This window comes from Saccoglossus kowalevskii, chromosome 16, assembly GCF_978046115.1.
Source record: "Saccoglossus kowalevskii chromosome 16, keSacKowa6.1, whole genome shotgun sequence".
NCBI lineage: Eukaryota > Metazoa > Hemichordata > Enteropneusta > Harrimaniidae > Saccoglossus > Saccoglossus kowalevskii.
The window spans coordinates 2,243,283-2,387,461 of record NC_140656.1 but is presented as its reverse complement, the minus strand read 5'-3'; the positions used below and the strand labels follow the sequence as shown (position 1 = coordinate 2,387,461).

The window sequence follows — 144,179 nt, the reverse complement described above, 5'->3', positions numbered from 1 at the left end:
CTAACATACAATAAAGATTAAAAGATACAGAAAATATATATTTAAAATACAAAAAATACAATAAATAAGTGTAACGGAAAAAGAAAAAATAACTGTTAAAAAAGTCTTTAACAAAGTAGTAAATAAATAGTTTACATATAAATGTAAGAATGCATTATATTTTCAGGGCAGCTGGCAATCTCTGTAGATTTCCTTTTCTCATAAGAAAGCATTTGTGAATGTATTTTGATATTTTGAGAATCAGTTTTTCATCTTTGTTATTTAGAAGAGTTTCTAATTTCTCTATTGGTATTGTTTTTAGGCTGTATTTTTAATTCTTTGAATATATCGTTTCCTTCATTTATGTGTAATTTACAGTTTAGAAGAAAGTGTATTTCATCCTCTACTTCATTAGTTTTACAAATGGGACATTTTCTGTTGGATATATCTATGTTGCTGTGTCTTCCTGTTTCTATCTGTAAAACGTGCGCACTGATTTTTAATTCTGTCATTGCAGCTCTATGTGATGGGTTTTTAACAACTTCTAAATATTTTTCAAAAATATTATCAGTTTTTAGTAGCCTGTATATACGGAGTTTGTTTTTATGATTTTTTCCTTTATTGTCATCATGCATTTCATTTTTAGCAAGTTCAGTGTACATACTTTTTAATTTGTCAGACACTGTGCTTATGATATTGTCATCGGTGGCATCTACATCAAGTAGATTGAAAATGCTTTTAACGCCGGTGACCCAGTTTTGGGTATTCTGACTGTGTCATGAATTAGTTTTTGCGTATCTGTTAATCGACTTAATTAGCTGGTTATTAGCGAATTGCTGTGTTATGTCTGTCATCGTTTAGGCCTATTTGAAGTTTTGGACGGAACTTGGCTCAGTGATTTGGAACTAATTACGAGATAACCGTCGCTATTCTGACTATTAATTCTGACATTTGGTATTCGTAGTTATTAATGTAGTGAACGATTAATCAAAAGATATGACGTATTCAGTACTTAGTGTGATTGGCTTTATGATTGAAGGTTACGCCTTAGAGTCTTTCTACTGCTTTGTAATTGGTTAGAGTTTTGAAAATGAATAAAGAGAGTTTGAGTTGGTCTTGGGGAGTACACCAGAACAGACGCAGTCGAGTCCAGTCCTGGAGAGCCTTAGGACGAGTGTTGACGCAGTCTAAGAGAGTCTTGGGTCAGCCTTGGGATAGTCTTGGGTATTTTTCTCCAGGGCGCTGTGTCTTATAGAGTGCTCGATTGACCGACTAAGACGAGAGTTGAAACGTATTTCGCTGTGTGTCTTATTTGACTGTAAAGCTTAAGTGACTTCCCCGATCCCGCACCTCAAGGGGACGCGATATAGAGACGAGACGAGATTCCCCCCTGACACGTGTGGAGAACCCCGTGGAGAAGAATTTCCCTCGTGATACATATCTAAATATAAGTTTTGAAGCAAAGACACCGGAGAATACAGGGACAGGCAAACATCAAATGGTAATAGAATGACGTTGCGTGCGCAATCGTCTATGTGAGTGCAACAAGTTCAAAACACTTTATCCAGTAGTTTATGTAACCCAACTTTTAAAATACGCTTTATGCATTGACGCCGATCTGACGCATATCGTGCAAGGTGTGCCGGGAGTTTGTTCGAAACTTAGAACGTTTCGAAGTCAATCGTCGATTGGCACGTATTTTTTACGGATATTTTAAATCGTTTCATGGGCCTGTTTACTAAATAATGATAAATGAAACTTAGAAATATTGTAAGAACAAACTGGCCCCAACATTGCGCAAATTTGCAATGAGTTTACGGCTGCTAGTGTCTGGTTCGGAAGGAGTTCTACGCGTGATTTTATCGCGTTCAAGGACGTTCTATTTTCGAACTAGTTGAAACCGGAAATTACGCAAGTACTTTCGAACTTCAAACACAAATTTGATTATCGTTCTCATGTCTTGGTTTCTGTTATTTCCACGATTTAATTATTTATATCATTAATATTTCACTCACTAAACAATATTTCACTTAAATACGCGATTAAAACTTAACTTCAATTGGGAAAAAAATTAAAAAGTTCCGTGTATAAACACTAGTGTAAAGAGGCGGCGGAGCGCTATTTTAGCCAAAATCGGCTAGTAAGACGTCAAATGACACAGGTTTGTGCTGGGACAGAAAAATTAAGTTGTTTTTATTTGAAAATCGATGAATAAAAATATCGTATTATTGTTTAATTGCATAGAATGTTAACACTTTACTGTTTCTCTCCACAGTTCTTCTACCCACCCCGATGTACTTCATAATTTAATTGTGTTTATCGGGCACTCGCTACAGAATTATATGCATGACGGGATGCAAAGTTAAACATATAATTACGACACCTTCCTTCAGATTTGATTTTTCGCTTCCAACTTGATTTTTGCCGACAACTTGTAATACAAAAAAAAAACATACAAATCTCTATGACTTGTCAAAAACTGCTGGGGGTAATAACCCAAAAAATAAATTAACAAGGGGTACTTACAAGTCCACCAGGTTTGGTATTCTCTCGATAGCTGGCATAAAGTTATTTGGTAGTTGTTTGTTTGTCATAGTTGGGATTTCCCTGAACAATACAAACAAATGATTTATCGGTTAGGTGTGCCATTGGTAATTAGCCTCGATAATCAACTACTAGTATGTTGCCGGGGGGTGGTTACAACGTTGGGTCCTCAACGGCCAGTTGGCAGAATGCCAGACTGGCAAGTCAGGGGGAAATGTTTGGTCGTGTATGGCTTTTCTTGCTACATTGTTTGGTTCTGCTTGCCAGACTGGTGAAAATGTTTTGTCCTGTTTGGCTAGTCTTGTGACAACTCGTTGTGCTGTGCCCGGGTCCTATGTGGTCAGTCTTGGGACATTGCTTAATAGACTGTATACCCAGTCTGGGGGCAATGTAAGGTCCTGTATGCCCAGGCATGCTTAATCTTGTGTGGTCAGTCTGAGAGGGGTGCTTAGTCTTGTGTGGTGTGAGTCTGAGAGGGAATGCTTACATTCCTAGACTTGGGACAATGAGTCATGTATGCCATCAAGGGGTAATCTCTGATTCAGTCCACTACTAGTATCCTGTATTACTAAACCTACCCCTACACATACATATTTCATTTACGTAGTACAAACAATTATGAATAATAATCACTGATAAAAAAAATAGATACTTACAATGTTTGCAAACTGAGCATCGATTCAAAAAAATCTATTGGAAGATAACTGAATCTGTATTTACTTGTGCTAACAATTCTACAAAACAAGATATAGAGGTAAATGACAACCAGAACGTTTCTGCTCATACATTGTATATGATATTTTTGTGTTGTTTTTCATAATTTGGATTTGAACAGATGTCGACTCACTCTAATTCCTGGATAAATGGCGCATGTTCTAAAATAGTTTTGGCAGCTTCAGGTGTACACCGCAGGACCCTCCTGAGAAAACAAATATAGTGCAAAGTTAAGAACACGTAAACAAAGAGCACACATTTTACAGGAGAGCAGAAGCACATGTGAGTAATTCGGTGAAAATCATGTCTAACAGTGCAAATATGTGGCCGACCCTATGAGGTCAGATCAGCGTATACATTTTCTGTAGATTTTCTAATCATTTTTTGACCAAATTATGATTGTTTTTAGACGTATCGAGTACGATCAAATGAAAGGTGCGTAAATACTTACTGGTCGGTTCGTAGCGGGTTTAGACACTAAAAACGAAAATAAGTTCACCGTACAGTGAAGGACATATATTTGGTCGTTATAAACGTTTTATAAATATACATTTTATAAATCAAAATGGTATTGTGGCACCATCGTTAGATACAATCATCAAGCGCTTCATTTTGAGTATGTGGCGGTCATTTGAGCCAATAACTAATAAACATTTGAATTTGAATGAAAGCTGATGATCGACATTACATTTTTTATATATACGTTTATAAGCAAAGCCACGGGGTTGTGCCTTTCGTTGTATTAACTTATACAAGTCTCATATTTGAGTTAAATGGTTGCAAGTGCACAGAAAAAAATGGGCATGATCTGAACGTTTGGGTGGAACGTTTCGAAGTCAGTCGTCCGTAGCCCATCGTCGAAGCAACAGCGTTCCTTTTACGAACAGATTAAATGTTAGCTATTTCTTTCCAGAATATATAATTCTCAACGAAATATAAAAATCGTCACATATACACAATTTTAGATCTATTGCACAACAATTCAACCGACAACCAGTTTCACGCCACTAGTTTCTTGGCTGCTGGAGTGAGTTCCACGCGTGATTTTATTGTGTTCAAAATTGCTCCATTTCAAACTGCTCATGCACACACACTGCAGTTTCTCGAAATGCATACGTAATTTGGTGACTTGTCGCTGGTAAAATTTATTGAAAACATTTTGAGCAATAGTACTAGAAGTGAAATATCAACGTGCCTTTGCATTCTCCATGAATTTCGTAACTTGCTATGATTATTTTTTTTAGCTCGTAATGATAGAATTAGACAATTTATAACAGTACTATGGAAAAGCTATAGGAAAGCATTTTGGCACAGTTTGCCAGAGGAAAATGTCAACTTGAACATGTCTCTCTCGTTCTCCATAAATTTCTTAATTTGCTATGACCACATTAAGGTTAAGCAAGACAGCCTGAGTTTTCAGAACGTGGACGGGTTAACAACAAGGGCGCGGGAGTGTTTACGTAAAGACACAGAGAAAAGCATGGTAAAACTACTTAAATTGCTGTACTTTTATTTTTTTAAATATAGTCCAGGCACTTTGATTCATTATCACGTTTACGGCAATTTTAAAAGTATCAGTCAATTTAGAATCACGACTTTTGGATATTAGAATTCATTTTGGCACAATTGTATCAAATACAATGGCAGCACACCAAGACAGTACAATGGTGCGTCGCGTTATATTACGTAAACGCCCGGGTGGGCGCAACAAATCCACAAACACCATTTAACACATTTTCCAGTAGTTTAATGTAATCCATGTAATGGCATAGACTTGTTTTTGTTTGAAAATTGACGTATAAAAATATCGTAGTGTTCTGCCAAATGTTAACCTCAAGCCGCTTTGTAGCCCGTTTTGAAAAAAAACACGGTGTGTTAAGGGAATCACCAGTTAATCTGGCCTGGGGGTGCTGGGCATTTCTGGGGGGGGTCTTTCCATTTTCTGTATATGAAAAGGGGGGCTGACAATTTTTCCAAGAGTGAAGGAGGGGGGTGTATAATTATCTGGGTTTATTCACATATATTGTATAGACGACGGCTGCTGTGATGAACATACTGCAATGAGAAAGAGTTATTGTTTGTTTGTTTGTTTTATTGCACAACAATAACTTAATCAAATTAGTATAAAACATTAAATATGAAACTTCATTTGTAAACAACAGTATAAACCTCTGTGAATGGCATAAAAAAAACTTACTGCACTTTCCACTGTATGAAGAAAAACAAACCTTTTAAACAAGTTTGTGAAAAGCAAACACACTAATATGACACAAAATATAAAGATAAAATAAATTTATATAGTGTAATATTTTGTATGTAAATAAATAAAATATATATAAAAAAAGTTGTCATATTTTTTAATAAAACACAACTTTCTGAGGAACTGTAGATATTGAACCTAGGAATCTATTTTTGATCCTCTCCATTCCTATCAATCTCTATCCTCATCGCAAAGAATGTCAGTATCGGCAGTATCGGCACTATCACCAGGATCATTAGAACCACTTTCACCATCTTCATAACTCTCTCCACTGGAACTATCAGACAGGCACTCATATTTTAACTTCAGTTCTTCATACAGCTTCATCATCTGCTGCTTAGCTGCAGCACAGAAGACATTGCGATGAATGAGGTATTGCAAATACACTGCATTCATCTTTGACAACTTCAAATTGGCTTCAGTTTGATCTGAGATTTCAAAATCTACTGAACCATGTATACCATCAGGGAAACATCTTTGTACAACCTCAGGGGATGTTATCCTTTGTAACAAAGCTGTAACTTCTCTTGCAAAACGATCTCGTTTTCGCTTTCTTTTCTCTACTTATTCTTCTTTTACTTACATCTGACAGTCCATGAAATACATTTCTTAACCAAGTCAGTATTTTATCAAGATCTGCCATGAACTGATTGACTGCAGTTCACTCACCATGCTGTCATTGTAAGCCGTCTGTTCAGTAGCCCACTGTTTTAGGTGTCTTCCATAACTGGTAAATAAATCAGAGTAACTTTCTCCAACCAGTGACAAACAGTGAGAGGCCGTACCACTTCTTAAGCGTGCACGAGACCCATGTGTGAAGAATAGTAATAGTGAAAGAAGACAGCCAGATGATTGGCAGCCGCGTTTCAACATCACGCAGAATTTCAAAAATGGGCCTTTATCTTTGGCGAATACTGAGAACATCAAAGAATTTTCCTCTAAGTATGCAGTGGAAGAGCAATATGTCATAGACTATTTACAACACCTTACCACACTAAAGCAAATGAAAACCATTAGGAAAAAAGGTAGAAAGAAACAACAAAAAAGAAGCAGGAAAAAAGTCATAGTGATTATGACTGGATTTCTTTGGTGTTGAATGGGACACTAAAAACATTGACAGCAGCTGAGTTGGATAAGTACCTGGACCATAATAAGCTACCAAAAAAAGGGAACAAACAAGACAAAATGAAAGCAATTACCAGTGATGTAATCAGAAAATCATATAAAGATCAAGCAAAAACACATAAAATCACTGAACATTTACAAACTGTAAACACCAGAATGTACAACACTGACGAAACTGACTCAGAGGACTCTGATGGTGATGATCTCGTTGACAGTGCAGAGGAAATAGAGACTGATGACTTAATAGTTCCTTACACTGTAGTGACGAGGTCAGGGAGTAGAGCTGGAACCTGGAAGCATGCAACGATTCATTAATGTAAATCTTTACTGTTTAAAAAAAAAAATCATGGGGGGGGGGGGCTACCATATTTTGTCTTTTTCTAAGGGGGACAGCCCAATTTTTAATATACACCTAGGGGGGGACTTGTGATTATTTAAGCAATAACCCCCGCCAAAGGCGGGTATACCACGAGATATTACACAATTCACGACATATATGCACGAGCCGCAGGCGAGTGCATATATGGAGTGAATTGTGCAATATCAAGTGGTATACCCAACTTCGGTGGGGGTTATTGCTATTATATTATACCATTATATTGACAATTCGATAAAACTTGTAAAAAAAGAGTTTACTTTCATCTACTAAAAGATCATGATTATGGCCCTTGAACATGAATATTTATAAGAATAGTATGTAGTTGTACGCTGAATGCACACAAAAATTACATGCGCAACACAGTTCAAATTTAATACAAACTAATTTTTATTCCACATGAAAAAAAAACATATCCACGTTGAATAGAGCAGCATAAACACACAAATTAGCATAACAAAGGATGACCTTTCTGACCTTTTATTGACGCACAACGCGATTTGAAATACAGGGTCGTGTACAGTTTGGATCATTTAAACAACGGATTTTCCACGTTTTCATTCCGGTTTTTGTACAATTTGGACTGTAATTTGCCCATTGAAAGTACAGTTGTGAAATAAACCGGTTTTGTGACTCATCATACTACTTGTAACTGTGGATATTTGACGTTCAGCGGTACGCGGCGGGACGCGGTGTATCATGTACGGCGACCGGCACAGCGACCTCAGTTCCAACATCTGACCTGGATACCTTTGGTATAACCAAAGTTTTGTGACAGTATGACTGACAAGTTTTGTCGTTGTTCTGGGGTAAGTTTGATGGTGTAAGATCGGATTTTCGCATCGTTTTTGTGACACGTACATGATATGTCTTGTCTCAACTCCGGCCGAAAGACTTTGCACGCCGTCGCTCTAATACAGTGGTTGGTGTACACTCGGCACAAATCTGTAGCTTTCGAAATTACTTTCATCATCTCCTGTAATTTATTTACCCATAGTGAAGAATTACAATACCATATATCGTCGTCGAATACTGCGTTGTCCCGTGTTTTTTGAAACAGATGGCAATTACCCGGGTGCACTGCAATTTTGTCAGCTGCCGCTACCAGACACCGGTTGTTATTGGTGGCATACATTTTTGCCTGTGACTCATAGTTTTTTTGCATTTTTATGTCATTAAATCCCTCAATTATATCTTGTACTTAAAGATCATGTTTTCTTTGTTGGTAGTTCGCAATCCATCCCAAAGTAACAACCCTGGGAACATAGCGTTCTGGCGTTCGTGTAGGCACCTCACGGTGTTAAGGGACGGTGGTTTAGGTTTGTGTGGCGAACGACAATCACCCAACGACCGACGCTCACAACTTGGATCCCACCATTAACAAAAAGCAATATTATAGTTATATAACTTTTCAGATGTTTTTAATTCAGTATTTTTTTCAATATTCTTCTAAAATTCAACCACTATATTTCCCTAAAAATCAAATAATACCGGTTTTATGTATTTCCGTATTAAACCTGTAGCCAATTCATGTTCCAGGGCCACTTGGTTTAGCCGTGCATTATCAGCCAATATACCATGGATTGCATATGCAAATTTTGTGTTTGGACCAATCAAATCAATGGATTAACACCATCAATATACTGGTATAATATAATTAACAATAACATGTGAAATTCACCGGCACCCCCTCGGTCAAATTAACTGGTGATTCCCTAAATTCGTTCAAATCCTACTAGTTTATGTCCTATAGCCACGTTTTTGATTTTAAATTTGTCAATCGAAAAACATATCGAAATCACATTCCAATCCCGGGAGAAATACATCTAATGTTTACTTTTACTCATGAATATTGACCATTTTCCACTCACTGCGAGAATCACGCGTTATGCGTGAAATCGAACGTAAAAACAGGACAAACAAAAGTCATTGCATTGTAGTGGCGTCAAGCAGCATCGCGTGGGTAAGTACTGAGAAATAATTTTAAACTCATAGTTGCTGTCGACATAGGAAGTAAAGTAAGCAAATAACACCGAATAAACGGCAAGGTAAAGACTATGTCTAATTATAGTAAACACGTACTGCGTGCGTGACTCGAACCGGCGCTCGCGTACGGCACCTAATCGCCTAGCTTCACGCCACTACACGTCTTCCCCTCGGCCACCGGGCATCCCCAAAAAAGGATGCTTAATAACCGAGCTTATTACGTGCAGAGAACATGAAACCCGTCCACGCGATCCGCGCCACACAGCGTGGGATTCGACAAACGCGAAAGTATTTTGAGGGACATTTCCATGCTTAATAATGTGCTGTACACATTTGATGATAGGCAATGTCGATTTAGTGAGGGTATTCGAAAGCTATATTTCTCTATCGAAGATCGGCCGGTCGATATGAGCTACGAAATAAAGAAATTCGAGTTCAAAATCAAATCGTTCGTTTTTTGCGGCAGACGTTCGACGCGCGTCTTTCAGGCAACTCGCGAGATCTCGCATATGAACGGAAAATCACCTATTAATGGAAATCAGACGAAATTGACTAATTATGCGATATTCATTTCCGGAACAGAAAACGTGTTCGTTAGTAAGGTTAAAATCGTGTTATCTTTATATTTTAATGCACTTATTACAAGCATGGAAGGTACTAACGGTTAGTATCTTCCACGTTACAAGCGACCCCAAACTTACAATTTGATGAACGTAGGCTGGATGTTTGGGGCACTTTTCTTCATTCTTTTGACGCATGCCAACTCATCCATATTACAGTAGCACCCTCTTTGACATCGTCTCTGATACGATGACATACGTCGTCTACCCGATGTTATGCTGCATGCAAATACAGCAACAATCATCACCATTAAGGCCAACTTTATCATACGAGACATTTTTTCTGGAATAAAAACAAAAATATGATAATCCCTGTGGAATTTCCATTGACACAAACAATTTGATAGATATGTGTATCCAATTGCCAAGACAACAGCAATTTCGAGAATGATCTGTCATTTAAAATGAAAATAGAACACTCGCCATAGAGATAGGATCATTGTCTGATTCGCGAGTCTATTCAGGACTTTTCAAAAAGAAATTAGAAGTGTATTGTCACGAGAAGACATATTAATACAAAAGTGTGGGGGTATTAGTGAGAATAAGTAATTTGCAGATGGGGTGGTTTGTGCTCTCGGGGTTCCGTCGAGTTATATATGAAATTAATATTTGATATTGACGTTCATCAAAGTTGTTCAAATGTCTTTCTCCAAAACAAATAAAACACATCACTTAATCGAATTTATAATTAAAACAAACTCACCTACTTGGACGTGTTATAACAGAGCAGACCACAAAGGGAGAGGTGTACAAAACGAATGTGACTGTTTGGAGTATATGGAACGCCGACGGTTATGTTTGATTTCGCTAGTTCAAAAATGCGCTCGTGTGCGCGCAGAAGACTTCAGGTGCGAAGAACGATTCGGTAGAACGGTTAGTTGCACGCGTGGATCGGTTCCCTGGGTTGGTTCCAATCTCCTTCCCATAGGTCTTTGCGCTTCACGCAAAAGTAACTCTGCACAAGGGCGATAGGCAAAAGTGCCTGGGTTAATACAATACTAGAGATAATACATGAATATTTTTCTTCTTGGATAAAATAAGTTATTAGTAACATTCTAGAAATGATAAAACAGTACTATGAGCATCACCGTCAGTGGTGACATGTTTTAACTCGAACTCGTAAATGTATTGCGTTTTGCCGTACGTCTAGCGCGTACAAAACGTGGCTGCGCGCTTTTTGAAAACGTTCGAATGTAGGACGCTTTCACCCCCGCTTTTTCATAATAAAAGACGGGGTCGAACTCCGCACAGTTCGATGCGTGTTACTTATCACCACTGCCCAAAGCAATCTCCTTCCCAGAGGCCTTTGCGCTTCACGCAATAGTGCCTCTGCCACAGGCAGCCTTCAATTTTGTGGTCAATCACCTCACTACGCACGGCCATTTTCCTATAGCTGTTACATCTGAAAACGTACTACAAAAAGTGGAAAAAAATGTATGTGACATCCGAACTATTTATTATTGTCAGACTTCAGTAAAAACGTAAATACGAACCATTTTATCACGGACTATGTTTTGCAAGGTAATGTTAATGTAGTGAAATGGCGCACGTGATAAACTAAAACTCGGGAAAACAGCGTTCTGTTTATGTACACAAGATGGCAGGGGGGGGGGGATTGGCACGAGAGGGCGCCATCCGATCTGAATGGAACGTTTCGACGTCAGTCGTTCGTAGCCCATCGTCAAAGCAACAACGTCCCGTTTACGAACAGATGAAATAATTTCAGCAATTTCTTTTACAGAATAACGTAACTTGCTATGATCATGGTAAAGAGAAAACCTATGCTTACTTTCAACAGTTAGCTGGAGTCTGATCAAAAACGTGTCTCAAAAAATACATTTACATCATTTTTCCGATTATTTTTTCAGCTCGTAACGATAGAATCAGTCAATTTAGAACTAACATGTATGCTATCGGAAAGCATTTTGGCACAATATTACTGAAAAAAACGAGTTTTTCGTTGCTCATGAATATTAATTTATGCAAATGAGACGATTATTTCAACCAATCGTGTCATGCAACCCCCCCCCCCCCTGAGTTGGACGTTCCCTGGCGACTACCTAGCTTAGTGATAAAAGACCCATAGTCTCGGCGACGGAGAATGTACAATACCCTGTCGGTTAACAAAGTTATGCGTAAGTCACTTGGTTACTTTAATAACTTTAATAAAACGTTTCACGCCCCGACTTCGATTAAAATGTTCAGTTAATTAGATTAAAATATACATGACTTGCGTTAGAAAAGTGCAATTCTTTCCTACATGCCAAAGCATTAGTTTCTACAATAAATGGCTAACTTTATAAACTTACTAGAACCTGTGTGTTCTATGGTTGTCAGGAACCGAACAGTGTTTATGGCCGGGGCTCCTTTCCTTTCCCCAACTATATACGATAACAAAACGTTTTTTCTTCCAAGTTTTAGTGTATCACGTGCGCCATTTCACTACAGTAACATTACCTTGCAAAACACAGTCCGTGATAAAATGGTTGGTATTTACGTTTTTACTGAGGTCTGACATTAATAAATAGTTCGGATGTTACATACGTTTTTTTCCACGTTTCGTAGTACGTTTTCAGATGTAACAGCTACATGAAAATGACCGTGCGTAGAGGGGTGATTGACCACAAAATTGAAGGCTGCCTGTGGCAGAGGTACTATGGGAAGGAGATTGAGACGGGGTATGACACGACTCAAGCTGACCAATAGGTGTTTGCCATATAGAACACGTGACCTGCAATGCTCGTACCATTGTTTACGTGTACCATGATCTTCTCCGCATTATTATGTATGTATGCCTTATAGTTATGAAACAAGGTACACAGCATGTTCAATCATTAAGAAACATAACTCACTAATCTGGGCTCAATATCGAATGTTTGCTGTGAAATGCAGAAACTTTAATAATCGCCGTTGTGCGGCCACTCATGATGCATGGCTGTCACTAGATGCATAGCTGCCGTTCTGTGCATATTTAAAGTTAGTTCGATGACGGGGAAATAATCTTAACGGCAATAAAACAACGACATACCCTCGCAATACTGCATCTACTAATGCGTTGTTAACAACCAACTTCTCAGGTGACTCTGATTTTGAACAATATTTGTACAGCCGGCGTCAGGGTACGATAACTAAAAAAATAGACTTGACCATGAAAAATTTGGTTTATTTCTGTATTCATTAAAAATTTCAAAACCATCACATAAAAATTACGTACTATTTTACGCTAAAATAATGATGATGTGGTTATTTGGGACTCGACCGTCAACTACGAACACCATAAATAATGTTCGCGAACGAAGTCTGGTACGCGGTGTGTCCGAAAATGAAACACACTGTGTCATACCCCGTCTATATTATAGTTTCGCTAAATATTTAATGGCCGAAACCAAGGAAACGAGAAATGTGCACGCGAGCGTGAAGCCGAAATCGTTCCTTTTTGATATTTGCCAAACGACAAAATGACCGGTGGTGGCGCTGTTCAATACTTCTTATGCCGCTAATTGATAACTTACGGCTCAAAGGGTACAATGCGTTTTATATCGAGTGTGGAATTAAATAATATGAGCGAACGAATGGTACAGCCAGAATTGTGTACATATAAGGTACATTTAGACAATGTATTTTATTGTCATTATTCAAATAAATCGTCAACATTTAAAAATTGTCATTAATCCTGGCTTATCTTACACTTTTGCCCACCGCCCTTGGTGCGTGCTGCTGCGGAACACCACTCGAAGAGCTGGTGAAAACAGCACAAACTTAACTATGAGACAATCCTGAATCTTGATATATATATATATTGTCGCATACGACTTATTTACCACTTCCGTGTCACTGAGAATGTTCTAGAACCGTACTGTGTCTGGGTGGAATATTCTAGATTTTGTTTAGAAACTGCTTGAATAGGTAATAGAACACTGTAGGAGGCAATGGAAGGTAATGGAACATTCTAGAAATTTATAGTAAATTCCAGACTCATTATGTATGCTGATGTAATGGTCTATTTATAGACAGTGTGGGTATATATAGGGGAGTTGTTCAGCACTGAGATCAGATCGGAGATCTCGTTGAATTGTATTGGAGTTTAAGTATCTAGTTATTGGAGTAGTGGAGTTTTACCGCGTTATTGTACTTGATGTTTGCAGAGTATAATAATACCAGTACCAGTTGAAACCTCATCTGTTGGCTCCGTGTTCGTATTTTAGCATCGCCGCCAGGGAAGTCTTTCTGTTACTGTTGCCATTTTGGTATTTGAACCATCACACCTGTACTATACCAATTACGGTAATATTACGTTGCGTGTGACATATATATATATATCTTTCACTAAATTGTCTTTATCAAGGGTGCCCTATGTGCTGAGAAGGCGATACCTGTTCTCTAACCAGAACCAACTTCAATACAAATTCGGTTCGAATCGAAACTACTTATTTTTGTCTATTAGAGAGAACTGTTGTTTCCGCTTATGTAAGCCCGGGACTTTTCTTCCCTTAAATTCTGCCTGGCACAGCAGGGCAATATACTTGTTTGTACACCCCTGCATACAGCGGAAACAAGGAGGGGCATATTATCGGGCAAACCCCAGTCACGTCTTTGTGTTTCTGTCTCCGGGGAGCGAGAGTTGTGTGGCAGTTTTTTGTATTATTTCCACTAAGCCCCGCAATCGTTCTGAACATGATTATACTAGGCTTTAAAGATGCGCATGTCAAACTATTTCATTTCACGCCATTTCAAGCTGTATTTTTGGGGTCAGTGGTACGTAACGCGGCGCGGCGTAACGGGAGCGCGTCCTCTTACAGTGATGAGGCGCATTTGCCGTCATAACCTCCCCGTGCACTATTATTCGTAGATCTCACGAGAATAGGCGGCATCTAATCTATATTTGCTGAGTTGTGAGTTGTTACAAGCACCCTATGCTTTCAGCAGTAAGAATGTTTTCGTTAACAAGAAAATATTTTTTTTCATATCTGGAATGAATAAATGAGTATGTAAATAAATCAATTGATCTTAAATTCAGTTGCAAGTATTACATAATTTACAGAGACAGTTATTTATTGGTATTTTGGGAACCTTGAATTTAATGAAAATGTTTCTCTTTTCGCCATTTGAATTTTTTCTAAATAAAGCTTCACCTTGTAGTTTAATTTGAATTTGTTCTGAGTTTATAATTTTAATTAGATATAATAGTTCTTCATTTGTTCAATTATATTCCCTTTGTACACAGTCGCTTGTAACAACAAGAAACACGATTTTTACGCATATACCACACACTTCGCATTGAAGTGTACACCGACCGTTTATAAAAAAAAGGTACACATCATGTTAAATTATTTAAAACCTAATCCACTTATTTGGGCTCAATATCAAAAGTTTGCTGTAAAATCCTGAAACTTTAATAATTGATGTTACTAGATGCGTAACTTCCGTTCTGTAACTTTTAAGTTGGTCTCATCAATCTGTCTTTTACCTCCATGGTCTCATGGCGGATGAAATGATTTTATAAGCAATAAAAAAGACATACAACAGTACTATAGCTAATGATGCATTGTTACTAGATACATAGCTCCCGTCCTATGCCTATTTAATCGTTAGTCCCATGACGGATTTAATGCATTCATGTGCGTATATTTTAGCGCATCATATTTACTGTCTACAATTAATCGTTTTAGCATTAGTCAATAATATGTAAAATGTGTTTGTTCATTGTCAATCTGCTTATTTTGTTTTGTTTTTTTGAGAAAAATGCCCTACAAAACATGCTATTCACTCCATTTTGTACATCGAACCAAGTACGTGATCCCATATGTTTAATTATTTTTCTTTAACCGTGTTACATCATTTTTACTTTTAATGTGAGGTGAAATGTTCATACGTTACCCGCCAGTGAGGGCGGCATCACGAGAATCCTTAATTAGTAGGACTTGTTGTTGGCTATAGCCTGCGTGCATCAAACGCTGGCATGTGAGTATAACACGGTGTTGGGCGTCATCTCGTCGACAGAAGTGGAAACGTACATCATATCCATATTCAACAGCAGACATTACGCCATAAATGTGTGAGTTCATGTACATTACACCTACATAGCGTACATCTCGTAGTAATTGTTTCAGAACGTTCGTTCTAAGCTGTTTTATAATGCAACATACAGTGTTTCAGTATTCCTAATCTCGCTGGCACACTTTGCTAGAAACATGAGTATTTACAATAATTGTGGACACTGGTATCTATGTAAATAGGGTGACTGTGTAAGAAGCATATGCTACTTGACACGCAACTATTTTAATGTGATGCAACAAATTGCTTGCTTCTATGTGTTAATGCGCTGGATTTGTTTTTTAAGGTTAGACCAGAAGGTCACAGACGCGTCACAGATAAACACCCGTAATATGGCACAGCCTTTCAAATGAATTATAATGTCATTTTAAATATTACTGTATGAATAAAATCGACATCATTATAGCTCGGAGTTCGGAGCAAGTACTAAAGTACCTGGCGGGGCAGTGGGGTTCTCACATTATCAGCATCCGACTCAAAACATTAAAGCTGTACTTCCTTGCTACAGTATCGAAAATGGCATAAGTTTTTTTTTAATGTTTGATGGACCTATCATATCAAAAAAATTGTCAAAAAATACGGCCTTTCCTGTGGAAAATTGACATGGAGCGTAGAGGAACTTAGCTGGATTCATACATTTAATCTCACGTTTGTATATAAGTACACCCAAGACCGTCCCAAATATATAGGCTCACTGTAATGTAGTTTAATATATACAGATTAAAGTCGGCCGGCTAGTAATAACTGGCATCGCATGTTTTTTTGTAAAACCGGGTCGGCCGACTGTCAGGTAAGCGGCGAGCTAAATTATATAAAGATTTATTCATTGTAGTCAGATGCCCCTGATTTGACTGTTATCCTGCCCACTTATTCAAAACATATATCTTTCCTCATCGGAAACATTTCAATGTATATATTCTAGCTTAAGGTAGAAGCCTACTCATGAATGAAAATGACCAGATTTTCTTTATTTTTCAATAAATTGCACTATTGGTCAATATAAGAATAGTTCTGAGTTATTGAGTATAACGCCGTGAATATCTTTGCAAAAAGATGAAAAATCTCAATGTTTTTAGGAAACGTTTACATATACTTGGTCGTTACAGTTTCCACGTCACAAACTTTTAGATATGAAACGCGGATGTTTTTGTTTTTCACGTGAGAAAATGTTCTATTGCACCACGGTTACTAGAAGACTTTTAGTAACCGTGATTGCACGTATTTGTGTGGCGTGATTGTCATGTTCTTTTTTCTTTCTATGATAGAGCATCAACTCGTAATGTAAACATACGATTTTCTTAAAATGAGGTCGGTGAATTTTAATTTTCATGAATTCACTTACATCTCACAATTGTACATCGCTGTAATCATGTTCTCTGCAAAATGTTGTTTCATTCCATTTATATGCCCGGAAGTATGCAGCCCCAAATCTGAAAAATAGCTTTAGCTAAGTTTCCAATATATCTATGAACTTGTATACGTATTAGCATCCATTGATAGTACTGGAATGCCGAGTATTCGCTTTCGTGACAGATACTAGTAGCTATATGTATACTAGTATACAACACGTTTCCATGGATATTGTTGCTTATCGTTCCTTTGTAGTTTTGTCATTCATTACGTGCTCATATTTGTCACGTGGGCATTATGTACTATAATTGCTATTAACGCATCCTGTTCTGTGGGCGACAACCTGTGAATGGTTTGAATGGATATAGGTATTTCATTAGTATATTAAGTTCAATGACCGCGGCAATTGTGGGACTGGTTACAACCAATATTCAGACCATAAATTAACAAACAGGAATGTTTTCTCACAGCCTTCAGAATGCAATCAAACTGTCCAGATAAGGCTTCTAGTACAAACCTTCGGAAGGCATTCAAACTGCTCTGATAAGGCTTCTAGTACAAACCTTCAGAATGCATTCAAACTGCTCAGATAAGGCTTCTAGTACAAACCTTCGAAAGGCATTCAAACTGCTCTGATAAGGCTTCTATTACAAACCTTCGAAAGGCATTCAAACTGCTCAGATAAGGCTTCTAGTACAAACCTGCGAAATTCATTCAAACTGCTCTGACAAGGCTTCTAGTTCAAACCTTCAGAATGCATTCAAACTGTTCAGATAAGGATTCTAGTACAAACCTTCGAAAGACATTCAAACTGCTCAGATAAGAATTCTAGTACAAACCTTCGAATGCATTAAAACTGCTCTGATAAGAATTCTAGTACAAACCTTCGAAAGGTATTCAAACTGCTCTGATAAAGCTTCTAGTACAAACCTTCAGAATGCATTCAAACTGCTCAGATAAGGCTTCTAGTACAAACCTTCGAAAGGCATTCAAACTGCTCAGATAAGAATTCTAGTACAAACCTTCGAAAGGCATTCAAACTGCTCTGATAAGGCTTCTAGTACAAACCTTCGGAGGGCATTCAAACTGTCCAGATAAGGCTTCTAGTACAAACCTTCGGAAGGCATTCAAACTGCTCTGATAAGAATTCTAGTACGAGCCTTCGAAAGGTATTCAAACTGCTCTGATAAGGCTTCTAGTACAAACCTTCAGAATGCATTCAAACTGCTCAGATAAGGCTTCTAGTACAAACCTTCGAAAGGTATTCAAACTGCTCTGATAAGGCTTCTAGTACAAACCTTCAGAATGCATTCAAACTGCTCAGATAAGGCTTCTAGTACAAACCTTCGAAAGGCATTCAAACTGCTCAGATAAGGCTTCTAGTACAAACCTGCGAAATTCATTCAAACTGCTCTGACAAGGCTTCTAGTTCAAACCTTCGGAGGGCATTCAAACTGTCCAGATAAGGCTTCTAGTACAAACCTTCGGAAGGCATTCAAACTGCTCTGATAAGAATTCTAGTACGAACCTTCGAAAGGTATTCAAACTGCTCTGATAAGGCTTCTAGTACAAACCTTCAGAATGCATTCAAACTGCTCAGATAAGGCTTCTAGTACAAACCTTCGGAAGGCATTCAAACTGCTCTGATAAGAATTCTAGTACAAACCTTCGAAAGGTATTCAAACTGCTCCGATAAGGCTTCTAGTACAAACCTTCAGAATGCATTCAAACTGCTCAGATAAGGCTTTTAGTACAAACCTTCGAAAGGCATTCAAACTGCTCAGATAAGAATTCTAGTACAAACCTTCGAAAGGCATTCAAACTGCTCTGATAAGGCTTCTAGTACAAACCTTCGAAAGGCATTCAAACTGCTCTGATAAGGCTTCTATTACAAACCTTCGAAAGGCATTCAAACTGCTAAGATAAGGTTTCTAGTACAAACCTGCGAAAGGCATTCAAACTGCTCTGACAAGGCTTCTAGTTCAAACCTTCAAAATGCATTCAAACTGTTCAGATAAGGCTTCTAGTACAAACCCTCGAATGCATTAAAACTGCTCTGATAAGGCTTCTAGTACAAACCTTCGAAAGGCATTCAAACTGCTCTGATAAGGCTTCTAGTACAAACATTCGAAAGGCATTCAAACTGCACAGATAAGGCTTCAAGTACAAACCTTCGAATGCATTCAAACTGCTCAGATAAGACTTCTAGTAAAAACCTGCGAAAGGCATTCAAACTGCTCTGATAAGGCTTCTAGTACACACCTTCAGAATGCACGCAAACTGCTCTGATAAGACTTCTAGTACAAACCTTCGAAAGGCATTCAAACTGCTCTGATAAGGCTTCTAGTACAAACCTTCGGAGGGCATTCAAACTGCTCTGATAAGGCTTCTAGTACAAACCTTCAGAATGCATGCAAACTGCTCTGATAAGGCTTCTAGTACAAACCTTCGGAGGGCATTCAAACTGCTCAGATAAGACTTCTAGTACAAACCTGCGAAAGGCATTCAAACTGCGCAGATAAGGCTTCAAGTACAAACCTTCGAATGCATTCAAACTGCTCAGATAAGACTTCTAGTAAAAACCTGCGAAAGGCATTCAAACTGCTCTGATAAGGCTTCTAGTACAAACCTTCAGAATGCATGCAAACTGCTCTGATAAGGCTTATAGTACAAACCTTTGGAAGGCACCCAAACTGCTTCAGAAGGCATCCAAACTGCTTTGATAAAGCTTCTAGTACAAGCCTTCAGAATGCATTCAAACTACTCAAATAAGTCTCCTAGTACATGCATTCAGGAAAGGCATTCAAACTACACAGATAAGGCTTTCTAATAAAAGCCTTCAGAATACTTTCAAACGCCTCAGATACGGCTTCTAAGTACACCCCTTCAGAATGTATTCAAACTGCTCAGATAAATTAATTCATGAACACATATCTTACTATGTGCTCACAGGAACGTGCTTTTCAACTGTTGTAGCTATGTGAAATTCTGGAGAAGTGACATCAGCTTGCATTCCTGTTCACTGAAATGTTTATTTATCATTCTTAAAATTATTAAAACGCGATCGTTTGACAAAAATCAGATCTGATATCGCTTTGGGGGTATTGTTGAACTGGTATCGCTTTATATCACAAAGCGATACCAGTTCAACAATATCCCAAAGCGATATCAGTTCAACAATATCACAAAGCGATATCAGTTCAAGAATATCACAAAGCGATACCAGTTCAACAATACCCCAAAGCGATATCAGTTCAACAATATCCCAAAGCGATACCAGTTCAACAATACCCCAAAGCGATATCAGTTCAACAATATCCCAAAGCGATATCAGTTCAACAATATCACAAAGCGATATCAGTTCAAAATATCCCAAAGCAATATCAGTTTCACACTACCACAAAGCGATATCAGTTCAACAATATCCCAAAGCGATATCAGTTAAAAATATCCCAAATTGATATCAGCTTCACACTTCCACAAAGCGATATCACTATATCAATATCACAAAACAATATCAGACATCAAATATCAAAAAGTGATGTGCGTTTATCGCTTTCACAAACCGATATCAGAGAAATATTATCATAAAGCGACATCAGTTTAACTTTATCACAAAACGATATCAGTTTAAAGGGCGATGGTTGTCGCGCCGCGTCCTGTTCGATATGGGACTCATAGCGACGTATACAACGCGTGTGAAATGTTTGTTTACATGAAATTGGAACACGCGCTGCGTGACAACCACCGCCTTTAACATTATTACAAAACGATGTCAGTTTATCATTATCACAAGGCAATGTGAGTTTATTGTTATCACATAGCGATATCAGTTTAATATTATCACAAAGCGATCACCACAGTGTGCCGAACACGTTATTTTTTCTTTGTAGGCGCTGCCTGAACCATGTTCGGAGCTTCCGGGGTTATATACCACAGGTTATATACGGCCCGATAATTAGGAATTGTGGTAACAATGGCTCGTTTTGGCAATTGTATGTGTATTTTCGGAAATAGTATTCAGTCCCTCCAAAAAATCAGTTGAAATTATTGAAAAGTCCAACATTTGAGCAAATATCAGGAACGAGCAGAATCGCCATACAACGTTCACAGGGCGTTCGCGTTAAGCATACGGACAGTTTTTCGGCTAAGGTTATTATTATGTCGGGGATTTATTTGGTGGAACAACTCAGCTTGGAAGTTCTTGGTAAAACTAGGGGATTCTCACGCTTCTATCACAAGGGATAAGTAACAAACCAGTTATATATACTAGTAGTTTAAATGTAATTTAGTAGTAACAAAGTCATGAGAAAAAGCTTTGATTCCCCTGGAAATAAGAAGAGTTTGGGGCGGAGTGTTGAGTCCGAGTCCTACGTCCCACCTTCCTCAACTCACTGTTTTTAGTGTGCATGTCCATTCATAATTTAATTTGTGTCTGCATAATCTAATTTAGAAAGATCGCATGCGCAGTGATGCTAACACGTGGCGCATGAGTTTTACCTTACATATTGTGATTGTAGGTGACTCCACAGTCAAATACATAGAGCCCGAGAAATTTTCTACTGTCAGAGAGACATACGTGAAGTCTCTACGAGGAAAAGGTATTGACGATGTCAAATTATTCATTGAAGATTCAAAGTTCAAAGATCCAAAGAACATCGTGTTACATGTAGGATCTAATGACATTGACAGTGGATCATCACTGGAGACCTGTCAAAAGAAATACTCTGACCTGATTGATACAACACGAAACATATATCCTTCATGCAGTATATTTGCTTCAAGTGTTCTACCACGACTGGACAATGATTCATTTAATTCCAACCAATTGAGATTCAATTCATCACTAGAGCTCCTATGTGAATCAATCTCTAATGTACATTACATTCATCACAATGTCCTAGACAACAGGAATCGTATCAAATCATACCTATTTGAAGATAAAGTTCATCCTAACAACAAGGGCATAAGTTACATCGTACGAAACATGAAGAAATACATCTACAGGGCTATCACTTCTCACCTGACAAAACAGGAATACAAACATTCCAATACAACAGGCGCAACACCAACAAGGCAACACCCAGGACAACAGAAATTCTTCAATAGCAAATATCATCAGCACAAGAACAATAACATTACTCACAAGAACAATAGCAGTCACAAGAAAAGCAACAATAGAAATTACAAAAATAATAGTGGTAGCAGAAACCAGGTTTTTGAAGATTTTTTGACAAACATTTTAGACTATATGAGACGTTAAACTTATATATACAGTGATATAGACCTAGAGTCAGGTATTTAAAAGCAGATTTTTCTTTTCTTTTTTTCAAATTTATTTTATTCAAAATTTTTTTCTTTTTGATATCTCTAATTTCCAGCATACAGCAAGATGAATTGTCCGACTGCAAATAGGGACATACTTAAATTTACTGCGTGGAATAGTTATGGAAGCTTGGAGAAAAAAATTAGAGATAAGTGTTTCTTAGATAGTGTAGAAAATTTTGATTTTATTAGTTTAGTAGAGACTAAAACTGATACTAACTCTATCATAGATTTACCAAACTATAGTCATCTTCACTCTTTTCGATCAAAAAAACATAAAAAAGCCAGATCAAATTCAGGTGGTATCGTACTATACTATAAAAATCAATATAAAAAAGGTGTCAAACATTTACACAGTAGTTCAGAAGACTTCATTTGGATGGATCAAACTTGACAAATCTTTTTTCCATTTAAATGAAGATATATTTTTATGTACGTTATACCTCAGTCCCCAGTCTTCCAGTATCTTTAACTGGAAAGAATCTAACTTGTTCCAGCTTTTAGAAAAAGATATAGCTAAGTATGCGACAAAGGGTGCAATTATCTTGACTGGCGATTTTAATGCACGGACAAAAAATGAAGAGGACACTGTTATTTACAATAACCCAGACCATCAATCGTCTGACACTATTAGTAGCCTAAAAAAAAGAACATCACAGGATCTCTGTTTTAAAAATCATTATGGTGAACTTTTATTAGACCTGTGTATGAGTTCTGATTTAGTAATCCTCAATGGTAGATGTCCAGGAGACATGACAGGGAAATTTACATGTCACCAAAGAGGTGGCAGTAGCACTGTAGACTACACAATTTTTAGTCATAGCCTTTTTGATCAAGTCAATCTTTTTCACATTCATCCTCTTAATTTATACCTTTCAGACCACTGCCAAATCTCTTCACACCTAAAAACAAACGCAATATTAAATTATAGCAAATCTAAAGAAACGTGTACTGCACCAAAAACAAACTTCACTTACCTTTGGAATGAACATTCCAAACTGCAATTTAGTAATGCTTTACAGACAAAAGATATATGTAAACTTATTTATAATTTTAATAATACTAATTTTAACAATGACAGAGATTCTGTTAATACAGCAAGTACTTTATTGTCAAACATACTTTTTGAGGCAGCTGATATAAGTTTAAAAAAACGTAAAATTAAAAATATTTCATCTACAAAACATAAAATTACTAAATCAAAGTGGTTTAATAATGACCTCCTAAATTTAAAGAAGGAAATACAGAATCTTTCATCTAAATTCAGTAAAGACCCAAACAATAAACATTTGAGATTCAAATGCTATAATCTTAAACGTGAATACAAACGAATGCTGAACAAAAGAAAGAGAGAATATAAAAATGAAATCCTAAATAAATTAGACAATCTTGGAAAATCCCACCCTGATAAATACTGGGAAATGATAAATGAATTGAAAGGCAAGCAACAGGAAATAAATAACTCTGAAAATACTGAGGACCAAAAATGGTATGAACATTTCAAAAATCTAAATGAATCTAAATCTGACAACAGATACATTGAAGAAACTAGTTGCCTTCCAGACTACACATCATCCTCTGTAGACAGCTTGGATGGATTTATCTCTGAACTAGAAATCCAAAGGGCAATTAACAACTTAAAAAATGGTAAAGCTACAGGTACAGACAGGATTAAAAATGAAATGATTAAAACAGGGCGCAATGCATTAATTAAACCCCTGCAAAAACTATTCAATTTAATCTTAGCAAGTGGCAATTTTCCTACCAACTGGAACATAGGTATTATCACACCTATACACAAAAAAGGTGACAAAGCCAACCCAGACAACTATAGGGGTATAACTCTGCTCAATACTCTGAGCAAACTGTTTACATCCATCATGAAACAAAGGCTTACAGTTTATCTACAAGAAAAGAACTATATAATTAAAGAACAAATTGGATTCATGCCAAAATTTGGCACAAGAGACCACATTTTTGTTCTTAAACAGCTGCTAACTAAATATCTTCAAAATAAAAAATATATTTTTGCCTGTTTCATAGACTTCCAAAAGGCCTTTGATTCAGTTTGGCACCATGGCCTATTATACAAACTAAGACAAATTGGCATTTCTGGCAATTTCTATCAAGTAATTAAAAACATCTATCAAAACTCAACAAGTACAGTCAAAACCAAAAATGGCATGACTAAATGTTTCCCTGTTCAAAGAGGCATCAGACAAGGGGATGGCCTTAGCCCTCTCCTTTTTAATATATTCGTGAACGATATTAAATCACACATTGAATCTGGCAAAAATGACCCACCAATGCTACTAAACAATAGGCTCTCTTGCTTACTTTATGCTGATGACTTGGTTCTTTTGTCAGAAACAAGTAGTGGTTTACAAAACGCTATTAACAATCTACAGGATTACTGCAAACAATGGATGCTACATATAAACATTTCTAAATCTAAATCAATGATCTTCAATAAATCAGGCAAGCTTCTAAATAATTTCAAATTCCAAATCAATGGCTCTGAATTAGAGAGAGTCTCAGCATATAAATATCTTGGAATGAAACTAAATTTAACAGGGAAATTTGATGTAGCACAACAGGATCTGAAATATAGGGCACTGAAGGCATGTTTCAAAATTAAACAGCTACTATATTCAGAAACATTAATCCCAATTAAAATATACTTAAAAATGTTTGACTCAATGATCAAACCAATTCTTTTATACTGAAATTTGGGCGGGTGACATTGTGAATAATAAAAAATACTTTATGAATCTCATGTCACCCATGGAAAAAATGCACATTAAATATTGCAAATTCCTACTCAAGGTCAATAGTAGAGCAACAAACATTGCATGCTTAATTGAATTAGGGAGATACCCATTAATTATCACTGGCATCAAACAAATGTTAAAATATTGGCTTAGAATTAAAAAAAATGCCTGATAATACACTAATATATGATGCGTACAAGCTTGGCATCGCTCTAGACAATTCTGGCACTCAAAACTGGGTATCCAGCATAAAAAATTGCCTAGAGTATACAAGCATGGAAAGTGCATGGAGTGATAAAAACATAGAAGATAACTTTATTGAACAAATAACTGACAAACTAATAACCAAATTTAAAGTACATGCCAGGAACACTCTAAACAACGATAATAAAGGCACCAACCACAAAAATAAACTTCGTACCTATAGGCAGCTAAAAAAGGACTTTACATTTGAAAAATACTTAGACATAATAAAAAACCCGCATCATCGATCTTCATTATCAAAATTTAGACTAAGTGCACATGTTTTGCAAATTGAAATGGGAAGATACAGTAATGTAGAAATAAGTGACAGAAAATGTCCAGTCTGTGATGAAAATGAAATAGAGGATGAAGAACACTTCCTGCTCAAATGTAAACTCTACACAAATGTGAGAGAACCCCTAATTACCATGACAAAACATCTTAATAATATTACATCAAATGAAGAAAAAATGATAGCCATAATGACTAGTGATGATGAGTCAATTATAATAGAACTGTCTAAATATATTTACAACTGTTTCAATCTGAGAGAAGAAAATATTAAAAAAACAGTATGTCATCTGCCTCAAAATCTAAATAGTTACATGTATTTTAATTTTATTTAATGTGTTTAATGTTATTTTTTTTATTTTACTTCTTTTTTTTTTCTCTATACTTTATTGTACACTTTTGTCAAAATCCTAATAAGGATACGATTTCAATAAAGATTATTATTATTATTATTATTTTGAGAATGGTAACAACCCCGTCATCATTTTACCATGTCATACTGTGGAAATATGCATGTGATAAATACATAATCCCACGATATTTTCTCTCGTGGTTATCGCCTGCGGCTCGGACTGATACAACACTTTGGCGGTAATCACTCGTGTCTGCTGACGTCAACCTAAGAGAAAATATCGTGGGATTATATATATTAAAATCAGGTACATGAGTGGGGCAGCATTTTGATCGGTGCGCAGAAAATTTGTTACGTGTATCGTGTTCATACCAAGAATGGGTGTACATAAATGTATGTGGATATTTATATAATATGATAAACAGAATCTGTAAACAAATTGAGATGGTTTATTTCTCACATCACCTACAATGCATTCAATACTGTGTTGTGTGATTGAACCCATGTGATTCTTTCCCCATACATGAAAGCGTATGAATAACGTAATTACAATCCTTACTTCAAATGTTATAAATTGTTATAAGTACAGGCCGCAAACACAGGAGTCTAACTCATGACCAGAGCATAAGTACTGAGACAAAATTGTAAACTCATAGTGGCTGCTGACATAGAAAGCAAATTGTAAATACTACGTCAAATCAAAGTAAACACGTAGTGCGTGCGTGACTGGAACCGGCGCTCGCGTACGGCACCTAATCGCCTAGCTTCACGTCACAGCACTTCCCCTCCCCCTCGGCCACCGGGCATCCCCATAAGACTTTTAAGAGGATGCTTAATAACCGAGCTTATTACGTGCAGAGTGCGTGAAACCCTTCCACACTATCCACGTCACATAGCGTAGCCAAACATTGCTAAGGCTTTCAGATATGGCTGTACTAGGACGGTGAAAACCGAACGTAACGGTGCATTATTACAACAGGCTACAGGTACTTACACACACACACTACACACATACACACTAAGCGTCGCTGTCACCTATTCAGGGTCAGTATGACTTACCCAGTTGTGATTGCCCTCGGGAACAGTTACATGGCCACCAGCAGAGACACACATCTGAATGGAATTAATATAAGTACAGGCAAAGTACGAACATAAACGTATAATCATAATTACATACAAGTAATTGACTTTTCAGCGAGCTCTTTAATTAGTGTCCAGTTAGCAATATAACTATTGACACTTTGACGTTGCGTATTTTAACGCTATCCGACCAATGCCAAGCACCTCTGTTTGTATCACATTGCATTATGGGAGATAATATACTAGTAACGTAATATCTCTCCTGAAACTCACTAACTTAAAGTATTTTGATTGTAATACATTATTCGTGTACATAACATTACAAGGCCGTAGGAAGCAAAAATTAGTTGGTCCGGCCATCCATCGAGGGCAGTAGGCCCGAGGCGTATGATGACGTGGGCCGAATGACCATGTCTGCAGAAGTGGTCCGGCCATAGCCGGCACGGTTCATACGGCCTTGCATTATACAGTTTTTCCGACTTGTGTCAACTGAAAAACATTAATTTGCGGCCAGAAACTTTGGTCAATCTTTTTTGTTATTTCGTTCTCTGAGGTCAGCAGTCGACCTAAGAAGTTGTACTCATTTACCTCTTCCAGCTGTTCTCTGTCAAGTGTTATTCCTCGTCTACGTGGTTTTTTGGCTACTTCGTTGCACATGATTTTAGTTTTCCTCTTGTTCATCTTCATTCCGTCTCTTTTTCCTTCGAAGTTTAAATCTTTGAGCAAGGTCTCTAGTTGTTCTTCGCTTTCCGCAAACAGGATGATATCATCTGCAAATCTTAAATTCTTTCTCCGTTAATATTGATACCAATCTCGATGTTCACCCTTTTGAAGATTTCTTCTACTGCTGATGTAAACATATCAGGTGATAGCAAATCTCCCTGTCGAACGCCCTTCATGATGTTGATTTTCTTGCTCAGCTTTTTCTGTTCGTATCTGAGTTGTGCCTTCTCTGTATGTTTCTTTCAATATGTTGATGTATTTCTGTGGGACGCCATGTCGTTTTAAGACATCAAACACAGCCTTGTGCTGTATGGGGTCAAAGGCTTTCTCGTAATCTACAAAAGCCATGTAGACAGGAATACCATACTCGTTGGTTTTCTCAAGTACTTGTATCGACTGATAACAATACGATTCGTTTATTTCGTTGAAAATGAAATTGTCACGCACATTTTACCTAAGACGTCATAATCTCTTTTGATCACACCAGAATAAACTGAGATGTTATGTCATAAATGAAAATAAATCCAATTTTAATACACTGCACCCTCTGTATATTTGATGTATTGATGACGTTGGTAGAAAAACCGAACAATCACGATAATAGATTCAATAAATATTGACGTGATGTGTGAAAGGGAAACTTGTTATACTGGTGAATACAAACACGTGAAATGAACATGACAGCAGATATGCGCAAGTCATTACGTCATTACTCTGTGCAACACATATAGGTCATTATTTAATTTGTGCACGAGTTGATTTAATGCATCCACTTCAAACCGTGTCCTTTCAACTTATTGCTTGTGTCACGTGTCCGAGGTCGGGTTGCCTTATTTATGTACAGAGAGATGTGTCGACATAACACTCGTCTCTTGAATATCATCTGATTTGGTTCAAGTTGGATTCATAATTCATAAAGGTATATTGTTACTTGTTGTTATATATATATATGCAGTGATGTGATCACGTGGTTGATTGGATTGATCGTGGGTCGAGTAGACCACGTGACTAATCTCACACCGCTTTTCATAATATATGGCGTATGTGGTGGTGGATTTTATAGTGACTTCGACGATGAGAGGTTGGGTATTTAAGAATAAATCACACGTGGGTGTTTAGAATATCACTGTATCGACCATAAACAAGCAATGGTATTTTCACTTGCAACCCCCCCCCCCCCACACACACACACACACATACGTGCACAATAAATGGTGTGTGTTCACTACAGCGTTCATGGCATTGATGTGATTCATTCTCTACTATCGGTTCCACTCACAGCATGGTGCTTAACTTGGCAGGATTGTACTGGCAAATACCCAATGTGGAAGCTTTCCTATTTTAGTTCTCATTCAGATAAAACTACCATGCCGTGTATCCCCTGCTTTGTACGTTATTGATTCATATTCCTCTGTGTGGCATCAAAGACATTAGAAAAGGGTTTTCTTTTCTAGTGTCTTTGAGTTGCAATGTAGAAAAGAGAACTAAATTTAGAGATTCATAATTGCCACATTTTCAATATGCAGACACAATGCAGAGATCAATAAAAAATAAACGTTTATATCTGTCAATTTCTTTTGTAATAATTGCTAGATATTTCACATTTAATGGTGTTCGAGGAGAGTGGCAGGCGCTGCATTGCCGGTAAGTGATGCTCGATCAGTTCATGCATGGGTGCAACAGTCAGCAGTGCGCATACCACGTGGTACATGCATTTTTCAGGTTAACTGCCCGAGCGGAGATGTTAATGTTTATTGTCTGCCTTTCTTACGCCAACTTTTGCATTTCAAGACGAACTTGACGCTAATCGCTTGCTACAGTCATCAAAATAATCAGTAGGAGGTGTTCTGCGTATAATACGAATTTATTACGTAATTATTAAGTAGAAATGCAACTTCGTGACAAATTGTATTGATAACATGGTAGTAATCTGTTAGAAGTAAGCTTCATCATGGAATACAAGAAAAGGTGCAACTATTCGATATGTGTATATCGATTAAACTTAAGCTGTGAGACTTCACACGTGGGATCAATAAATCTTAACAAACAATTTCCGGGATAACAAAGTCGTTGCTGGGCATGGTTTCATACGTATCCGTCGGTCTCCCTAAGTGAGTGCTGAATTTGCCGGCGCTCATAATGTAGTGAAAGTAGTGCAAATAAGCAGTTCACAGATACTACAAAATAAAACGTCATATTATAAACATCAGTTTGGTTTTGTATTTTTGATACATGTAGTGTTAGGGTATGACGTCGTACAGGTTTTTATCCTCACATACGAACATATGGTAAACTCCATATATCATAACCGTCACATTTACATAATATCTCATACTATTTCGAACGAAGTATTGAAAAATATATAAAATAATAAACATGGTGCACTAACATTTTGGCTTAAAAAACATGTGGCACAGAAAGGGGTAAGGTCGATGGTTATGTGGAAACATAATAACCAACGAGTTTGTTGCATGGTGTGTAGGATACAACAAATGTAGGCACAGGCGTGTTTAACAATGATGTGATAATACCAGTAGACACTTATCCATTGATTCAAGTAGTCGGCAATCTGCTATGTTGATGTCAAATAAGGTAGAAAATGGTCATAAATCAGCCTGGGGACAATATTCATTGGTTTATTATGTAAAATCGTGGAGCTATTGTCCCAGTGACACACTGCATATATGGGTAGCCCAGTCTCACTGACACACTGCATATATGGGTAGCCCAGTCTCACTGATACACTGCATATACGGGTAGCCCAGCCTCACTGACACACTGCATATACGGGTAGCTCAGTCCCAGTGACACACTGCATATACGGGTAGCCCAGTCTCACTGACACACTGCATATACGGGTAGCCCAGTCTCACTGACACACTGCATATACGGGCAGCCCAGTCTCATTGACACACTGCATATACGGGTAGCCCAGTCTCACTGACACACTGCATATACGGGTAGCCCAGTCTCACTGACACACTGCATATACGGGTAGCCCAGTCTCACTGACACACTGCATATATGGGTAGCCCAGTCTCACTGACACACTGCATATACAGGTAGCCCAGTCTCAGTGACACACTGCATATACGGGTAGCCCAGTCTCACTGACACACTGCATATACGGGTAGCCCAGTCTCACTGACACACTGCATATATGGGTAGCCCAGTCTCAGTGACACACTGCATATACGGGTAGCCCAGTCTCACTGACAAACTGCATATATGGGTAGCCCAGTCTCACTGACACACTGCATATACGGGTAGCCCAGTCTCACTGACACACTGCATATATGGGTAGCCCAGTCTCACTGACACACTGCGTATACGGGTAGCCCAGTCTCATTGACACACTGCATATACGGGTAGCCCAGTCTCACTGACACACTGCGTATACGGGTAGCCCAGTCTCATTGACACACTGCATATACAGGTAGCCCAGTCTCAGTGACACACTGCATATATGGGTAGCCCAGTCTCACTGACACACTGCGTATACGGGTAGCCCAGTCTCACTGACACACTGCATATACGGGTAGCCCAGTCTCACTGACACACTGCATATACGGGTAGCCCAGTCCCAGTGACACACTGCATATACGGGTAGCCCAGTCTCACTGACACACTGCATATACGGGTAGCCCAGTCTCACTGACACACTGCATATTTGGGTAGCCCAGTCCCACTGACACACTGCATATACGGGTAGCCCAGTCCCAGTGACACACTGCATATACGGGTAGCCCAGTCCCACTGTTACACTGCATATACGGGTAGCCCAGTCTTACTGACACACTTCCTATACGGGTAGCCCAGTCTCACTGACACACTGCATATACGGGTAGCCCAGTCTCACTGATACACTGCATATACGGGTAGCCCAGTCTTACTGACACACTTCCTATACGGGTAGCCCAGTATCACTGACACACTGCATATACGGGTAGCCCAGTCCCAGTGACACACTACATATACGGGTAGTCCAGTCCCAGTGACACACTGCATATACGGGTAGCCCAGTCCCAGTGACACACTGCATATACGGGTAGCCCAGTCCCAGTGACACACTGCATATACGGGTAGCCCAGTCTCACTGACACACTGCATATTTGGGTAGCCCAGTCCCACTGACACACTGCATATACGGGTAGCCCAGTCTCACTGACACACTGCATATATGGGTAGCCCAGACTCACTGATACACTGCATATACGGGTAGCCTAGTCTCACTAATACACTGCATATACGGGTAGCCCAGTCCCAGTGACACACTGCATATACGGGTAGCCCAGTCTCACTGACACACTGCATATTTGGGTAGCCCAGTCCCACTGACACACTGCATATACAGGTAGCCCAGTCTCACTGACACACTGCATATACGGGTAGCCCAGTCTCACTGACACACTGCATATACGGGTAGCCCAGTCTCACTGACACACTGCATATACCGGTAGCCCAGTCTCAGTGACACACTGCATATATGGGTAGCCCAGTCCCAGTGACACACTGCATATACGGGTAGCCCAGTCTCACTGACACACTGCATATACAGGTAGCCCAGTCTCAGTGACACACTGCATATACGGATAGCCCAGTCTCATTGACACACTGCATATACAGGTAGCCCAGTCTCAGTGACACACTGCATATACGGGTAGCCCAGTCTCACTGACACACTGCATATACGGGTAGCTCAGTCCCAGTGACACACTGCATATACGGGTAGCCCAGTCTCACTGACACACTGCATATACGGGTAGCCCAGTCCCAGTGACACACTGCATATACGGGTAGCCCAGTCTCACTGACACACTGCATATATGGGTAGCCCAGTCCCAGTGACACACTGCATATACGGGTAGCCCAGTCCCAGTGACACATTGCATATACGGGTAGCCCAGACTCACTGACACACTGCATATATGGGTAGCCCAGTCTCACTGACACACTGCATATATGGGTAGCCCAGTCTCATTGACACACTGCATATACGGGTAGCCCAGTCTCACTGACACACTGCATATATGGGTAGCCCAGTCCCAGTGACACACTGCATATACGGGTAGCCCAGTCCCAGTGACACATTGCATATACGGGTAGCCCAGACTCACTGACACACTGCATATATGGGTAGCCCAGTCTCACTGACACACTGCATATATGGGTAGCCCAGTCTCATTGACACACTGCATATACGGGTAGCCCAGTCTCACTGACACACTGCATATACGGGTAGCCCAGTCTCACTGACACACTGCATATACGGGTAGCCCAGTCTCACTGACACACAGCATATACGGGTAGCCCAGTCTCACTGACACACTGCATATATGGGTAGCCCAGTCTCACTGACACACTGCATATACGGGTAGCCCAGTATCACTGACACACTGCATATACGGGTAGCCCAGTCTCACTGACACACTGCATATACGGGTAGCCCAGTCCCAGTGACACACTGCATATACGGGTAGCCCAGTCCCAGTGACACACTGCATATACGGGTAGCCCAGTCCCACTGATACACTGCATATACGGGTAGCCCAGTCCTAGTGACACACTGCATATACGAGTAACCCAGTCTCACTGACACACTACATATACGGTTAGCATAGTCCCACTGACACACTGCATAATTGGGTAGCCCAGTCCTAGTGACACACTGCATATACGGGTAGCCCAGTCTCACTGATACACTGCATATACGGGTAGCCCAGCCTCACTGATACACTGCATATACGGGTAGCCCAGTCTCACTGATACACTGCATATACGGGTAGCCCAGTCTCACTGACACACTGCATATACGGGTAGCCCAGTCCCAGTGACACACTGCATATACGGGTAGCCCAGTCTCACTGACACACTGCATATACGGGTAGCCCAGTCCCAGTGACGCACTGCATATACGGGTAGCCCAGTATCACTGACACACTGCATATACGGGTAGCCCAGTCCCAGTGACACACTACATATACGGGTAGTTCAGTCCCAGTGACACACTGCATATACGGGTAGCCCAGTCCCAGTGACACACTGCATATACGGGTAGCCCAGTCCCAGTGACACACTGCATATACGGGTAGCCCAGTCTCACTGACACACTGCATATATGGGTAGCCCAGACTCACTGATACACTGCATATACGGGTAGCCCAGTCTCACTGACACACTGCATATACGGGTAGCCCAGTCTCACTGACACACTGCATATACGGGTAGCCCAGTCTCACTGACACACAGCATATACGGGTAGCCCAGTCTCACTGACACACTGCATATATGGGTAGCCCAGTCTCACTGACACACTGCATATACGGGTAGCCCAGTATCACTGACACACTGCATATACGGGTAGCCCAGTCTCACTGACACACTGCATATACGGGTAGCCCAGTCCCAGTGACACACTGCATATACGGGTAGCCCAGTCCCAGTGACACACTGCATATACGGGTAGCCCAGTCCCACTGATACACTGCATATACGGGTAGCCCAGTCCTAGTGACACACTGCATATACGAGTAACCCAGTCTCACTGACACACTACATATACGGTTAGCATAGTCCCACTGACACACTGCATAATTGGGTAGCCCAGTCCTAGTGACACACTGCATATACGAGTAGCCCAGTCTCACTGATACACTGCATATACGGGTAGCCCAGCCTCACTGATACACTGCATATACGGGTAGCCCAGTCTCACTGATACACTGCATATACGGGTAGCCCAGTCTCACTGACACACTGCATATACGGGTAGCCCAGTCCCAGTGACACACTGCATATACGGGTAGCCCAGTCTCACTGACACACTGCATATACGGGTAGCCCAGTCCCAGTGACCAACTGCATATACGGGTAGCCCAGTATCACTGACACACTGCATATACGGGTAGCCCAGTCCCAGTGACACACTACATATACGGGTAATTCAGTCCCAGTGACACACTGCATATACGGGTAGCCCAGTCCCAGTGACACACTGCATATACGGGTAGCCCAGTCCCAGTGACACACTGCATATACGGGTAGCCCAGTCTCACTGACACACTGCATATATGGGTAGCCCAGACTCACTGATACACTGCATATACGGGTAGCCCAGTCTCACTGACACACTGCATATTTGGGTAGCCCAGTCCCACTGACACACTGCATATACGGGTAGCCCAGTCTCACTGACACACTGCATATATGGGTAGCCCAGACTCACTGATACACTGCATATACGGGTAGCCCAGTCTCACTGATACACTGCATATACGGGTAGCCCAGTCCCAGTGACACACTGCATATACGGGTAGCCCAGTCTCACTGACACACTGCATATTTGGGTAGCCCAGTCCCACTGACACACTGCATATACGGGTAGCCCAGTCTCACTGACACACTGCATATATGGGTAGCCCAGACTCACTGACACACTGCATATATGGGTAGCCCAGACTCACTGATACACTGCATATACAGGTAGCCCAGTCCCAGTGACACACTGCATATACGGGTAGCCCAGTCTCACTGACACACTGCATATACGGGTAGCCCAGTCTCACTGACACACTGCATATTTGGGTAGCCCAGTCTCACTGACACACTGCATATACGGGTAGCCCAGTCTCACTGACACACTGCATATACGGGTAGCCCAGTCTCACTGACACACTGCATATACGGGTAGCCCAGTCTCACTGACACACTGCATATACGGGTAGCCCAGTCTCACTGACACACTGCATATACGGGTAGCCCAGCCTCACTGACACACTGCATATACGGGTAGCCCAGTCTCACTGACACACTGCATATACGGATAGCCCAGTCTCACTGACACACTGCATATACGGGTAGCCCAGTCTCACTGACACACTGCATATACGGGTAGCCCAGTCTTACTGACACACTTCCTATACGGGTAGCCCAGTCTCACTGACACACTGCATATACGGGTAGCCCAGTCTCACTGACACACTGCATATACGGGTAGCCCAGCCTCACTGACACACTGCATATACGGGTAGCCCAGTCTCACTGACACACTGCATATACGGATAGCCCAGTCTCACTGACACACTGCATATACAGGTAGCCCAGTCTCACTGACACACTGCATATACGGGTAGCCCAGTCTTACTGACACACTTCCTATACGGGTAGCCCAGTCTCACTGACACACTGCATATACGGGTAGCCCAGTCTCACTGATACACTGCATATACGGGTAGCCCAGTCTCACTGACACACTGCATATACGGGTAGCCTAATAGAGGTGAGAGTAAAAATATTGCAGTAAGAGTGTACATTCGCAATCGGTTTGCTAGTTTATTAGACGAACAATCTCGTTATTTTTTGTCGTAATTGCTGATTGAATAAAATAGATGTAGTAATGTCGAGCTGTTGCCATAGAGATGAATTACGCGGCGGCTGTTATCTAGAAAACCCACCATGCACTCTAATAAATGTCTGCGCGTGACAATTTTTGAGGATTGAGCCACACGTACATGTCATCATTCACGTCACGAGTCCAACTGTTTAATTACTGTTAGATTTACGGGGGAAATATGAAAAAAAAAATCCTGAATATATTTGTTGATGCATGAAGACAGTCAGTTTTATCAACACAACATATGCGACATATAGGTGATTAGACCTAACACGTATACGTAAGCTTATACAATGAATGAGTGCCATTCACGTAGTGAGGTATAATACACAAACATTAAAATGCAACATGGACAGGTGGATTCGAACCTAGCGTTATTATAAATGACCTCACTCAGCCCAACCTTTGTTTATAACATTGGATTGTCACGGAAAACACGTCATTCAATGCCAACATGGTAATTTGATGAATTGTACTTATGTTTAATGAATGATCGAAATTACTTGACTTACTTCAGAAATACTATGTTCTTCAACGTTAATTTGTACCATACTAGTATAATAATAATAATAATAATAATAATAATAATAATAATAATAATAATAATAATAATAATAATAATAATAATAATAATAATAATAATAATAATAATATTATTATTATTATTATGTAAGCTTGTAAAAGACACGCACGTTTCTGGAATTGTGTATAATAAATAAATTACATTCATTAAAATAACATTGTGTATTGTGACGTTCGTATGGCGTGAACTTGAATATTATGCATAATTCAACATCGCATGATTACTAGTATATCTGGAGATGGGAATCGTTATCTATATTATTCTCGAAATTAATTACGTAATTAATACAAGACTTTCCCGTGAACTATTTTAATCGGATTGTTCGTTACATTTGTAATCAACTAAATTACGTCATCCGAAGTTATATTTTAATTAATCGTTTATATTGTAAGTTTAACAATGTTATAGTGTAAGTATATACACGTTGTGATTATTGAGTAACTTAGGTAGTCGTAGTAATCCCTAGCTCAAAGCTTCTAAGTCATAGTGACATTTCGTTTCGTGTAAATTTGTTTTTCTAAATGAATATTGAATTTTAAGGCAACATGGGAACATGTTTGTAGTAGTTTGAAATATTCTGTAAAACAGCTGATTTCTTTCGATTATTCTCGGAACAACAATATTTGACAATCTTTTTCAGTTCCTTTTCTATATTATCCTTTTAGAGCAGTTTTCCTTTTTTATTTATTTTCCATGGTTTAATTCAACATAATTATTATTGAACACATGTATTCCTGCCAATGCATGTTATTTTTGTTATGTATGATGTTTTGTCTTGCAATTGACAAAAGTTCAACAACATTGAAATTCTCACAATGATAGCAACGAATAAATTCAATAAGCATAGAAACTTAATTTAGTTATTGCCGACACACTAAAGTAAAAACCCGGCATAGCAACCGTCATAGTAACTAAGTGGCGAGTTATTGATCCAAACACAAATAACGGTACATAGAAATTCTGTAACTTTCTTGAATGAGAAAAAGTGTTTGTACTCATCGATCGACCGCGCGGTGTATCGATGACAACGTGCTCGTAAATGAATGTTTCCCGTCTGGTGTGTCATATTGTTGTTTCATTTGGGGCAATGTGTGATTTACAATAAATTATCTGCTGTAATTGTTATGTGTTATTGCAAACCTGTATCACCCAGCAGTATAGAATGTATATACAGCCGCGGGTCATTCTGAAATAAACTTAACAAACAGTTTTATCGTCGCAAATTTGACCGTCAACCGCCGATCCAGTGCATTGCGTCCCATTTGTCAGTTTATATACATTGTGCGTGCGCTTATGAAGTCTGGCAACCATCATCAATCTGGAATCTGTTAATATCGTTAGTTGGAAGTAAAACTGTGCCCCAGGCAAGACATTTTTATTCAGTTAGAGTTTATTGATAAAAAAATATAGATAATAAATCATTAATAAATTTGTTTTTTAATATACTGACTTCAAAATTATTCTAATATTAGAATATCTGATGTGATTGACGAAAGTGTGTATATCTTCGTGAACTGCGTTAGAATTCAATGAATGAATGGATTGCCAATATTGACATGTCTCCAATCACACTGATTGCTCACTTCAAGGATCAACTCAGCTAGTACTCTCGCCTGGATGTTCAACCTCTGGGTATCATCGACTTTTCATATCAGTGATCAATCTGTATGCAAATTACGTAAGGAGTAAACCATTATTTATGAGGAGGGTGAATAGTGTCTTATTTTTAGGGGTGACCCATTATTTATGAGGAGGGTGAATAGTGCCTTATTGTTAGGGGTGACCCATTATTTATGAGGAGGGTGAATAGTGTCTTATTGTTAGGGGTGACCCATTATTTATGAGGAGGGTGAATAGTGTCTTATTGTTAGGGGTGAACCATTGTCCATGCAGAGGGTGAATATTGTCTTATTTTTAGGGGTGAACCATTGTTTATGAGGAGGGCGAATAGTGTCTTATTTTTAGGGGTAAACCATTGTTTATGAAGAGGGTGAATAGTGTCTTATTTTTAGGGGTGAACCATTGTTTATGAAGAGGGCGAATAGTGTCTTATTTTTGGGGTAAACCATCATTTATGCAGAGGGTGAATAGTGTCTTATTGTTAGGGGTGAACCATTGTTTATGAAGAAGGCGAATAGTGTCTTATTTTTAGGGGTAAACCATCATTTATGCAGAGGGTGAATAGTGTCTTATTTTTAGGGGTGACCCATTATTTATGAGGAGGGTGAATAGTGTCTTATTGTTAGGGGTGAACCATTGTTTATGAAGAAGGCGAATAGTGTCTTATTTTTAGGGGTGAACCATCATTTATGCAGAGGGTGAATAGTGTCTTATTTTTAGGGGTGAACCATTGTTTATGCAGAGGGTGAATAATGTCTTATTTTTAGGGGTGAACCATCATTTATGCAGAGGGTGAATAGTGTCTTATTTTTAGGGGTGAACCATTGTTTATGAAGAGGGTGAATAGTGTCTTATTGTTAGGGGTGAACCATTATTTATGCAGAGGGTGAATAATGTCTTATTTTTAGGGGTGAACCATTATTTATGAGGAGGGTGAATATTGTCTTATTTCTAGGGGTGAACCATTGTTTATGCAGAGGGTGAATAATGTCTTATTTTTAGGGGTGAACCATTATTTATGAGGAGGGTGAATAGTGTCTTATTTTTAGGGGTGAACCATCATTTATGCAGAGGGTGAATATTGTCTTATTTTTAGGGGTGAACCATTGTTTATGAGGAGGGTGAATAGTGTCTTATTGTTAGGGGTGAACCATTGTCCATGCAGAGGGTGAATATTGTCTTATTTTTAGGGGTGAACCATTGTTTATGAAGAGGGCGAATAGTGTATTATTTTTAGGGGTGAACTATCATTTATGCAGAGGGTGAATAGTGTCTTATTTTTAGGGGTGAACCATTGTTTATGCAGAGGGTGAATAGTGTCTTATTTTTAGGGGTGAACCATTATTTATGAAGAGGGTGAATAGTGTCTAATTTTTAGGGGTGAACCATTGTTTATGAAAAGGGTGAATATTGTCTCATTTTAGGGGTGACCCATTATTTATGCAGAGGGTGAATAGTGTCTTATTTTTAGGAGTGAACCATTATTTATGAAGAGGGTGAATAGTGTCTTATTGTTAGGTGTGAACAATTGTTTATGAGGAAGGTGAATAATGTCTTATTTTTAGGGGTCAACCATCATTTATGAAGAGGGTGAATAGTGTCTTATTTTTAGAGGTAAACCATTGTTTATGAAGAGGGTGAATATTGTATTATTTTTAGGGGTGAACCATTGTTTATAAGGAGGGTGAATAGTGTCTTATTTTTAGGGGTGAGCCATTGTTTATGAGGAGGGTGAATAGTATTTTAGTTTTAGGGGTGAACCATCATTTATGCAGAGGGTGTATAGTGTCTTATTTTTAGGGGTGACCCATTGTTTATGAAGAGGGCGAATAGTGTCTTATTTTTAGGGGTGAACCATTGTTTATGCAGAGGGTGAATAGTGTCTTATTTTTAGGGGTGAACCATTGTTTATGCAGAGGGTGAATAATGTCTTATTTTTAGGGGTGAACCATCATTTATGCAGAGGGTGAATAGTGTCTTATTTTTAGGGGTGAACCATTGTTTATGAAGAGGGTGAATAGTGTCTTATTGTTAGGGGTGAACCATTATTTATGCAGAGGGTGAATAATGTCTTATTTTTAGGGGTGAACCATTATTTATGAGGAGGGTGAATAGTGTCTTATTTTTAGGGGTGAACCATCATTTATGCAGAGGGTGAATATTGTCTTATTTTTAGGGGTGAACCATTGTTTATGAGGAGGGTGAATAGTGTCTTATTGTTAGGGGTGAACCATTGTCCATGCAGAGGGTGAATATTGTCTTATTTTTAGGGGTGAACCATTGTTTATGAAGAGGGCGAATAGTGTATTATTTTTAGGGGTGAACCATCATTTATGCAGAGGGTGAATAGTGTCTTATTTTTAGGGGTGAACCATTGTTTATGCAGAGGGTGAATAGTATCTTATTTTTAGGGTGAACCATTGTTTATGCAGAGGGTGAATAGTGTCTTATTTTTAGGGGTGAACCATTATTTATGAAGAGGGTGAATAGTGTCTAATTTTTAGGGGTGAACCATTGTTTATGAAAAGGGTGAATATTGTCTCATTTTAGTGGTGACCCATTATTTATGCAGAGGGTGAATAGTGTCTTATTTTTAGGAGTGAACCATTATTTATGAAGAGGGTGAATAGTGTCTTATTGTTAGGTGTGAACAATTGTTTATGAGGAAGGTGAATAATGTCTTATTTTTAGGGGTCAACCATCATTTATGAAGAGGGTGAATAGTGTCTTATTTTTAGAGGTAAACCATTGTTTATGAAGAGGGTGAATATTGTATTATTTTTAGGGGTGAACCATTGTTTATAAGGAGGGTGAATAGTGTCTTATTTTTAGGGGTGAGCCATTGTTTATGAGGAGGGTGAATAGTATTTTATTTTTAGGGGTGAATCATCATTTATGCAGAGGGTGTATAGTGTCTTATTTTTAGGGGTGACCCATTGTTTATGAAGAGGGCGAATAGTGTCTTATTTTTAGGGGTGAACCATTGTTTATGCAGAGGGTGAATATAATCTTATTTTTAGGGGTGAACCATTGTTTATGAAGAGGGTGAATAGTGTCTTATTGTTAGGGGTGAACCATTGTTTATGAGGAAGGTGAATAGTGTCTTATTTTTAGGGGTGACCCATTGTTTAAAGGAGGTGAATAATGTCTTATTTTTAGGGGTGAACCATTGTTTATGAGGAGGGTGAATAGTGTCTTATTTTTAGGGGTGAACCATTGTTTATGCAGAGGGTGAATAGAATCTTATTTTTAGGGGTGAACCATTGTTTATGAAGAGGGTGAATAGTGTCTTATTGTTAGGGGTGAACCATTGTTTATGAAGAGGGTGAATAGTGTCTTATTTTTAAGGGTAAACCATTATTTATGAGAAGGGTGAATAGTGTATTAATTTTAGGGGTAAACCATTGTTCATGCAGAGTCAACTAACCAAGAAAATGAAATGAATATATAAATAAATTATTTAATGAATGAAAAATGGTTTCAGTCAAGAGCATTTCCTGTTAGTAGAAACATCATCAAATCAGACATGAATGTTATCCAATAATAAATATATTGTAATTGTGATTGATGCGTGATGTTTTTGTGTTGAGATACAGTACCACCGATGCGCATGAGTCGTGGTGACATGTTGTTCCATTAGTCTTCATTGTCATGACAACCAGTTATTATGTAGTTCTCTTACTTCTGTTTATCACAACGAGAATGGGAGCTCGGAGTAACTAAAGTGTGAATTGTTAACTCGCAGTATACGTAGTCCCAAGCTTACATTATTAGTCAGTGTTAAAAAGACTATCTTCGTAACTTAACAAATGTCAATTTCATTCACAGTAGCATTCTATCATTTTTTGTTGTTAAGTGAAACGATACCACGTGACCTATTCGACTCTCGGGGACGAACATCCATATTAATTGATTAGAGGCGTCGCTGAAAGCATTGCAAATAAGAAACCTAGTGGCTATATGAAAATATGTGATTTATGTTTGGCAATTCGACCAAGAAGAGCGTCAATGGCAAATGACCTATCGGGATTGCCGGATGGAGTAATCCACTTATCTCCCACGGGAAACAGACACTACACGTCAGTACAAGGTGATATTCTTCCACATTTTACTAAACGTGTATGGCTAGATGGTTAACTACACGGGTCATACACAAATAGTATTTGCATTATTAACAAGTCATTTAATATATTACGGAGATCGGTTATATAACATTCCACTTGCAAATAGAATGCCTTGTCCTTCAAGCCATGGAACTATATAGTTCCATGTTCAAGCCAAGGCGCGTTCCTTCAGTTAATACTCATTATCTGTCTCGTAGCAACGCTCTCACTGATCATCAAAATGCCACAACGCGTCATTTGAACAGCATTACCGGAGTAAAATGACAACGTTTCATCATTTTGACCCAAATTGGGAGGCATAACATGTCTATTTCACAGCTAATTAATGCGAATTTACCGCCTTGTTTTATCATCGGAATACATGTATAACTAGGTTTGCGTGAGTTCGTTATGTCTCGTTTAATGCTCCCTTTCCGTGAGTAAAATCTCGATCGCTGTGAGTTGCCAGATAGCTCCTAGTCTATCATTCGTAATACGCTGTTTGAAGTGAATACACATTCTCTTATTTAACGGAACTGTCCACCATCTTCTTTCCAAGCGCCAACACTGTCATACTAAAATGTATTTTGCGCAATGCTATGTGATTATACACCCGGTGATCAGATCGAAACGCTTGCCTTAAAAACAGCATTTTATTACGAACAGCACAACCTGCTAAGCGCATTTATATGGCGAAGCCGTTACTATGGTAACACGGTGTATATCACGACTATAACCGCTTTGTTTGGACTCGTTGTTGAACACTCAGTACTGCGTGAGTAATTATTTTTTGTATCTGTCAGGGTTTAACGTAAATTCCTAATATTATTCTCTTTTTTTTCTTTTTCAGAATAATTGGGAGTTGATAAATTCAAAAACCTTCGTAAACATGCGTCAAATAATAATTGTGTGATCATCTGCGCATGTGCAAGATACATACACTGCCGCATAAAATGATGCTGGTCTAGGAATTAGGACGGATACGCCTGTTTACGCCGCCTACAAAAAATATGTAGCAACGAATTCGTAGCATTGGATAAAATGAGTTACATTGACGCAGACGTACTTGATGTTTTCGACATGAAACAATGATTTGAGGACGGCGTTAGGGAAAAGAGAAAAGTGATGTGACGTGTCGAGTGAGGTACGATGAGTTCGTGATTGTGTTTTGTTCGCAATTCAACATTGTAATATTCACAGTAATTTATTGGACAGCTTTATTTTTTATTATTATTTTTGCATCTGACATTTACAGTCAGTTCGATATCCAGCGAGCGTACTGCGACTTGAATGATCAGGTGTTGTAGCCAATGGAGTTGATCTGAGGTATAATCTGAAGGTCATCATACCAGGCCATACGTGTTGTACTGTTCCATGAAGGTGGATTATTATTATTATTAATATTATTATTGAAGGGAAAGAAGAAAGACAGAACAAACATGGGAGATAAAGATCCTAAAGTCAAGATGATGACTAAAAGGGACAAAATGGACGATGGCACCGCAAAGAAGTTGAATCTGCCGTCTAAAGAGGACTCTGTTTTGGACTTAGGGGCAATGGAGGAGAGACGACTGGCCCTGCGACTGGGACGTTTGGACATCGAAAGCAAGACACAACTGAAACACCTAGCAAGGGAAACCAGGGAGGTGAGAGAAATAATGAGGAAGCAACAAATGACTGACACGAGCCAACGAGGCTCACTCGGTCGTTTGAATTTGCCACCGATCGGTTCGTCACCATTGGAAAACGTAAGTGGCAAGAAACTTAGCACGAGCACTCCACCTTCGCCTCGGTCGGGTCAACGTTCCAGTAAAGCCCCAGGAAATACAAGACGACGATCAAGTTCTAGTAATGTGCCAGTCGGTAATATCATTGATTCGCGAAGAGCAAATGACACAGACAAACTTGTCCCGATTATCAGACGAATGTCTTCAGGGCAGAGTTTACCGATCATCTCGAATGACTCGCCAGATAGCGTCGATAGTGCTGATAACCACAGTGGAGCGTCAACTCCCCCAATGATTAGCATCGAAAGATGCACTTCGCCGGTTACTAAGGAAAGTCTCCAGACGCCACCCAGGAGACTGAATCGCCTGGAAATTGCGCCCTCGTCCATTAAATACAAATCGTCCGAATGTCTTGCCACATCCAACGAAAATTACTCAAAACCTCTGACAAGCAGGTTGTATTCTGGTACCGTGCGACAGACGAAGTCGGATTCGAATTTAACTATACCGTCTGAAAAGTCTGTTTGCTGTCTCGACCCACGATTTCAGCGACTAACATCCGTTCTTGTTCCAAGTCCATGCCAAAACGAAACAGCAGAAAGTGGCGAAAAGACACATCCGTCCAGTTCTGGTGATACTATCGCTGCAGACGACCACAACGCAAAATTAGGAATCCGCACTAACACGTCGTCACGTGGCAGCTCTCAAAGACCAGCCAGACTTGTGCCAATTCAATACGATAGCAAAATGAAGGAAATGAGTTGAAATTGGTGACAAGAAATTTTATATCAGCCAAATTAAGTTAAACATAATCGAATACAATCAGGAATTCGCTTGTAGAGCGCTCAAAGCTTTTTTTTATTCTCCGTCCAGGGGGGGGAGTTGCATGACACGATTGGTTGAAATACTCGTCTCATTTGCATAAATTAATATTCATGAGCAATGAAAAATTCGTCTTTTCAGTAAAATTGTGCCAAAATGCTTTCCGATAGCATACATGTTGGTTCTAAATTGACTGATTATATCGTTACGAGCTGGAAAAATTATCGGAAAAATGATGTAAAGGTATTTTTTTGAGACACCTTTTCGATCGGACTCCAGCTAACTGTAGTCTGGTTCCCTGCCCAAGTTTTCACCGCTGAGGGCTCAAAGAAAAACAGCGTTGAAATGGGGCAGGGAACCAGACTACAGCTAACTGTTGAAAGTAAGCACAGATTTTCTCTTTACCCTGATCATAGCAAGTTGCGATATTCATAGAGAATGCAGAGGCACGTTTAAATTTCACTCTAGTACTATTGCTCAAAATTGCTCAAAATGTTTTCGGTGACTTTTATTAGTGACAAGTTACCTAATTAGTATGCATTTCGAGAAACCACAGTGTGTGTGCACGCGCAGTTTGAAATGGAACAGATTTGAACGCAATACCATCACGCGTAGAACTCGGGCTCCAGCAATAAATTGTGGCGTCAAACTGGTTGTTGGTTGAATTGTTTTGCAATAGACATAATTTTGGGGCCTGTATTTGTCTATGAAATGTTTCTAAGTTTTGTTGTGGATTATTCTGTAAAGAAATTGCTGAAATTATTTCATCTGTTTGAAAACGGGACGTTGTTGCTTTGACGATGGGCTACGGGCGACTGACGTCGAAACGTTCCATTCAGATCGGATGGCGCCCTCTCGTGCCAATCCCCCCTGTCTCCGTCCAAGTTGGTGAAATTGGTGTTCTCCGCTATTCTATGAATTCGGTTCCCTCCTGCCAAGCCATTATTTAATATTCAGCCACAACTACAATGTACTCGAATACAGACCGTTTCGCTTTCTTGTCTTTACTGTAATTCACTGGTTGTGTTTAAATATAAGTAATTTTATTGGTCGATATCATAAAATACATGCGAACACAGCCAGGAGAGGCCAGAATGAAAAATATTCGCTATGCGTTTTGTTTAATAATTCCATCCAAATCGTCTTTCTCAAATTTATTCTAACATTACATATTTAAATACAATCCGTTTTTATGCGAATGTCCATTATATTTATAAATTTAAAATAACTTGACCATTCACGGCGCGTCAGTATAACATATATTTGCCTGCATGACAGTAAATCGCCCAATGAGTGAAGGAAACCGCAAAGACTTATGGGTAATGGGCATTGGCTTATATAGCCAATGAAAACGTATTCTTTGGGTTTAGAATTTGAATAACGTTTTAAAAATATTTTATATTTGTTTTGTGGAAATGTATGAAATATATTTATAATACATTTACCCCGGAAGATCCTCAACCTTCATTCAAAAGCTATTTCGTAACTCCCATTAAGCATGAGTCTTAGCGTGAGTTTCTTTCAGTCGTTAACCTATTTACTACCATGCATCCTAGACACGTGGTGATTGGTCTAGAGATTTTCAACCATCATTTGAATTTTATAAACATTTATAAATATTTAGAAACAAATTCACATCTTCTTGAAATGCACAGTATGACATGAAGTGTATTAGGAAAGTTGATTTATAACAACAACTCGTACATATAACCCTCTCAAATTGTCTTCAACGAGGCCAATGTACAACTCTTGTTGTTAATAGAAGCACGTGTTGAAAATTTTGCAATGAAACACACTATGCACATGCCGGAATACTAGTAGTTTCGTGACGTGATTTAAGGAAAAACTTGAATGACGTTTACAATATTGTTTCTCACCAATCCATGAACGTTGAGGTATTTCCACAGGGAGTTATTTTAATAAATTATTAAATAATAAATTGTTATATAACTTTTCTTTTACCCCCCTTCAAGTTGTTTATACCACTCTTTCCTTTATCACAACTTAGTTACGCGCTAATGTTATATGCAAATTTTAACGCCCGATGTAGACACGCCCTATTATAGTAAAATATCCCAAGGGTTGAAACGCGCCAGGACTGTGGCATAAAATCGTATTGTTTACTTCTGATCAATATGACACTTGTATCACCGATACCAACGATATTGCCGTTATACACATTTTGTAAAAATAAGCCCTTACAGGTTCGTCCATTATATAAGATCATATGTAAAAAGTGTATTTTATGACCTAGTATGACATATGTATTTATGAAAATTCTTTAATTTATATATAAATGTTTTTGCTTTTGGGGAAAAATCATTACTAGAATTATTATGGTGATGTGTTACCAAAATGATTTAAATTTCCACGATGTGCCGAAACCGAATAATTCTGTTTCAGACTACATATTGCCAATAAATGAAGCAACCCCGTAAATTAACACATTATCATCGAATTATTGTACGAAGACAGTCCGTGGTATAGGCATGCTCAGTAGTCCCACAGACCGTCCATATAGTAGACGGGACTGGCTTGGCATGTTAACTGTATTCTACGGTCTTTCACATTGATTACTAGTATGTACTCAATTTGAGTCTAATAAATTGCGTCATGTTATACTCTGCGTTGTTTTAATTTGTCGATGAATTCCGTAACCACTGCACGCAGTCGTATTGTGACCAAGCCTTGGTTGTCATGGCAATGCAGTCATTGTTCAGTAGCGCTGCAAACACAAATCCTCAATTTTAAAAATCTTAAATTTATAGTGTGTGACCAATAAGGCCACGAGTTGTCTCGTTAGTCTACAGAAAACCGTCAGTAATGCCGCCGTCACCCAAACCACAGGATGTTTCATAAATATTTACTACATGTTGTCTGTTCATTGGTGTGTGATGAAAATTGTTATTCGGGGCTTAGTTATAAGCGAAATAAGTGAATATAATACTAATTTTGCATTTACAGACACAAAATGGACTGAAAGTCACTGGTTTCATCTCACACTAGGGACGTCCTTATGTTATAATTTTTACATTTTATTACACCGCATTTATTAGAACTTGAAATAAGGTTAGCAGTGTCGAATCTGGGGGGTTCTTGGGGTCCGGACCCCCTGTTGAAAAATGTATTTGTTTCTGTATAATTTAATAAAATCTGGCGATTTTAAAGTTTGGACCCATACACAATCCTGTAATAAACATAAGTTTTACACTTTACAGAAAAAGCAAATTCCTAAATATACATTTTCATAATATATTTGATAATTTGTGTTCAAGAATCAAAATTGAAAATTGCGTACGAATTACGGATGTAGATAATGGAAAATACGCTTACAAAAAAGATCTTCGTACAAATTGCGGACGAATAAAATAGCTGGTTACATTTTTGCCCATGTCCACGAATTTACGATTTTTATATATTTAAAGGGGAACTAAATAGAGCCTATTTTGGTGTTTGTATTTATCAAGTTATGTATATTGATTATAAATTTGAAAAAATGCGTCATTGATTTGAACGATACTTACAATGAAGAAACAAACATGTTCATAAAAAACACACACATTTTATTACAATACGATTTACATACCGTCTGAATTTACGGTGAAATAATGGGTAGGGTCTGTGAGGAAACAGTGGACGAAGGCATTTATCATTATCTTCGTTTTGGTATGTTTTCGATCGTACGCAAACTCTCGACGCAAAACAATTTTCCACCATGAGGTTTTTCAGCACGATTTGACCTGGAACAACTTCCTTTGACATAACAGGTCGTGTCTTTCATTAACCAATCAAAATGATGTGTCGTAATGATGAAATTTTCCGATTATTGACGATGATTTTTTAGCGCAATGCGGAAGTGAATTATCGCAATGTTAAAATGCGATCTGTAGCACTGATTGCAATGAAAAAAAGATGATTTTTTTTTCCCCTAAAAAAAATGTCCGAGATATAAACGACGGTTAAAAGTAACCGTGGGTAAACTGAGTGTGGAGGAAGAATTTAAACACCTTTCTCGGTCGCCAACATGTCTCATCGTTCACCCTAGGCCTTTCATGATAGTCTCAAAGTAAACCATGCCCAATAACCAGGTACACGCCTTGACGATCACATTTTTGGCTTTTCGAAGGCTACTACTCAAAGAAATATGGATTACTCCAGAATTGCCACATCGATGTTCATCCTGAGTAAATGCCAGAATAGAAACGATGCGAATCACGTTGTGTACGTTCGCCATGCACTCTGAACTTGAAATTAATGCGAGTTTTCTCATAAAACTAAAAGCATGAACCAAACTAACATGCCAATCACGATTATTATGAAATGAAACACACCTTTTACACGCATATTTAAAGAATATCGTCGACGCCCAGTAAAAACCAATAAATAAATACCAAGTAAAAACATAGGGATGGGCTTCGTACTGTACAAGACGAACATTCTGTCGACGATAACACGCAGAATAACGAAGTCACTGTCGACGTCGACGTCCTTGAATCGCCCATGTCTAACAAAAACAACATGGATCCTTCACCGCTGAAATCAACACTCCTTACCAAGGCACGTACTCTAATTCTACAGAAAGAGTCTAACTTTCTAGGTACCATTGAAGAAATAGAGGCAAGTTACTTGGAAATTAACCATCGACTTAACACAATGCAGCAAGATAAACTAGACATTATGGCAACAATACATTCCCAAGATAAACTTACTTCTAGCTGTCAACAAGAAATAAGAGAAGTGAACGTGTCACTGGAAAAATTCCACACTGCTCTTAATAAGACCAATAATGATGTAGCAGGCATAAAGAAGAGTATTAACAAAGTACATGATATGCAGAACCAAATACTGAATTTTTTGAAAAGTACTCAAGATGCACCAATGAAGGTCAACCAAAAAAAAAAAAGAACTCTGCATCTCAAACAGATAACATCTCCAACTCAGTTGAAGACAAAGATGAACAACAAAACTCATCCACACTTAATGCTAATGCAGGACCCTTTGTGACAAACATTCCAGTGACAAACTACTATGCTGTGCTAGACCCATCTCCATCATCTTCTAAACCAGATGTAGATAATGTCTCACAGGAGAATTTACAAACTAGCAACAACAAACAGGAGTTGAAAACCAAACCAAATGGAGAAAATACTGCTAACAAAGGAGGCTACAACACAGTGATTGTAGGTGACTCCACAGTCAAATACATAGAGCCCGAGAAATTTTCTACTGTCAGAGAGACATACGTGAAGTCTCTACGAGGAAAAGGTATTGACGATGTCAAATTATTCATTGAAGATTCAAAGTTCAAAGATCCAAAGAACATCGTGTTACATGTAGGATCTAATGACATTGACAGTGGATCATCACTGGAGACCTGTCAAAAGAAATACTCTGACCTGATTGATACAACACGAAACATATATCCTTCATGCAGTATATTTGCTTCAAGTGTTCTACCACGACTGGACAATGATTCATTTAATTCCAACCAATTGAGATTCAATTCATCACTAGAGCTCCTATGTGAATCAATCTCTAATGTACATTACATTCATCACAATGTCCTAGACAACAGGAATCGTATCAAATCATACCTATTTGAAGATAAAGTTCATCCTAACAACAAGGGCATAAGTTACATCGTACGAAACATGAAGAAATACATCTACAGGGCTATCACTTCTCACCTGACAAAACAGGAATACAAACATTCCAATACAACAGGCGCAACACCAACAACAAGGCAACACCCAGGACAACAGAAATTCTTCAATAGCAAATATCATCAGCACAAGAACAATAACATTACTCACAAGAACAATAGCAGTCACAAGAAAAGCAACAATAGAAATTACAAAAATAATAGTGGTAGCAGAAACCAGGTTTTTGAAGATTTTTTGACAAACATTTTAGACTATATGAGACGTTAAACTGATATATACAGTGATATAGACCTAGAGTCAGGTATTTAAAAGCAGATTTTTCTTTCTTTTTTTCAAATTTATTTTATTCAAAAATTTTTTTCCTTTTGATATCTCTAATTTCCAGTATACAGCAAGATGAATTGTCCGACTGCAAATAGGGACATACTTAAATTTACTGCGTGGAATATTTATGGAAGCTTGGAGAAAAAAATTAGAGATAAGTGTTTCTTAGATAGTGTTGAAAATTTTGATTTTATTAGTTTAGTAGAGACTAAAACTGATACTAACTCTATCATAGATTTACCAAACTATAGTCATCTTCACTCTTTTCGATCAAAAAAACATAAAAAAGCCAGATCAAATTCGGGTGGTATCGTACTATACTATAAAAATCAATATAAAAAAGGTGTCAAACATTTACACAGTAGTTCAGAAGACTTCATCTGGATCAAACTTGACAAATCTTTTTTCCATTTAAATGAAGATATATTTTTATGTACGTTATACCTCAGTCCCCAGTCTTCCAGTATCTTTAACTGGAAAGAATCTAACTTGTTCCAGCTTTTAGAAAAAGATATAGCTAAATATGCGACAAAGGGTGCAATTATCTTGACTGGCGATTTTAATGCACGGACAAAAAATGAAGAGGACACTGTTATTTACAATAACCCAGACCATCAATCGTCTGACACTATTAGTAGCCTAAAAAAAAGAACATCACAGGATCTCTGTTTTAAAAATCATTATGGTGAACTTTTATTAGACCTGTGTATGAGTTCTGATTTAGTAATCCTCAATGGTAGATGCCCAGGAGACATGACAGGGAAATTTACATGTCACCAAAGAGGTGGCAGTAGCACTGTAGACTACACAATTGTTAGTCATAGCCTTTTTGATCAAGTCAATCTTTTTCACATTCATCCTCTTAATTTATACCTTTCAGACCACTGCCAAATCTCTTCACACCTAAAAACAAACGCAATATTAAATTATAGCAAATCTAAAGAAACGTGTACTGCACCAAAAACAAACTTCACTTACCTTTGGAATGAACATTCCAAACTGCAATTTAGTAATGCTTTACAGACAAAAGATATATGTAAACTTATTTATAATTTTAATAATACTAATTTTAACAATGACAGAGATTCTGTTAATACAGCAAGTACTTTATTGTCAAACATACTTTTTGAGGCAGCTGATATAAGTTTAAAAAAACGTAAAATTAAAAATATTTCATCTACAAAACATAAAATTACTAAATCAAAGTGGTTTAATAATGACCTCCTAAATTTAAAGAAGGAAATACAGAATCTTTCATCTAAATTCAGTAAAGACCCAAACAATAAACATTTGAGATTCAAATGCTATAATCTTAAACGTGAATACAAACGAATGCTGAACAAAAGAAAGAGAGAATATAAAAATGAAATCCTAAATAAATTAGACAATCTTGGAAAATCCCACCCTGATAAATACTGGGAAATGATAAATGAATTGAAAGGCAAGCAACAGGAAATAAATAACTCTGAAAATATTGAGGACCAAAAATGGTATGAACATTTCAAAAATCTAAATGAATCTAAATCTGACAACAGATACATTGAAGAAACTAGTTGCCTTCCAGACTACACATCATCCTCTGTAGACAGCCTGGATGGATTTATCTCTGAACTAGAAATCCAAAGGGCAATTAACAACTTAAAAAATGGTAAAGCTACAGGTACAGACAGGATTAAAAATGAAATGATTAAAACAGGGCGCAATGCATTAATTAAACCCCTGCAAAAACTATTCAATTTAATCTTAGCAAGTGGCAATTTTCCTACCAACTGGAACATAGGTATTATCACACCTATACACAAAAAAGGTGACAAAGCCAACCCAGACAACTATAGGGGTATAACTCTGCTCAATACTCTGAGCAAACTGTTTACATCCATCATGAAACAAAGGCTTACAGTTTATCTACAAGAAAAGAACTATATAATTAAAGAACAAATTGGATTCATGCCAAAATTTGGCACAAGAGACCACATTTTTGTTCTTAAACAGCTGCTAACTAAATATCTTCAAAATAAAAAATATATATTTGCCTGTTTCATAGACTTCCAAAAGGCCTTTGATTCAGTTTGGCACCATGGCCTATTATACAAACTAAGACAAATTGGCATTTCTGGCAATTTCTATCAAGTAATTAAAAACATCTATCAAAACTCAACAAGTACAGTCAAAACCAAAAATGGCATGACTAAATGTTTCCCTGTTCAAAGAGGCATCAGACAAGGGGATGGCCTTAGCCCTCTCCTTTTTAATATATTCGTGAACGATATTAAATCACACATTGAATCTGGCAAAAATGACCCACCAATGCTACTAAACAATAGGCTCTCTTGCTTACTTTATGCTGATGACTTGGTTCTTTTGTCAGAAACAAGTAGTGGTTTACAAAACGCTATTAACAATCTACAGGATTACTGCAAACAATGGATGCTACATATAAACATTTCTAAATCTAAATCAATGATCTTCAATAAATCAGGCAAGCTTCTAAATAATTTCAAATTCCAAATCAATGGATCTGAATTAGAGAGAGTCTCAGCATATAAATATCTTGGAATGAAACTAAATTTAACAGGGAAATTTGATGTAGCACAACAGGATCTGAAAAATAGGGCACTGAAGGCATGTTTCAAAATTAAACAGCTACTATATTCAGAAACATTAATCCCAATTAAAATATACTTAAAAATGTTTGACTCAATGATCAAACCAATTCTTTTATACTGTTGTGAAATTTGGGCGGGTGACATTGTGAATAATAAAAAATACTTTATGAATCTCATGTCACCCATGGAAAAAATGCACATTAAATATTGCAAATTCCTACTCAAGGTCAATAGTAGAGCAACAAACATTGCATGCTTAATTGAATTAGGGAGATACCCATTAATTATCACTGGCATCAAACAAATGTTAAAATATTGGCTTAGAATTAAAAAAATGCCTGATAATACACTAATATATGATGCGTACAAGCTTGGCATCGCTCTAGACAATTCTGGCACTCAAAACTGGGTATCCAGCATAAAAAAATGCCTAGAGTATACAAGCATGGAAAGTGCATGGAGTGATAAAAACATAGAAGATAACTTTATTGAACAAATAACTGACAAACTAATAACCAAATTTAAAGTACATGCCAGGAACACTCTAAACAACGATAATAAAGGCATCAACCACAAAAATAAACTTCGTACCTATAGGCAGCTAAAAAAGGACTTTACATTTGAAAAATACTTAGATATAATAAAAAAACCGCATCATCGATCTTCATTATCAAAATTTAGACTAAGTGCTCATGTTTTGCAGATTGAAATGGGAAGATACAGTAATGTAGAAATAAGTGACAGAAAATGTCCAGTCTGTGATGAAAATGAAATAGAGGATGAAGAACACTTCCTGCTCAAATGTAAACTCTACACAAATGTGAGAGAACCCCTAATTACCATGACAAAACATCTTAATAATATTACATCAAATGAAGAAAAAATGATAGCCATAATGACTAGTGATAATGAGTCAATTATAATAGAACTGTCGAAATATATTTACAACTGTTTCAATCTGAGAGAAGAAAATATTAAAAAAAACAGTATGTCATCTGCCTCAAAATCTAAATAGTTACATGTATTTTAATTTTATTTAATGTGTTTAATGTTATTTTTTTATTTTTACTTCTTTTTTTTTTTTCTATACTTTATTGTACACTTTTGTCAAGATCCTAATAAGGATACGATTACAATAAAGATTATTATTATTATTATTATTATTATTATTATTATTATTACTCGGGAGGGGCTTACGATCGGGGAAGTACGGTACTTTAACGCAATTGGGCTTTCACTCTCAGAATACTGTGTTTCAAACGCATAAGGCTCTAACCCAAGTTTTAAAAAGCACATTGTGCATATACAAGTTGAGTTTATACTAATAGACATAGTACACAATGCTTGGCAGCATGAACGGCTATGTACAATGGCGTATACGAATGCGATCAGATACTAAAACGTCATAGCTTTGAAAAGTACCCGGATGTTAAATATGTTCGTTCGTTAATTATTCCCCTCCATGAATGGCCTCCATGGGCAGCACTTCAAATGCCTATCCAAGCTACAGTTATAATTAAAACAAAATTAAACCACTGCAATATTATTTCGAATACAGTTTAGAATATACACAACTATAAATTAAGGCCGCATTTAGGTTCGCTTTAAATTACATTATTACGAAAATAAAAACAATTGATTACAGCTTCAGAAAATACCCCTTGACGACCCTCATGAATCGTGACATCGTTTGGTTCATATATGACATTTATGTTGTTGTTTATATCATGATGTGCGGTGTCAGTTTCAACTTTGCTTATAATACTGCATTGTGATGTCAACTGACCGGGACTGTTGAAAATCCACATTCACGAGACCCAGGTCTATCGAGCATCGTTTAAAAAACGAAATTAAAACTTCGAACGTATAACTGTTTTTAGGGCGTTCTATTCGGCGTTCGGTACGCGAATCGAACTGTTTGGAGCTACGTCACAGAACGTTCTATGTTGCTAGGACGCGCACCGCGCATTGTAACCACGTCGTCGCCTCGGGGTGACGCGGGCGCCTCGCGCCTGCCAAGTTTTTGTTCGACTGCTAGGTGACGTCACAACTGGGGCGACTCGGGCAGTTTTACCGCGCCTGCTTGCAGAGAAGGGGAAGTTTGAGAAAAAGATAGCGAACAGCGAAATCGATAGGTAAATGGGTGTTTAGGTAATTTTCTCAAACATAAAATGCAACTGGACGTGATTTTAAAATAAATTTTATACATTTTACACGAGTTTCGATTGTATAGCAACGGGCCAATAAAATCAAGTGACACTACTTTCCCGGCAAACTCTGCACAGTTCAATACGCGTTATCTACTTCCCCGGGGAACCCTTTCGTTGCCACGTGTCACTATTGCCGGGAGGGGCACGTATTGTAAACAGTGTGGGAGGGGAAAATAATTGCACAGTATGAGGGGAGGGCAGATGATTTTAACAGTGTAAGGAAGGGCACGTGATATAAAAATGTAAAGAAGAGTTTGTTAGGGAGGGTACGTGATATGAAGAGTGTGAGGGAGGGGGCTTTGTTGTAGAAAGTGTGAGGGAGGGGCCTTTGATGTGAAGAGTGTGAGGGAGGGGCCTTTGATAAGGAAAGTGTGAGGGAGGGGCCTTTGATGAGGAAAGTGTGAGGGAGGGCCTTTGATGAGGAAAGTGTGAGGGAGGGGCCTTTGATGTGGAAAGTGTGAGGGAGGGGGCTTTGATGTGGAAAGTGTGAGGGAGGGGCCTTTGATGTGGAAAGTGTGAGGGAGGGGATTTTGATGTGAAGAGTGTGAGGGAGGGGCCTTTGATGTGGAAAGTGTGAGGGAGGGGCCTTTGATGTGGAAAGTGTGAGGGAGGGGATTTTGATGTGAAGAGTGTGAGGGAGGGGCCTTTGATGTGGAAAGTGTGAGGGAGGGGCCTTTGATGTGGAAAGTGTGAGGGAGGTGCCTTTGATGTGGAAAGTGTGAGGGAGGGGCCTTTGATGAGGAAAGTGTGAGGGAGGGGCCTTTGATGTGGAAAGTGTGAGGGAGGTGCCTTTGATGTGGAAAGTGTGAGGGAGGGGCCTTTGATGAGGAAAGTGTGAGGGAGGGGCCTTTGTTGTGGAAAGTGTGAGGGAGGGGCCTTTGATGTGAAGAGTGTGAGGGAGGGGCATTTGATGTGAAGAGTGTGAGGGAGGGGCATTTGATGTGGAAAGTGTGAGGGAGGGGCCTTTGATGAGGAAAGTGTGAGGGAGGGGCCTTTGATGTGGAAAGTGTGAGGGAGGGGCCTTTGATGTGGAAAGTGTGAGGGAGGGGCCTTTGGTGTGGAAAGTGTGAGGGAGGGGCCTTTGATGTGGAAAGTGTGAGGGAGGGGCCTTTGATAAGGAAAGTGTGAGGGAGGGGCCTTTGATGTGGAAAGTGTGAGGGAGGGGCCTTTGATGTGGAAAGTGTGAGGGAGGGGGCTTTGATGTGGAAAGTGTGAGGGAGGGGCCTTTGATGAGGAAAGTGTGAGGGAGGGGCCTTTGATGTGGAAAGTGTGAGGGAGGGGGCTTTGATGTGGAAAGTGTGAGGGAGGGGCCTTTGATGTGGAAAGTGTGAGGGAGGGGCCTTTGATAAGGAAAGTGTGAGGGAGGGGCCTTTGATGTGGAAAGTGTGAGGGAGGGGCCTTTGATGTGGAAAGTGTGAGGGAGGGGGCTTTGATGTGGAAAGTGTGAGGGAGGGGGCTTTGATGAGGAAAGTGTGAGGGAGGGGCCTTTGTTGTGGAAAGTGTGAGGGAGGGGCCTGTGATGTGGAAAGTGTGAGGGAGGGGGCTTTGATGAGGAAAGTGTGAGGGAGGGGCCTTTGTTGTGGAAAGTGTGAGGGAGGGGCCTTTGATGTGGAAAGTGTGAGGGAGGGGGCTTTGATGTGGAAAGTGTGAGGGAGGGGGCTTTGATGTGGAAAGTGAGGGAGGGGGCTTTGATGTGGAAAATGTGAGGGAGGGGCCTTTGATGTGTAAAGTGTGAGGGAGGGGCCTTTGATGTGGAAAGTGTGAGGGAGGGGCCTTTGATGTGGAAAGTGTGAGGGAGGGGCCTTTGATGTGAAGAGTGTGAGGGAGGGTCCTTTGATGTGGAAAGTGTGAGAGAATGGCATGTGATTAAAGCAATCAGAATTGTTTATCACGTGACGGTCGCTGTGACTTTAACACATTCTGTTTACGGATTCATCTGTCTACTGAAGATGGCGTTGTCATTGGTAACGTAATTTGCATCTACGTGCAGGTGTCGATTATATTATTTTGAAAATAATCGGTTTTTATTTATTCGCCGATAAGATCGACTACGTCAATATTTTGTATACCACATTGAAATTAACGCAACACTGCTGTCGAATTTTAATTTACTGGCCAAGTTGAAGGACATGTCACATGTACTATTTTTAGTAAACACGTGAACAACGGAACGGCTATTCACTGTGTCACAAATAAATGTATTTATATTCCATGTAATTTCGTGCGAGTACGGTAAGAATAAGTAGTATTTATGCGTCAGTTGACAACCATCTGTGTGCCAGAAAACAAATATAGCCAATCAGCCAATCGGATTACGAAGGTGACGTCATATTACGCAATTATATAACTCGGGACAAGATCTATATAGAATATGATCCAAGAAATAAATCAATTTAAATTATAAAACAAAAACACTGATTTGATGAACAATTGACAAAACAAGCCCAGTATCCCGCAATGAGGCACTGTCATTGGTTTAAATTAAAACTAATCAATTATTTGTTAAGAATAAATAAATATACACCGGGCTATCATTCAACGTCACAGGTATTCACACAATGTGAAACACTGTGTTCAATCTAAGATGATTATATTCATTCACTTATATTTTCGATAATTGACAAATAAATAACATTTATTTTCATTCAAATTGCGCAGAGAAGCTAAATGGCTCCTACAATTGTTTATGTATATATATATATTCTTTTTCATATAAACATCCTTGTGAATGAGTGATTCACAAATAACGAGCAAAAACTCCATCCATGAGTTGAATTTCACGATAATTGATTGAAAATGACGTCATTCTCTTCTCAAGGTTTAATTATCAAGTCAGCTTGAATGATTTGCTTCAATTACACATGATATGACATACAAATACACAATTTGTACACTTCACTCAAAGTATGAGATCTTCCTTCCTCGTCTTCTTCGGCGTGTAATTGTTTTCCTGTCGCTTTCCGTTTCCGTTTTTATCATAACGTCGTGCGTACTCGAGGGTTTCGCATCGTGAGCTGATAAACCCCTGTGAAGACAATGCCCAAAATGACATCGTGTTTTCAACTCTACAACTCTATGTTGCCTGATGAGATAAGAACGTTTAAAATACAGCGATATTCTGTCATGTTTACGTCATTTCTCCATATTTTACGTTAATGCACCACTAAATAACCTGTCATTCGAAGATAACAATAACGCGCTATTGTGGTTGTACTATGCAAATGCAGATACGTGGAACAGCCTTACAAAATACACCGTGACTAGTTGCCCGAGTTCCATATGAGCCAATTACATACACTGTGCTTACAGTTTTAGTGTCAAGGACGGGAAACGGTTTCAATTTATATTTCAGACAATTATACAATTAGATTACAGGTTAGCCATTCGGTTATTATTGTAAGATAAATGCCAATATATCTGATTAAAATCCGATTTAAGTATAGCCTCCGTTTTTTTTTTTTTCACATTTCCATGATTTATTGTTATTTTGGGGGTTTTCATTTTAACCGGCCGTTATTATTTGTTTTCATATATGGTATTCAATACCATATACAAACAAATTTAATAACAGCAAGTAAAACAAAAAATAGTCACGAATACACAAAAATACAAATAAATAAAATATAGCCAATACCAACATCGAGAATGAGATGAGAACAGAAAGTACAATGGCATAACTTCCAGTCGGCGTGCAAATGACACTACCGTAAGCATCATACAATGGAATAGAGCTTGTTTTCATCATAATAAAGGTTTCGCGCCGCGCCGAGATTGGTAATTAGAAGTTAAATTCGAACTTGCAGTGACCTCTAATTTCAATAAATGTACTACTGGCAATTCATGCCCATGATATTCACTCTAAGGATTGTGGGTACATTCATGAGTCGTGTGAATGCAGTAAAAACAATTTATTTAGAATTCATTTTCAATTGATAAATGACACCTGATGCGGCCTCGAGAGTGAAGCTGGTCACGTGGTCGGCATGTGTGAAGAAAAAAGCACGGATACACAAATAGGTCACGTGTCCGAATGAAACAGGAAATGAAAGAAACGTAGACGGATATCAAATGAAAAGCGACAGGAAGACAATGGAGAGGAAGACGAGGGATGATTTCATATTTTGACTGAAGTGTACAGATCGTATAATTTTATGCAACTCATATTACGTACACTTAACCTAAATTATAGATATCACAACCTTGGGAAGGGATTGACGACATCTTCAATTAATCATCTTCGATTTAGAGAATAATTCAACTCATGACGTTTTTGCTTGTTATTTGTGCATTCCTCAATCACAATGCATCCACACTTTTACACATTGTCATCAGTGTAAATCAAATGTAAATATATTATTGGGGCGCAGATTATCACACAAGTCGTGACGAGGACTTTTTCACATAAATTGGCACAAGGATTACCATATATAAACATGTAAATTTCATGTTTGGACTAAGCATGGCAATCCGATTTGGCTCCACGCATTCATTCTATCGCCGTAAATATTTTCTTTGAATAGATTGCTTTCAGTGAAAAAAGACAGCTTTTGAGATTACTTTAAATAGTGTGCCACATCATAACAGTATTACGTCACAACAAACTAGATGAGAATATTGTACACCCGTTGGAATGACAATTCCCGGAGGCTGAATAATCACTCATTGATAATACATAATTAGACGGCGAGAGGCAAATCATGATGACAAGTTCATTCAGTCCTTCATTTCAAAACGTTCGATTCACATCTCAGGTAATCAGATTCCCTCAGGAGTCTCCCAACGTCACGGTGTGGATTAGTTTTGAGTCTCCCACCGTGTGAATTAGTTTTGTTCTCATTTCGGCTTAGCACAGGAGAAATAAGTCAAATCACGCAAATAATGTTTCACACCACTGTCATAATTTGTATCACAGTCCCTCTATCATGGATAGAGGGACTGTGTTTGTATCAAGGCGCGGGTCACGTAGGCGATATAATCCTCTCTATTCTGAAAATATCTGTTTGCAATGGATGGCTTACTTGTATTTTTTTAACATGGTTAATTTGTATCTAGCAATCTGAATGGTTGAAGCAAAGTCTTACTATTATATTGGCACTAGAACTTGAAACCCTATGATTTTGTCCATAATAAACTGGCTTAAATATTTATCTGAATCGAGATGGTACCGTGACGACTGTGAGCGCCCATCCCTGTCACTCTATTTGATAAATCGACGCAAATGCAAAAATCACAAATAAAAACATTTTTCTCTTTTTGTCTCTTCGTGTGAGAAAATAGTCATGATGCATGGTCGGTATTATCGCTAGTTCGTTGAAATATAATATTAATATTATCTGCCCCAAATGTGCTAATTTTACCCAGAGAGGTCTTATATCCGCTACCAAAACATTCTCGCTTGTCGTTTATAACATCATTATAGCATGCTCCACAAGAAATACACTACAAAATCGCTGTTTATATCACGTTGCTACGTGTAATTTTAGCGAAAAGCAGTTTGATTTGAAACTACTAGTGTAGTTGAATTTATTTATTTTTTCTGTGATGATTTTATAAAACCACACTTTATAATTTTGCGGGTACTTGACTCATTGCTTTTATACGTGAAATAGTTATTGCATTGCCGTCTGAAAACAAAAATGTTTTGTGCAATGACACCAACATACATGGCCACAGCAAATCCGTTAGTGGCATTGTGAGCTGTGTTACTAGTATTCACTGAGCATCGCTCTTTCTCTCTCTCTACTGTACACATTCGTCCAATTTGATGCACAGAACACGTACCCGGGACACCTAGTCACGCAAACTACCACCCATCATTTATTTTGTTTACGTCAAGACTACGTACGGCAAAGCATTGGGTGTGGCGGTTTGCGTACAATTAAACGACTTTTCTCTAATTGAAAGTTGTACACTGCATGAAACGATTATGAAATATCAGAAAGATAATATATAATCACACACATTGCCAACTCCTGTGAGGAGAGTGTCAACATCCATGATATCTACAATGCCACCCTATTCTACGTCTTGGGAAATGCCTTACAGTTTTACATATTATGTGGATTTCCATCCAGTTGTAGCAATCAGCAAGTGGCGGTGATATATACTCGGCTGTAATACCCACGACGTCAAGAAATTATGTAATTGAAGAAACAACACCAAGCAGTAGAATATAAGCAATGTGATTGGTCTCCGGGTATACACCGCAATACAATAGAGTGACGTCATCATCATGGTTTAAATATTTACCTTGCGATTTGTTTAATTTGTAATTATTTCGCAACTATTATTTTTGCTGACAATATTTTCCAACTGAAATAGTAGGGTATAGCAACCGTTGCAAGACGCATTTTATGCATTTAATAAAATATTCAAAGCTCAATATAGATTACCCAAACTATTAGTGGTCGGTCTCCATTGAGACATACACCTGTATACAGTTACAATAGAAATCGATAATGTGATGTGCTTTGATGTTTCATTTTTTCCGGTTCTTTCACTGAAATACGCCGACAGAAAATCGAAACATTTCATGATCAGAATAGTACGTAAGAATTGCTTATATTATCTACTGTGACCTAGAAATATTTTGTATTTGCCGACATTGACGCAATATGGCACGGTTCCCACAGATCGTTACCAAGCGCCGCCTGTCGGTCACAACACAAATTCCTTTTGGCTTTCTACCAAGTAGTGTTGGCGGCGCATTACACTGAATAATCCTCGTTTGATATGGGATTCATACTAGCGACGTATGCAACGCGTGTAAAATATATTGTTTACATGAAATTCAGTCATTTCTTTACAGCGCCATCGTCTGCAATAAAAGCAATACATTTTTCTCAGAATCGTGTTTAAAACAAGCATATTCAGTCTTAGGAAAGTTAGAAGGTATTTTTGATACAGGTTTGGGGCAGATACCATATATTTAGATACTGTAAAATGAATAATTTTCACTGGGTTTAAATTTCACTGATTTACCATTTCAGGCATATTCAGTGGGTTTTAAATTCCCAGTTTTATAATTTAGATAATGTGTTCTATGCTCAATTTTACATATTCACTGGGTTTTAATTTAGCGCATTTTCCAGTCAGCGAAATAAGCAAAATTAAAACCCAGTGAACAATTAATCCTTATAAAGTATGATAATACAAGAGTTTAATAAATCCAACAATATACAGACTCAAATTAGAGATCCTATGTATTTGTTTTACAGATATTTGTTTAATGAATACATCAGAATAGAAACTCTGTGAGTCCATTGGGGGGGGGGGGGGTTCAATATACTTATATATACCGGTATTTTACTGGCTTGAAAGTAACTCTATCATCGGATTTTCACACATTTTATGACAGTACATTGGGAAACTAATCATGAATGCTGCAAAGTTGTGAGCCATTGATTTTCAAAAGGCTTTTGATAGCTTGGAATGAGATTTTATTTTCCACTCCCTTAACAGTTTTAATTTTGGTCCTTCCCTTATTAACTGGATCAAATTATTTTACAATAACCCCTCCAGCTGTGTGATGAACCAAGATCTAAGCACTGGCTATTTTGATATAAGAAGGGGAGTTAGACAGGGTGACCCGGTTTCGCCCGCCCTCTTTATTTTGTCACTTGAATTAGTTTTGAATTCACTGTGATGTGATGACTCTATTCATGAAATTCATATCCAGGGCAAGGGGGTTAAGTATTCTGCATTTGCTGACGATCTAACCTGCTTTCTCTCGGACAAACTTTCCTGCATTAATTTGTTCTCCCTCCTTAACAAGTTTCAGACATATTCAGGGTTACACGTAAATTATGACAAAACAGAGGCAATGTGGCTTGGGTGCTGGAGGTCTCGTACGGATAAACCATTTGGGGTTCTCTCGCCATCAACTCCAATCAAAATTGTTGGTATATATTTTTCTTACAGATACAAGAGTGCCTATCTACTAAATATGGAAGCTCCTATTGACTCTCTTAATAAATGTTTGTATCTTATTGGCAAAATTCAAATTATTAAATCACTGATTATTCCATAATTTCTCTATATATTTAATCTCATAATTGTCAAAATGGCGAATGTTAAAAAAATAAATAATAAACTACATAAATTTATTTGGAAAGGCCCAGACAGAATTGCACGTAACACTTCGATTGGGGATGTTGGCCAGGAAGGTCTAAATATGCTGGACATGTTTGCTCTTTATCACGCTTTCAGAGTTAAATGGGTCCAGTGCTTTTTTAATCCAAAAATTAATCATCCCTGGAAACTTTTTTTATCACACTATCTGCTTCCCCTTGGTGGTTCCTTAATTTTTAGATGTAATTATAAAATTGAGCTATTACCTGTTACTCTACCCCCTTTCTATCACAGTCTATTGTGCAGTTGGTGGAAATTACATTGCCAGCAACCAGTTCAAACAGTTGCTAACAATATAATTTGGAATAACGCCAACATTCTCATTGATAACAAGTGTGTGTTATCTAGATTTCATTTTAAAGGGCATTGTCTATATCTCGGATCTTTATATCTCAAATGGAAAAATAAAAAATTGGACACAACTACCAGAAATTGGGTTTACTCCTAGACAATATCTCCTTTGGCACGGCATAATTTCCGCTATACCACTAGAATGGAGAGGCTGTACTCCCTTTTTTGTTAGACCAGAATTGTCTATTGGTTTGTACATTAACAACATATTTTGTCCATTGAATATTGTAACATGTAAAGTAATACGGAATGCTCTTTCATCTCTTTATTTTATTCCACCAAAATGTAAAACTTATTTTCAGCAGTTGTTTCAATTAAATGAAATTAAGTGGGAAATTATTTTCAAGTTACCATTTAGAGTTACCATTGAAACAAAACTCCAAGAATTCCAGTAGAAACTAAATCATAATGTTTTATTTACGAATACTATGCTTCACCGTATGAGACCTCCTCTCGTCACCTCTAGCCTTTGTTCTTTTTGTCATAATAGCGATGAAACTCTAACACATTTATTCGTTACATGCAACTATGTTACTGTCCTTTGGACATCAATATGTAATAGATGGGGTGAATTTTTAAATACCCCAGACACTTTCACAGATATTCAAATTTTGCTGGGCGATGATCAGTTCTCAAGTTTATTGAACCATATCATTATTATAACTAAACAAATTATTTATTCCTGTAAATTAAATGGCACTTCACCTTCATTTCATCTGGTACAAAAGAAATGCAATATTGTATATGTAGTAAAAATAGCACTATCGAATATTTTCAGGTGAAGTGGGGAAACTTTACCTAATGTTGGTTTGTGCATCTTACAATTTACAATCCGCAATTTTTTAATACAATTGGAGTTACTTGGTAATCTGTCTTCATTTTTTTTTTTCTTTTTTGTTTTGTTTATTACTTTATTTACTGTATTTGTTAAAGTCCTGTAATTTTTTGTTTATGGGTAATGAAAAATATTTATCAAAAAGTTGTGAGAATGAGAATTAGAAATGGCAGTTTGTATTCGCAATTTTAACCACAAGAAAACACATGTTGGTGAATGTATTTACCATATTTCAAACAGGTATTTGAATTATTACCATATTTTAAACAGGTATTTGAATAATTATACATTGTATTTCAAACAGGTATTTGAATAATTATACATTGTATTTCAAACATGTATTTGAATTATTACCATATTTCAAACAGGTATTTGAATAATTACCATATTTCAAACATGTATTTGAATTATTACCATATTTCAAACAGGTATTTGAATAATTATACATTGTATTTCAAACAGGTATTTGAAAAAAATCATTAAATGAGCCATGTTTGGTATCTTTGGAGTGGACGTCACAATTTCAAATTGACCAATCAGATCATCAATAGCCCATTGGATATCAGGGTGGGAGATCAACAATATCCAATGCACTGTATGTATCACAGGGTACTATCATGTCATTACTCAGTAGTCTGGAAGGCATACCATGAAAATCCACCCAGGTGGTCTAGATTTTGTGTTAACAAAACCCTCTGTGCATTGTTTAAATAATAATCAAAGCAATGCAAATAAGTATAAGTATTTGACAGTAACTGATAAAACAATAAAACAGTTTTTTCTAATTTCACACATCCAGATTGCATTAGCCATTAGAGAAAAACCTAGCATTGTGTTTTCAAAACTTAGAAGTGTTGTAAACATTACAGAGTTTGTATTTATCTTATTTACTACTAACACAACTAATGTTGGTACAAAGAACTGAGCTATTTATATGTATGGTACAAACTCCAAATCCTCATTTCAGTTTGTTAGACAATGTTACTTTCATATATATTATTGACAATATACATAAACGGTATTTTAAGAATATTTTTATCCACATACTAACATTTTTTTTCCACATTTTTTTGTTTGATTTTTTTTAAATTTTGTACTTGACTAAATGTTCTATTCAAAATGATTGTCAATAAAGCTGCATTTATTACTATAATTCTGTATCATATTTTCTTAAAACGAAGAGGTAGTTTTCGGATTAATATGCAAAGATTATGACAAAATTGTTGTAATACCTGCAATGAAACTCAAATACAAGTAGTAGTTGTTAATTATGCAAATCATGTATTTAATATGCACATATTTAAACATCAAGCTAATCATCTCTGTACCATATATCATTGAAATATATTACGAAACCAAACCATCTTTGTTAAATTTTCCAATATACTAACAATTGGATAATTATGCAGTTGAGGTAATTAATACATGTTTCAATCATAAAATTAAGCATTTGAATCATTCTAGGCCATATATGTACAAAATTTGCTCTGTATATATACACCAAAATTAAAAAAATAAGCTAATTATAATGCAAATAAGCTAATTAATATTCACATTTAAACAAATTTATAATATTTTGCTTAATAATGTTTGTGGGTTACCCTAGTATCAAAATACAGAATATGTCAGTCTTCTAATACATGGTTATCGAAATATAACAAATATAAGAACTGAAACCTGATTATTATTAAGCAAATAGGTAATTAGTAATTTGAAATAAAAACTAATCAGATCAGGAGATTAACCTATGCAGCAAATTGTAATTTTGAGATACTGTTAAATACACACATATACACAGACAGACAGACAGACAGACAGACAGACAGACAGACAGACAGACAGACAGACAGACAGACAGACAGACAGACAGACAGACAGACAGACAGACAGACATACAGACAGACAGACATACATACAGACAGACAGAGATACAGACAGACAGACAGACAGACAGACAGACAGAGTGAACTCAAAGACAACAAATTCAAACCAATTTGGTATTTGTTTAAATGGGTTTATTACATTGCAAATCATCAATAGGTTTTGTTAACATCTACTCCATGGATGTTCCAATCAGCTCTCCATTCATCAGCTGCCAAGAGATTATAACTTGTTACCCATCCTTCACTCTGTAAGTCTTTTAAAAAGGCAGCAAATAATCTGTCTGTCAGTTTCTGTGAAAAATGTATCAGTTCCCAGTAATCAGCTTCTGACAAAACTCCTGACAAAAAAAAAAAGATGAAACTACAGTACAATTTGAAAATATTGGGTAGTTATAAAATAATTAAATTAAACAAAAAAAACAAACATTTTTTTTCAGTATCTCAGTTAACATTTTATTGTACAAATCTGAAGGTAGGAAATGGTGCAGCACTGGACATAGCCTGGCAAAGTCAGGACTTCTTTTTTGTTTTACAAAAAGAAATAATTAATTGTTCTTTTAGTCCTTTTAGCGTGATTGCGAAAACTAACCTGACCACTAAAGAAATCCTGACTGAACGCATCTGCGGGCATTTGAAAAGGCTAAATTGACAATTTAAGAAGAAGTCCTGACTTTGCCAGTCTACACTGGACACATGCAGATATTTAGGTCTAATACCCGTAAACCTGAAAGTACCATGACAAATGCCAAGTTATGACACACATTGTTTATAACCCCTCAATCAGTGACAATGAGCTGATTAGACAATATCAAGATTATTTACCTTTTTGAGATATATTCACCATTTTATTCATTACACTTTCAACTTCCCGTAATCTGTATAGTGGCTGATCCTGAAATAAAACATGAATTAGTTCAAGGTCTCAATCCTTTCATAATCATTTCTACCAGCTATAGTAGATTTTCATAAATGTGATTGCAAAGTGCAAACATATTTAACAGACAATAAAGGATTTTCTGTTCACTACGAGATCTTGCGTAATAAGAACATAGAAACAAGCAGCCTATCGGCTGAGATAGCTCCGCTGTTAGCAATACACATTTCAATTAAAGAACTGAAGACATCATTAGAGAATGAACAATATGAATAGTATCAAAGCAATCGGACTTACAGTTTTTAACAAGAAGTCGAAAATATCACTTTCTACCAAAAATTACAAAAATATTCACCAAAATTAGAGAATTAAAGATATCATCACGAAATGAACAAATCTGAGAAAGGTCTACATGTAGTATCTATATATGTAATATCAAAGCAATTGAACTTTTGGTTTTTAACAAGAATTTGAAAATATCACGTTTTACCAAAAATTACAAAAATATTCACCAAAATTAGAGAATTGAAAATATCATCACAAAATGAACAAATCTGAGAGAGGTCCACATGTAGTACCTATATATGTAATAATATCAAAGCAATCAGACTTACAGTTTTCAACAAGTCGAAAATATCACTTTTTACCAAAAATGACAAAAATATTCACCAAAATTAGTGAATTGAAGATATCATCACAAAATAAACAAATCTGAGATAGGTCTACATGTAGTACCTATATATGTAATATCAAAGCAATTGAACTATTGGTTTTTAACAAGAAGTCAAAAATATCACTTTTTACCAAAAATTACAAAAATATTCACCAAAATTAGAGAATTGAAGATATCATCACAAAATGAACAAATCTGAGAGAGGTCCACATGTAGTACCTATATATGTAATATCAAAGCAATCGGACTTGCGGTTTTTAACAAGAAGTCGAAAATATCACTTTTTACCAAAAATGACAAAAATATTCACCAAAATTAGAGAATTGAAGATATCATCAGGAAATGAACAAATCTGAGAGAGGTCCACATGTAGTACCTATATATGTAGTCTCAAAGCAATTGGACTTGCGGTTTTTAACAAGAAGTCGAAAATATCACTTTTTACCAAAAATGACAAAAATATTCACCAAAATTAAAGAATTAAAGATATCATTACAAAATGAACAAATCTGAGAGAGGTCCACATGTAGTACCTATATATGTAATATCAAAGCAATTGAACTTGCGGTTTTTAACAAGAAGTCGAAAATATCACTTTTTACCAAAAATGACAAAAATATTCACCAAAATTAGAGACTTGAAGATATCATTACGAAATGAACAAATCTGAGAAAGGTTTACATGTAGTACCTATATATGTAATATCAAAGCAATTGAACTATTGGTTTTTAACAAGAAGTGACAAATATCACTTTTTACCAAAAATTACAAAAATATTCACCAAAATTAGAGAATTGAAGATATCATCACAAAATGCACAAATCTGAGAGAGGTCCGCATGTAGTACCTATATATGTAATATCAAAGCAATTGAACTTGCGGTTTTTAACAAGAAGTCGAAAAAATCACTTTTTACCAAAAATGACAAAAATATTCACCAAAATTAGAGAATTAAAGATATCATCACGAAATGAACAAACCTGAGAGAGGTCCACATGTAGTACCTATATATGTAGTATCAAAGCAATTGGACTTGCGGTTTTTAACAAGCAGTCGAGAATATCACTTTTTACCAAAAATGACAAAAATATTCACCAAAATTAAAGAATTAAAGATATCATTACAAAATGAACAAATTTGAGAGAGGTCCACATGTAGTACCTATATATGTAATATCAAAGCAATTGCACTTGCGGTTTTTAACAAGAAGTCGAAAATATCACTTTTTACCAAAAATGACAAAAATATTCATCAAAATTAGAGAATTAAAGATATCATTACAAAATGAAAAAATCTGAGAGAGGTCCACAGGTAGTACCTATATATGTAATATCAAAGCAATTGCACTTGCGGTTTTTAACAAGAAGTCGAAAATATCACTTTTTACCAAAAATGACAAAAATATTCACCAAAATTAGAGAATTGAAGATATCAACATGAAATGAACAAACCTAAGAGAGGTCTACCCAAGGTACATGTACACCAAGTATCAAAGCATTCAGGCTTGTAGTTTTCAAGAAGAAGTCGAAAAAGTAAAACATTGACACGGACGACGACGGACGACGGACAATCACTCATATGATAAGCTCCGCTCGACAAAGTCGACAGCGGAGCTAAAAAAAATCAAATGATTTGATTTTGAATTAACATTTTTTTTTTTTTTAAACTTAAATGTTGAAGTTATTAGGCATGTAAATACCCCAACAAATACTTTTGTGTTTGTGGAATCCCACATGATGATTTGACATCACTACAATGCTATGACCTTTGTTTGTTCTGTTTATATGTTTGATTTCACACACAGCATGAGATCTCATAGTGAATGGAAAATGGCCAATTATCAAATGCACCAGATATGGGTCTCATACAAACAAGATTGTTGATAACATTTAGCACTTGATAAATGCTTTCAGTGTTGTGTAGATCAGAGTTACGAGAAAAAAGACTGTTCCAAGGTTTATACCAATAAATTACTATGTGCTGTGAGTTCCCTAATTGCCATGAACACAGTCAATTTCTCCCAAATCAACTGTCAGTTGAAATGGTAGGTTGTGAGAAAATCAATGTGTGTATGAGCAGCAATCTGGTGCAATTGTAACACAGTGAAAGCTGTTTAACTGACAATTACCAAATTGTTTTTTGCAACATGAAATGCAAATTCAATAACTTCTGCATGAAAACAACTTTTCAACATGTCTATGGAGCTGCAGTGATGACTTAAAACTATGTTCAGTTGTCTTTTGTCAATACCAATCAGGTACTTGTCATCTCGCCGACTATCAACACACTGCTGCAAGTCAGAAATACTACAAGACAGAAAGAACAATGAGATAGAAAAAATCTGCATTCTCAAAACATGTGTATGTATAGCTGAAGGTATTGTATTTTTCATTAATATTGAAGCAGACTCTGGTTAATTAATTAATTAATTTTTTGGGGGGTAAGTGGTTCGGCAATAAAATATTAAATGATAGAAATATCACTACTCTTTGTGATTTGACATGTACATGTACTAGGATTTATGCTCTGGGTGCTCTCATCAACTGGTCTCTGTGATCTGACATATCATGTCAGCAAAGGCCAGGCTCTAGTGAACACATATCTGATGTTTGCTCCTCTGTGAATAGTCAAGACTTCCAATAGATAGATAAACAAATACTTAAACTCAGAAATTATGTACTGACCTTTTTATAACCTTAGCAAATGGTGTGGCTAATTTTATATTAAACATTTTTTGCTGCTCTAAAAAAAAACATGAAAAAAAAAACAGTTTATTGAGTTTATTTGATCTGAGATAATTTGATGGCATTGAGTAAGACTTGCATCACAATCATTCATACTATGGCTATTCAATAACAACCTAGAAACTTTAATTAAGTATAATATGGCACACAAATCTTTATATTTAGATCAATCTCACTGAGTACTTCACATATTCACCTCATGTGCTTAGCTGACTCGTGTCTAGCTCATTTCAGTTCTTAACTTACTACTGTGTTCAGCTGACTCATGTCCCTATATGACTCTAGTACCTAGCGGGATCCTGTTCTTAGCTGACTTCTGTCTAAATGACTCCTATCTTTGGCTGACTCTTATTTTAGGCTAACTCACTTACTCATGTTCCTAGCTTAATCCTATGTGACTCTAGTGCCTAGCTGACTCTAGTGCCTAGCTGACTCTAGTGCCTAGCTGACTCTAGATATCAGTACAACAGCTAAAAACCAGCTATATACATGTAAATTAATAAGTAATTAATATGCATGGAATTCAATCTAAAACTCACACCTTACATCCGCGGTTTATCTCATAGCACCTAAGTTTCAATTTACACTTATGAGTAATGACAATTTGCTTATTATTATGCATATTATATTACTATTAATATTTAAACAAGCAGGCTCTCGGCTGAGATAGTTCCACTGTTAGCAATGCACATTTCAAATAAAGAACTGAAGATATCATTAGAAAATGAATGAATCTGAGATAGGTCTGTCTGAGGTACCTGCATGTACATGTACAAAATGTATATCATTAAAGCAATCAGACTTTTCAACAAGAAGTAAAAAATATCACTTTTTACCAAAAATGACAAAAATATTCATCAAAATTAGAGAATTGAAGATATCATCACGAAATGAACAAATCTGAGAGAGGTCTGCCCAAGGTACATATACAGTATCAAAGCAATAAGAATTGTATTTTTCAAGAAGAAGTCGAAAAATTAAAAAGTTGACACAAACGACGGTCAATCACTCATATGATAAGCTCTGCTTGACAAAGTCGACATCAGAGCTAAGAAAAAATTAATCAGATCATTGTATTATCCCACACATCCATGTTGCATTGAAATGCAATGATTGATACTTGAGATATCAGTGAAACATCATTTCATATACTCACATAAAACACACACAGGTTCCACAAATACTCACAAAACTGGGATAATTAAGATGGTGACAAAGAGAAAATACTTACTCCATATCACTGGTTCCAAGGCATTGGCTTGTTGAAGACTCATCACATGACCACCAGGACTCAACAAAAAATCCTGACAGATTATATGAAGGCGGGCTTGATTTATGGTATCCATGACAACACAAGTGACTGCACAGTAATTGGCAAAGAGATGGAGCATGGTGAATATAATGAAGAGTGTCCAAATCAAGCTGAGAATAGAAGCAATGAATCAAGAAGTTGTCATATAATAAAAGCATAATTTTGAGGTGAAATTGAAATGTTTTTTAGAAATTCAACAATTTTAGCTTATGGGTACCAGCATCAACTAAACCTAGTTACACACATTGCCCATTGCATACAAGTCTAGCGCTAACTACTGAGACATGTATCAACCAGGTTTGGTTGAACACCTTGCACACTGTGAAGGCAAGTCTAGTACTAACTACTGAGACATGTATCAACCAGGCTTGGTTGAACACCTTGCACACTGTGAAGGCAAGTCTAGTAGTACTAACTACTGAGACATGTGTCAACCAGGTTTGGTTGAACACCTTGCACACTGTGAAGGCAAGTCTAGTACTAACTACTGGGACATGTATCAACCAGGTTTGGTTGAACACCTTGCACACTGTGAAGGCAAGTCTAGTACTAACTACTGAGACATGTATCAACCAGGCTTGGTTGAACACCTTGCACACTGTGAAGGCAAGTCTAGTACTAACTACTGAGACATGTATCAACCAGGTTTGGTTGAACACCTTGCACACTGTGAAGGCAAGTCTAGTACTAACTACTGAGACATGTATCAACCAGGTTTGGTTGAACACCTTGCACACTGTGAAGGCAAGTCTAGTACTAACTACTGAGACATGTATCAACCAGGATTGATTGAACACCTTGCACACTGTGAAGGCAAGTCTAGTACTAACTACTGAGACATGTATCAACCAGGCTTGGTTGAACACCTTGCATACTGTGAAGGCAAGTCTAGTACTAACTACTGAGACATGTATCAACCAGGTTTGGTTGAACACCTTGCACACTGTGAAGGCAAGTCTAGTACTAACTACTGAGACATGTATTAACCAGGTTTGGTTGAACACCTTGCACACTGTGAAGGCAAGTCTAGTACTAACTACTGAGACATGTATTAACCAGGTTTGGTTGAACACCTTGCACACTGTGAAGGCAAGTCTAGTACTAACTACTGAGACATGTATCAACCAGGCTTGGTTGAACACCTTGCACACTGTGACGGCAAGTCTAGTACTAACTACTGGTAGTGGCATCAGATTTGGGTAAACACAACTACATTTTTTTTAAAACTGTTAGTTCATTAATAAGGACATGATTTGTAACTTTTGTAACAGTTGTTTGGGTCAATGTGGGGTAAAGAGATATAATGGGAGGGGAGGGGAGGGGAGGGGAGGGGAGGGGAGGGGAGGGGAGGGGAGGGGAGGAGAAGGGAGGGGAGGGGAGGGGAGAGGAGAGGAGAGGAGGGGAGAGGAGAGGAGAGGAGAGGAGAGGAGAAGAGAGGAGAGGAGAGGAGAGGAGAGTAGAATAGAATAGAATAGAATAGAATAGAATAGAATAGAATAGAATAGAATAGAATAGAATAGAATAGAATAGAATAGAATAAAGCTTTTAATATAAACCATTCTAAACTTCATTATCCCAAACAGTATATCAGATGACTGAAGACAAACTTACTGTGTGTGGCCAGAGACCAGTGGAGTAATTGTTAAACCAACAACCAAACCAAGTAGATTAACCATAGTCTCCTTCAAAGTGAAGACACAAAAACATTTTTTTTGTTATTTTCAGTAAGACCAAACCCTCAATTCAAAGATTAATTTTTCATTTTTATAGCAGCATTTTATATTTTGGTGTTGCATGAGGTTTGCACTTGTACAAAGATTATAAACAAGCAGCCTCTCGGCTGAGACAGCTCTGCTGTTAGCAAGGCACATTTCAATTAAAGAACTGAAGATATTAGAAAATGAACAATATGTATAAGTATGTATAGCAATTGGACTTGCTGTTTTCAACAATAATTCAAAAATATCACTTTTTACCAACAAGCAGCCTCTCGGCTGAGATAGCTCCGCTGTTTGCAATGCACATTTCAATTATAGAACAGAAGATATCATTAGAAAATGAACAATATGCATAATATCAATGCAATGGGACTTGCTGTTTTCAACAAAAATTCAAAAATATCATTTTTCACCATAAATGATTGTGGTTTTTAACAAGAAGAAAATATCACTTTTTACCAAAAATGACAAAAATATTCACCAAAATTACTGTAGATAATTAAAAATATCATTACAAAATGAACAAATCTGAGAGAGGTCCACATGTAGTACCTATACATGTAATAATATCAAAGCAATTGGACTTGTCGTTTTTAACAAGAAGTCGAAAATATCACTTTTTACCAAAAATGACAAAAATATTCACCAAAATTGGAGAATTGACGATATCATTACAAAATGAACAAATTTGAGAGTGGTCCACATGTAGTACCTATATATGTAATATCAAAGCAATTGAACTTGCGGTTTTTAACAAGAAGTCGAAAATATCACTTTTTACCAAAAATGACAAAAATATTCACCAAAATTAGAAAACTAAAGATATCATCACAAAATGAACAAATCTGAGAAAGGTCCACATGTAGTAACTATATATGTAATATGAAAGCAATTGAACTTTTGGTTTTTAACAAGAAGTTGAAAATATCACTTTTTACCAAAAATGACAAAAATATTCACCAAAATTAGAGAATTAAAGACATCATTACGAAATGAACAAATCTGAGAGAGGTCTACATATAGTACTTATATATGTAATATCAAAGCAATTGGACTTGCGGTTTTTAACAAGAAGTCGAAAATATCACTTTTTACCAAAAATGACAAAAATATTCACCAAAATTAGAGAATTAAAGATATCATTACAAAATGAACAAATCTGAGAGAGGTCCACATATAGTACCTATATATGTAATGTCAAAACAATTGGACTTGCGGTTTTTAACAAGAAGTTAAAAATATCACTTTTTACCAAAAATGACAAAAATATTCACCAAAATTAGAGAATTAAAGATATCATCATGAAATGAACAAATCTAAGAGAGGTCTACCCCAGCTACATACACACCAAGTATCAAAGCATTCAGGCTTGTAGTTTTCAAGAAGAAGTTGAAAAAGTAAAACATTGACACGGACGACGGACGCCGACGGACAATCACTCATATGATAAGCTCCGCTCGACAAAATCGACAGCGGAGCTAAAAAAGTTAGTTATCATAAAAATTAATCATAATTCTTTGAATGACAGCACCAACAATTTGATGCAATATTTTGCAGATTTCTATGTGATTTTACTGAAATCCTCTGTTTATCAAGCATGCAGTTTATAAAATGTTCACTGACCTGACTACCATCTTTTGCCGAGACATCAGCCATATTGTTTCTACGTGCTTGGTGCATAGTTAATGCCGCTCTTGTTGCACCGCCTGCAACTCCAACTAATGACTGCATATAGTGTTAGATAACATCCTAGATTACAAACTTGCACATTTTTTTCTACATCAATAAGCTCATTCACATTTTCCATATTTCATTTATTCTGATAACATTGAAATGTAATATTATTGATGGTCATTTAAGCATTCATTGCTAAATACTAGTAAGCAGTCTTTAGCAACAAAATCAACCAAACTTTTCATTTATTTATTTATTTATTTATTTGTTTGTTTAATTATTTGTTTATTTATTTATTCATTCAGTGGTTTTTAATTTAGCTATTTCCATTGATAAGTAAAATTCACTAAATTAAAAAATCATGAACATGTAGAATAACAGTGGAACTTAAACACAGTGAAATTGCTTAAAGCATCAAAATAGTGAAATTGCTTAAAGCATCAAAATAGTGAAATTGCTTAGAGCATCAAAATAGTGAAATTGCTTAAAGCATCAAAATAGTGAAATTGCTTAAAGCATCAAAATAGTGAAATTGCTTAAAGCATCAAAATAGTGAAATTGCTTAAAGCATCAAAATAGTGAAATTGCTTAGAGCATCAAAATAGTGAAATTGCTTAGAGCATCAAAATAGTGAAATTGCTTAGAGCATCAAAATAGTGAAATTGCTTAAAGCATCAAAATAGTGAAATTGCTTAGAGCATCAAAATAGTGAAATTGCTTAAAGCATCAAAATAGTGAAATTGCTTAAAGCATCAAAATAGTGAAATTGCTTAAAGCATCAAAATAGTGAAATTGCTTAGAGCATCAAAATAGTGAAATTGCTTAGAGCATCAAAATAGTGAAATTGCTTAAAGCATCAAAATAGTGAAATTGCTTAAAGCATCAAAATAGTGAAATTGCTTAGAGCATCAAAATAGTGAAATTGCTTAGAGCATCAAAATAGTGAAATTGCTTAGAGCATCAAAATAGTGAAATTGCTTAGAGCATCAAAATAGTGAAATTGCTTAGAGCATCAAAATAGTGAAATTGCTTAGAGCATCAAAATAGTGAAATTGCTTAAAGCATCAAAATAGTGAAATTGCTTAAAGCATCAAAATAGTGAAATTGCTTAGAGCATCAAAATAGTGAAATTGCTTAAAGCATCAAAATAGTGAAATTGCTTAAAGCATCAAAATAGTGAAATTGCTTAAAGCATCAAAATAGTGAAATTGCTTAAAGCATCAAAATAGTGAAATTGCTTAAAGCATCAAAATAGTGAAATTGCTTAGAGCATCAAAATGGTGAAATTGCTTAAAGCATCAAAATAGTGAAATTGCTTAGAGCATCAAAATAGTGAAATTGCTTAAAGCATCAAAATAGTGAAATTGCTTAGAGCATCAAAATAGTGAAATTGCTTAAAGCATCAAAATAGTGAAATTGCTTAAAGCATCAAAATAGTGAAATTGCTTAAAGCATCAAAATGGTGAAATTGCTTAAAGCATCAAAATAGTGAAATTGCTTAGAGCATCAAAATAGTGAAATTGCTTAGAGCATCAAAATAGTGAAATTGCTTAAAGCATCAAAATAGTGAAATTGCTTAAAGCATCAAAATAGTGAAATTGCTTAGAGCATCAAAATGGTGAAATTGCTTAAAGCATCAAAATAGTGAAATTGCTTAAAGCATCAAAATAGTGAAATTGCTTAAAGCATCAAAATAGTGAAATTGCTTAGAGCATCAAAATGGTGAAATTGCTTAAAGCATCAAAATAGTGAAATTGCTTAGAGCATCAAAATAGTGAAATTGCTTAAAGCATCAAAATAGTGAAATTGCTTAGAGCATCAAAATGGTGAAATTGCTTAAAGCATCAAAATAGTGAAATTGCTTAGAGCATCAAAATAGTGAAATTGCTTAAAGCATCAAAATAGTGAAATTGCTTAAAGCATCAAAATAGTGAAATTGCTTAGAGCATCAAAATGGTGAAATTGCTTAAAGCATCAAAATAGTGAAATTGCTTAGAGCATCAAAATAGTGAAATTGCTTAAAGCATCAAAATAGTGAAATTGCTTAGAGCATCAAAATAGTGAAATTGCTTAGAGCATCAAAATAGTGAAATTGCTTAGAGCATCAAAATAGTGAAATTGCTTAAAGCATCAAAATAGTGAAATTGCTTAAAGCATCAAAATAGTGAAATTGCTTAAAGCATCAAAATAGTGAAATTGCTTAAAGCATCAAAATAGTGAAATTGCTTAGAGCATCAAAATAGTGAAATTGCTTAAAGCATCAAAATAGTGAAATTGCTTAGAGCATCAAAATAGTGAAATTGCTTAGAGCATCAAAATAGTGAAATTGCTTAGAGCATCAAAATAGTGAAATTGCTTAAAGCATCAAAATAGTGAAATTGCTTAAAGCATCAAAATAGTGAAATTGCTTAGAGCATCAAAATAGTGAAATTGCTTAAAGCATCAAAATAGTGAAATTGCTTAGAGCATCAAAATAGTGAAATTGCTTAAAGCATCAAAATAGTGAAATTGCTTAAAGCATCAAAATAGTGAAATTGCTTAGAGCATCAAAATAGTGAAATTGCTTAAAGCATCAAAATAGTGAAATTGCTTAAAGCATCAAAATAGTGAAATTGCTTAGAGCATCAAAATAGTGAAATTGCTTAAAGCATCAAAATAGTGAAATTGCTTAAAGCATCAAAATAGTGAAATTGCTTAGAGCATCAAAATAGTGAAATTGCTTAAAGCATCAAAATAGTGAAATTGCTTAAAGCATCAAAATAGTGAAATTGCTTAGAGCATCAAAATAGTGAAATTGCTTAAAGCATCAAAATAGTGAAATTGCTTAGAGCATCAAAATAGTGAAATTGCTTAAAGCATCAAAATAGTGAAATTGCTTAGAGCATCAAAATAGTGAAATTGCTTAGAGCATCAAAATAGTGAAATTGCTTAAAGCATCAAAATAGTGAAATTGCTTAAAGCATCAAAATAGTGAAATTGCTTAAAGCATCAAAATAGTGAAATTGCTTAGAGCATCAAAATAGTGAAATTGCTTAAAGCATCAAAATAGTGAAATTGCTTAAAGCATCAAAATAGTGAAATTGCTTAAAGCATCAAAATAGTGAAATTGCTTAGAGCATCAAAATAGTGAAATTGCTTAGAGCATCAAAATAGTGAAATTAATTGCTAGTAAAAATAAATGGTTTTACAGTATTATGTCAAATCTATTTCATAATTGCTGAGCAGAGTGTGCTGTTGACTGAGTATCAACCAATAATCTCCATGACATAAGGCAAATACACTATACTTGCATATTCTCACCTTGCATAGCCCTGAGATACAGGCTATCAACCTGAAATACTCGGACGGGAAGAACGTTGATGATAACTCTAAGCACAGAGCGAAATCATTGACGATGTCAGCAAACAGTCGCCATCGTTTACAATCACTATCTAAACTTGTTCTATAAATATGCAGAATAAAGAAACTTTTTTTAGTACTTTTTCAACCATTATAGTCAAATAGATATCGGTATAATTTAGGAAAACGATATAATGTTAGTCAATTATTTAATAGATACACAAAGTAATTAGAGTAATTAGACTCACCTTTTGAATTCCCCCACAAATGTGTATTGCTATTATTTTTATTTTTATTGTCTTTTAACATACTTTTGGTAAAAATAAAATGACACAATTTTTTTTTTCTTTTTTTAATTTTGCTTTTGTATTACATTTTTTTGAAACAACCACAACAAAATATATGTTCAACATTCAACATTTTGAATCAAAGCAAAACAACAATGACAGCATTTCTGTGATGATAACAACTTCACTTGAACAAAATTGTATGTCTGAGAAATGGTTATAAAGTAATATGCAAATAAAAACCACCATGGCTGCCAATAGGCCATTTAGAATCAAATAACAAAATCAAAGAAAGCTTAGAAAGAACTCCCCTGTGCTGAGAGTATTGAAGACACATTAAAAATTAATTCAAAATTACTTGTACATGAGATATTGGTGGAAAAGCTGAAAACTAATTATGTAAATCAGGTAACTAATATGAACAGAACAGAACAACAAGCAGCCTGTCGGCTGAGATAGCTCCGCTGTTAGCAATGCACATGGCAATTAAAGAACAGAAGATATCATTAGAAAATGAACAAATCTGAGAGAGGTCCACATGTAGTACCTATATGTATAATATATCAAAGCAATTGGACTTGCGGTTTTCAACAAGAAGTCGAAAATATCACTTTTTACGAAAAATTACAAAAATATTCATCAAAATTAGAGAATTAAAGATATCATCATGAAATGAACAAATCTGAGAGAGGTCCACATGTAGTACCTATATATGTAATATCAAAGCAATTGGACTTGCGGTTTTCAACAAGAAGTCGAAAATATCACTTTTTACCAAAAATTACAAAAATATTCACCGAAATTAGAGAATTAAAGATATCATTACAAAATGAACAAATCTGAGAGAGGTCCACATGTAGTACCTATATATGTAATATCAAAGCAATTGGACTTGCGGTTTTCAACAAGAAGTCGAAAATATCACTTTTTACCAAACATTACAAAAATATTCACCAAAATTAGAGAATTAAAGATATCATTACAAAATGAACAAATCTGAGAGAGGTCCACATGTAGTACCTATATATGTAATATCAAAGCAATTGGACTTGCGGTTTTCAACAAGAGGTCGAAAATATCACTTTTTACCAAAAATTACAAAAATATTCACCAAAATTAGAGAATTGAAGATATCATTACAAAATGAACAAATCTGAGAGAGGTCGACATGTAGTACCTATATATGTAAATATCAAAGCAACTGGACTTGCGGTTTTCAACAAGAAGTCGAAAATATCACTTTTTACCAAAAATGACAAAAATATTCACCAAAATTAGAGAATTAAAGATATCATTACAAAATGAACAAATCTGAGAGAGCTCCACATGTAGTACCTATATATGTAATATCAAAGCAATTGCACTTGCGGTTTTCAACAAGAAGTCGAAAATATCACTTTTTACTAAAAATGACAAAAATATTCACCAAAATTAGAGAATTGAAGATATCATCATGAAATGAACAAATCTGAGAGAGGTCTACCCAAGGTACATATACACCAAGTATCAAAGCATTCAGGCTTGTAGTTTTCAAGAAGAAGTCGAAAAAGTAAAACATTGACACGGACGACGGACGACGACGACGACGGACAATCACTCATATGATAAGCTCCGCTCGACAAAGTCGACAGCGGAGCTAAAAAAATTATGAATTATTATGCTAATTAGAGAATTAATATTAATCAAAATTAATCAGGCCTGTCTATTGTCCTAGAGCATTTATGTACCAAATTTTATTCAAATGTGATGATAATTAATTTTGTTAATTAAGTGATTAAAAAAAATAGCATAAATATTTACCAAAAACTAATTGGGTTTCTGCATAGTTCTCTTTAAAAGTTTCATTAAAATCCAATTTATTGTTCTTTATATATCAGTGGAACATTATGCAAATTAGGTAATTAATATCCAATTAAAACTAATCAGGTGTCTGCATAATCCTAGAAGATCTATGTAGCAAGTCTCATTAAAATATGATGATTACTACTTGATATATCAAAAGCTGAAAATGAATTAATTATGCAAATTAGGTAATTAATATGTACTCATATTACCCTAAAAACTATCAGGTCTGTGCAGTGTCCTATAACATCTATGTACCAAGTTTTATTGAGATGTGATGATTACTACTTGAAATATCAAAAGCTGAAAATTAATTAATTATGCAAAATAGCTAATTAATATATACTGATATTACCCTAAAAACTATCAGGTCTGTGCAGTGTCCTATGACATCTATGTACCAAATTTCATTGAAATGTGATTACTACTTGAAATATCAAAAGCTGAAAATTAATTAATTATGCAAATTAGGTAATTAATATGTACTCATATTACTCTAAAAACTATCAGGTCTGTGCAGTGTCCTATGACATCTATGTACCAAGTGTCATTGAAAGGTGATGATTACTACTTGAAATATCAAAAGCTGAAAATTAATTAATTATGCAAATTAGCTAATTAATATATACTGATATTACCCTAAAACTATCAGGTTTGTGCAGTGTCCTATGACATCTATGTACCAAGTTTTATTGAAATGTGATGATTAGTACTTGAGATATCAGTGGAAAAGCCGAAAATTGATTCATCATTATGCAAATTAGGTAATTAATATTGCACCGATTTTTCCCCAAAACTAATCAAATCTGTGCATTAGTTTGGAGCATCTGTGTGCCAAGTTTCATCAAAATCCAATGAGTGGTTCTTTAGATATCAGTGGAACAGTCATGGAACAGCTAAAAATCAGCTAATTATCATGCAAATTTGGTAATTAATATGCATGGATTTTTACCAAAACCTAATCCAATCTGCGCATTGGCCCAGAGCATCTATGCACCAAGTTTCATCAAAAACTGATGTATGGTTCTTGAGATATCAGTGGAACAGACGGACACACACACACACACACACACACACACATACTTGTATTGCTATATGTTCCGAGGACTTCATTGGATTAACTTTTAATATAGTTGAATTAACTTTTAATATAGTTGCGATATGAACTCGATTAAAACGTGTTCCTATATAGGGTTGCGTTTTAATTGGAGTTTAATTAAACTCAATTACAATGCAATACAATGGAGAATTGCATTTTAATTAAGTTTAATTAAACAAGAGTTGAATATCCCGTGACTGAACATAGAAATGTTTGCGAAGCTTAGGTTTAGTATCGGGATAAGGTATGGTATAATTATATTAATATTAGTATAACGTGAACCATACCTTCCCCCGATACTAAACCTAAGCTACGCAAAACGTATTAATAATCGAATTAACTATTAATATAAATTATGTTTTTCGAGGACTATGAAAAAGGTCCTCGGAAGGTGTGTATGTCCTCGGAAGTAGCTATGTATCTGTATTTTTGTCCTCGCAACATATAGCAATCCAAGTACACACACACACACATACAGACACTAACTGCAAAGACTCCCTTTTTGTGCTTCGCACACAGGAGTCAACAAAATGACAAAATTTGAACAAAAAATAAAACTTTTCTTTGGTATTTTAGTCAAACTTGATGTTCTGATCGAACATCAAGTTTGACTAAAATACCAAAGAGAAGTTTGATTTTTTGTTCAAATTTTGTTTTTTGGGACAAATATTGCCATTAGTCAGAGAAAGGTCATTTAAATGAATAACAAATTATGTCTTTGAAACAACATTCGTTAAAGTACATCCAAAAAATGATTGGCACCACACAAAAAGAAAAAAAAAACATGGCCACAAGTCAGCCATTTTGAATCAAATCACTTAGCAAAATGACATATACATCAGTAACCCACCATGTGTGATGAAATGAATGAAATTGGCGCAGTGATACCTGAGTAAGGCAATGTTAAAATTTTTTGATTTATATTTTGGAGAACAAATTTGCAGCCAGTCAGTTAAATTTCACTAAAATCTTAAAATAAATGAAGAAAACATGCCACCCATTATGTCTTGCCTTTGTACCAAATTTAAACAAAATCTATAACACTTTATCTCAGAAACAGGCACAACACTGGTACAAAAAACAAAATGGCCAATAAAATCTTCAATTGTCACTCAAATCTTGAAACAAAATGATGTGCATGATAGTAAAAGTGATTGATGGCAATGTCATGTGACTAGTTGTTAACCAAAGACAGAAAAGATGAGTGACGCTTGTCAAATAAGAAAGAATAAGACACATTAGACCATTTCTTGTGCACTATATTACATTATTATGACTAAAATACATATGACTAACAACATCTGGTGTTGAATGGAATTTGTATTATAAACCTTTATGAGTTTGATCCACTCACCCTTGTAACCAAGCAAAAACTATTCTACCAACCATTGAAGTACCATCTGTAATAAACAGTAAATATATATGATTAAGCACAGTTCCTCTATTCCCAGTAAACCGTTCACACCTTGAACAATTAGCCACGAAGTTGAGTGTACACTAACTTAATCACTGCAATCACAAACTGCAAACAGAACAGAACAAATTACCATGATTTATCAAAATACAAACTTCAGGGAAAAAAACTAACACATAACAAAAAAGTAAATGTACATAAATATCTACATTGAAATGCCTGGCCCAGTACACTGGTTGCAATGCCTGGCTCAGCACACTGGTTGCAATGCCTGGCTCAGCACACTGGTTACAATGTCTGGCTCAGCACACTGGTTGCAATGCCTGGCTCAGCACACTGGTTACAATGTCTGGCCAGCACACTGGTTGCAATGTCTGGCTCAGCACACTGGTTACAATGTCTGGCTCAGCACACTGGTTACAATGCCTGGCTCAGCACACTGGTTGCAATGCCTGGCTCAGCACACTGGTTACAATGTCTGGCCAGCACACTGGTTGCAATGTCTGGCTCAGCACACTGGTTACAATGTCTGGCTCAGCACACTGGTTGCAATGTCTGGCTCAGCACACTGGTTGCAATGCCTGGCTCAGCACACTGGTTACAATGTCTGGCCAGCACACTGGTTGCAATGTCTGGCTCAGCACACTGGTTACAATGTCTGGCTCAGCACACTGGTTACAATGCCTGGCTCAGCACACTGGTTGCAATGTCTGGCTCAGCACACTGGTTGCAATGTCTGGCTCAGCACACTGGTTGCAATGCCTGGCTCAGCACATTGGTTGCAATGCCTGGCTCAGCACACTGGTTGCAATGTCTGGCTCAGCACACTGGTTGCAATGTCTGGCTCAGCACACTGGTTGAAATGCCTGGCTCAGCACACTGGTTGCAATGCCTGGCTCGGCACACTGGTTACAATGCCTGGCTCAGCACACTGGTTGCAATGCCTGGCTCGGCACACTGGTTGCAATGCCTGGCTCGGCACACTGGTTACAATGCCTGGCTCGGCACACTGGTTACAATGTCTGGCTCAGCACACTGGTTACAATGCCTGGCTCAGCACACTGGTTACAATGCTTGGCTCAGCACACTGGTTGCAATGTCTGGCTCAGCACACTGGTTGCAATGTCTGGCTCAGCACACTGGTTGCAATGTCTGGCTCAGCACACTGGTTGCAATGCCTGGCTCAGCACACTGGGTGCAATGTCTGGCTCAGCACACTGGTTGCAATGTCTGGCTCAGCACACTGGTTGAAATGCCTGGCTCAGCACACTGGTTGCAATGCCTGGCTCAGCACACTGGTTACAATGCCTGGCTCAGCACACTGGTTGCAATGCCTGGCTCGGCACACTGGTTGCAATGCCTGGCTCGGCACACTGGTTACAATGCCTGGCTCAGCACACTGGTTACAATGTCTGGCTCAGCATACTGGTTGCAATGCCTGGCTCAGCATACTGGTTACAATGTCTGGCTCGGCACACTGGTTGCAATGCCTGGCTCAGCACACTGGTTACAATGTCTGGCTCAGCACACTGGTTGCAATGTCAGGCTCAGCACACTGGTTGCAATGTCTGGCTCAGCACACTGGTTGCAATGTCTGGCTCAGCACACTGGTTACAATGTCTGGCTCAGCACACTGGTTGAAATGCCTGGCTCAGCACACTGGTTACAATGCCTGGCTCAGCACACTGGTTACAATGCCTGGCTCAGCACACTGGTTACAATGTCTGGCTCAGCACACTGGTTGAAATGTCTGGCTCAGCACACTGGTTGCAATGTCTGGCTCAGCACACTGGTTGCAATGTCTGGCTCAGCACACTGGTTGCAATGCCTGGCTCAGCACACTGGTTGCAATGCCTGGCTCAGCACACTGGTTACAATGTCTGGCCAGCACACTGGTTGCAATGTCTGGCTCAGCACACTGGTTACAATGTCTGGCTCAGCACACTGGTTACAATGCCTGGCTCAGCACACTGGTTGCAATGTCTGGCTCAGCACACTGGTTGCAATGTCTGGCTCAGCACACTGGTTGCAATGCCTGGCTCAGCACATTGGTTGCAATGCCTGGCTCAGCACACTGGTTGCAATGTCTGGCTCAGCACACTGGTTGAAATGCCTGGCTCAGCACACTGGTTGCAATGCCTGGCTCGGCACACTGGTTACAATGCCTGGCTCAGCACACTGGTTGCAATGCCTGGCTCGGCACACTGGTTGCAATGCCTGGCTCGGCACACTGGTTACAATGCCTGGCTCGGCACACTGGTTACAATGTCTGGCTCAGCACACTGGTTACAATGCCTGGCTCAGCACACTGGTTACAATGCTTGGCTCAGCACACTGGTTGCAATGTCTGGCTCAGCACACTGGTTGCAATGTCTGGCTCAGCACACTGGTTGCAATGTCTGGCTCAGCACACTGGTTGCAATGCCTGGCTCAGCACACTGGGTGCAATGTCTGGCTCAGCACACTGGTTGCAATGTCTGGCTCAGCACACTGGTTGAAATGCCTGGCTCAGCACACTGGTTGCAATGCCTGGCTCAGCACACTGGTTACAATGCCTGGCTCAGCACACTGGTTGCAATGCCTGGCTCGGCACACTGGTTGCAATGCCTGGCTCGGCACACTGGTTACAATGCCTGGCTCAGCACACTGGTTACAATGTCTGGCTCAGCATACTGGTTGCAATGCCTGGCTCAGCATACTGGTTACAATGTCTGGCTCGGCACACTGGTTGCAATGCCTGGCTCAGCACACTGGTTACAATGTCTGGCTCAGCACACTGGTTGCAATGTCAGGCTCAGCACACTGGTTGCAATGTCTGGCTCAGCACACTGGTTGCAATGTCTGGCTCAGCACACTGGTTACAATGTCTGGCTCAGCACACTGGTTGAAATGCCTGGCTCAGCACACTGGTTACAATGCCTGGCTCAGCACACTGGTTACAATGCCTGGCTCAGCACACTGGTTACAATGTCTGGCTCAGCACACTGGTTGAAATGTCTGGCTCAGCACACTGGTTGCAATGTCTGGCTCAGCACACTGGTTGCAATGTCTGGCTCAGCACACTGGTTGCAATGTCTGGCTCAGCACACTGGTTACAATGTCTGGCTCAGCACACTGGTTGAAATGCCTGGCTCAGCACACTGGTTACAATGCCTGGCTCAGCACACTGGTTACAATGCCTGGCTCAGCACACTGGTTACAATGTCTGGCTCAGCACACTGGTTGAAATGCCTGGCTCAGCACACTGGTTACAATGCCTGGCTCAGCACACTGGTTACAATGCCTGGCTTGGCACACTGGTTGCAATGTATGGCTCAGCACACTGGTTGCAATGCCTGGCTCAGCACACTGGTTGCAATATCTGGCTCAGCGCACTGATTGCAATGCCTGGCTCAGCACACTGGTTGCAATGCCTGGCTCAACACACTGGTTGCAATGCCTGGCTAAGCACACTGGTTGCAATACCTGGCTCAGCACACTGGTTGCAATGCCTGGCTCAGCACACTGGTTGCAATGCCTGGCTCGGCACACTGGTTACAATGTCTGGTTCAGCACACTGATTGCAATGCCTAGCTCAGCACACTAGTTGCAATGCCTGGCTCAGCACACTGGTTGCAATGCCTGGCTCGGCACACTGGTTGCAATGTCTGACTCGGCACACTGGTTGCAATGGCTGGCTCAACACACTGGTTTCTATGCCTGGCTCAGCACACTGATTGTAATGCCTGGCCTGGCTCCACAAAATGTCAGTTATTTTCAAGAGCATACACAAGAAAACCCAGTCCCAAAAATAAAATTTGGCTCCAAAGTTTTTTTAGATAGTAAAACCATTACAGCAAATTTTTACCTTTCAAAATCCATGTGATAGTAGCTGCGAGTGGAGTAGCACTCTCATCACCAACACCAATCCCCTTCAACATCGCCTGTGTAGCTAAGGTACCAGTAAGATAGGAACAGAATGCCTAAAAATATACACACACAGAAAGATATGGAATGCCAGACATATATAGAGTCTGTAGTCAAATCAGAAAAACCTAGTACTACAGCGAACAGCAGAAAGCAGTACCTTAGTGTATATAAGCATGTAACACAGAACCTAGACTGGCGCAGTAGGGGCGATTAATTTGATTATGTAGTTGAAATAAAATAAAAAAATTTGTGAAATGGAGGTGCTAGCGCGAAATCACCCCAACAGGTTTATTCTGCATGGCCCTCTATCGACACTGCAGGAACCCGTTGATTTTTCAACAGGTAATTATGTTAATGAGTGTTCTAATTGACAATCATCTAAGCCAATCACAACATCTCTTCAACTGACCTCTGACCGAGAAGACTTCGGCTGATTGTAGCAGCCGATTTTTTTTTTAATTCTAAGACTAGTACGAGTTACTTTTTTACACATTGTGATGATTTAGAAACGACGACTACAACAAACTTGAATTTCAACGTTCCTCCATGTTGAGTCTGCAGTGTACCTTTACCATGTTGACCTCATTATGCACGTATTTCCGCGCCCACCTCATTATAATATGTGATTCATGAATATTTAATAGCAATGAATTTCCTGCAGAATAAACCAGTCGGGGTGATTTCGCGCTAACACCTCTATTTCGCGATTTGTTTTATTTTTTTTAAACTACAAAAACAAATTAATGGCCCGACTGCGCCAGTCTACACAAAACCCTGCTTTCATCCAAATTCAAATATTTAATAGTGATTGGCTTAAGGTAAAGATGCATTTTACCTGACAGGTATTTTAATTAGTTAATTAGGAAACCAAGATGACCTCCCTTGTCCACAAAACTATATATTTTCGAAAAGCTATTGTATGAATTTTTTATGGACACTGTAGTTTGAAATATGCACAAAAAATGTGCTTTTTTGGTCAAAAGTGATTTAAAAAAAAATAGCTTCTGAACTTAATTAGGTCACATGAATCTATTTATACAAAGTTGGTAGTAAATTTCAACTCTGAAGTAATCAGATCTGTGGATTATATAAAAGCACCCATGTACCAATTATCATTGAAATTTGATGAGTGGTATTCAAGATATCTGTAGAACACATATAAATTGGTTAATTTATGCAAATTTGGTTATTGGTAAGCGCAAAGTTTAACCCTTAACTAAACATGTGTATGATTTATTCCAGAACACCTATGTACTAAGTTGAGATATTGGTACAAAACCTAAAAATTGGATAATTAATATGCAAAATAAGGTAATTAATAGGCACAAATTGCAAACAGAAACTACGGTAATCAGATCGGTGCATTGTCCCAGATTATCTATGAATAAGTTTCAGTGAAATCTGTCAGGTAGTTCTAAAGACTAAAAATTGGTTAATTACTATGCAAATTAGATCAATAATATGCACAGCTTTCAAATGAAAATTAATCAGGTCTGTGCTTTATCCCAGATCATTTATATACTAAGTTTCATTGAAATTGAGTGAATTATTGCATATATTCTGTACGTTAATAGAATGGTTTATAGTGAGTGTAATACCACAGATAATATGTCCTAACAAAAAAAATTGGGATTTACTTTTTATGTCCAATTTTCAACTGACTGACATAACACAAGTGACCTGTTAATTCACAATTCAACACCATATTTTGGTATGATATTGAATCTCATCATCACCTCAATTTTATGGAGAATATTCTTTATTTTAGTTCATTTACACCATGATTTACTTCAATATCCATGTTTCAAGCTCAAAATGAGAATTCTACTTCAGATTTAAATATTTCAAAAATTAACATAAAATAAAATGTTATTTTTTCTCCATTATAATTTTCCAGTATATGTATCTATATAACACAGCTGCCAGAAATACTGTGAAATGTATCCTTCAAGAATCAGTGAATTTAAAACTTTGTGAATAGTTAAAACATAAACCACCATCGTCGAAAGTTATACTACATGATACAATTCACAACATATGACAGCTCATACAGAATTGTTATGAATATTGCAATAACAAGTGTTATAGCAAACTGTGGTAGTGGTTTATTTCTATTACGGTAAATATTATAGCACTGAGCCTGGAAAATACTGACCTGCATTGTATCCCATATCTGATATGTTAAGTAGTCTCCGCTCACACTCTCAGGGTAACCCTGTGGTAAGAAAAGAGACTGCAAAAAATGGAGGGGAATATGTTAGATTATTATAGCAAACAATGAATTTAGTGCTATTTACATGTAAACTGAACATATAATCTACCACTATATCTGTCTTGACTCATTGAGGACACGCCTTACAAAATAGAAAATGTCAAATTTGCCAGAATGGAGAGATTGAGGATGAAAAACATTTCCTCCTAACATGTTTACACTATGATGCATTAAGACAAGACAGCCTAAACAAATGTTTTGCAACACCGACCAATCAAAACAAAGAAGAAAAACTAGTAAATATACTTAAAACGAAAGACAAAAACATGTTAATTAATTTAGACAAATTTGTATACCAAGGGTTCTTAATGAGAGAAAACTACATTAAATCTAAATTACCACCTGCCTCATAAAAAATAATGTCTTTGCTTTGCTTTGTTGTTGTTTTTTCTCTAATTTTTTAAATTTTTTTTTATTTTTCTACTTTCAACTTTTAACTTTATTGTATCACTAACAATATCTCAATTAAGAATACGTTTATCAATAAAGATTATTATTATTATTACAACACAAAGACAGTATGGCAATAGTATAATAAATCTCTGTTTATGTGATCTGTACTAACAGAGTACATACTCTAAGAATTCTAATCATGATAACATTACATACATCTCTTTCATTTTTGTTAGTTTAGATAACAGCTCTACATCCCAGTGAAAACAATTTTATGAAAGTCATGTCTGCATAGACATTTGTGATTACTTCAGTGATGTGATTAACAGTAAAGTCTAGTGTTCTTGGTGCTAGAAACATTTTGTGATTACTTCTGAGTGATGTGATTAACAGTAAAGTCTAGTGTTCGTGGTGCTAGATACATTTTGTGATTACTTCAGTGATGTGATTAACAGTAAAGTCTAGTGTTCTTGGTGCTAGATACATTTTGTGATTTATTTTAATTGAAAACATGCCTCCAGGGTTCTCACCAATGCAAAATATTTTTAGATAAACAATAAAGCTCATAATAATTAATACAATAAAGGTGATTAACATTTGTTATGTAAATTATAACACTGGCATTTGTCACACACTACTAATACAGGTATTTCCATGCAATAAATTGATTTAACCTTTGAAATTGTGTACAGTAAAAATATTTTAGAAAAAACAAAAACAAAACAGAAACTTTTTTTGTGAAGTTTAACTTAATGCATCATAGTCTACATTTTTTAAATATATTTCAGGGCACACTGATTGTAACAATATTCATTTAACAAGCAGCCTGTCGGCTGAGGTAGCTCTGCTGTTAGCAATGCACATTTCAATTAAAGAACTGAAGATATCATTAGAAAATGAATAATATGTATACATGTACTATCAAAGCAATCTGAAATTCGAAAATAACTTTTTATCAAAAATATTCATTTCATCAACATTTTAGATAATTGAAGATATCATCATGAAATGAACAAATCTGAGAGAGATCTACTAGTACCTATATTTATAATATCAAAGCAATCAGACTTGCGGTTTTCGACAAGAAGTCGAAAATATAACTTTTTACCAAAAATGACAAAAATATTCATCAACATTAGAGAATTAAAGGAAACATCATGAAATGAACAAATCTAAGAGAGGTCTACCCAAGGTACATATACACCAAGTATCAAAGCATTCAGGCTTGTAGTTTTCAAGAAGATGTAAAAAAAGTAAAACATTGACACGAACGCCGACGAACAATCACTCATACGATAAGCTTCACTCAACAAAGTCAACAGCGGAGCTAAAAATTACTTTGGAAATCAAATGTTGGATAAAATGTTGACATTCATTTTTTAAAAATAATTTATAAAAATTGATGAAATAGAATGACTTTGTTGTGTTGAAAGTGACATGAGATAAAGTTCTTATTTTGCACTATTTCTGTGCATATGTCAATTAAATGTATTCCTGACCAATGACATCACATGACTACATATTGTGATATGCTTTAATTTTGCAGGAGACCAGTTTTTTGGAGTCAGTGTAAATCATTATTCTTTGTAGCAGTGAAAGCGTAATCATGCGTATGACATGGAACGTATGCCAGTGAATGTCGGTTTTCAAGAATGCAATCGTTAAACTTTAAGTGCAAAAATTGTTAGCAATGAAAATTAAGCCGTTTACAAATAGGCAAATGACAAGTGTTTGCGAAAATTACCACAGAAAAACAGCTGCTATAAATACTCAATGCACCAGAAGGATGAAACACGATCGTTACACAATCAAACGCATCGATCTATGTTGACAAGCAAGGCTATAAGTAGTTTGTTTTTTCTTAATCATTGATGAAAAAACAGTGATACTACTAGTAATTAAATGTAACGTTTGATAGCAACCATATTGCTGTATTGTACTACATTTAATGTGGTGCAAATATATTTAATCCTTGATTTGTTTTTGTAAGTTACCAATTTATTCAAGGTAGAGATGCAGATTTGTGGCACTTGGGAATGACTGTCTTGGCTATAGACTGTTGAAATTTGGTAGAATTGTGAATAGTGGAACATACTCGAAAAATGATTTTAAAATATAGATAACAGGTGCAAACATTCTCTTTTGAATGCTTAGCAAGATTTAGCAAGGCTGTACATAAATAATAAAAAAGAAACATGGTGAAAAAAAGAAATGACGGGATCTCCATATTATGCACTATATTTAACTTTTAACAGAACGATAATACATTTAAATTTGGAACTGTTACAGCCATTTTAATTATGAGCATTAGCTAACTTCTTACTGAGTGAATGGTTATGCAAATTAGCAATTATCTCAGCTTCCGGTCTGGCCATTGTTTTTGGTTGAACAGTGTTACAACAATCCTACAGACAACTAGCCTGAATGTTAATTTATGCATAAACATGAAGTAGTGAAATTTGAGCTGCTGCCCTGCAAAATTGACAACTGGTAGACAGTTTTCAAGACGGCACTTTCTCCATAGTAAACAGATGTACCCATAAACCAATTCTGACAGGAAACAGAAGCATGGTTTAGAAGCTAATTTTTTTAAATCACTTTTGACCAAAAAGGCACATTTTTGTGCATATTTCAAATTACAGTGTCCATAAAAAAAAGATACTAACAAAATTTTAAAATTCATACAATAAGCCTTCCTGAAAATATATAGTTTTGTAGACAAGGGAGGTCATCTTGGTTTCCTAATTAACTAATTAAAATACCTGTCAGGTAAATTGCATCTCTACCTTAAAAAATCAACGCGGTATCAGATGGAGATTTAGATTTCGGAAATATTTCAACTGATGTAAAGATTACTATGACCGTATCTCTCAACCTCTTTCATTCATAAAAGTGTGGGCTGCATGAAAAATATTGACGATAAGGATTTATTATAATTTGGGACGCGTAAACCCCTCCTTCCGACTTCAACGTATGTTATGTCGCGCCCTCAACGCCACACTATTATGCAAGGTTTGTTAATTAATGCGGTTTGTTTGTAAACAATTTCTCACCCTGAAAAACTGGGACAAGGAGGCGAACCTTCGGTCTTTCGCTGTTATCATACGAATTTTACCATCTCTGTCTTTCTTGTAATACGCTTTAGCGCCCTGTGACCCATAACCCTCTTCGCAAACAATATTATCCATAAAAACAACAAACCCACTGAAGGACAGAAACAAAAATACGGGAAGCCTGCACGTATCAGATGCAGAAATCGTCCATTTTAAACACATTAGTCTAGAGAATGCCGGGAAAAATGTATTTCCGGCGGAAGTCAAACATAGATGGCGGCAAATTTCATTTTGCGGTGATTTCTTTAGTTATTCGGTTACGAACAGTGGAATATTTTTATACGATACATGAGGTAAGTTGGTAAAACGCTTATTTTAGTAAAAACTTACAAATGTTTGAACTTTTAGATTAAATGCACAATGTTACTAACCGTGTTCACAGTCATGTATCACCCAGTTACCAGTACAGTGCACCGTGAAATTTGGCTTTGTAAAATTATAAGATCATCTGTTCACCAAGAACGTTTTATTCCGTTAAATTTCTATTGTTGGATACCCTGACAACTTTCAAAACAGGTCTTTGAATAACACTCACGACAATAACAAATATATTTTGTGCAAAGAAAATCAACTCCCTTGCTGTCATAAATGTACACAACAATCAACGTCGGTAATACCTTTTAATTATTATGATGGGTCAGATCAGTTATTTAAATATTACAAAATAAGCTTTATTATACAATAAAAATAAATACATAAGCACCTGAATGTGTTTCCCCATTTAAAAACAGGGGTGGGTTGGAGGAAAGCAAAAAAATTAACTACAATACATGTAAGAGTGTTTTTACTTTCGTTTGATACCGTGTTTGTCCACAGATAACTAATAAACAGACTAGCAACGCTATAAGTTTAGAGGTGTTAATCGGCCTAATCCCTGGTGAACGTGTGTCTCAGCTATGCTTGTGGCTCACACTTTGCTGGATGGAGAGTACACATATGGAGAATCCTTGGTCTTGCATGTATTTCAGTCATGTATCTTCATAGTAATGTTCTTAAATGTATAATTAAGAAAAAAGAAATTACTTTTACCCCAATTTTTTCTGATACATGTAGTTACTTGATTTTTCTAGCATAGTTCACATCGCCATGTTAATTACAACAAAGCTGGTCGTATGTTATTATATTTTGCACATTATGTATTAAATAGCCTTTGAAAATAGAATACATCAGGGCAAGAAGTGTACCAGTCAACTAAATTGTGGCAAAATTAATTAATATAACGATCTTGAAATAGTACTGACGCGATGTTTCGATTTTGTACATGTGTGTAGCAACGTCGTGCCAAGAGAACGCTTATTACATACTTTCAACTGATTTATTTTCACTGCTATTTAGTTTGACCTGCAACTGAATTTTATACTTTCTGTTTTATTGTTACCCGAACCTGTTTTATGAATGTCTGTGGATACGCGAGAATCACTAACATAAGGAAAATATGAAACTTTGGTCTGACTTTTCTCGTCACTTTGAAACACTGCAGCTTTTTGCGTAGTTGTTTGTTATCACGGGACTTTGTAGACATTTTCTTGTCCCTCCAAGTTGTTTATAAGATTAAAACGTTATCGCAAAAGTAAACGCAAGACACACGTTAGATCAAAAGAAATACCTGTGTTGCCAGTCTTTTTATTAGTTGTCTGAGGTTTGTTCGAAATGTGGTACTACCAGTTTGTTGGCAAGGGAGCCGAGTGTATAATTTTACAAAGGGTGCAAGATATTTACATACACCTAACTCCAACACCTAGTAGGCAATTACCAAGTGACTTTGCCACATTGTCAGAAAATTTTCTAGACACTTCAGTGATCGTTGTAGATGTAATAATTGTTACATACACGCCTACGTGACAGTTAATCAAAACAACAGACAAGGATTTCAGATGGGTTCAACTATTACACCTTGTAAGCACCTAGTCAAAATTTATCAAACAATGTTTCATTCATTGTTGTTATCATTTAATAAATAAATTTTATTTTGAACAAATTCACCAAAATAATAAACCTTGTTGATACAATTATTTAAAAAACACACACCCCTAACATATAATGGATGCAGTTTCTGTTTTTGAACTCATGTTAATTATTGATATTATTCGAAAGCGTGTAGACGAAGACACTTTGAAAGAGATTATTCACTTCTTCTTAGATAGAAATAGTTTGCAAACGATCGCCAAGGAAGTCGACTAGCAAGGGCAGTAGTTCAAGAGATCAAATATCAACAAACTACCAATCAACAGAATTTCTTGTTAATATTCATTCCCAGTTTTATTTTTAGCAACGATTTTTTACCTACAAAGCAATGTTCCAGAATAGTACAACTACAATGTCTCTCGTAACCACTCTGCAAGGTGTATCGTGTCAGGCATTTTGATATCGGTTTATCAAGTGATCAGGAACGTGTGTGGTGATGTTGCAAAGTCTTTCTGTAATCACCTACTGGGTGCGGGGGTTAGGTGTATGTAAATATATCCTGTGCCTACTATAAGAATAACATTTGTGTCAAATGACTTTATGCGATTAATTATTCATAAGGTCATTAAATTCAGACAAATGAGTAAACTGTAAACACAAACTGTGTGTCAGATGTATTTAAGTAATGCAGTTATGGTGGAAAATGTTGTTATATCGCTGCAGTGTACAGCATTTTATAATATTGAAATACCAGACAGTGAAATGAATGCTTTTACGATAATGTCAACATCACTTAACATAAAACTGTTAATTTTTCAGTGACCTGCTGTGTGTGTCTACAAGATGACTAGTCCAGGTATAGAACGCAGTATTGGTGGTGTCAAAGTTCACTTTCCCTGCCATCCATATCCCAGCCAGTTTTCTATGATGAATAAGGTAGGTTATTAATCAGGTTAATGATTATTCATGTTTCTGGGTGTCGCGCATATCACTTTCAATTATTTCAATTTTTTTTTCAAATTAGGAAAAAAAATAATATTCAGAAAAGATCAGTTCAATATTTCTTTTAAATACCGGTAACACATGCATTGAGTTTTGAAATCAAATTGACCAGACAGTTTTTGACTCCCATGTGCGAAGCACAAAATGGGAGTCTTTGCAGTTAGTGTGTCTGTATGTGTGTATGTGTGTGTGTATGTGTGTCCGACTGTTCCACTGCTATCTCAAGAACCATACATCGGTTTTTGATGAAACTTGGTGCATAGATGCTCTGGGCCAATGCGCAGATTTGATTAGGTTTTGGTAAAAATCCATGCTCGTTAATTACCTAATTTGCATGATAATTAGCTAATTTTTAGCTGTTCTATGACTGTTCCATTGATATCTAAAGAACCACTCATTGGATTTTGATGAAACTTGGTACATAGATGCTCTGAACATATGCGCAGATTTGATTAATTTTTGGTAAAAATCCGTGCATATTAATTACCTAATTTGCATGATAATTAGCTATTTTTTAGTGGTTCCATGACTCTTCCACTGATATCTAAACAACCACTCATTGGATTTTGATGAAACTTGGTACATAGATGCTCTGAACTAATGCTAGGTTTTGATTAGTTTTTGGTAATAATCCGTGGATACTGATTACCTAATTTGCATAATGATTAGTCAATTTTCGGTTTTTCCACTGATATCTCAAGTACTAATCATCACATTTCAATGAAACTTGGTACATAGATGTCATACGACACTGCACAGACCTGATAGTTTTTATGGTAATATCAGTACATATTAATTACCTAATTTGCATAATTAATTAATTTTCAGCATTTGATATAAGTAGTTAGCATTACATTTCAATGAAACTTGGTACTTACATACTCAAGGACTATGCAGAGATTGATTGTTTTCGATAAATATTTGTGCATATTAATCACCTAATTTGCATAATTAGTTAATTTTCAGCTTTTCCACGGGTATCTCAAGTACTAATCATCGCATTTCAATGAAACTTGGTACATAGATCCTTTAGGACTATGCAGAGACCTGATTAGTTTTAGGGTAAATAATTGTGCATATTAATTACCTAATTTGCATAATTAATTTTCAGCTTTTCTACTGATATCTAAAGTACTAATCATCACATTTCAATGAATCTAGAATTATGCAGACCCAATTAGTTTCCGGTAAATATTTGTGCATATTAATCACCTAATTTGCATAATTAACCAACTTTCACACTGATATCTCAGTTACTATACATCACATATCAATGAATGTACATGGATGCTGTAGGACAATAGACAGACCTGAATAATTGTGGGTTAAAATCTGTACATATTAATTACCTAATTTGCATAATTAACCAATTTTAAGCTTTCACACTGATATCTAAAGTACCGTAAAAACTCCAAAATTTCGACCGGTTTTAAATAATTGGTGTTAGAAATGTGACGTGTTTTTAGAGTCAAAATTAAGGTGCATTTTCGGACGGTCGAATTTTTCAGAATAGAAATCAGCAAATGAAAAAATGGGGATGATAGACAGTGTGCTTCATTAGTTTTTAAAAAATGCAATGTCGGTCAATTGACGTAAACTTCCTCATGTTTCACGGTAAAAGCAAAGGTCGTGGCCGAGTTGTAACTCAAAATCTAAACAAAGTCATCAATCAGTATTATGACAAGCAAAACAAAACATCAAGACGCGGAGAAGAGGTCAGCACAAAACTAATAGGTCAAAAGACAAAGCTGTCTTGCACTACCTAGGAAAACTTGCGAATGTTCGAAGTACAGGTACCCATTGGACAAAAGATACATGGAAGTTTAGCAAACTATCTCCCCGACCCAGTGCAATGTATCCGGTTAGAATCAAAGCTCACGTGTCCCTTATTTGAGGAACCAAATTCTGCCGTAAATTCGCCCTTGGATAAATAAAATGGGATTTAAGAAAATAAAATGGGACTTTTAAGGTGTATTTTGGCGTCATTTTTCGGACATTTCAATCAATCCTGCCGGCTAAAATAGAGTCTAAGTTTTACCGTAGTCATTGACGTCTGTTTATTCAAGAGTACACGTGTATGATTTTTATCGTGACTAGCGTGAGCGGGTAAGCTTCCTTTCGAGAATGAGCTGTTATCACTGTGAACAATGTTAAATTATTCTTCAGATGACCAGTTTATTTTTTAAAAACAACTAATTTTTTTATTTAAAAAAAATCATGCCGTTTTCGCATCAAAATCCAAGCCAAAATATCGTACTACAACATCAATCTCTTCCGCATTGCGTTCAATAACATTAACATTTAAATAAGCTATGGTAATTTGAACACGTTGGCATCATCCAGCCTTTTGATTGGTTAATTAGCGATTTGACCTATTTGACCTAAGAGAACATGGCGGATATCCTACAGCATCAAACGTTTATACAAGACCGGAATCATTCGCTTACGATGAAACTAAGTTGACTTTTATTTGTATTTCATAACCATTCAACAAATTTATTTTGTGTACATTATTATAATCACTACTGAGTACAGTAATAATCAACAATTCAGAAACGCAGCATGCCGAGATTTTTGTGTTCGTTTTTATTTGAAACTTCGTTTATTTAGAATATATTTTCGTTACCAATAAAATAAAAATCTCTCAGTCAATCAGAAACCCGGATTCATGCCTTCGAGGAAGGTCCCGTTTGAACGCTTACATCGTTTTTTTTTTCGTTTGGGGGAAAACTAAAACTGGTCGCAATTTTCGAATAAGAATGAGTCGGCAATTTTTAGTGGAGTCGAAAATTTGGAGGTAAATAAAACACCGAAACCCGGCAAATAAATAGACGGTCGAATTTTTAGAGGGGTCGAAATTTTGGAGTTTTCACGGTACTAATTATTCCATTTCAATGAAACTTAGTACAAAGATGCTCTAGAACAATGTACAAACCTAATTAGATTGGGGTAAAAATCTGTTCATATTAATTCCCTAATAAGCATAATAATTCATAATTTTTTGGTTCTAATCACATTTCAATTAAACTTGGAGACATAGATTTTCTGTTACATTGCGCTGACCTCATTAGTTTTACACTCAAATCTGGTCATATTAATTTTCTGATTTGCATAATTAGTTTTCAGCTAAGTAATTTCAAATTATATTTAATGTGTCTCCAATACTCTCAGCACATGGGAGTTCTTTCTAAGCTTTCTTTAATTTATTTTTGCCTCAAACTTACAGGATGGTCTAAGCATACCTTAAACATTTAACTAGCTTTATGCTGGCCTATAGCTAGCACTTTCAAAACTGCCACATATTTAAAAATGTCTCATTTTAGTAAAGTAGGGAAATACTGTAAAGATTATGTAATTACAGTTAGTTGTAATGACAGTGTTAGTTGTAATGACAGCGTTAGTTGTAATGACAGCGTTAGTTGTCTTATTGTTAATAAAAAGGCAAAGTCAGCTTAAAGTTAAAGTTGCACACAGACTGCTGTACATCTCTGTGTTCTCTGGTTTTGAAATGAATATGGTTAAAAATTATACATTTTATGTGATTTAAACTTAGGCATTGCGTATCAATACAAACTGTGTTGAGAACAGCTTTTATGCACTTCATGACTATAGTTGATTGTTTATTGGGTATGAAATTTAATGGCACCAAGCAGCCAGTTCATCTACTGATATTTTCTGAAAGTAGATTGATTCCTTGCTGACTTGATCTCACTGTGTGTTCAGTCTCTTATTAGCAAAGATGAGTGAAGTAGCAAACTTAACACTTTCAACTTCATCTTGAAAACCGCTAGTCTCATTGTTTGCATATATTTTATGTACCTTGGGAGGACCTCTCTCAGATTTGTTAATTTTGTGATGACATCTTCATTTCTTAATATTAATGAATATTTTGTCATTTTTGGCGATTACTTTGATATTTACTGGTAATACATGTATTTACATCATATATTACATACATTGCGTGACAATCAATTAAACATTTAATAAATAACAGTAGATAGCACATTGACTCCAGTGTGATCATTGTGTACATAGCTGTGAAGGATATTACATGATATTTTCAATTTCTGTAGATTATACAAGGATTACAGAGGCAACAAAATTGTCTGTTAGAAAGTCCCACAGGAAGTGGTAAAAGCCTTGCTCTTCTTTGTTCCTGCCTTGCTTGGCAAAAAGCTGAATATGGTCAGTTATTTTTATGTTGTGTCATCATTGTGTCAGTTATTTTATGCCTCAGAAAAAAAGCATACATCTAAAAGTATTCAATATAAAGCATTGATGCTCATTATCTGTGTATCTTATGGATACATGTAATTGTATTACCAGAACTTTTATCTGCGGTATTTTTATTTTATATTGTATGGTTAATATTGTTGTACATTTCTTTTCTGAGGCATATTTTACCAATAATTTTATTTCATTACTGGGGTATATTTCATTACTGGGGTATATATCATTGATGAGGTATATTTCTTTACTGGGGTATATGTCATTACTGTGGAATGTTTCATTGGTGAGGTATATTCCATTACTGGGGTATATGTCATTACTGTGGTATGTTACATCGATGAGGTATATTTCATTACTGGGGTATATTTCATTACTGTGGAATGTTTCATTGGTGAGGTATATGTCATTACTGGGGTATATGTCATTACTGGGGTATGTTACATCGATGAGGTATATTTCATTACCGGGGTATATCTCATTACTGTGGTATGTTACATTGATGAGGTGTATTTCATTACTGGGGTATATCTCATTACTGAGGTATATCTCATTACCGGGGTATGTTTCATTGATGGGATTTATTTCATTACCGGGGTATATCTCATTACTGTAGTATGTTACATTGATGAGGTATATTTCATTACTGGGGTATATCTCGTTACTGGGGTATGTTTCATTGATGGGATATATTTCATTACTGGGATATATCTCATTACTGGTATATATCTCATTACTGGGGTATATCTCATTATTGGGATATATCTCATTACTGGGGTACATTTCATTACTGGGGTACATTTCATTACTGGGGTATATTTCATCACTGGGGTATATTTCATCACTGGGGTATATTTCATCACTGGGGTACATTTCATCACTGGGGTACATTTCATCACTGGGGTACATTTCATCACTGGGGTACATTTCATCACTGGGGTACATTTCATCACTGGGGTACATTTCATCACTGGGGTACATTTCATCACTGGGGTACATTTCATCACTGGGGTATATTTCATTACCGGGGTATATTTCATTATTGGGATATATCTTATTACTGGGGTATATTTCATTATTGGGATATATCTCATTACTGGGGTATATCTCATTATTGGGATATATCTCATTACTGGGATATATCTCATTACTGGGGTGTATTTCATTATTGGGATATATCTTATTACTGGGGTATATTTCATTGTTGAGATATATCTCATTACTGGGGTATATTTCATCGCTGGGGTATATTTCATTACTGGGGTATATTTCATTACTGGGGTATATATCATTGATGAGGTATATTTCTTTACTGGGGGTATATGTCATTACTGTGGAATGTTTCATTGGTGAGGTATATTTCATTACTGGGGTATATCTCATTACTGTGGTATGTTACATCGATGAGGTATATTTCATTACTGGGGTATATTTCATTACTGGGGTATGTTTCATTGATGGGATTTATTTCATTACCGGGGTACATCTCATTACTGTGGTATGTTACATTGATGAGGTGTATTTCATTACCGGGGTATGTTTCATTGATGAGGTATATTTCATTACTGGGATATATCTCATTACTGGTATATATCTCATTACTGGGGTACATTTCATTACTGGGGTATATTTCATCACTGGGGTATATTTCATTACCGGGGTAAATCTCATTATTGGGATATATCTCATTACTGGGGTATATTTCATTTTTGGGATATATCTTATTACTGGGGTATATTTCATTATTGGGATATATCTCATTACCGGGGTATATTTCATTACCTGCATATATCTTCATTCATTTAGAGAAACAGTTGAAATGTCTCCAGCCCGATGTAGATTGTTGTGAAGCATTGTCAACAAAAACCTGTAAGTATAGTTATCACTTGCTGTTCCTGAATGCCAGGTGTGATAGATATCAAGATGAACACATTACATACTGCAATGTTCAGCCATTGTACTCAAAACAATTTTTGGAATTTTAGCATTAAATCAATTTGAGCCATGTGCAATGATGTTATATAACAGCAATATTGACACAATATTCGATCTGCTACATGTGTCTAAAATAACTCAGTAAATGAAATATATAACAAAGTACCAATGTGTGTATGTAGAACAGTGCTAAATTGCGTATCCCTTAAGTTAGTAAAGTTATTTCATTATATACAACTACTCCATACCCCTAACTATGCATATTGTATCTCATTGGCAACAGGTAGTGGAAATTGTAACTGTTGTTGTCATTATTTGACAACTGGTAGCACTTCTGTCAAACAGTTCGTTGATTCTACAGCTGCAGATACCTCCAAATATTTTCAAGATGATGCTATGACAAAAACTCCCAAGCCACATGGTTAGTCTTGTGCACCCACTGTGTATGTTTACAGATATACACCCACTGTGTGACAGGGTTCTCCCCAGAAATAATGCATAGCGCTGTAACTAGTTTGCACAATCATTTGCATATCATTTACATACCTTTTATTCATTCATTAATTAATTAACAGAACTCATTTACAATTATGAATATTAATGAGCTCGGTCACAGTGCAAATATTTTTTTAATGGAATCAACACATTAAGTTTCACAATTTAACACAATGAAACATTCTCGAAATACAGATGCTGCAGACTAAAAACAAAAACATATAAATTGTTGCAATATTAATGTCCATTGTAAAACGTTAAATGAAATGCATTCGAAACGCTAGGCAAGAAATATGTTCACAAATTTTATGATGTTTTTCAGACCCGCCATAATGACTGTAACGTATTAGTTGACTGGCATGTGTCCTTTGACCCGATGGGTCAAGAATGCCATTAACCAATCAAAATGCCGCATGGTAATGTCGGTAGAATCCAAAGTTTTCCGAATGGTAGTGATCATAAAAATTACATTGTGGAAGTAAAGCGTAATCGTAGCACGATGTGTTGGCATCGATTTCAGTTGAAAACTGCATGATGGTATTCACTACGTTCAATTACCCACCATAGACTCCGGTCAGATAAAATGACTATTTTGAACTGTAGGCATTAATCAGCGATTCTGTTGGTGACGGAGAGATAGAATCCAGGTCAGGGGAAGCCCCATGACCTCAAGATTCTTTTACCCCTTACGTCACAAACCCACATGACCGAGGCCACCTGGCAGCGTCACAGGTAGCCATCCATCACTCTGGTTTACTCTCCGCCTCGAGTGGAGATGAAATCTTGCGAGCTCTGCTGGATCGCCTGCTTTTTCCGGTCCGGATTTATAGCTTGGGTTGTTGCCGCTGCATGGCATCCGACATTGTAGCTGGTAGGATAAGTTTTCCTTGTCATTTTTACCCTCGTGTCGTTTTCCCCTTTGTGTGTAGTATTCTTCACAACAAAGAAATTAAAATCTGGCGCCACTACGTAACCAGTTGGTTTTCATGGCGGCATCTTTTACAACTGTAATTCGTTTTCCCTCATGCATGTCGTCTTTTATTTTCAATGTATTTAGCAATATATCGAGGTAATGACAGCACCAAGGCTCGTTGCCTTTTTCTTTTCGGTCTCCTCGTGTTTCGAGCTGACCGTGCAGTGGTTATATTCAGAATTTACCAGCATAGAACCTGCATCCGAGATACTTTGTCGTGGCTACGTGCGGGTTTCGGGGTTTATGCGTGAAAGCGTGTTTTTTTCACTGGAGTTCTGAGGCCTGAGATTTTCTTTCAGAGCCATCAAAATCGCTGACACTGACCGCGTCACAGCAAGGTCGCGTGTCCAGTAAACAAATCGGTTAAAGTGAGTTGCGTGTTTTGCATGAGTGGAAAGTCCTCGCGCTCGGCTACCGGTACTTCATGTACCGGGACGTCGAGTATTTTTCTCGGTCTCTCCCGCTGATCGGAGGGCATCCTCACAGTCTGTTTTTTCAGGCGGTGTTTTACCTGATTTTACCGGCTGCAGCGAGGCTGTGCCCCTGGAGGCTTTCCTCCTATGGGGCTCGTTGCGGGTCTCTTTGTGGACCCTTCCTCGCACGGCGCCGAGTTTGCCTCCGAGTTGAGGGTTTTGGTCGAAGGACTGTCGGAGCAATTGCGTCCCTGGCAGGCCGGGTAGATCAGACGCAGTCGGAGCGAGCTGTCTCCACTGTGTCCCCTCGGTGGGCAAGCAGGAAGAGACACGAAAGCATGTTTGCATTCAGACACGTCTCTTCCGGGGAACTGCCGTTCCCAAGCATGGCTCTCCCACTATTTTGGGGGGTGGCCGAGGCTCAGGCTAATTGCACCTGTCCTTCTCTGGATCCTCGGGCACTGAATGCCAACGGGGTGCTGGCAGCCAAGTCTCCGATCTCGGGGCAGGGCTTTCAGGGCAGGGCACACATTGACCCCCCCTACTTTCAGCCAGCTAGGGTTCGTCACGCGGTAATGGTACAACGGTAACGAATTTTTCCTTGTGTCCGGTCCCCGCTGTGGGTTTTGCCTCCTTTCTTACCGACCCACGGGCGTCCCCAGAGGGAACCGACCCTGTCATGAGACACACAGTCGAACATGCTCCCTCTCACATATTTAAAGTGAAAGGAGATGCAGTTCGCTCCCATCGGATACAGCCGGTACTCTGTATGACTCGGTTAGCCATGCTTTTGGGGTGAGGCGGAGTATCATCGATTCCAGTGATACGATGTATATACCCCCACCCTTGATCCTACAGCGACCACCTAAGGTTGCTTCAACGCTTATTGGATCACGGGCATCGGGATCCAAAGCAACCCCATCGGCAAGTCTCTCCCTGTCCGCCTGAGTGCGGAGTGGGGCGCAGAGCATGCAAACGCAATCTGATTAAAATCTGATGTAGTGTACGGGCTTTAATTATTTTGGCTATAAACTTATTTTAATTTTATTCCTTTTGTTATTATTTTACTTTATTTTGATTTTGTGTTTTTTTTTAATTCCGCCCTACCTACATTTTATCCGACGCCTATGTAAGTCCTGTTCAAATCTTGCGCAAGTAACAGCCAATCACAGCCCCCCTTTTATACAGGCTGTCGGTTGCTTACTTTTCAGTGTAGCGATACTCTACGGGCAATCTTTCTGTACATTATATTTTGCCCATTTGAATAAACCATTAATAGAAAATTGCTAGTATATTTTTATTTACAAAAGAAATTCCACAGCATTTTACAATTTTTGTCATTACATTGAATATTTTTTTCACTTCCAACAAATGTGTACACTTCCAGATCTTCGCCAGCCAAGGTTCGTTCATTCAGTCATCGCTTCAATTTTACATCAAACATTGAGCATAATTATCTAGAATGGAAGCAAAAAATAAGTAAATCGTAATGATTAGAACACTGTAAACAGCTATAATAAACAATGCAAACTGATTTTAAATTGTATAACGGTCACCGGCCCACGGCATCAACGCAGTAAATTGGAGCAAAAAAATATTTTCTGATCAATTGCGATGTGTTCCAAATAAAAAAATATTTTATTCCAGTCCAAATCAGCTCAATTACTTTAATAAAGAGTTATTGTATAATGTACAAAATGTTGACACATTTTGATGAATATTTACAGCTACGGCTTCAATACCGTAGCCGATTTAGGCCCGATCGTCAACAAAACATCACCCGTCTCCAGGGCAAGCGACTGGAACAAGACACCGGTCGAACCGGTGGAAACAAAATCGCTACTTCCAGAATAACTACGCAAAATAACGATCTAAACTTGAACCATTCGAGCCACAATATTAACATAAAAATGACTTTCGTTGCATGTACCATTAATTAACTAAACTTACTGAAAAGCTGTGTTATTCTTTGTTGCTAACGTCGGTATAATCCACCATTTTAGTTGAGTGTGTTTGCCACTCTGCCCGGTGACGTCATCATGTGCGCTATAGAAGGAGGTCTGTGATTCATTGACTAAAATCGTCGATAGTGGGTCTCGTTGAAATCTCGTTACATAGGTCAGATGTAGGTAGAGCGGAATTAAAAAAAAATCTCAAAATCAAAGTAAAATAATAAAATAAAAAGGCATTAATAACAAAAGTAATAAAAAATAAAATGAAATAAGTTTATAGCCAAAATAATTAAAGCTTGTACACTACATCAGATTTTAATCAGATTGATGCAAACGGTGTTGATGGGCGGCGTTGGTCAGCCGCGGAGGATGTAATCGCCGCGTGGGGATAACATTAGGCAACACTTCCCACTGGACCAAACGCTACCCGGTCGGTGTGGTTTCGGGATCAGACCCCATAGTGTGGGATGAGACCAAAACGCCCCCAACTGGATTCCAAGGCTCCTTCCCCAGACCCCGGTACCACGAATTTGGCACACCGGGCAAGGGGAGATAGCCGCATTCCATGAGTGTCTTTACCAATTGAAGACGACCCATCCAGCCCTGAGGGCAGAGTTGCTTGAGCACATTATTATGCATGACCAGCACTCTGGATACCTTGGAGGCAGAACGCACCAGCCTCCTAGACCAGGCGACATTTTTACTGGTGGGCCACTGCACATCTACATGCGACACCCCTAGTGTCGCCTGGCTCTCTTGGCCAGGGCCACTACCGTGCTACGAGACGCGGCCTTAGACGCACATTTTTCGCCGACAAGCTGAGCCGGGATACGTCCCCACCTCAGTGACGCAGACTGGACATCCTCCACCCTCTTTGTTCAGGGAATGGTGGGTACGGTCTCGGTGCTTCGGAGTGCAATGAACCAGAGGATTCAGATTGAATCCGCTAGCCAGTTTGTCCTGCCATTGTCAAGCGGAGTGCACCCCAAGCACAGAAAACACAACGCCCTAGGGCGTCGTCTGCTAGCCGGAGTCAGCCAGGAGGCAAGTGCTTATACCCTTCCATGGGAGGGGAGGGTAGTGGCGCGCCCCCAGGGAGGTAAGAGCCAGGTGGTGACTCCTCACCCTCCCTGGGCGGACGTCTACCCGGCAGCAGGGGAGGCATGTTTGATGCTCACCTCTGCAACTGGGGGGGACAGGCACATGTTCGGTGAATGGCCAGGTCACAAATTAGTGACTACTTCAGGCCTTGGGGAACTCACCTCATGGGGGTAGGGAGCAGACACACCCTCGCAACTGCCGAACACATGGCCACATATCCCTGTCGTACACAGATTGTGCCGGTGTAGTCCGGTTTGGAGACGGCGGGTGACCGATCCCTGGACCTTTCCAGGTGGTGACATCCGTTTACGGGACACCGCTGAAATCTCCATTTCCCCCCGTCAGTGTCTCCCCTGTTGGGCACTGCCAGGGGACTCCCGCAAGTCGGAAGCAATCAGACAGGAAGTAGCAGTTTGCTGGGGAAAGACGCCATACACAGGGTACATCAGCCAGAACTAAGGCCAGGCTTCTACCCAAATGTGTTTGTAGTACCAAATCTACAAGTGGCAGGCGTCCAGTTTTGGATCTAGGCAGACTGAATCAGTACGTGCTCCTCGATCGGTTCCACATGGAGACACCATTCAGGGTTCTTCTCTCCATCCACCGTTTTCACTGGCTAGCTCTGCTAGACTTAAGCGGGGCCTACCTGCACGTACCGATGCACCCAGCGAGTTGCCATCTCCTTCGAATCGCCCAGCTGGGCCAAGTATTCGAATTTTGGTTGCCCCCCCCCCCCCCCGCCCCCCAACCCCCGTTCGGGTTAGGCACAGCGCCCTACGTGTTCACCAGAGTGATGAAACAGGTAGTGCTGCTGCTTCACCAGATGTCGGTTCACCTCAATCCGTACCCAGACTTACGGTTACCAACAACCCGGGCAATGGGTAATAGTCAAATGCGTCAGGCTAACACGGGATTTACTTCACCAGTTGGGCTCATTAGTAAATCGACAAGTCCCACCTCGACCCAACGTGCAGTTGGTGTTCCTGGGCATGGAGTTTTGACACAGAGGTAAGCTTGGCTTAGCTATTTCAAGCGTATTGCTTAGCGGTAAGCAGCCTAGCCGAATGCCTAGTCAGTGTTCCCTCAGTGTCCCTCCGTGAACTAATACGGATCATCGAAATGATGACCTCGGTTCGAAGGGTCGTTCCCCAGGCCGCACTACGCAGTCGCCCGGTATAACGCTTGTTATAACGCCGAGCTCTCCTATGAGAACTAGATAGGCGGGTTTCGATCTTGGACCAAGTGAAGGAAGCCCTGCCCTGGTGGTCGTCACTGGCCAACATCGGACAGAGGAGCACCTTGGGCCCGCTCGCCGCAGGTATGACTCTGGTAACAGATACCTCCCCCTAGGGTTGGCACAGCATGAAATCGCGTGTTTCCGGTACGGTTACACAACGGTTACATGGCGGTTATGCAGTAAATCCGCCGCGTAACCGTCGCATAACCATCGGACTATGGCGGTGGCATATTCGTCGCGTAACCGTCAGCCGGAAATGCTACGTTTGTCGTCCATTCAGTCCAACGTAAATCAACGGTCATTTCTGAAAAACCGCAGATTTCCGTTCAACGTTTATAACGTATACTTTTAAATAACCGCTGATTAAGTTGGACGGAAGAAACGTAAATGCAAAAATATACGCCAATTTACGTTGAAACTGAAACAACATATACAGCTGGGTAACCGATCATTACGTGAACGGTTTCCGGCGTATTCTTGTGTTCTTCCACGTCATGTACGCAGAGTACGCCCATTGTAAATTACATTTATTTTGACGTTTTCCGGGAACTGCCTTATAATATTTATCCTTACATGGTGTGTATAACCGTTTACAATTTAAATGTGCTTTAGCAAATGTAATAAAATTATATCCATATTCGTATATAGCGCCCTCGTACGTCTTGTTTTTAAATTGCTTGTTAAGTACAATTACTCCCGTGTCATGATCCCGCCATCAACGACAAACACAGTCGTGGCTTGAGGATTGACGTGCTTAGCTCCAATACATCACGCTTCTTGTACGTCTTTATCAGTTCAATTTCATGACATTTCAAAAATCTAAAGAAAAGTCTAGTATGATAGAACGAAGTTCCGTCATATTTTACGTTTTGGAAAAAAAAAAAACGTGTAAGGGGCTGCACTTGAACTCAGCCAAGACAGCTCACACTTGTTTGTTAATACATTGTTTATAATCACGTGTGTTACTTCACGACAAAAGAGGTGTTACCACTGTGGCATCAAGTGATATTTGTTTTGTCTGATGTGACTGAACCACGGTTACTAAAACCATGACTGAACTTATAAACATACTGTTGATTAACCTATGATTAAAACACGCAATGAATGTTTCTTAAAACCATTATTTTCGAAAGTTAGAAAAAGAGTGTCAGTGTTAGTATATTGTAGTACGTAATCATTTCTCAGCCAAGTCACTTTCGAGTACACATTTGTGGCGTTCACGTTAGAGATCTACTTGAACGCTCGGCACGAACCGAAATCAGTGGTGAATTTTCAGAGAACACATAACTATATATATGATCGGATACAGTAGTAATGAATGAAATGAATGCAAACTGTCGTCGGCGACGAATATTCATGTGCTGCAACCGGTATTTTCTTGCAATGCTACATTGACGTAAACAAAAAAATCAAATCTTCTAAGTCGTTCATTGCATGATGACTCGTAATAAATACTATAATAACAAAAGGAATTAATTTCAATATGTCAATTATTGTTTTCATCATATGTGTATCGCTTTCCATGTTTGGGTCAACTAACAGATTGACGAATGATAGCGTGATTTCTGCACGAGCCGAGTGGGTCCCGATGTGGGTCCGGACAAACGTAAACCCAGTGCTGTAATTCTCTCCAAACATGAAGGCTTAAAATATCGGCACGTGCTGAGATCCCAACATGTGCACGTAACGGATGCTGATGTTGAAAAGGCTGTAGACTGGTAGCTGTACAATTCGTAAATAAAATACGTTGGTCGTTACGTCCCTGGAATAAATTATATTCAAAGTTCATATCTAGTGCACTACTCTAGTGAAGGGGGACTTTGATTAAATTACACAATGAATGTGTAGCGGCACTGGTTTGTATACTTGCCTTGGCACAGCTATGCCCGTGTGAGAGACATTATGGAACTCTTAATAATATAATAAAATATTTAAATTTAAAATGTGTATTTGTTGTAATGTCAATGTAATGTGCCTGCTCAAAATCATCCGATACCTTGATAAAAACTATAATGGTCCATTAGAGGATGTGGATCTACATGCAAGTGTCAACTACGTTTGTTGCTATGAAATATGTGTGGTCTAACCAAGATCTGATTGGCCTAGAACAGTATACTATACCAAATTATAACCGAAAGAGCGAGACTATTCCACTTCCGTCTGAGGATAAAAACGAATAGAAAAATTGTAGTTAAAATGTTCGTTGTTAAAAACTACATACAGAATGCTTTATCCCGATGCATATTTCGTCGAGAGACCATTTCGTCAAAAGTATGATGTGAATTGGCAGTGCTGAGCACCCTCCCCATAATAATATGTTTTGCTCCGCATTTATTGTAATATTACAAATTAAGAAATTCGCTGCAATTAATAGTTGGTGGTTTGTTGATGTTAAATGGATAAGACTCAATTCACACACCAAGAGGTGTCATTCTTCAGTTAAAGGGACACCTTCCAGTTAAGATTAATTTTACAACAAATTTACTTTCTGGATTAAAATAACAATGGATAACAAAAGATAGATTAACATTGTAAACAACATAAACAATAGTGTCCCATGATTCTTTGGTGCAATCCATGGGATTGAGCGGTTCCCCTTTAATGATTATACAGTAATCCTGTCGTCTCTACCAATTAGTCAATATTATATGGAAATACACGTTCTGTTTACCGATTTGTGACGAAAATATGTAAACCAAAGTCCTTGACTTCGTGTTTTCACGCTTGTTATATTAGCAGTCTGGAGGAGTATTATGTATACAGAATGTGCACAGGAAGTTTCGTTCTCAGGTTTACTGTATACGAGATCAGTACCGTCAATAGACCGACTCAACGGAAACAGACAAATAAACTTTAGCAACAATCTGGTCGTGTGTATCCGGTGGACTGCTGCCGTTTCTTGTTGGCCATCATCAACTTGAATTAGTTCCGCGTCATATTTTTCCGACGATGTATAAATTACCGAGCGCGCGATGTTTCAAATTATGACACATGAAGACTGCTCTGTATTTGTTTGAAAATCAATTGCTATGCTATATCACAGTCCCTCTAGCTATCCCTATAGAGGGACTGTGGTTATATTTAAACAAGCAAATTGTAATCCGTTCTTAGGATGTTTATATCAGTTGTTGTTTTGTGGGATTAGCGGTACAGGGGGAAAGATAAGCATTCATTTACTCAGTGGACAGAGGGATCCAATCCAAGGGATTGAGCGGTTACTGCATTCCGTAGTTGGACAACCAGAATGCATTGTTCCATACAGTTACAACATAGCAACCGGTTTGACATCGACAACTTTATATGCAGTCTGCTATTCTTTTTTTGTAAATTCTTAACCCTGTTAAACGATTAGACGGGCATAACTTGGCATATGCCAAGAAGCGAACCCAAACGGTTTGAAGGTTCTCAAACTCATTTCGACGAAGCAACTCTGACATTGCTTCCAGCGTCTCTTCTGTTACACTATTCAATCAGGAGAATGTAAAGTTTCACCTCGCCCAAAAACGTTCACGCACAATATATATATAATTATATATGTGTATATCAAGTATAAATGGGAAAGGATGTTTTGTCTTAACGTATATATTGAATAATTACGACACCACGATTATCTGGACTACTACATTTATTTTTTATATCGGTCTTAGCAAAGAACCACAAAATGCCAGTACCGAGGATTGATTCCGATATTCTGATTAGTCCACCATCCACCACTGTTCTATCTCCCTTTGTTCTATGTCAAAAATTAACGCTGTTTCGTTTGTCATTACTTTGCGCAAAATAACGACAAAAGTGCAACCATATCAAGTACGAAGTCTAGGCAAGTAGTGTGAATAGATCTGGTGTCATGGCCTGGGGTGCGAAAACGAAAGGGGCTTCCCAAAGGAAGTAGTTTACACGAACCAGCTCCCTGCACGAACCTAATTCGGGAAAGTAGTGTCACGTGAGTGTATTGGTCTACTGAAAACTCATCTAGTTGCGTTTTATGTCTGAGAATATTACTCAAACACCTTTTTACCTATCGATTTCTTCATTCGTTATTTTTTCAAAAATCTGCCCACGCTCGCTGCTAGAAACCGCCATTCAGAATTTCCGACCAGAATAAAAAATTGCTGACCGGCGCTATGCTATTTGTTTGCAATACACACATGATGTCGGCCACTGGACCGTTATGCATCAGACTCGTAATATTACTAGTCTGGGGTTATGCTATTGTCACGACATGGAAGGAGTACATTCCATGGTCATGTTAAGGTAGTGAGAAGGGTTTGATGACGTTTTTGAATAAAGTGTTCTCTGCCTGTTGTTTCATTCAGAACCATACTTTATAATTTATGATTCAAAAGCCTAAATATAGAGGGACATGTTCGCACTAACCGGACAGTCATTGTTACCACGTGACAAAAAAATGGCGAACCTTGTAAAAATGACGCGATTGCGAAAGCTCACAGCGGAAATTTGCGCCATGCATTTCCCGTGATCAAGTTCATTGAAATGTGTCCCCGGTAATCAAAAGACCCATTTTTTTTCGATTTCAAAGCAGGTTTGTTGTTTTTGTCCCATAACTATTTCATACTATTCCACAGACTATTATTCTGTGACAAAGCATTTCCTAAAAAAAACAAAAAAACAGACATATTTCATCTTATTATCTTGTGAATGTGTGAGTTTAAACGTCCGAACGCACCTAATTTTACAGCGGTGCCAATGAGTTCATTAATACCTGGGGTTACTCAACACTAGGGAGTTGATTTGTAAATTGTGTTATGTCAAGTGGACTCATATAGTTATAACAATTTAAAATTAAAATATAACACTTGAACGCATATGCAACATATAACCTGTTATTTTATTGTAACCAGGCGTGACGTTTTGAAAACAACGTTTTACCCGCATCTAGCAAGATTATGAAATGGTCCCAATTGTGGGCGTGCCAACACAACGGCGCCATCAAGACTAGATTGGAAAAGACTCAAGTGTTTTGCAAAGTTCCAAGATATATTGTTAAATGACTGTCCGAATAATTCTCAGAACAGCTGCGATTGCTTCACGAATATTTATAAACAGATCAGAACTCTAAAACAACCCCTGGCACTGCGACAATGAGCGATAAAAACTGAAAAAAGTTGTGACGTCGCTCAAGTGAAATTATTTAAAAAATGCACTCCTTTTTCTCTCTACATAGTCCCACTCTAAAGAGACTGTACTTATTTCTACCACAGTCCCTCAACACCCGGTTGGGAAACGCCTTTGTTCTAAGATGTTAATCCCCCCGATCGCTGGTAACAGTGTGCGTTGTGGAGTGAAACCGGTGACTAGATTTACACTGTCTTCCGCTCTGCGCCTGTGAATCTTTGTCATTTTATACAGCTTATTTCGAAATTATTCCGAGTCGCGTGTGTAATTTGTGTCCATAAAAGCTTCCTGATAAGGCACGTGTAATTTAAAAGATATGTTCATTTAATTGACATAACAAAAATCCAGAATTTCAGACCATAACAGCCAGCACTGTTCATTGTAGGGTGCCTTGTTACGGTGACGCTGTACAAAAAGTTTTCACCCTATGAAAACGATCACAGTCGTCATATTTTTGTTTAATATTTTAATTATTCCCCAACATAGATTATTTTGTGTAGAAGCAGTATTAAAGGGTTCATTTCAGTCGATCATTTTACCGTTAGTTTTGCCCCCGTAGATACTTGTATCCGCCCACGAACCAAGATAGTCGTCGAGTATCGTTCGAAGAAAACGACTGTTCGAAGTGTTTTTTTATATTGATGCCTAAAATTTTGAAGAACCGTTGATTTATATCTTAGAAATATCCGAATCATGTTGGTGTAGTCAGATTCCGATATTCTTCTCAGAGAATCACTGAATTAAACAGCTCCCTGATTTAGAGTGTACAAAATTTGTTCATGTTATATTATTTATCTCCATGGTTATATCATGGAGCTATGGTTATATCAAGATGGCGATTCGAATGACCAAATTCAATGTTATAGTGACAGTATCTGATTTTAACAAATCTCACAAACACACTTTTCCGACTTGAGCTATTATTTTATTAATATTGAGGTGGAAGTTAAAAAAAGTGCCCAATGCTGTTTTAATGGCTGTTCTGTTTGTTTCGATCAAACTTAGATCGTGTTTTAACACATAAACTACGTTCGATAAGTTTTTTGCGGCCCTGACAGAATGGATGGCTGCGTCGTTGTCTCTGTTTCCGTAGCCTTCTTTCGTGCATTCAGCAGCAACATTCTCTGGGCCCTCCTGCAATATATCATTCCAATCGATATCGGAATCGACAAAATCCTCGTAGTTTTCCCACATTTCGGTAAATAATGTACCGTCTCTCGCGTTGTGCCAAAAATCGAAACGAAGTGTATACGCATGCGTAGATGTGATTCAAGAAGGCTTCTGTTGTACCATACCATATGCTAATTTTATGGTAATAGAAATGTAGGCTTGCGTTCACTTGGGTTAACCATGGAGGAAAAAAGAGACCTCCATGGGTTAACGAATAAACAATTTGACGAACGTGTAACACGCATTGAGACAAAAGAAGTATTATCGTTTCCCAACCGGGGGTTGAGAGACTGCGTTTCTATCCACCCCTTATCACGGAGATACTAGTTGCGTTCACGCACAGCTCCTTAGCACGGGCTAAGAGATCAAATTCCTTAGCCCGTGCTAAGAAAACGTGCGTGAACGCTTAGCACAGGCTAAGGAATGCTAAGTACGGGTTAAATCTGATCCGAATTTAAGACGCGGTCTAGACCTTAGCACGGGCTAACGAAGTATGCGTGAACGCTTAGCCCAGGGCTAAGTGCCCTCTGCGACGACCTTTGGGTGTGAAAATTGTCCCATGTTCGTATAACGACACTATTCCACCAGTCATTACTTCGTGCTCGCTTCCACACTAATCGGGTCACTGTTGTAGTAGAGCGTACAGCAGCTCCAATCGTAGACAAAAAAAATTTGGTTCGCTGTCTGCGACATGCATTAATAAAACTCTGTATTCTGTTACGCCCGTTGTATACTGTTTATGTGCATCCAAATAAGTTGGGTCAGTCTTCTCTCGCGTTCCTGTGCACGTCGCTTCAAAATTAGAACGAAACATGCCAGCAGCAGAAATAGAACCTAGCGCGTGTCATCCATTTTTTGTTCGTAAATAGCGGCTTACCAAAGGTCACCGACTAATGGCACCCCTTAGCCCGTGCTAACGACTGGCCCTCCCTGTGCGTAGACGCAATTGGGTCTAGCCGAAATGCAAATATGCTAGATAAGCCTAAATCAGCTTAAATCTTAGCCCGTACTTCGTGTAACGTGAACACAACTATTACCATGGATCTTACATAACCAAAGCTCTTTATTAATTAACAGTTTATTTGTTCACAACTCCCGACTTCGGGCAAATTTATATTCTTGATTATCACAATAAAAATAACATTCCAAAGATTTGCTAAATTAAGAGTTGTAGTACTATCAGATTAAATACCACATCACAGTTGAGAGAATAAGACAAAACTATATACAGTATACAATGTATTTCAGCAAAAACAGTAACTCTGTAACTCTGTAACTTTGCAAACGAAACCCAAAAATGTTTAGCTAACGACTACCAAACACGCATATGAACATTTCAGCTTACAACTGAATTCGTGCCGAAAACATGCACAGCACGTTGTGGACACTGATTACCGGTCACCCCAAGTGCCAAATCAGGATAAACAGCCATTGTCAATAGAGTAGCCAAGGTGTTAAAAATGGATTATGTACTGGCAAACCAAATTCTGCATAGGCATATGTCTCCAACGCGTTCTTTTTGGATCATTTAGTCTTTTGTTTTTGACTCAGCAGCTCTCAAAACCTAATATTAAATATAAGAACGAAACAAATCTGTCGCGATTTCATGCTTTCACGGTAAAGGGGTGGTGACTGCTCCCCCGCTGTAAACCCCTGCGTTTACTATCAACTCTTTCTACCGTGTCCTTACTTGGTGACGTTTCTCAATTTATAAACTTGCCACGCTACTAATTTCGCCCAATCACCCGCTTTTATCGGTTTTAAGCAACCAATTATCACATAATATCTTTTCTCGCTCGCTTATTTAAAAGACCAATCGCTGGCTCAAACATTGATCACTGCTACATGAGTGGTTGAATTTGTTGTTTCAATGGTAAAGTTTACGGATACAACGAGTAATAGAGTATTAATTACTATTAAAATCCAAACGACACGACACGATACGGACGAACGACAATCTATGATACTTTGTATGGAGGGGGGCAAAGGGGTAGCTGGTACAGTTTTACGGGAAATAAAAAGGGCCTTTTACAATTTACAAGGAAAAAAAGACGTTTTTACAATTTACAGTGATAATTGAATTTTGCAATGAATTGTGTCATCTAGTCATTTCACAGTTTCGAAAATGTAATTTCGCTGGATTATTCTTTACGACTTTTTAAATTTGGATGTAAATTCTTGTACGTACCGAGAAAAATTACACATTTTTACAGTGTACGATAAAAATATTTGATTGATTACGTCGTACGTCTAGCCTGTGATTACACAATTACGGAATTTATTTTTCCAATTTCCGTTGTACGAACAAAAAAATATTGCAATTACGTTGAACGAAAATAACCCTCTTTGCCCCCTTGTATCATTCGCGCACGCAACTTGAACTACGACCTTTTGTTTAACATGCTGAAGGAGCCGAACTGTGTTCTGTTTGAATCCTGGACTGCTCTCTTCTTTCATCAATGATTATCGAGACTGTTACTTGATAAAGACAACGCTAACTCCCTAGGGCAAAGAAACGAAGAAAATATTGATGTGTTTTCCCAAAAATAACGATGCCAAAACCACGAATTAAAATGCGCGCAGCGGGCGATATTTTCAAAATAAAGCGGAAATTAGACAGGTTGGGTGACATTAATACTGTGCACTCGGTTGGTATAAACAGATCCTTAAATGCGTAAAAATACGACCGGACAATATCTATCATTCTGAAATATGCCAAAGACAGAAACAAATGCAGCACGTTTTTTTTATGAGCCAAAATAAACAAAACAAGAATTCTACGAACGAAACAGATCTTGTTTGCAATGTTTATTTACACCACGGCATCTCTTAAACACATTCTCAAAATTTGCGATGTTAATTTTACAAACGTTTAAAACATTGTTATTCTGATATTTTTTGGTCAGCATATAAAATAAAAAATCTTTTGTTCAAAGGGCGGTGGTCATCGCGTCCTGTTGGATAGGGGACTCATAGCGACGTATACAACACTTGTAAACATTGCTTCATTACATGAAGTACGAAAACGCGCTGCGCAACGACCAGCGCCCTTCAAATTTGTACCTGTATCATACTATTTTAAGGACGTTGGCGTTTTTTAGTTTGGAAAATAACTTTTCAAAAACGTGGTTATACACTAAATATTTACGTAAACAACTAAACATGTACGCCGAAATAACGGAATAGACTACTAGTATGTTTTAATATTTTTGTAAACTGAATGACGACATCATTTCTGTGAACAACTGATCACCAATATCACGTAATTGACTATGTATTAAATATTTCTGTGAACAACTAATCACTTATATCGTGTAATAGACAACAACTGTAACAACCAGTCTTCTCGGTCATTATTATGTTCAGTATTATGTAAATTAGATAATGAAAAGTTCTTATTTCATTGTTGTTTTATTTGCGAAGAATAATTAGAATGTACCGTATACACGTAATTTCTATTGCATGTTCAAGGGTACTGAATATCCCGCCGTTTAGCGCCCCATCCACAGCTTTACCCTAATGTGATACCATGGAGGTAAAAGTCTTTTTTACCTCCATGGTAATACCAAGTGAAACGTATATTTTTACTATCGCATTTTACAAAAGTCGAAACTGGGTGTATCATGGTACAACACACGCTGCGACAACTGAGTGATCAGTGACATCTTTGTTGGGCGATGTTTCAATGGTGAATTAGTTTATTTGAAATGGAATGAATATTAGTATGAACTCTATTACAACGTGTTTGAATTATGTGCAGCAATGGGCAATGACCTCCAGAGTTCACGCATTAATATCTAATTAAATTCACTTAACTCTGTTTTTTAATAATGTCGCACTTGAAAAGCAGGAGATATTTTAGATTAGTTTTATGTTTACCGATCTTCAACATTTTAGAATAAATGATAGCTACCATTGTCGAATCAATCAAGAGGCTCGAATCCGGAAGGCTTGGTTATTTTAAACTTCGTAAATAGCATTCTTTTCAAGCGGCGACTTCATTCAAGTTTAATGAACGTAAGTGAAATGTATGGAAGAGTCACGATACCTACGAAAGTTACGACTCTTATTCTTGAAATTGGTCATAAATACATACACAAAATACAAGCATATACCATTTTTTCAATGGCACAAAAATCATACTTATTGTTTGAAATACTAGTAACTGATACCTACACATATAACGATAGGTGCGAATTTCAAATATTGAAACCCTTTGCCGAAACGTCCGTCCACCGGAACGCCCAAACCCAGTTTTCTGTCATTTTAAATATAATTACTCAGTAAAGTAACAAGGAAGGTATACATGTTCGATTTATAGTTATAAATCGATGCCAAAGCAAATTCAGAAAATGCAAATAACAGTATAACAGGAAGTGGACACGGTGTCTCGACGTCAGTTATTTTTTTCCCTTTCACACATTATTATTTAGGCCGCAGTTTGGTTACGTCAGAAGTGTCCAACACGCCGGACCTCAGCGTGTTGTTTCTCGGTGTTTTCCTTTATGTACGTAGCACATTTCGACGAAAAGGTAGTCTGCATTATCGGAATAGTGTCTTAAATTGAAGTCTCTGCTTTATGTTTCTACAATGCTGTCTTTGGAATAACCATTGAGAAATTAGTTTTCCTTTAATATATACCAACCATTGGTTTTGTTTCTTCGGCAGGCTAATTGACATCTCTCACAGCCATCCTGGTTGCAATTGTAAAAACAAATTTCACGAACCTAATTTAGTCATGGAGGTATCTGTTTATACCTCCATGGTCAATGATAGTTGCGGTTACGCAATCTAGCGCTTGATCATGCTGTAGTTAAGCCACCCATGGAGGCTCTTTTTACCTCCATGGGCCACCTAACCTTGGGATTAAAATGCAATGGTTGTCGCGCCACGTCGTGTTTGATATGGACTCATAGCGACGTATACAACACGTTGTTTATTTACATAAAATTCAAACACGCACTGAGCAAAGACCACCGCCCTTTCATCAAAGGCCTCTTCTAAGCTATGATTTATTTATACCGCCCGAATATTTTGATTCGAAATTGAGTTAAGCCACAGCCCCCCCCCCCCCACAAAAGCCTCCATTATTAAACAATGTGAAACCACCTTATTATCGATATCCAACAACATTTATTATCTTGAATATTACATTTAAGCCCAAATAATAAACGTCAACAATAATAGTAAATGCTAGAACAATCTCAATTATGAATTCTAAGTAGGAAGACTGAATAGACGTGATGTCACAGCGTCAACCGTAGTGCTTGTCATGATTACAAGATCCTAAAGCGGAAGTGATGCAATCGTAGAACAATTTTTAGCCCTTGAAAGAGAAGCAACGTCACAGTTATAAATACGCCTGTCGCTGTGTTGGTTGTTGGCTCACCCGCTTCAAGTTGTCCGAATATAACGCCTCGTTAATTACTACTTAATGCTAAGTGGTGTTGTTTGAAATAACGCTATTTTACAGAGTGGGTTGCGTGGAACGAATTGTCGTATGTTTTAAAAATACGTCAATTAGTCGTGTGAATCCGGGCCAGAATCCCAGGGCCGACCTGCCGTTCACAAAAAAACACTCCTGTAGATTCGTGTGCTACAGTAACTCATGAGTAGACATCATCTTCATAAAAAAAAAGATCATAAAATTGTCCCTTAAAAATACATGGTCATCAAGTATTGCAATACACTACATAGTAATATAGCATTTTGTTTAAAAATTGTAATATAAGTGATGATATAGAAAACATTCCATGTAGACACAATCAGGGTAGAACAAACTCCCAGACAGTACATCGCATGGAGACAATGGCATTTAATGTGAGCTTACCATAATCCGTTAATTGTTAAACTACCTATTTTTTAGCTGTATATTATATATTATGATTTATAAAGCAACAATAGGACTATTTGTATTTTAAAATAAAGATTGAAATTGGTGACCTTTTAGATCTACTGTGAAATACTTTATTTTCGCGAATATACCTTTTTCCTATTTGTCACATTCAACTCGTCAGAAATCAGTAAAAAAAATCCATGCAAAACACTCAAAAACACTTTTCAGCAAACAATAATTCCAGCTAAAATAAAGTATTTCACAGTACATCAACGTTCATCGTCGACCCTGTTCTATTGTAATGTGTTGGCAGTAACTTAAAAATTACATTATCTAAACACATGTTTTCTGAGATAATGTCCGCCGGGATCTTGCTCTGCCGGAATCCAGTAAATCTCAAAACACATTTCGTGCTCGTAGGATTAGTGATGGTGCGGGTTAAACCCATACATTATCCATGCAAGGTCCAAGGTCACTTCACAAAATGTCAATAGTCGCTAAGGTGTTAATTCCATAGATAAACATACACAATTTACAGAGGGCGCACAACCATCGCATAAGCCATGATAAGGAGCTATTTTGCTTCGCATGAATTGTAAAGTTCAACTTGATTTGAGATCAGCGAGGGCGCAATAACAGAGGTAATATTATTATTAGTCACTACGGATTCGTATGTAATAAATTATTATATGCTATAATAGCATATTTATGTAATGTACAGTTACAGTCGCTAGTTAAGCACTTCGCCACAATCGAATCATTGAGTATTAGTTCAAACAATACCATTGTAAAACAAAAAAATATATAGTTGACGATAAATTAGTAAATTATAAACGGATTAGTTAGAAATATATTTCTATAGTCTTTAGACCTGGCCACCTAAGCAGGTTTATATGAAAAGTGAATGATTTCTACCATGTCAAGCTAGTAGTGCAGCAGTTCAAGCTGCGTGATTTCCGCTTAATAAGTTGAACGTAAAACAACGAAAAACTCAGAGTTGCCCGTCAATTTATGTTCAAAATATACAACGGGCAACGTAGTATATCAGTTCTTTAAGTTCAGCGTAAAACGACAGCAAATTTGTGAATTTCCGCTGTTTACATTGCGTGTATCAAACGCGCAATTTCTAAATTTACGTCGTTTCAGTTTCGACGGTTACGCCAGGGAAATTCGAACGTTTACGCACCCAAATATAAACAACGGATTTACTGCAAAACACGTTGCTAATCCGGCAAGCGGCTACGACGGAAATTTGAATTTTCATGCAGTGTGGGGAGCACATCTATTGGGCCAACAAGCCCAAGGATATGGCCCCGCATTAGTTTCGGGACTACCATATCAATCGGCTCGAACTGAGAGCAGTGTACTTAGCACTACCATGCTTTCTACCCGTAGTTCGAGACCACAGAGTCCTGCTCTGCACAGGCAACGCAGCGATGGTCTCCTTCAAGGAGGGGGGGACGCATTCCCCATCGTTGTCAGTCCTAGCGGAGCAAAATCCTCCTTTGGTGCCTGGAATACAATGTGGAGCTAACCGCACACCACCTTCCAGGGGTGAGGAACAGTCTGCCGACGCCCTTTCAGGGCAGCTCCGTCTCCAGAACACGAAGTAGCGGATACCCCAGTGGGTAGCCTCTAGGCTGTTTCGACCGTGGGACGGTCCAAGGTTGGACCGTTTTGCCGCACCCCGGAACGCCAAGCTCCTGACGTACGTAACACTCCTGCTGACTTCAGGAGCCTGGGCCAGGGTCGCTTTGCTAGCTCCGTGGACCCACTTAGTTATGTACGCCTTTCCTCACTTCCCGCTAGTTCACCGGGCACCGGAGAAAACTTTGACAGGTGCACACCCGCATATTATCATGGGTTGCACCCAATTGGCCAAGCAAGGCCTAGTTTCCACTTCTGTTGGAAATGCTAGTCGAAGCGCCAGCAGTGCTTCCGGACTTACCGAACCTGTCGTCCCAACCAGACGGCGCACTACCAACGAGCCCAGCAGGTATCACTTACACGCATAGAGGCACTCAGTAGACCCACACATACGAAAGCCTTATCTGAGCGGGCTGCCAACGTCCTGGCCAGGGCGAACAGGGATTCCACCTACGCAGCCTACATTTCTAGGCTGCAAGCATACACTGATTGGTGTAGCGGAAGGGAGATTGATCCATACCATCCCTCTATTGGCCAGGTAGCAGGCTCCTTCGTCCACCTGTTTGACGAAGTGGGTTTGTCCTACGCAGCGAGCGTTGGCTACAGGTCGGTCTTGTCCCCCACCACTCAGAACGTACGGGAACAAAACTAGCCGATTGTCCTATTATTAGGTGACTATTTACTGCTTTCCAGACGCCAAGACCCCATACAAGGGAGCCGCCTAACTGGGACCCGTCGGCTGTGTTGTCTGCTCTAAGCAGACCACCCTTTGAGCCTCTCCAATCAGCACCACTCAAATTTTTGATGTGGAAAATAGTCTTCCTACTGGCCCTCGCCTCAGGTAGGCGCCGGTCAGAGCTAGGCGCGCACTGTCCTTCGCGAACGGTTGTGCAGCTTTTATGGACGATCAAGTTGTACTAAAGACACGAATCTGGTTTCTCGCCAAGAACCAAATCCCAGGACACGATCCTCAACCGATCGTCATCCCCCGGCTGGCAAATATTGTCAGTCCGGAGGATCAGGAGGAATTGCTTCTCTGCCCGGTCCGAGCGCTGAGTTGCTACGAGAACCGTACCAGGTTTTCTAGACGGGGAACCAAACACATGTTTTTGTGTAATGGCCCTGGCAAACAGGACAAGCCGGCTTCCCCGACTTCCATCTCCAGGTGGATTACTGCGACTGTACTGGAGGTCTATAATACACTATCCTCCTCAACACAGACTTTGCAGAGACACCAAGTACGAGAACATGAGGTCCGTGCGATTGCTAACTCACTAGCGCTAGCGTCAGGTGCCCCCCTCAAACACATTCTGAGGGCAGGCTTCTGGAGAACGCAGAACGTCTTCATCAACTACTACCTAGGAGACACCCAATCTATTGAGCAGGGTCTCTTTAGGTTAGGCCCCGTCGTAGCGGGTCAGGCCTTGTTTGCTGACCCAGCCTGAACGACTGCAGGGGCTTCTGCGCATAGGCGATAAGTCAGTCTCGACATTTTTGCGGGCAGATTGTCTGTTCCACTAGCACTTCCTGGAAGCTCCCAGGTTTCGCTTCTGTCGACCTACGCCCTCATGCGAACTGTTTCGATCCTACTTCAAGCTTATCACCCCCGAATTCGGCTTGGGTCTAGCTTTCTCGAGCACATCGAACCCTGTCACCACAGCAGCATTGGCTTCTTGCTTCGGGGGCAGCAGAGGCAAGGTAAGACACCACCCTTCTTGGGTCTTAACTTAGGTTTTTTGGGTTTGTTTTCATCCCGGACTGGGGAAAAGTCTTTCATCATTCTCCTTCTTTTTCTGTTTGCTCGGAAAAACCGCCACCTATCGGTGTCTGACTCTGCCTACAGTTCAAAATAGTCATTTTGACTGACCGGAGTCTATGGTGGGTAATTGAACGTAGTGAATTTAGGCGAGGGTTCTCCGAACCCGCCTATTCACATAGTTCATACCCATCATAGACTCCGGTCCCCCCAACCTCCCCACTTTTTCCGTCGCGTTGGTCTAAGTCCTCGAGGCGGAGAGAAAGGAACCAGAGTGATGGACGGCTACCTGTGGCGCTGCCAGGTGGCCTCGGTCACGTGGGTTTGTCACGTCAGGGGTAAAAGAATCTTGAGGTCATGGGGCTTCCCCTGACCTAGATTCTATCTCTCCGTCACCGGCAGAATCGCTGATTAATGCCTACAGTTCAAAATAGTCATTTTGACTGACCGGAGTTTATGGTGGGTATGAACTATGTGAATAGGCGAGTTCGGAGAACCCTCGCCTAATTTCAGAAGAGGTGATTAGCAATTTTTAAAAGGTAAAATAGGTCTTGAAAGAAGAGATTCGCGATGATAACTGTTCAAATGTGTTTTACCAAATCACGCAATAAACACGTTTTTATTTTCTTGAGTAGCGTAAACTGATCTTGAACTCCGTTTTGACCATGTTCTATCGAGGTGGATTTGATTTTGAAAGAATTTTAGCTTTCAATCTAAAGACTGTGTCTATTGCAAACAAACAAAAAAGTGCTAATTTCGCAACATTGACTAGCTGCTACATATCGTGCGACTAGGTCTATTATAATCAACTTATAATCCACAAGTGGCAGGATGCGTGTCGGTCAGTACATAATAAGAGTCGGACAATAGTTCCAGTTGGAAGCGTTTCCGTGGTGGTCACTAATTTTGAGTGTCGGTCAGGGTTGACCAGCTTGCCGAACAAACCTTTTGCACATCTGATATTAGCATGTCAAATATGAAATCAAGCGCCGAGGTCGGAACACATAGCGTCGAAATCCTAAGTAAAGCGCCGAGATTCACAAATATAGCGCCGCGCACTGCAGCGCTAAAAAGCCCTGGGAAGAACCCTGTGTAAGTTTACAGATATTCACCCACTGTGTGAGTTTACAGATATACATCCACTGTGTGAATTTAAACACATACACCCACTGTGTGAGTTTACACATATACTACCACTGGGTGTGTTTACACATATACTACCACTGGGTGTGTTTACACATATACTACCACTGTGTGTGTTTACACATATACTACCACTGGGTGTGTTTACACATATACTACCACTGTGTGTGTTTACACATATATTACCACTGTGTGTTTACACATATACTACCACTGGGTGTGTTTACACATATTCACCCACTGGGTGTGTTTACACATATTCACCCACTGTGCGAGTTTACAGATATACACTTTTTAGTCCCCGTTCGGACGAAGTCCGAAAACAGGGACTTATAATTTGTTCTCCGTTCGTCTGACCGTCCGTCCGTCTGTGCGTTCGTGCGTCTGTGCATCCGTGTGCCGAAGTCATATCTCAGAATCCCTTGGACCGATTCTGTTCATTCTTTGTATGTGCCTAGTACTTTATGTGGGACATATGCACATGCAGTGGTTTAGCGATTCCATTCAAAATGGCCGACTGGCAGCCATCTTGTTTTTTGAAAATGTTGTATTTTGGACATGCTTTGTCAGTTTTCATTCAAACTTGGCACATATATTATACATGTTAGGATACATGTCCATGACGATTCTTTTCACAATTGGATCAAAGATGGCTGACTGGCAGCCATCTTGTTTTTTGAAAATGTTGTATTTTGGACATGCTTTGTCAGTTTTCATTCAAATTTAGTACATAGATCATACATGTTAGGATACCTCAACTTCTTTATTGTGTCAAAAGTGGGGGGTGGGCGTTTGCCCCAGAATGGGCTCTTACCCGGATAAGTATGGTACATGTATAAACGAACTGTGAGCATTTCCCATACTATCTACCGGTAGTTAGTGTTTCAAACTTATACTTTGTAAAATGATAAAATTATCAGCAAGCAGTTGATTAACCCTGTGAACAATGCTGAATGAAGGTCAGTTATCCCCCACTGGATACATAACTGCCAGAATGGGAACTTATAACTTCAGTTCTATACATTTGTACACACATACATCCTTCATATCTCAAACATGCCTAAACCAATCCAAACAATGATGTATAAAATAACATGCAAGTACTTTCTGATTCATGTACATTGTATTATTGGAACATTTATGATCTAAAAAATGTATCAAACTAAATTGATTGCAAAAATGTACATATTCATTGGAACATGAATATGCTTGTAATGAAATATTAATTCACTGTGTTTAAGTGTAGAATAGGTAGGATTAAACAAATCACAATTTTCAAACTTCATGTTTTATGCAGGTAATCCATCACAAAAAAAAGACTCTATTATAGCACAAACAAAGCCACCAGCTGTGATTGATCTCTGTACAGAAGATGATGATGACTTCAAATCAACTGTAAAGAAATTTAGAACTCCTACTCAAGTAAGATTCTGATTTATAGAATGATGTGTATGTTATATCAGTATTGTCACCATGTGTATTCGTGTGTTTTATTTGTTACATTTCAGTTCATTTTTTGGAGGACGTAATCGAAAAGTTTATTTTATGTTAATGAGATAAAAATGATTCATTTCTATGCAAATTAGTGATGGTCATTCCACAAATGTTGACTTGTTCGATTTCATGTACTTCCTTTTATGTAGTGAATGACTAGCACTTAGTTCTAATAAAAATATATATTCTTGGAGCTTACTTAAGGTAGCGGGACTATTATTTGCATACTTGTTTTCATCTTCTAATTGTGACTGAATGACTACAAATAGACCCGGGAAAGTATATATTTTTAGAATCGCCAGACTTCAAGCTTTTCACAAGTGTATTTTGCATGCCCGTATCTGCATTCTACGACGCGTTACTCAATCAAAGGTGAAAAATTACTTTTTCTGTAAAAAAAATAATTACGCATTTATGCTGGCGGTAAGAAGTATTTTTTTCACTTTTCTTAGTTGTTCAATAGTCTGGTAAATTGAATTTGTCTGGTCAGTTTTATTCAAGCAACGCGTTTTAAAAAATAGTGTGCTGAATTTCAATTACTGTTTTAGTCGCATTGCATGTATGTAAATGTGTCGAAATGGGCGTAGTGCGAGTGGTTAGTGCTAGTAGCACTAATCCGAAAAAGTACTAGATCTAGTGCTAAAATGGCACTAGATCTAGTGCTAAAATGGCACTAGATCTAGTGCTAAAATGTGCACAGTGCGAGTGGCATTGTTATCGCATTGTCAACGACGTCGAATAATAGGAGGGGCATCAACAACCACTTTCATATTCAAACTACAAACAGTATAAAACATCGGCAATATACGCGAGATATCCATAATAATACTTTCTTTATATGCCGTCGTAAATTAGCCATCCGAAAATCTCCCTGGGGATTTCACGGCTGGTGGGCACTTATTTTGGGCTCAGAATTTCAAAAAATAATCATCAAATATTTTTTGGGGACTTCCATTTTCATCATTGAAGTATCTAACTACGCAGACTTTCAACACCGTCAGTTGGGCCACCTAAGACGAAAGAAACTATTGCAGAGTTAACAATAATAATTAATAATTCTTGTTGAATTAAAAAGTAGACCGCCTGCAATTTCATTACAATATCGCCCAGTGTCATTTTTCAAATACATTTGTTTTTATTTTATTGGTAACGAAAGTATATTCTCAACGAAGTTTCAAATAAAAACGAACACAACTGCATTGCGTAGTAGCAAATGATTATGGTTGCGCAATCCGGTCATGCTGCGTCTCACAATTGTTGAATATTATTCAGTAGTGATTATAATAATGCACAAAAAATAAATTCGTTGAATTGTTATGAAATTCAAATAAAATTCACTTAGTTTCATCGTAAGCAAATGATTCCGATCGCATATAAACGTTCGATGCTGTATGGGTATCCGCCATGTTTCTTTTGCATGAGTTGAGCTAATAGGTCAAATCGCTAATGAACCAATCAAAATGCTGAAGGATGCCCATGTGTTCAAATCACCATAGCTCATTTAAATAGGTTGAACGCAACGCGGAAGAGATTTGCCGATGTTGTAGTACGATATTTTGGCTTGGATTTTGATGGGAAAATGGCATGATTTTTTTTTTCAAGTCAAAAAATAGTTGTTTTCAAAAGATGAACTGAGCATCAGAAGAATAATTTAATATTGTTTACAGTGATAGCAGCTCTTTGTCCAAACGAAGCTTACCCATTCACGCTTGTAACAATAAACACGCTCTTGAATAAAAATTTAAATCACCGTCCGTGTTGAGGGACGGTGCTTAAATAGACTATTTTAGGCGTCCGGAAAGATTGAAATGTCTAAAAAATTACGCCAAAATATTTAAAAACTGCCGAAAAATCGCCGCTATACAAAACTACGGTCATCACGTATGCGCACTGGGTTTGTTTAGCTGTGAAGGGTTAAAATACGCATTTCACAACCGGAAATTCAACAGACTAACTTGTAACTTCACAGATTTCGCATGTTTTAATTATTAGCAACTGTAACAAGAACAAAATTTCGAGAGTCTAGAACAAATAATAGGACTCCTAAAAAATACTATTGCTGAGAAAGTGTCTAGACATATATTATATGGTCATGTTAAAAAATCGGCGAGCTTATATCATATTCCGCTAACTGGTTACTTGTGTAAAGATGAGCTTGACAGTGTCCTTGTCAGGATTAACTTGGGTTGAAACAAAGGGGAATAAGTCAGTTAAGAGGCTTAAATGGCCACTTGAGAGGGGTTGTCGCTGCTTCCGTTAGTACCTCCTTGCATAGACATTCTAAGGTCTATGCTCCTTGGTACAATGTAACAACAGGATTGTGTGAATCCACTTTTATCATTGGTTGATTATGTCCGCAAAGGTCAATGTCATGACAACCAGACAACGGTTCATTTTCTGTCTGGTTCCCAGCGGTACTGAGCGACATGCCCATTCACAGGTCGCCGTACACACAAAATCCACCGAGTTTTACAGGGACCCGGGACTTAGACTAGGAGTATACAATTTTTTTATTTAGTTCATATATGGCATCATAATTTCATTGAAGATCTATTTTCATTAAATGTGGCGCCGACTAGAAATAAAACGGCACGTCAGCGATTTAAAAAAAATCAACGCTGAATTCCCCCATTTACATACAAGTTACAAGTTTATATCCACCGAAGCTGAAAACACAAACTTCCACACAATACGATTTCATACAGTGTATCTATTCACAATTTGTAAAAATTGCGAAGTTTGACCTGCAGTTTCACTGTCCATGGAGCTAGTTTCCCGGCCGATCGCGTTGTTTCAAAGGTCTCTTTTAGTAACCGTGATTACGACAAACGTGGACAATGACATTCATGTACATTCTCAATTTTCCTACTGCAGCACATTTCCAATGAATGAAAGATACAACAATTTACATAAATATTAATTCATTTTCGGACAATTACGGGATGTATTGACGTCGTTGACAATGCGATATCAATGCCACTCGCACTATGTACATATTAGCACTAGATCTAGTGCCATTTTAGCACTAGATCTAGTGCCATTTTAGCGCTAGATCTAGTGCCATTTTAGCACTAGATCTAGTACTATTTCGGATTAGTGCTACTAGCACTAACCACTCGCACTACGCACATTTCGACACATTTACATACCTCCGCATTGCCCCCAACTCAAACCACAACTCGTTGGTAAATAATCGATGAAATAGTTTGTCTGGACACATTCAAGTTCCTCTCATTGTCACCTTAAAGCTGTGAAAATTTGGTGTTAATCCGACGACAATAAGTATACATTATTTTTTGTTAAAGACCTTGTATTTTGAAAAACATAAACTCCTAGAAAACGTCCATGAAGTCACAGCAAAGATTTTCAAGCTTGTTTATCGGCACAATCAATTTGTTTTTCCATCAAGGTCTGTTTTAACATGTGTAGGGACATCCAAATGTGTAAGGCTATTGGAAACCAAAAAAATAAAGGAATGGGATAGCTATATTTGGATAAATTCGGCATATGAAAACACCAAAATCAATGATTTTTGTCAGTGGCTGTGTGACCTTGTGTCTGACACATTCATATGCAAATGACTAATCTGTGAAACAAACAGGGGCGGAGACAAACCACTCAAATGTTTGGAAACACTCATTGTGTGTCAGATAGCTACTGATAACACATCCTAACATTGCTTTGTCTTGAGTTTATCTTTGAAACTTATAGGCACACAGATTAAACCTGTGTTGTTGATTTTGGAAAACACTACTGAGGCTGCCTTGCTTTCCTTCAGAAAATCTACATTTTAACCAACTTACATGACATTCTATGTTATGTTGACTTTATCATATGAAAGTTTATAGTGCATTTCATCAATTAATAAATAAATGTGAAAATCGTAATTTTCAACACAAATAATAGTCTCGCTACCTTAAGTAATTTGTTTCACATTTGCAGTAAACTGTGATCATGTTCTCATGAAAACCTAAGAGTACAGGTCATTTGGGGAAAAGAAATATTAGGCCTGCCTACCTAGTAATTTTAGGACATTTCTGGAAATATCAAATTCATTTTATTTGGTCCATTGACTGGATAATTCCAGCATTTGCCTTTAATGGTTTATCATGTATAGCATGCATTAAAAAGATTTAATCAAAATATTTGCTTAATTCTTCTATAAATTAGCGTAAAAAGAAGACACAGAAAGGAGTGGTGTACGATGATCTAGATGATGATCAAGATGAGTTAAGTTCATCACCAGCAACCTGGCAGATGGAAATCAACAATGCTTGTAGTAAGTCACTTGTGTAGTTCTTTGCACTCCTACTATTAAAATATTATTTTTAGCTCCTGTGTACAGAACACAAATGGGAAGCTATTATCATACTGTCTGTCTGTCCTTCTATCCTATCTTCACAAATGTATTAACACTTACATGAATGTCTAACACTATTTATTTTCTGAAAAAATTAACTCCAGCTAGAATAAAATATATTACAGTATTGAATTCACTTCACAAGGGTCTACATTCTAGTATCTTTTAAATTAATAAATTTCAATTCATATAGATATACTATCAAGTATGGCAGACCAAGCTGTTAAGAATGGTGGCATGCCTGTGTGTACATGTTCTTGTGCTGAATCTGTATCTAAGGATATTGATGGCCCTCCAGACATGGAAGAACGACCACCAACAATCAAGTACGTCTTGTGTACTATTTTCTTAAAATATTTTACACTATTTTCAGATTTGTAGTTACTCATACATGTACATAGGAACACCTGTAGGATTTGTAGTTACTCATACATGTACATAGGAACACCTGTAGGATTTGTAGTTACTCATACATGTACATAGGAACACCTGTAGGATTTGTAGTCACTCATACATGTACATAGGAACACCTGTAGGATTTGTAGTTACTCATACATGTACATAGGAACACTTGTAGGATTTGTAGTTACTCATACATGTACATAGGAACACCTGTAGGATTTGTAGTCACTCATACATGTACATAGGAACACCTGTAGGATTTATAGTTACTCATACATGTACATAGGAACACCTGTAGGATTTGTAGTTACTCATACATGTACATAGGAACACCTGTAGGATTTGTAGTTACTCATACATGTACATAGGAACACCTGTAGGATTTGTAGTCACTCATACATGTACATAGGAACACCTGTAGGATTTGTAGTTACTCATACATGTACATAGGAACACCTGTAGGATTTATAGTTACTCATACATGTACATAGGAACACCTGTAGGATTTGTAGTTACTCATACATGTACATAGGAACACTTGTAGGATTTGTAGTTACTCATACATGTACATAGGAACACCTGTAGGATTTATAGTTACTCATACATGTACATAGGAACACCTGTAGGATTTGTAGTTACTCATACATGTACATAGGAACACCTGTAGGATTTGTAGTTACTCATACATGTACATAGGAACACCTGTAGGATTTGTAGTTACTCATACATGTACATAGGAACACCTGTAGGATTTGTAGTTACTCATACATGTACATAGGAACACCTGTAGGATTTGTAGTTACTCATACATGTACATAGGAACACCTGTAGGATTTGTAGTTACTCATACATGTACATAGGAACACCTGTAGGATTTGTAGTTACTCATACATGTACATAGGAACACCTGTAGGATTTGTAGTTACTCATACATGTACATAGGAACACCTGTAGGATTTGTAGTTACTCATACATGTACATAGGAACACCTGTAGGATTTGTAGTTACTCATACATGTACATAGGAACACCTGCAGGATTTGTAGTTACTCATACATGTACATAGGAATACCTGTAGGATTTGCAGTTACTCATACATGTACATAGGAACACTTGTAGGATTTGTAGTTACTCATACATGTACATAGGAACACCTGTAGGATTTGTAGTTACTCATACATGTACATAGGAACACCTGTAGGATTTGTAGTTACTCATACATGTACATAGGAACACCTGTAGGATTTGTAGTTACTCATACATGTACATAGGAACACCTGTAGGATTTGTAGTTACTCATACATGTACATAGGAACACCTGTAGGATTTGCAGTTACTCATACATGTACATAGGAACACCTGTAGGATTTGTAGTTACTCATACATGTACATAGGAACACCTGTAGGATTTGTAGTTACTCATACATGTACATAGGAACACCTGTAGGATTTGTAGTTACTCATACATGTACATAGGAACACCTGTAGGATTTGTAGTTACTCATACATGTACATAGGAACACCTGTAGGATTTGTAGTTACTCATACATGTACATAGGAACACCTGTAGGATTTGTAGTCACTCATACATGTACATAGGAACACCTGTAGGATTTGAAGTTACTCATACATGTACATAGGAACACCTGTAGGATTTGAAGTTACTCATACATGTACATAGGAACACCTGTAGGATTTGTAGTTACTCATACATGTACATAGGAACACCTGTAGGATTTGTAGTCACTCATACATGTACATAGGAACACCTGTAGGATTTGAAGTTACTCATACATGTACATAGGAACACCTGTAGGATTTGAAGTTACTCATACATGTACATAGGAACACCTGTAGGATTTGTAGTTACTCATACATGTACATAGGAACACCTGTAGGATTTGTAGTTACTCATACATGTACATAGGAACACCTGTAGGATTTGTAGTTACTCATACATGTACATAGGAACACTTGTAGGATTTGTAGTTACTCATACATGTACATAGGAACACCTGTAGGATTTGTAGTCACTCATACATGTACATAGGAACACCTGTAGGATTTGAAGTTACTCATACATGTACATAGGAACACCTGTAGGATTTGTAGTTACTCATACATGTACATAGGAACACTTGTAGGATTTGTAGTTACTCATACATGTACATAGGAACACTTGTAGGATTTGTAGTTACTCATACATGTACATAGGAACACTTGTAGGATTTGTAGTTACTCATACATGTACATAGGAACACCTGTAGGATTTGTAGTTACTCATACATGTACATAGGAACACCTGTAGGATTTGCAGTTACTCATACATGTACATAGGAACACTTGTAGGATTTGTAGTTACTCATACATGTACATAGGAACACTTGTAGGATTTGAAGTTACTCATACATGTACATAGGAACACTTGTAGGATTTGTAGTTACTCATACATGTACATAGGAACACCTGTAGGATTTGTAGTTACTCATACATGTACATAGGAACACCTGTAGGATTTGTAGTTACTCATACATGTACATAGGAACACTTGTAGGATTTGTAGTTACTCATACATGTACATAGGAACACCTGTAGGATTTGTAGTTACTCATACATGTACATAGGAACACCTGCAGGATTTATAGTTACTCATACATGTACATAGGAACACTTGTAGGATTTGAAGTTACTCATACATGTACATAGGAACACTTGTAGGATTTGTAGTTACTCATACATGTACATAGGAACACCTGTAGGATTTGTAGTTACTCATACATGTACATAGGAACACCTGTAGGATTTGTAGTTACTCATACATGTACATAGGAACACCTGTAGGATTTGTAGTTACTCATACATGTACATAGGAACACTTGTAGGATTTGTAGTTACTCATACATGTACATAGGAACACTTGTAGGATTTGTAGTTACTCATACATGTACATAGGAACACCTGTAGGATTTGTAGTTACTCATACATGTACATAGGAACACCTGTAGGATTTGTAGTTACTCATACATGTACATAGGAACACTTGTAGGATTTGTAGTTACTCATACATGTACATAGGAACACTTGTAGGATTTGTAGTTACTCATACATGTACATAGGAACACCTGTAGGATTTGTAGTTACTCATACATGTACATAGGAACACTTGTAGGATTTGTAGTTACTCATACATGTACATAGGAACACTTGTAGGATTTGTAGTTACTCATACATGTACATAGGAACACCTGTAGGATTTGTAGTTACTCATACATGTACATAGGAACACTTGTAGGATTTGTAGTTACTCATACATGTACATAGGAACACTTGTAGGATTTGTAGTTACTCATACATGTACATAGGAACACCTGTAGGATTTGTAGTTACTCATACATGTACATAGGAACACCTGTAGGATTTGTAGTTACTCATACATGTACATAGGAACACCTGTAGGATTTGTAGTTACTCATACATGTACATAGGAACACCTGTAGGATTTATAGTTACTCATACATGTACATAGGAACACCTGTAGGATTTGTAGTTACTCATACATGTACATAGGAACACCTGTAGGATTTGTAGTTACTCATACATGTACATAGGAACACCTGTAGGATTTGTAGTTACTCATACATGTACATAGGAACACCTGTAGGATTTATAGTTACTCATACATGTACATAGGAACACCTGTAGGATTTGTAGTTACTCATACATGTACATAGGAACACATGTAGGATTTGTAGTTACTCATACATGTACATAGGAACACCTGTAGGATTTGTAGTTACTCATACATGTACATAGGAACACCTGTAGGATTTGTAGTTACTCATACATGTACATAGGAACACCTGTAGGATTTGTAGTTACTCATACATGTACATAGGAACACCTGTAGGATTTGTAGTTACTCATACATGTACATAGGAACACTTGTAGGATTTGTAGTTACTCATACATGTACATAGGAACACCTGTAGGATTTGTAGTTACTCATACATGTACATAGGAACACTTGTAGGATTTGTAGTTACTCATACATGTACATAGGAACACTTGTAGGATTTATAGTTACTCATACATGTACATAGGAACACCTGTAGGATTTGTAGTTACTCATACATGTACAGAGGAATACCTGTAGGATTTGTAGTTACTCATACATGTACATAGGAACACCTGTAGGATTTGTAGTTACTCATACATGTACATAGGAACACCTGTAGGATTTGCAGTTACTCATACATGTACATAGGAATACCTGTAGGATTTGTAGTTACTCATACATGTACATAGGAACACCTGTAGGATTTATAGTTACTCATACATGTACATAGGAACACCTGTAGGATTTGTAGTTACTCATACATGTACATAGGAACACCTGTAGGATTTGTAGTTACTCATACATGTACATAGGAACACCTGTAGGATTTGCAGTTACTCATACATGTACATAGGAACACCTGTAGGATTTGTAGTTACTCATACATGTACATAGGAACACCTGTAGGATTTGTAGTTACTCATACATGTACATAGGAACACCTGTAGGATTTATAGTTACTCATACATGTACATAGGAACACCTGTAGGATTTATAGTTACTCATACATGTACATAGGAACACCTGTAGGATTTGTAGTTACTCATACATGTACATAGGAACACCTGTAGGATTTGTAGTTACTCATACATGTACATAGGAACACCTGTAGGATTTGTAGTTACTCATACATGTACATAGGAACACTTGTAGGATTTGTAGTTACTCATACATGTACATAGGAACACCTGTAGGATTTGTAGTTACTCATACATGTACATAGGAACACCTGTAGGATTTGTAGTTACTCATACATGTACATAGGAACACCTGTAGGATTTGTAGTTACGCCACGCCCACCTCAATGCCATGATACTCTATAGTGATTTGCAAGTAATAGTAATCACGGCATTGTTAGAAATTTTGGCTTTGAAATTGGGTTTCCTCAGAATATTTAAGTTCAAGCTCTTTACCTACAGGTAGCTCTACATTTATAGTGAAGGACAACAAAATAGTATATCATTTTGCTCAGCATTTCTGTCCCCCTTCACTTCAATGTTTTGGCTGTACAAGTATTTATTATACAGGTATATAATTAGTCATGTGATAAGTGTCAACCAATTATCTGCTTGCTTTGTTATTTTGCATGCATCACATGATATTAATAAACCATGTGATGCATTTCATCCAATCACAGCATTTAAAGCAATTCTTATTTATATCTGACTGTTTTCAAAATAGATGTGTATGAACCTCTTGTTTAAAATTAAACTGTAACACTTTCACTAAAAATATAAATATTTTGTCAAAAAAAAATACCTGTTAAAAATGAATGTCTTTGATTTGGAATATTAAAGCTAGAATTTTATTTTCAGACTGCCAAAGATTTTTTTTGGAACAAGAACTCATAAACAGATAGCACAGGTTATCAAAGAACTTCGGAGAACAGCTTACAGTGATGTGAAGTGAGTGTTGTCGTTTCTTTCTCTATTGTCTTTCTATTAAATCTAGTATCGGTAAGGCAAGCCTTCAGATTATGCAACTCTTTAATAACTTTATTGAAGGCCAGTATTAAAAATGCCTATTTTCTATTTCCTATGGCAAAAACAAACAAATATATATTATATTTGGGGGGGGGGGGCTTATATTTTCATTGAAAAGTCCACCTACGCCGATTTTCAACGCCGGCAGTTGGACCACCCAAAACGAAAGACGCTATTGCAATTTATTAAATTTTATACATTTTGTTCTTGGTGGATTAAAAAGTAGACCACGCATCTTTCTCCTGAAAAATCACATTAACGAACCTCGTTACAAGTATATTCTAAAAGTAGTTCGAATAAAAACAAACCCAACTGCAGCATTACTTAGTAGAAAATGATCGCGGTAGCGCAATCCGGTCATGCTGCGTTTCACGATTGTTGATTATTACCTAGTAATGATTAAAATAACGTGAAAAAATAAATTCGTTGAATTGTTATGAAATGCAAATAAATTTCAACTTATTTCATCGTAAGCGAATGATTCCAATCGCATTTTCAACACTGAATGCTGTAGAAATGAATATCCACCATGTTTTGACCTGAACAGTGTTCTTTGACCTGACAGGTCGAATTGATAATTAACCAATGAAAACGATGGATGATGCCAACATGTTCAAATTACTCTCATTTAAATATGTTAATGTTATTGAACGCAGCACAGGAGAGATTTGCCAATGTTGTTGTATGATCTTTTTGCTTGGATTTTGATGGGAAAACGACATGATTTGTTTTTAAATAAAAAAATTAGTTGTCTTCAAAAGATAAACTGAGCATTTGAATAATAATTTAAAATTGTTTACAGCGATAGTGGTGGCCATTTTTGTGCTAAAAAATCATCAAATATCAAGCATTTCTGGCATTTATGGATGGATTTTGTTCAAACTTGGTACATATATTGGACATTACAGGTTCCTGATGCACATCATTTATTTTTCAAATCGGATTCAAAATGGCTGACTGGCGGCCATTTTGTTTTAATGATTAGGCTTCTCGAGCCATATCTCTTAAATGCTTTGACTGATTATATTCAAATTTTATATATTTGTTATACATCATATTATATATATATATACATGTATTCAAATTGGCTGATTTTGAATGCTGTTCCAGAGCAATATCTCTCAATATGGATAAGTACTTGTTTGACGATCAGATACAAATGTCAATCATTTTAATGTTAAAAAATCATATTCCAGACATGGTTGTATTCCAGCTGTATTACTATAAACAAAACTATATATCTTAAATTTGATAACTAACGAGGACTGTGCCATGCATGGCTTGTATGTTTTTAGCTTGTTCAGAGTACGTATTGTAGTATGAATGTAACTTTAAGGAGAGTGTCATCAAAAATATACAAATGAAAATCATCTGTATTGAATATTTTGACATATTGAATTTCAATTTGATTATTAGGATGGTAGTATTGGCAAGTAGAGATCACTACTGCATCCACCCAAATGTATCTACTTCTAAGAACAGAAATGAAGGTTGTAAACAACTTATGGAAGGTAAAAATGTAAGTGAACTCATAGCCTAGCTCTTCCTGCCACTGTGGTAGCTGTTAGTGTGTGGCTTTCTTGGGATTATAGTTTCTCAATTTAACTTCTTTAGCAATAGCCTAGCTCTGCCTGCCACTGTGGTAGCTGTTAGTGTGTGGCTTTCTTGGGATTATAGTTTCTCAATTTAACTTCTTTAGCAATAGCCTAGCTCTGCCTGCCACTGTGGTAGCTGTTAGTGTGTGGCTTTCTTGGGATTGCAGTTTCTCAATTTAACTTCTTTAGCAATAGCCTAGCTCTGCCTGCCAATGTGGTAGCTGTTAGTCTGTGGCTTTCTTGGGATTGCAGTTTCTCAATTTAACTTTTTTAGCAATAGCCTAGCTCTGCCTGCCACTGTGGTAGCTGTTAGTGTGTGGCTTTCTTGGGATTATAGTTTCTCAATTTAACTTCTTTAGCAATAGCCTAGCTCTGCCTGCCACTGTGGTAGCTGTTAGTGTGTGGCTTTCTTGGGATTGCAGTTTCTCAATTTAACTTCTTTAGCAATAGCCTAGCTCTGCCTGCCACTGTGGTAGCTGTTAGTGTGTGGCTTTCTTGGGATTGCAGTTTCTCAATTTAACTTCTTTAGCAATAGCCTAGCTCAGCCTGCCACTGTGATAGCTGTTAGTGTGTGGCTTTCTTGGGATTATAGTTTCTCAATTTAACTTCTTTAGCAATAGCCTAGCTCTGCCTGCCACTGTGATAGCTATTATTGTGTGGCTTTCTTGGGATTATAGTTTCTCAATTTAACTTCTTTAGCAATAGCCTAGCTCTGCCTGCCACTGTGGTAGCTGTTAGTGTGTGGCTTTCTTGGGATTGCAGTTTCTCAATTTAACTTCTTTAGCAATAGCCTAGCTCTGCCTGCCACTGTGGTAGCTGTTAGTGTGTGGCTTTCTTGGGATTATAGTTTCTCAATTTAACTTCTTTAGCAATAGCCTAGCTCTGCCTGCCACTGTGGTAGCTGTTAGTGTGTGGCTTTCTTGGGATTGCAGTTTCTCAATTTAACTTCTTTAGCAATAACCTAGCTCTGCCTGCCACTGTGGTAGCTGTTAGTGTGTGGCTTTCTTGGGATTATAGTTTCTCAATTTAACTTCTTTAGCAATAGCCTAGCTCTGCCTGCCACTGTGGTAGCTGTTAGTGTGTGGCTTTCTTGGGATTGCAGTTTCTCAATTTAACTTCTTTAGCAATAACCTAGCTCTGCCTGCCACTGTGGTAGCTGTTAGTGTGTGGCTTTCTTGGGATTATAGTTTCTCAATTTAACTTCTTTAGCAATAGCCTAGCTCTGCCTGCCACTGTGGTAGCTGTTAGTGTGTGGCTTTCTTGGGATTGCAGTTTCTCAATTTAACTTCTTTAGCAATAGCCTAGCTCTGCCTGCCACTGTGGTAGCTGTTAGTGTGTGGCTTTCTTGGGATTGCAGTTTCTCAATTTAACTTTTTTAGCAATAGCCTAGCTCAGCCTGCCACTGTGGTAGCTGTTAGTGTGTGGCTTTCTTGGGATTATAGTTTCTCAATTTAACTTCTTTAGCAATAGCCTAGCTCTGCCTGCCACTGTGGTAGCTGTTAGTGTGTGGCTTTCTTGGGATTATAGTTTCTCAATTTAACTTCTTTAGCAATAGCCTAGCTCTGCCTGCCACTGTGGTAGCTGTTAGTGTGTGGCTTTCTTGGGATTGCAGTTTCTCAATTTAACTTCTTTAGCAATAGCCTAGCTCTGCCTGCCACTGTGGTAGCTGTTAGTGTGTGGTTTTCTTGGGATTGCAGTTTCTCAATTTAACTTCTTTAGCAATAGCCTAGCTCTGCCTGCCACTGTGGTAGCTGTTAGTGTGTGGCTTTCTTGGGATTGCAGTTTCTCAATTTAACTTCTTTAGCAATAGCCTAGCTTTGCCTGCCACTGTGATAGCTGTTGGTGTGTGGCTTTCTTGGGATTGCAGTTTCTCAATTTAACTTTTTTAGCAATAGCCTAGCTCTGCCTGCCACTGTGGTAGCTGTTAGTGTGTGGCTTTCTTGGGATTATAGTTTCTCAATTTAACTTCTTTAGCAATAACCTAGCTCTGCCTGCCACTGTGGTAGCTGTTAGTGTGTGGCTTTCTTGGGATTGCAGTTTCTCAATTTAACTTCTTTAGCAATAGCCTAGCTCTGCCTGCCACTGTGGTAGCTGTTAGTGTGTGGCTTTCTTGGGATTGCAGTTTCTCAATTTAACTTCTTTAGCAATAGCCTAGCCCTGCCTGCCAATGTTGTAGTTGTTAGTGTATTTATTGTGTGTCGTCTTACCAAATTATGTGTTTCTATCTTAAAATTTCACTAGATTCCTCTTCAAAGTCATTAAATAATGTGTTTTTTTATTATTTCAGGGAGAGAACTGTTCTTTTTTTCAACATGTACACAGATTGAAGTTTCAGAATCAGTTGCGGCACAGACAGGGTTTTGATACCGCATGGGATGTGGAGGATTTGGTAGCTCTGGGCAAAAAAAGCAAGGTGACATTATCATGTGCAAATTTCTATTTCTTTTATGTAACATCTGTTTTTTTGAACAGGATTTTTTTAATTTTTAAAAACTGATCAATAATAAAACATTTCAAGTATAAACAGAAGTAACTAAAATGTTTACTGAAGTTTAGGGCTTTCATGAATAAATTGGAAAAACTGATCATGAAAACATTGATTACCCATAACATGGTGGTAGAAGTACAATGATTGGAAGAAATCTGAACAAATTACCAGTGATCGAAATAGACACTGCAATCAAGGCAATATGGTGAATTGCCAAACTGATTAAAATATGATCTTTTGTTTGGGCTTCTGAGTATAATAAGACCCTCTTCGAATGCAGTTCTAAAACAGGAACTTGGATTGACTTGTATCTCAGACTTATGTCTGGACTTATCACATTCAAATATCACACATACAACGTGTGGGACATGTGGACATCCATTCAATCACATTCAAACTTCACACATACAACGTGTAAAACATGTACGTCCCTTCAATCATATTCAAACTTCACACATACAACGTGTAAGACATGTTGACGTCCATTCAATCATATTCAAACTTCACACATACAACGTTTAAAACATGTACGTCCCTTCAATCATATTCAAACCTCACACATACAACGTGTAAGACATGTGGACATCCATTCAATCATATTCAAACTTCACACATACAACGTTTAAAACATGTACGTCCCTTCAATCATATTCAAACCTCACACATACAACGTGTAAGACATGTGGACATCCATTCAATCATATTCAAACTTCACACATACAACGTGTAAGACATGTGGACATCCATTCAATCATATTCAAACTTCACACATACGTCATGTCACACATATGCACATGCATTCATTTGTCAATGCATTTTAAAATAGCTGAATGGTAGCTATATTTATGTTCAAAATGCACCATTTCTGCCATTAAAGAACTGGATCTGTGTCGCATAATGATAGATTTATTTCAAATTTTGTACATAAATTGGGCATTATAAAACCTTGAAGTGCATTATTTTGTTCCTCAGGTTGGATGACAGCCCCGGAGCCTTATCTCTTACATGCTTTGACCAATCACATTCAAACTTCATACATACATAATAAATGAAAGCACACAACACATACAGTACAATGTGCACAACAAGGATCCCACCTGTTCTCGCCAGTGTCTGGCCCATGGTGAGACAGTGACATGCCGATGGTGTCCCAGTGGGGAGCCAAAGGTTTAGAATAATGCGTTCAGTTAGATACTATATAATATTTAAACTTAACGCAATCACGAGTGTGACCGATATTTCTTTGCACAACAAAACAAAAAACATTGCTTCAGCGTGATTACAGTGTTGATTAAATAAGAAGTTCAAATGTTTGTGTTTTGTTGAATTCAGCATTAAGATTTGTCGGATTATTTTCTCGGGTGGATCTTAATCTCCCCAGACCTGATCGTTTTGTGATATTTGCGTGGGTACCTGTACATGTACACTTACACATATATCAAAACATATATTATAATTGTTTTTGATAGATTTTTGTTACATGTGTACTTTACTTTTATTCACTTCAGCATTATATCGAACGACAGTAAATTAATTTCTATTTTGGCTCAAAACAGAACCACACATCAAACATTGATGACATTCGATATGCCTGTGTTGTGATCATTTGTGTTGCATATTTCTAGGTGTGCCCATATTATGCAGTACGAGGACTGAAGGAGGATGCCGATATTATCTTCTGTCCCTATAATTATCTTGTGGATCCCAAAATAAGAAGTTCAGTAAGTATTATGAATTATACAGTAAGTATTGTAGATATAAATACTTGTCAATAACAATCATTGTTGAATGGATGTGTCATGCAAATGAGATAAATAGTTCTAAAGTTGAGTTTTTGGCATCTGTTGCTGTATTGCCAGGGTTTATATTGTTGAATATGTTGTGCATAATTGAATAATGTGACGTCTAAATGTACATTTTTCCACAAATAAGACTATCATTAGCCATGAATGCAAACAAATAAAATTAATGTGTATGGAATAAACTATTCTCACAACAAATGAGTCGCCTTTACAGTTCGGTGCTAGATTGCACAAAGTAGAAGCAATTCCAGAGTGATGTGCCTGTCTTGTTTTGGTTTGGGCTACGTTATCATTACAGGTTTTAAAAATTCCTAGATGTTGATGTTAAAATACATATAAAGAAGCCCTGTGTCACAACAAATGTCTGTTTGGTATAATATAATTTGCATCGTCATGAAAGTAACTTCCAAAGCCATCAAATGTTCTTTCCTTTGTATATGCAAAATCAACCTGATAATAAAACTACTGGTATAACCACTTCTTCACAGACTCACTAAGAATGTATTTTGTCATGATTTTGTATTCAGTCATGAGACTGCATTGCATGCCGCCATAGTTACATGTCCTTATCTCTGTATCCTTCTTTGGTTTATTGATCTATTGGTTGTAGCATTTTCATTTGAGTCTCTTTAGTTGTGGAAAGGCTGACTTTTTTTTTAACTAGTCTATGAAAAATCAACTTCAATGTGAAACTATTGTATCCCATTCCCATATCATAAACCACACACATTTTGTGCCATTTTCTAAATTGGATCTGTACCACATATTATTTTTATATGCCAGGTATTCTTGGTGAATGCTAGCCAAT

The 144,179-nt window shown here is 37.6% G+C and overlaps 3 protein-coding genes across 4 annotated transcripts; 2 read left to right on the top strand and 1 right to left on the bottom strand.

Moving 5' to 3' along the window:
• The first annotated feature begins 15,536 nt into the window (after positions 1 to 15,536).
• LOC144352366 (uncharacterized) lies at positions 15,537 to 47,659 on the top strand. Of its 2 annotated transcripts, none has more exons than XM_078009451.2 (3): positions 15,537 to 15,659; positions 43,342 to 43,635; positions 43,907 to 47,659. In XM_078009451.2, the coding sequence occupies exon 3, from the start codon at positions 43,931 to 43,933 to the stop codon at positions 44,981 to 44,983; it is 1,053 nt and encodes a 350-aa protein (XP_077865577.1). In that variant the 5' UTR covers positions 15,537 to 15,659; positions 43,342 to 43,635; positions 43,907 to 43,930; the 3' UTR covers positions 44,984 to 47,659. The 2 variants fall into 2 exon arrangements, with proteins under 2 accessions (XP_077865577.1, XP_085347562.1); XM_085491436.1 differs by having other exon boundaries at positions 43,747 to 47,659.
• Positions 47,660 to 67,152: 19,493 nt separating this feature from the next.
• LOC102806627 (RUS family member 1-like) lies at positions 67,153 to 93,868 on the bottom strand. Its single transcript, XM_085491435.1, has 12 exons — positions 93,646 to 93,868; positions 90,083 to 90,160; positions 87,866 to 87,980; positions 83,959 to 84,004; positions 79,338 to 79,479; positions 75,987 to 76,088; positions 74,257 to 74,327; positions 72,565 to 72,755; positions 71,274 to 71,331; positions 70,718 to 70,895; positions 67,865 to 67,934; positions 67,153 to 67,380 (listed from the first exon to the last, which is right to left on the bottom strand). Exons 1-12 carry the CDS (start codon positions 93,865 to 93,867, stop codon positions 67,193 to 67,195), a joined length of 1,461 nt encoding a protein of 486 aa, XP_085347561.1. The 5' UTR covers position 93,868; the 3' UTR covers positions 67,153 to 67,192.
• Positions 93,869 to 93,901: 33 nt separating this feature from the next.
• On the top strand, positions 93,902 to 141,445 carry LOC144360576 (Fanconi anemia group J protein homolog). Its single transcript, XM_085491476.1, has 10 exons — positions 93,902 to 93,998; positions 96,430 to 96,546; positions 100,686 to 100,797; positions 102,646 to 102,708; positions 103,058 to 103,195; positions 126,931 to 127,055; positions 131,298 to 131,406; positions 131,681 to 131,813; positions 138,903 to 138,997; positions 141,369 to 141,445. The coding sequence occupies exons 2-10, from the start codon at positions 96,454 to 96,456 to the stop codon at positions 141,443 to 141,445; spliced, it is 945 nt and encodes a 314-aa protein (XP_085347602.1). The 5' UTR covers positions 93,902 to 93,998; positions 96,430 to 96,453.
• The last annotated feature ends 2,734 nt before the right edge of the window (positions 141,446 to 144,179 follow it).

Coding starts and splice junctions, on each gene's coding strand:
- LOC144352366 (XM_078009451.2), top strand. CDS start 43,931: ATGGGAGATAAAGATCCTAAAGTCAAGATGATGACTAAAAGGGACAAA.
- LOC102806627 (XM_085491435.1), bottom strand. CDS start 93,867: ATGTGTTTAAAATGGACGATTTCTGCATCTGATACGTGCAGGCTTCCC. Junction 71,332..72,564: donor CTTGGAACCAGTGATATGGA/GTAAGTATTTTC, acceptor GTTTTTTTTTAG/AGCAGCAAAAAATGTTTAAT. Junction 70,896..71,273: donor TTTGCTAAGGTTATAAAAAG/GTCAGTACATAA, acceptor TCTGTCTTGTAG/TATTTCTGACTTGCAGCAGT.
- LOC144360576 (XM_085491476.1), top strand. CDS start 96,454: ATGACTAGTCCAGGTATAGAACGCAGTATTGGTGGTGTCAAAGTTCAC. Junction 102,709..103,057: donor AGCATTGTCAACAAAAACCT/GTAAGTATAGTT, acceptor CATTGGCAACAG/GTAGTGGAAATTGTAACTGT. Junction 127,056..131,297: donor AATTTAGAACTCCTACTCAA/GTAAGATTCTGA, acceptor TCTATAAATTAG/CGTAAAAAGAAGACACAGAA.